The sequence below is a fragment of the Sciurus carolinensis genome, chromosome 1, assembly GCF_902686445.1.
Source record: "Sciurus carolinensis chromosome 1, mSciCar1.2, whole genome shotgun sequence".
NCBI classification, from domain to species: domain Eukaryota; kingdom Metazoa; phylum Chordata; class Mammalia; order Rodentia; family Sciuridae; genus Sciurus; species Sciurus carolinensis.
In genome coordinates, this window is record NC_062213.1 from 158,877,865 (window position 1) to 159,022,043 (window position 144,179).

Here is a 144,179-nt window from a genome sequence, read left to right on the forward strand (position 1 = left end):
TTCTTCTGTGAAGTGTCTGTTCATTTCCTTAGCCCATTTGTTGATTGGATTATCGTGTAGAGTTTTTTGAGTTCTTTATAGATTCTGGAAATTAGCGCTCTATCTGAGGTATGGTTGGCAAAGATATTCTCCCACTCTGTAGGCTCTCTCTTCACATTTCTGATAGTTTCCTTTGCTGAGAGAAAACTTTTTAGTTTGAATCTATCCCAGTTGTTGATTCTTGCTTTTGTTTCTTGTGCTATGGGAGTCCTGTTAAGGAAGTCTGATCCTAAGCCAACAAGTTGAAGATTTGGACCTACTTTTTCTTCTATAAGATGCAGGGTCTCTGGTCTGATTCCGAGGTCCTTGATCCATTTTGAGTTGAGTTTTGTGTAGGGTGAGAGATAGGGGTTTAATTTCATTCTATTGCATATGGTTTTCCAGTTTTCCCAGCACCATTTGTTGAAGAGGTTATCTTTTCTCCATTGCATATTTTTGGCCCCTTTGTCTAGTATGAGAAAATTGTATTTATTTGGGTTTGTGTCCATGTCCTCTATTCTGTACCATTGATCTACCTGTCTATTTTGGTACCAATACCATGCCGTTTTTGTTACTATTGCTTTGTAGTAGAGTTGAAGATCTGGTATTGCAATACCCCCTGCTTCGCTCTTGCTACTGAGGATTGCTTTAGCTATTCTAGGTTTTTTATTCTTCCAGATGAATTTCATAATTGCTTGCTCTATTTCTGCAAGATACATCATTGGGATTTTAATTGGAATTGCATTGAATCTGTATAGCACTTTAGGTGGTATGGCCATTTTGACAATATTAATTCTGCCTATCCAGGAACATGGGAGATCTTTCCATCTTCTAAGGTTTTCTTTAATTTCTTTCTTTAGTGTTCTGTAGTTCTCATTGTAGAGGTCTTTCACCTCTTTTGTGAGATTGATTCCCAAGTATTTTATTTTTTTCGATGCTATTGTGAATGGGGTAGTTTTCCTAATTTCTCTTTCTGAAGATTCATCACTTATGTATAAAAATGCACTGGATTTATGAGCATTGATCTTGTAACCTGCTACTTTACTGAATTCACTTATGAGTTCTAAAAGTTTTCTGGTGGAATTTCCTGGTTCCTCTAAATATATAATCATGTCATCAGCGAACAGGGATAGTTTGAGTTCTTCTTTTCCTATTCGTATCCCTTTAATTTCTTTGGTTTGTCTGATTGCTCTGGCTAGAGTCTCAAGGACGATGTTGAATAGAAGCAGTGAAAGAGGGCATCCCTGCCTTGTTCCAGTTTTTAGGGGGAACGCTTTCAGTTTTTCACCATTTAGAATGATATTAGCCATGGGCTTAGCGTAGATTGCCTTTATAATGTTAAGGAATATTTCCACTACCCCAATTTTTTCTAGTGTTTTGAGCATGAAGGGATGCTGTATTTTATCGAATGCTTTTTCTGCATCTATTGAAATAATCATGTGATTCTTAACTTTAAGTCTGTTGATATGGTGAATGACATTTATTGATTTCCGAATGTTGAACCAACCTTGCATCCCTGGGATGAATCCCACTTGATCGTGGTGCACTATCTTTTTAATATATATTTGTATGCGATTTGCTAAAATTTTGTTGAGAATTTTTGCGTCAATGTTCATTAAGGATATTGGTGTGAAATTTTCTTTCCTCGATGTGTCTCTGTCTGGTTTAGGTATCAGGGTGATATTGGCTTCATAGAACGAGTTTGGGAGGGTTCCCTTCTCTTCTATTTCATGGAATAGTTTGAGGAGTATTGGAATGAGCTCTTCTTTAAAGGTTTTGTAGAACTCGGCTGAGAACCCATCTGGTCCTGGACTTTTCTTTGTTGGTAGGCTTTTGATGACCTCTTCTATTTCATTGCTTGAAATTGGTTTATTTAAGTTGTGTATGTCCTCCTCGTTCAATTTAGGTAATTCATATGTCTCTAGAAATTTGTTGATGTCTTCGAGGTTTTCTGTTTTGTTGGAGTATAGATTTTCGAAATAGCTTCTAATTATGTTTTGTATTTCACTCGTGTCTGTTGTGATGTTTCCTTGTTCATTCCGAATTTTAGTAATTTGAGTTTTCTCCCTCTTTCTCTTTGTTAGTGTGGCTAAGGGTTTATCAATTTTATTTATTTTTTCAAAGAAACAACTATTTATTTTGTTAATTTTTCCAACTGTTTCTTTTGTTTCGATTTCGTTGATTTCGGCTCTGATTTTAACTATTTCCTGTCTTCTACTACTTTTGGTATTGGTCTGCTCTTCTTTTTCTAGCGCTTTGAGCTGTAGTGTTAAGTTGTTTATTTGTTGATTTCTACTTCTTTTTTTGAATGCACCCCATGAAATAAATCTTCCTCTAAGTACTGCTTTCATAGTGTCCCAGAGATTTTGATATGATGTGTCTTTGTTCTCGTTTACTTCTAAGAATTTTTTATTTCCCTCCTGATGTCTTCTGTTATCCATTCATCATATAATAGTGTATTATTTAATCTCCAGGTATTGGAGAAGTTTCTGTTTTTTATTCTGTCATTTATTTCTAATTTCAATCCATTATGATCTGATAGAGTACAAGGTAGTATCTCTATCTTCTTGTATTTGCTAACAGTAGCTTTGTGGCATAAAATATGGTCTATTTTAGAGAAGGATCCATGTGCTGCTGAGAAGAAAGTGTATTCGTTCTTTGTTGGATGGTATATTCTATATATGTCCGTTAAGTCTAAATTGTTGATTGTGTTGTTGAGATCTATAGTTTCTTTATTCAATTTTTGTTTGGACGATCTATCCAGTGGTGAGAGAGGTGTGTTAAAATCACCTAGTATTATTGTGTTGTGGTCTATTTGATTTCTGGAACTGAGAACGATTTGTTTGACGTACGTGGATGAGCCAATGTTCGGCGCATAGATATTTATGATTGTTATGTCTTGCTGATTTATGCTTCCCTTAAGCAGCATGTAATGTCCTTCTTTATCCCTTCTGACTAGTTTTGGTTTGAAGTCCACATTATCTGAAATGAGGATGGATACTCCAGCTTTTTTGCTGTGTCCGTGTGCATGGTATGTTTTCCCCCATCCTTTCACCTTTAGTCTATGGGTGTCTCTTTCTATGAGATGAGTCTCTTGCAGGCAGCATATTGTTGGATTTTTCTTTTTAATCCAATCTGCCAGTCTGTGTCTTTTGATTGATGAATTCAGGCCATTAACATTCAGGGTTATTATTGTGATATGATTTGTATTCCCAGTCAATTGACTCATATTTGTTTTTGACATGATTTGGTTTCTCCTTTATTTGGCTATTCCTTTAGGCTAGCGCCTCCTGTTGCTGATTTGCATCGTTGTTTTTCATCTCTTCCTCATGGAATATTTTGCTGAGAATGTTCTGTAATGCTGGCTTTCTTTTTGTAAATTCCTTTAGCTTTTGTTTATCATGGAAGGATCTTATTTCATCGTCAAATTTGAAGGTAAGTTTTGCTGGGTATAAGAGTCTTGGTTGGCATCCGTTTTCTTTCAGGGCTTGGTATATGTTGTTCCAGGCCCTTCTAGCTTTTAGGGTCTGGATTGAAAAATCTGCTGATATTCTTATTGGTTTCCCTCTGAATGTAATTTGATTCTTTTCTCTCACGGCCTTTAAAATTCTGTCTTTATTTTGTATGTTAGGTATTTTCATAATAATGTGCCTTGGTGTGGGTCTGTTGTAATTTTGTATGTTTGGAGTTCTATAAGCCTCTTGTACTTGGTTTTCCATTTCATTCTTCAGATTTGGGAAATTTTCTGTTATTATTTCATTGAATAGATTGTTCATTCCTTTGGTTTGTTTCTCTAAGCCTTCCTCAATCCCAATAATTCTTAAATTTGGCCTTTTCATGATATCCCATAATTCTTGGAGATTCTGTTCATGATTTCTTACCATCTTTTCTGTTTGGCTAACTTTGCTTTCAAGATTAAATAATTTGTCTTCAATGTCTGAGGTTCTGTCTTCCAGGTGTTCTATCCTATTGGTTATGCTTTCTATGGAGTTTTTAACTTGGTTAATTGTTTCCTTCATTTCAAGTATTTCAGTTTGTTTTTTTTTCAGTATCTCTAACTCTTCATTGAAATGATCTCTTGCTTCCCGTATTTGGTCTTTTAACTGTTGATTGGTGCGATCATTTAATGCCTGCATTTGCTCTTTCATCTCCTCCTTCAATGCCTGCATTTGCTCTTTCATCTCCTCATTAGCTTCCCTGATCGTTTTAATTACATACATTCTGAACTCCCTTTCTGACATTTCTTCTGCTGTGCTGTCATTGGGTTTTATTGATGTAGTATCTAGGTTTGTTTGGGACATTTTCTTCCCTTGTTTTCTCATATTGGTCAGCTGTCAGTGGGACCCTGAGATATTGCAGTTTTCCGCTATTGGCTTATAGTGTCCCGGTAGATTTCCAGTGTATCACCTCCCAGCCTTCAGTAGCCTGATGTCTTGGAGGAATCTGATAAAGCGCGCATCCAAAGAAAACTGCCCCTAGCCCCCTACTGGTTCCACAGTTTGGAACTGGCTCTGTGCGGAAATGCTCTCACTGTGGGCCTGCACCGTGCAGCTGGCCGTGTGGGAGGAGCCCACTGCCGGAGTGTGGAAGGCTACCTTGGGAAGACTCTAGCTGCCCTGCCCGGCTCCGATAAGCCACCTCTATCTGGGCCTGCCACCTGGGCCGAGCTTTACCCAGTGGGCAGACTCACCTGTGGCTCTATTTCAGTCCGAGTCTCTCAATGCCTCCCCTTCTTAACTCCTGGTTCTGGAGCGACTGGGGGTGCAGTCTCCCTCTAGGCCGCCATTTTGGATCGCCCCGTGAAGAGAGCCTGCGGCCGGAGTGGGTAGAGCCGCCTGAAGAGGTCTCTGGCTGCCCTGCCCTGATCCCAGAGGCTGCTTGCGGATCGAATCTCTCCGTTGGTTTGGGGGCTTGTGGCTGGTTCTATGTAGAAAGCCTCTCACTGGGCGGTCTGGTCTGAGAAGCTAGCCTTGAAAGGCACCTCCCACCGCAGGGGTCCAGGCTACTTGGGGAAGTCTCTGGCTGCCCTATCCTGGTCCCTGAATCTGCTTGTGTGCCGGAGTACGCTGCGCTGCACTGGCTCCAGGACTCGGAGCTTGTTCTGGTCAGAAAGGCTCTCACTAGCGGGCCAGTTCCTTTCCGAGAATCTGGAGAAGCTGGCTGTGTGGGCGGGGCCCACCGCCGGAGTGCGCAGGGCTGCCTGTGGAAGACTCTAGCTGCCCTGCCCGGCTCCGATAAGCCTCCTCTATCTGGGCCTGCCACCTGGGCCGAGCTTTACCCAGTGGGCAGACTCACCTGTGGCTCTATTTCAGTCCGAGTCTCTCAATGCCTCCCCTTCTTAACTCCTGGGTTCTGGAGCGACTGGGGGTGCAGTCTCCCTCTAGGTCGCCATCTTGGATCACCCCCAGAAGTTCTTAATTTTAATGTATTCCCAACATATCAATCTTTCTCTTTAGTGTTGGTATTTTGTGTCCTGTTTTAGAAATATTTACCTACTTCTAGGATGTGAAGCTATGTTATCTTCTAGAAACTTTACTGAAGACCTTTTACATTTTAATCTACATTATCTAAATGATTTTTACGTATGATATAGTGTATATTTATGTATGACATAATGTAATGGGGCATATTCCCTTTGAATTTGATAATAATGATAATGGTTTTGACTTTAGAATTTAATATGCTCTATAAAACACCACTATAGTAATAAATTAACATTACAAGGAAGTAAAAGAAAACTTGAGACCTGAGTAATTATTTTACCTACCTGCCATCTCCTCACTCCCCATCAGGTCTCAAGGCAATGGACACTTAATCATGTATTCATTCATAAAACATTGAGCCTGGATTTATACTTACATATACCAGGATCTGAACCAGAGACTGCAACATACCAGATGAGATTCAGACACTCAACTCATGTAATTACCATCTTTTGAGTATAAATGAAAACAAATACATAATTTAAATTTTGCTGAGTGTTATGAAAGAAAAACAGATAACATGGGAATGGAGACCACAAAGCCTGGGGCTACAGGTACATCAGAGAGTTTCCTTGAAGAAATGACGTTTAAACTGAGACTCATGAGATGAGTATTACTTACCTAGAGAAAGAATTGGGAAGAAGAAACTTCCAATCATGGGGGGCGGGGGGAGGGCGGGAAATGGCAAGGAAGAATCCAGAGTCTTAGAAGAATCTTGTGTGGTTAAGGACTGAGATGAAGAGGACATAGACCAGACTGGAGAGATGGAAGAGGCTAAACTTGTGAGCCACCTTAGAGGAATCGGGATTTTCTTCAGAAATGGGATGCACTTTGAAGAGTTTAAGCAGGAGAGTGGCATTAGGAGTCTTGTGGGTTCTGAAGAGGACTAGGGTTGCTTTGTAAGACAAGGTAGCACATGAGCAATATCTGATGCAGGCTTCAAAATATCACGTGGCTTCAAGGGAAAACTTTCATTGGCTTGAGGCATCAGGAAGACCTTAATGGAGGAAGTGCAGATGGATACCAGCAGCTGGGCAGCAGTCATCTGGACACAGAAAACACAGTGGGCACATGTGCATGAGCGGGAGGCAGAGAAGGAGGAGGTGGAAGGAGCAGCCTTTCCCGGAAGGTTGGAAGAATGAGTGGCATGTTTGGGGGCATGGCTGGAGGGTCACCGGGTGTAAGCCTAGAAGGGCAGGCTGTGGCTTGAGGGGCCCAGAAAGAACAGCAAAGAGTTTATAGATAATGGCTTGGTCTGCTGGGCACTCTAGAAGACTGAACCTGAAGTAAAAAAAAAAAAAAAAAAAAAAAAAAAATTCTATGTGCAAACATGTTTTGGGAAAAGCAATCCCAGGGAGCCAGACTGAGGGAAGAGTGGAGTGAGGGAGGAGAACAAGGAGCAAATACAAAGCACACAGTTAAGCAGGTCCTCACCATGCAAAAGGCAAATGCTCAGTGTCCCAGGAAGTTTTCACAGGCACCAGGGAGCAGGGGAAGAGGATGTCACATCATGGGGGGAAAGCAGGAGAATATCTCTGTGGCTTTCCATCGCCTTCTCAGAACCTTAACATTTCTGTACTTCCAGCACATGGAATACTGGCGGTTGTGCCTGAGAATGACTTAAGGGACTGGGAGTAGCCACCAGAATGCAGTAGCAGTGGGTGGCTTGGCCATGGGAGCAAGTGGAACCCTCTTACCCTAAGTCAATGCTTGTATGTGGGGCTCAGATGCGGCACCCACCCGCCCAGCCCAGAGGGCACTGTGAGTCAGGTAGGGCTGGATCTAGCTGCTCTCTGGGCTGCTGTGCATTAATCTACAGTGAGAGGCTTTGAGGGCCTAAGGGAAGGGAGCTGTGAGTCCAGAACGGGCAGCAAGGAAGAGCTGTGGCTTTGCTGGGCAGAACTTTCAGGAAACATCTGTTGCAAGAGTTAGGGACAGGAGAGTTTAGTCAGAAATTGTACCCGTGGAAGAAAAGAAGCAGAACTGAGTAGGGAGAGGTTCATATGGTCAAGCAGACCTGGCAAGGTCTTGAACAGAGCTTGGGATCAAAGCCTGGCCCTGAGAGGAGACCCCCCAGGAAGGACATGGCCAGGATTCCCATCTTTTTGTTCAGTCATTGGTTGGGTGTGCCAGAGGAGAGGAGCTGCACTGGAGCCAGTTTCTTCCAGGTCACAATAGCTGACTAGTAAATTTTCAGAAATTTTATGAGTCAGTGGTTATGCCTAGCCAGACTTAAAATCATCACACTACAGTGATGCAGCCACATCAATGTTCATAGTTGCTCACTTCACAATAACTGGATTGTGGAACCAACCTAGATGCCCTTCAATTGATGAATGGATAAAGAAGCTGTGGTATATATACATAATGGCATATTACTCAGCCGTAAAGAAGAATAAAATTATGGCATTTGTAGGTAAATGAATGCAGTTGGAGAATATTATGCTAAGTGAGATAAGCCAATCCCAAAAAACCAAAGCCGAATGTTTTCTCTGTGGATGATGATACATAACAGGGAGTGGGAGGGAGGCAAGAATGGAAGAAGGATTGATTATATAGAGAAAAAAGAGTGGTGGGGAGAGGGTGGGGGGAAGGAAAAAATAACAGAATGAAACAAACATCATTACCCTATGTACCTGTATGATTACACAAATGGTGTGACTCTACTTCACGTACAGCCAGAGAAACAACAGTCATACCCCATTTGTGTACAATGAATCTAAATAAATAAATAATTTTAGAAATTAAATTAGGGTTGAGGTTGTGGCTCAGTGGTACAGCGCTTGCCTTACATGTGTAAGGCACTGAGTTGGATCCTCAGCACCACATAAATATAAATAAATAAATAAATAAATAAATAAAGATATTGTGTCCATCTACAACTTAAAGAATATTTTAAAAATTAAATCATATAAACTTACAGTTAAATAAAATATATTTTACAAATACAATATGGATAGCAAAAAAGCACATGAACAGAGGTTCATCAGTCATTTGAGAAATACACATTAAAAATGTGATGAGATACCTGTGCACCTCCAAGGCTAAAGTTTTAAAAAATATCCATAATAACCAATGCTGGTGAGAATGAGGAGCTACTGCATCTCTCATTCATTGCTGGTGGCAATGGAAATAGGATAACTGCTCTGAAAACAGTTTGGAAGTTTCTTATCAAGTTAAACAGAACCTAGCAATCTCACTTCTGCATATTTATCCTAAGGAAATGGAAATTTATGTTGACACAAAAACCTGTGCCGAGTTCCAGACATAGAATGTAAAAGAGAAAGTTTAATCATGCAAATTAAACTTAACAGTATATATATGGGAGTAGGAGGGAGGCAAGAATGGAGGAAGGAGGGATTGTATAGAGGAAAAAGAAGGGTGGGAGGGGATGGGGGGAGGAAAAGTAACAGAATGAGACAAACATCATTACCCTATGTTCATGTATGATTATGCAAATGGTGCGACTCTACTTCGTGTACAACCAGAGAAAAAACGGTTGTACCCCATTTGTGTACTATGAATCAAAATAAATAAAATTTTTAAAAAAGAATATGTATGGTTGTCACTGTTACATTGTAAATAGCACAAAAATTTGAGGAATATTCTAGTATTTGCAAACTGTTATCTGATTCACAAAGAAGTCACCAATGCCATTGAAGAATGAGTAAAGTTCCCAGCACACATCTTTGCTGTTTTAATTTCATATTAATCCTTAGTGTAAGCAAAAATATCAATCAACTTTTATGTCAGATCCATGCTGATTTGTTAACTGCATGTTGGGTACAATAGCTTCAATGTAAGAGATACAGAGCAGCAAAACTTTCCTGGGAGAATCAATTGGGCCTATGAAATGCATAACAGAGAATTATATATTTGATTATTATAGTCTTCATATCAGTAGAATTTATAGTAAACTGATATTTATACACACATGCAGCTATATTTACAATCCATCCTCATTATTTTCAGATTTTGTATTTGCAAATTTATCCATGTGTTAAAATTTACTTGTATGAATTTCAGTCAATATCCACTCTGCTTTTATAGTCATTCATAGACATGAAAGGAGTGGCAAAAAATTTAAAATTGTCCAGCATGCACACCCCCAGCTGGGTTGAGCAGAGCAATACTCTGCTTCTTGCTCCAGCTCTCACACTGTAAGCCTGCGCTTTGCAGTTTATCTAGTGCCATGTTTTTCATACTTTTGTGCTTTTTTGTTGATAATTTTGCTGTTTAAAATAGCACCCAAGTTTAGTGTTCAGGTGCTATCTAGTGTTACTAAGCACAAGAAGGCTATGGTGTACCTAAAGGAGAAAATACACATGTTAGACAAGCTTTGACAGGGTTTGCATAATGCCGTTTGGCCATGAGTTCAATGTCAACACTATGTATTGAAAAAAAGTGTCTTGCAAAAGAAACACACAAAAAACAAGGTTACAGTATTCCCCTCAATACCTTATCCTTAGTTTTGCTTTCTGAAGTTTCAGTTACCCGCGGTCAACCACAGTCCAAAAATATTAAATGGAAAGTTCCAAGAATAAATAATTCATGAATTTTAAATTTCACACTGTTCCGAATGGCATGATGAAATCTTGTGCTGTCAGTTCCATCCCACTTTGGATGTGAGTCACCCCACTGTCCAGCACATCCATATTGTATGTACTAATTTGCCTATGAGTCACTTAGTAGTTGTCTTGGTTATTCCACAGGGTTTGGTTCAAGTGACCCTTAAACAACAGCCTAAGATGTGTAAGTCACGGTGCCTGTAGCATTCTCCCCTTCTCTTCCTCACACAGGTACTGTGTCATCTCACACGAGTGAGTACAGTAAGTTAAGCAGGGTGAAGCATCGCCCTGATGAACTCAGGGGGGAGCATGCGTGTTGGGCAATTTTGAGAGAGACAATATCCATATAACTTATTACAGCATATTGTTAAAATTATTCTACTTTATTATTAATTATTGCTATTAATTTCTTATGTCTTAGTTATAAGTTAAACTTTATCATAGGTACATATAGATAGGAAAAAAACAGTACATAGAGGGTTCTGCACTCTAGAAAGTTTCATGCATCCAGTATGGGGGCTTGGAATATATTCCCTGTGGATAAAGGGAGACTATTGCGTATATCAATGGGTTAATGAAAATGTGACCACAGTCTCACAAGGACCTAACTCTCTATTTCAGTCAGGAGCAATGGTTCAGAATTCATTATTTTGGTGTTTGAAGCTACTTTTTAGGGCTTACAGAACTATAAAGAAGCATGAGAATCGACCCCACTGTGAGACATTGTTAAACCTTTACCAACACACCTTGACTGAGGCCTCACCTGCAGGAGTCGCCCCGCTGTGAGGGCTGTCCATGAACCACACTGCTTGTAGCCTGGCAGGCCTGTCATGGAGTGAAATCTGAGTGACATATCTCCATGTGGGCCCCAATTTCCAGGTTTTCAGTTAGAGAGGTTCAGTCTTCAAGATCCAAGTTTGAATCCACATCCTCAATTTACTGAGTTAGTGAACTGTGCCTCGTTCTGTTCAGCAGCAGAATGACAGCTACTTCACATTTTGTTGTGAGTCCCAGTGAGACAGATCATGTATGTGAAATGATCAGCGCAGTGCCTGGCATGCAGTAGACAGTGAACACGTGCTAATCCTCCTACACTTCACTCCAAACTCCAGTAGAGGGCGGGGGACGGAGGATCTCCGCTCTATCTGCTGCTAACTCCTTTGATTGCAGAGGTTCAGGATGCAGCAGGGTTGATCCCAGTCATTCTAAACCAGCGTTCAGCGCGAACACTCCGCTGTCTGAAAAGCCCAGGCTGGGTCCTGAAGTGGAGATGCCCAAACCTAAGATTCCAGAACACCTGCTGCCTGAAAGGGGTGGCTTCTTTCCAGGACTACATAAGAAAGAGATCTGCTTCCTAGGCTAACTCTTACTGCCTTTGTGTCATGACAGGAAAAGCAGGCAATGTTCTAGAGGTGCCTATGTGTACGGCTTCTGGTTTAGGGGTGGTGGGAGGAGGCTATGAGATGGGCACATTTGCCTAGTCTTTCTCCTTGCTTCTTGATACCCTAACCTGTGCTTCAAAAGCCCAGGCTGGCCCAATTCAGACCTTGCTTCCTCTGACTCAGCTTTACCCCGAAGACACAGTTTCATCTCTGAGTCATCAGGCTAAGCTCCTGCTTTCTAGGACAGCAGTCTGGCATCGCAGCTTCATCTTCCCAGGAAAGGTGCTAAGTCTCCACACCCCAGTGCCAGCCCCAGGCCTAATTTGGCTCACAAGACCCAGAAGTCAAGAAACAAATTCTTCACAAGACCAGAGTACGCAGAGGGAAATGGTCCAAGACCAGGACTTGGAATGCTGGAGTTTCGGTTCTTGATCCACCAATTAGCTTGTGTGACCTTGGGTAAAACCCACCTGAAACCCACCTGAACTGGTGCCCTTTTCCCTAAAATGGAAATAATGATCCACACTGGGTCTATCCCACAGGATGTTGGGAAACCCAAATGAGGCAGAGTCAAGTACTCCAAACATGAGGGTCCCAATCTCTGGTCTCTAGGCCAGATCTGATCCATTTCCTTTGGCTTGAACAATGTTGACCTATATATAGGTTGAGCATTTTTAAAATAAGTTACCAACAAATTAGGAGACTTCACTTAAATGTCTGGATTTATGGCTTCTCCTAAAAATGGATCAGGCCATATTAATTCCTTTTCTTGGATGGCAAAAATCAATTGCAACTGAGTGGCGAAGCCCCTTCACTTGGACAAGAACCTGGGTGGGTAGTGGGATGCTCTCCAGCTTGCCACAGTTGCCACCAATCCCTATTGTTCTTATGCCTCCATTCCCATTTATTATTGCTCTGGGGCTATTCCTGGGCTCTGCTGGAATCCTAGTGGAGGTAAAATCATTCTAGTAATGATGTTTCTGTCAAAACAGGAAATAAAAGCCCCAGAAATGTCTCTTGCCTCAAACTCTCTCTCATCTGGATCACAAAGTCAAAAACCTCTTTGTTTCAGTTTTACTATGTGCTCTTGGGCAGATGGGAAGATGCTGGTGGTGGTCAGGGCTGGGATTTGGAGTACAGCTGGCTGCATTCCTCTCCAGTCCCAGTGTTTGTCCCCACCTGTAAAAGAGGCATAGAAGCAGCTCCCATCTCCTAGGGCTATTGTGCACAACGTAGAAAGCAGTGAGCTGCTCATTCTAGGTAAGAGACTGAAATGCAAATATTTCATTAATAAGAGTTCAATCAATAGCTTCCGTGGACGATTGGGGTTGCAAAGTGACTTAGGATTCAGAGGGGGTTACAGCAATGACTTGGAAGGAGACAAAAAGAAATGCCTTAGGAGAGATAAAAGTTCAGTTACATCCCTCACCCGCCAGCACTCCACCACCTCCCCTGGCAAAGAGATCATGGCACACAGATTCCCGGTTGCCAAGCCCTGGGTTTGAGTCCTTCCTTTGGCAAGTCGTTACTTTGATGCTGTCTCCCCATCTGTCACGAAGACAGAAATGTCCAGATGAATTGAGAGACAGGTATGTGAAAGCATATTGGAAATCTGAAAAGCGATATACACCAGTTAGGAGTTTTCTGGTTTCTTTTCAAAGTTTTTCTCCTAAACTCTGTCCAAGGGCTTTTGGAGTTTATCAGGGCTAAGACCCTCCCCCTCGGTTTCGCAATTCGGCCCCTTCCCACACACCAAGCCCGCGCCGCGTCAGGAGTCTTTCACCCCCGCCAGCGAAGGCGGGGACTCGGGTGGTGTTGGCAGCCGGCGACGCGGGGCGAAGCGGCGGCGGGCCGCGCCTCCCAGTCCCGCATCCGGCGCGGTGGGTGTGCCCGCAGGGTGTGCACCCCGGGTCCTGGCCGAGCCCGCCGGCCAGAGGGCGCCTGGAGGCTGTGCGCGCCCCGGACGACGAGGGTGCGCCAGAGCGGGGTGCGCGCCCGGGACGCGGACCTGCACCCGGAGGCTGCGTGTTCCCCGAAGCCAGGGTGGGCGCCCCGCCGCGGGGCCCCAGGCACCGCGAGTCGCCTACTGTCGTACTTCCGCGGCTCGCCAAGGTAAGGGTCTCGGCGCCCCCAGCCCCGGGCAGCGCGTCTGCTGGGGCGTCCAGCACCCCGCCCTGCGCTACCAGGAGCTTGGCCCCCGCGCTCGGCCACTCTCCGCTGGTCCCCGCCGCCCGCCTCGCCCCCTCCCAGCGCGGCGTCGCCGGCTCTCTTTGAGGCAGAGGCTGCGGCAGCCAGGGCCGAGCGGGTGCCCCCGCCCCGGAGCCTGGGGTCGGCGACAGCGCGGGAGGGGCTGCGGGGCTGCAGAAGGGTGGGCGCCGCTCCCCTTCTAGCCCTGGGGAGGAAGGAGACCAGTGGTGGAAGGAGAGACCGTGTCGTCCTTGCGGCCCAGGTGGTGCAGCCCCTGCCCAGCTTTACCCAGCGGGGATGCAGCTTGCGTGCGGGACTGGGGGCTCCCTGCCGCTGGCTCCCGGGACTACCTGGGATCCATCGTGTTGTCGTGTTGTCGCTCTTCTTTCGCAAAATCCGGCCCTAGCACCTGACCTGACACTCCTTAGCCCCTGGCTGAGGTTTCCAGCCCTCCTGTGACCTTGGGTGAAGACTGGGGGTATCTGGGGGCTAGGTGCACTGGCTCTGGGAAGCACTTTGCCAAGTCTCCGGTGACTGGGCAAGCTCCTCTGCCTCTTACATCTCCTTTAGTGTCAAATCTTTAACCCCAGGTACCTCGTCCGTTCACACCGGCCTGTTACTTAGTATGGGAGTTGGGAAGTCAAACCCATGACCCCGACCACGAGCTCTGAACCTACTCTTGCCCTTGAACATCCTCCAGGGCTGCAAACCCCAGCATTCTTATTTTCCAAGCCCCTTGGGTGCAGGCCAGTAAGGTAGGGAGGGAGTATTTTCCAAGAAAGAGAGAGAGGAGGAGACTTCTCCTCCCCAAGGATAATCCTCTGAGACTGGGGAAGAGTCCTGGATCCACCAAAAGGGCCAGGGAAGGGTCAGATGCAGCCACGACCAAGTTGAAGTCTGGAGAGAAAGTATCTTGAATTAAGTGCAATCCCAAAGGACCTACCTGAGTAAATCAATTCTGGGTTCCTTAGAACCTCTCCAGACATGACACAGGAGAACATAGATTTACACTTGAAACCCAAGCACAGTCCTCTTTTTCGTTGCCTTTTCAAGTCCAGCCTTCCTGCCTCACTGGACCATAATGTGTCCCAAGGACAGATTGTTGCGGGGAATGGCTCAGGGTCCAGGCCAGGCTTTGGTTCAGTCAACAGATACTCTGTGCCAGGCACTGGGCAAGGTAGAGAAATACAAAAGTAACAGAACTTGCACTCTGGCATCATGGAGTTCACAGTCCAGTGGCCAAGACATGGATCAAATCACTCAAATAAGCATAGAATACTGCATGGTGCTGAGTTTAGTGTCCTGAGAACCTGTGATAGTGTCACTCCGTCTGAAAACTGATAGGAGTTAACTAACTGAGGAGGGTGGAAAGAGGCTTGGAGGCAAAAGGAGCAAAAGAGTCAAGTAGAGGCACTGAAAACCTGTTTGCCAGGTGAGGACGAGGGGCCTAACTAGGCATGTCCCTTAGTTCTGCATTCCCATTGACTGAACCTGTCAGCATCTTCCTTTCTTGGCCATAATAATGGGCTATTAAACACCCCTTCTCTGTCCCCACCCAGGTCACATGCAGGGAGAAAAAGAGAGACTGACAGCAGCATGCTGGACTCACCCTAAATGTGTGCGCTAAGTACCAGTACCTTGATCACACAGTCCATGTGCCCACTCATGGTGCCAAGAGCAGAAATTTTTTCCTTCACTTGTTCCCTGTTGTCCCATTCAGCTCACAATTGCCAAACCTTTGCTCAGTATTTAGAGAAATTCATGCAGTGAGTGGTAGCTCATCCCAGACTTTTGCAGCTAGAAAGAACTCATTGTCCACAGTGTAAAATTCCTTAGGGTGGTGGACACAACATTTCCTCATCTGGGCCCTATCTACCTTTTTTGCCTCGCCTCTGGCTTCCACCACTTTCCCTGGTCTCCGGCAATGGGCAGCCCCCGCTGTGTTCTACTCACAATTACACTTCAGGCAGTTTGTGGAGCACATATTGTCTTTGCACATACTACCCTTGCCTAAAATACCTTCCACTCATTCACCCACTGAATGCATACATAGCCTTCAACTTCAACATTACAATTTCCCTCCCAGAAGGTCTTTCCTGACCAGACAGAATCAAGCGCTGCCTCTTTTTTGTTTCCAAAGGCATGCCCTGGGCTTGGGATGTAGCTCAGTGGTAGAGTACTTGCCTAGCATGCATGAGACCCTGGATTTAATCCCGCCGAGCACCACCAAAAACCAAAAACGCAACAATCCACCAAAAGTAGGCTTCTGTCATGGTGAGTATCAACTGCACTGAGTAGCCTAAAAGCAGACCTCTCCTGTCATATTTGCCTAGCACAGAGCAGGACACATAGAAAGTGCCCAATTACAGTTTGTGGAATGGAAATTTTCTAGTATTTCTTAACTTTTATAACGGAGGAATGTTGCATGTATCTTTAAGATGCTGCTGAAAGTATGAATACTCTCCTTCAAATGCATATAACTTAAAATATCTCGCATACAATATCATACGATTCACAGCCCATCCTCCATGGACCCAATTTCCATAACTTTAGACTGCAGTTTTTCAGGAAAAAGAGGCTGATTGACGTGCAGTGACTGCCCAAGCACCCTGCCCTTGGTGATCAGGAGCAAGGACCCCAAGCTTTTAGTTACCAGTCGAGAGTTCCTTCTGGTTCTCTCTGCTTGTCTTAGCCAAGCAGCTTCTTTTCTTCCCTGGCACTTTGTGAAGGCCATGCTCTTGACTAGAAGATGTATATTTTGGTTTTGCTTCAGTTCAGGAGCAGCCTAAGGTGTGACAGGGAGAAAAATGTTATTACGGGCAGACTTGACAATTAGGAAGACAGATGGGCCATTCTTCTGGCCTATTTGCCACCCTGATCTGCAGTGGTATTACATCTGTTTTAGCTAGAGGAGGGTCACATGTGCTTCACAGTCATTTGGGGATGGGGACTGGATTGGGTTCTGCAGGCTAGGCAGGGAGATGTTCCGGACAGGACCATTATGGTTAGGGGACCAGCTAATAGCCTTGTCAAAGGCTTCCTCCCTGCAGGGCAGGGCTCTTGCTGGCTGTCACTGGGGTCTTGCCTGCCTACCTCACCATCCCTTTCTGCAACAAAACACTTGCTTTAGGCTATTCCATTCTCATGGGCAGATCAGGATCTGCATTCATTCAGTAATTCACTCATTCATCAAAACCACATAGAACCTCCGGTCTGTGCCAGGTACTGTTCTGGCTTCAGTTCAGGAGGGTCCTGGAGTGTGTGCCAGTGCTGTCGCAGTTCCACTCTGCAGGGGAAGATAGAGGTAACTTTACTGCTAATGTCTAAGGCAGTTGGTGGGGTGGGCATTTATGATTTCTGAATGCTGATGGTGTGCTCACTTTGAAAACTCTGACCTCAGGGCTGAGAAGGTAGGGATGGAGCTCAGTGGTAGAAACAGCATGCATGAGGCCCAGGTTCGATCCCCAGCACTGAAACATAACAAACAAGCCCCTTTGATCTTGTGCAGGTTATGTCACCCAGGGGAGCCTCAGTTGTTCTCACTGAATAGATCGATAACAATCCTTTCCCCCATCTCTGGGTGGTCGTGCAGACACAATTACTAAAGGCCCACTCAACTCTGTGTGAGACAGGAGCAGTACAGCACAGTTATAATGTGCATGTGTGTCCAGCCGTGGCACATTTGATCTTCACAACTATCCTCCAGATGTTTACTCTCATAATGCCTAGGGAGGAAAAGGAGGCTCAGAGACTTTGTGTGACTTTCCCAGAGTCATGAAGATTTTTTTTTTTTTGGACTGGAGATTAACCCAGGGCACTTTACCACTGAGCTACATCCCCAGTCCTTTTTTTATTTTACTTTTTTTAAATTTTGAGACAGGATCTTGCTAAACTACTTAGGGCCTAGCTAAATTACTGAGTTGGCTTAGAACTTTCAGTCTTCCTGCATCAGCCTCCTGAATTGCTGAGATTGCCAGCATGTGCCCTGGTACTCCACCATAAAACTGGGATTTGACAGAGCTTTCTGTCTCTGGAGTTCAGACTGTGAACCACATTGTGCTGTTTTTGGGGTAAGGTGTGTGGAAAGACGCACAGTCTTAGAGATCAGGGAATCCTGAGATTGGGGCTTGGGTCTACTGCTAACCAGCTGTGTGATTTACAGCTGGACCCTAACCTCTCTGTACCTCAGAATGCTAATCTCGCTGACCCAGGTTAGACTAAGAAACTTCTAATAGGCCTTCTGTGAAAAGCTTCCGGTTTCTACAGATCGTATTTCAAAGCAGGATGAAAGAAAAGAAGAGGGGCCCCCTTGCTAAAAATAGGCACGTCGCAGCTTCCAGGATAAAATAAATGCTGTCCCAAGATTTTAAGTAGATGGTTAATGTGCTGCTCAGGCAGTTATAGATTGGTGGTGTCTGAAGAAGCTGGCCCTGTGTTCCTTCTTCAGGGAAAGAAGTCTGCAGTATTCTCCCAAGGAGCACCTCACTGTCTCTCCTGGGCCCTGAGCCCTGCCCCTCAAATAGCTTTCTGGGGACACAGACAATGTGGGAGAAAACACAAATCCCAATTCCCACCCCCTTCCCATTTCTTTCCCCAAAAGTAAATAAAACTTGTTGGCTGGAATTTTTTTTTTTTCATGTGGCTGTGGCTTTTCCCCTTTTGTGCTAAAGGATTCTTTGTGTCTGCTGAGTTTCCTTCGGTATTTCTGGTTTGGGGCTCTGACGTCAAGTGACAAGAAGGCAGAGAAATATGGCATGGGGAGAATTTGCTCCATGCAAAGATAAAAGAGCAGCTTTTGGTGCCGATTCCCCTCCACAGTCTGGTTTCTGCCCGGCAGCCCAGCGAGGCTGGCTCTCAGTGAAATTGATTTAGATTTAGGTTTCCTCGCAGGGCACCAGGCCCGGGGCTGTGTGTTTCCAGGTGCCGCGCTCACCGCTGTTCCTTCTCCCTCCCTTCCGCCTTGGAAAGCGAGCCATCCTACTCTTGGGGAACGGTCTGAAAGACAGAATGTCAAGTTGGGTGGTGGCTGAACACACGGTATGGTGGGGTCTGTGTTTACGAGGGACAGTATTGAGTGCATGCGTGAGGGCATTTTTATCAGGATATTGGAATTTTTTTATTTTTATTTTTTAGTTGTAGATGGACACGTACCTTTATTTTATTAACTTATTTAAATGTGGTGCTGAGACTTGAACCCAGTGCCTCACACATGCTAGGCAAGTGCTCTACCCCTGGGCCACAACCCCAGCCCCTGGAATATTTTAAGATTGTTTCATGTATCATTTGTGTGATTGTAAATAAGGCCATAATGAAAGATCCTAACTGTCCCTCAATGAAAGGGGGAAGTGGAGGGGAGAAGAACTTCACCTTTTGCCCTGCGAGCCTGGGCAAATTATTCACGTTTACTGAACTCCAGCCTCCTCATCTGTAAAATGGTGTGAATTATACTGACGAAGGGCTCTGCCGACACAGGAAACAGAGACCCCCTTAGGCTGGCTCTCAGGAAGGAAGAGGGAAGCCATCAAAGGCAGCACTGGCATCAAAGCCCAGGCCTGGAGGGAGGCCAGGCATCCTCAGGGCCGTGACCCTGCGGAGAGGGTTGAGTTCCAGGCCACTGCACCATCACAGCTGGTTGCTGGTCTGCACTCCATGGTGCCACCTTCCATGGCCAGTGGCTCCACTGCACGCCTAATCACACAGACCTCTCCTTTGTTGGCGTTCCAGAGAGGATCCTCTGGTCTGAGCCTGGCCCTCGAGATGCCGAGGCTTTCTCTCCAGGTCAGCTGTGGCAGGGATCAGGTGACCTGAGCATGGGATTCAGCCTAGGTGGGACTCCCATCTGGTACCGGCAGGTGGGAGGGGCAGACAGAGGAGGGTCATCTCTGTGGAACTCAGGATTTGAGGCAAGCAAAGTGTGAGTGGACACTTTTCAGGAAGGAGATGAGGGTGAGCTGGAACTCAAATTTATGCCCAGTACGAATGTTTGTTGAGTTAGAAAGGACCTAACAGACATTCTTAACTTGAGGTCAAAGCCCCACTGGATCCATGAATAGAATACAGAGGAGTCTTTGAACTTGATTAGGAAAAAAAAGAATATCTTCATTTGCATTTTCTTTATTATCAATATAAACAACAAACCACAGTGTATTTGAGTACCTGTGACACTGTTGCCAATAGAAATCACAGATATTCATATTGCATTTTAACTGCTACTGATGTCTTGAAATATTTATGTCAATTGCAGCTTTGAAATTACAGTGGTTATCACACCTGGAACTTATTATTTGATGGGCGTGTTAGTCAACTTTTCATTGATGTGACCAAAATACCTGACAAGAACAACTTGGGGGAAGGAAAGTTTATTTTGGTTCAGAGTGTCAGAGATTCAGTCCCTAGTCAGCTGTGTCTGTTGCTCTGGGCCCAAGGTGAGGCAGCATATCATGGAGGAAGAATGTGTTAGGGGTAAGCTGCACGCCAGTAATCCCAGCAACTTGGGAGGCTGAGGCAGGAGGATCACAAGTTCAAACCAGCCTCAGCAACTTAGCAAGGCCCTAAGCAATTTAGCAAGACCCTTTCTCAAAATAAAAAATATGAAGGACTGGGGATGTAGCTCAGAGGCAAGGTGTTCCTGGGTTTAATCCCCAGTCCTAAAAAATAAAAAAATAGAAAGAAATCCAGTCAGCCAGCCAGCTGGGTGCAGTGGCAACTTGGGAGACTGAGACAGGAGGATTAAGAGTTCAAAGCCAGCTTCAGTAATTAGTGAGACCATGTCTCAAAATAAAAAAGGACTGGGGATATGCTCAGTGGTTAAGTCCCCATGGGTTCAATCCCTGGTATAAAATAATAATAGTAATAGTAATAATAATAATAATAATAATAATAATAATAATAAACATGTAATATTGCTAAAATATGCACTTTTTTGTGTGTGGTTGTGGTGCTGGGGATTGAACCCAGGGCCATGTGCTTGTGAGGCAAGCACTCTACCAACTAAGCTATATCCCCAGCCCTATAATATGGACTTTTTAAATTTTAATAATTACATTTCAGTGTTACTGGTTTTCTTTGTAGTCAAACTATGCATTTTATTTTATGGATTTTAAAACACTTTGAGAAAGGGCCCTTCATCTTCACCAGTCTGAGAAAGTGGTGAAGGCACAAAAATGGTTAAGACCCCTGGCAGGAGGTCAGTAAGCTTTATTTTCAAAGCCGCCATACCAACCTTTTGTATACCCATCTATCTCTGTCTAATTAGTGGAAGACATTCTTGAATAGTAGTTAAGGATCATTTGATAGTTGACAAATTTGCAAAGGCACAGGATTTGTGGTTTGGGTAGAAGGTTTTGATGTATATCCAGAGGTTCATTTACAAAATGCAGGCACACATGGGAAATTTGTTAGGTAATCCCTACCAGCCCACAAACCCAAGAACCCCTGTGCCTACCCCTTGGCCAGTCTCATGCCAACCAGTTCATTGCAACAATTCAGGATAGTTCCTGAGAGTTCCTGTTCCTGAGTTTGTGTAGACAAATTGATGAATCATTCCCTCATCATGCAAACCAGAATTCTAGGAAGGAGAGGATGCACAGGGAGAAGCTTTGAAGTGGGCTCTAAAATGAAGGGAATGCAGAGAGGCAGCTGAGGAGGGGGCGGGAGGATGGCCAGATGTTGATTTGAGAAGGAGGCCAGGAGAGAGGAGAGTCTGCTGGAGTGACATTAGAGGAGTGGTTGGTTTTTGCTGCCCTTTGTTGAACATTTAACATGTGCCAGACATTGCACCAAACCCTCTAAATGTGGCAGTCCTTAATCTTTACCAACTACCCAATGAGGTATGGCTGTTATTATTCCCATGGTGTTGGTGAGCAAAGTGAGGCTCTAGGAGGTTCAGAACTTGGTGTAGGTTACAGAGGCAGAAACTCAGTCCGGATCTGGTTAATTCTAGAATACTGTGCTCTTAAAAATTGCTACAGGTAACCACAGAAGAATCTGGAAAAACTCTGGCTGCCATTTTGTTTCTCTAGAGAAGTGCTCACCATCCATCCCCATCCTCATCATTCCCAATCCATCTCTCCAGACTTTGCTCTGTTCTCACCCCTCCCTCTTTTCCCTTCCCCTTAACCCCCACACAGACATATATTCTGTGGGAGTAAGGATAGGGCAAAAGCTGCAGGGACTCTGACCCTGATGAGCCTCAGTTTTCAAATCTGTGAAGTAGGGATAATGAAGTCTCCTTTCCAAATGTACCTATCCTCTCTCTAGTGCTTTGGAGCCATTTGGGGCAGTCCTTTCTGTTTGGGTGCCATCTGCTTCACACATGGGCTCCGGTAGGCTGTCCCACTCTGGTCCCATGAAGAACCTTGTTCGCGTTACAGTACATGGCTCTCCCTTCTCCCCTCCCCGCTGCTCACCGCAGCATCTGGCATCCAGTCCTTCTCAGTAGAACCCCGATAACAAAATGACTGTCGTCCTTCCATCCTTCCTTCAGGACCTCCTGGCTCATTCTTGGCAACCCTAGTCCACCCCACCCCAGACACTTATTCTGGACTCTGTGACCTAGAGCTTGTCTCACCTTTTTTGGCCCCCACTTCTTTCTCCCTCTCCCCAGTTCCACCTTGTCCCTTTTGACCATTAATGCTGCCACTCCCAGTGCGGGGCTACTGGGGCTCCTATAATTATGTCTCTTTTGAAAGTGGAAGAAGCCTGGACAGTTACCCAGACTACTGCCTCATCCCACAGATGATGACGTTGAGGACCAGGCCTAAGCTGCACGGGGAGGAGGTGACTGAGCTGAATGACGAGGCTCTTAGGCCTCTGGCCCCGCTCACTGCCCTGCCCTGCCACTAACTACAACAGCGTCCCTTCCACCCTGTTAAACGGGCTGACATTTTTGGGCACGGGGACGTGAGGAGCACATTCCTCTGCAAGTGCTTGCTCGCCTTGTTCTTGCACTTGCCCGGGGCCAGCCTTCCCTGACCTGATCTTCCCCCTCAGTCCAGTCCCTGCACCCCAGCTTCGCTGACTGGAGCCCTGTGTCAGCCGGACCCGTAGGCGGCCGCCTTCGGTGATGCTTAGTGGTGCCAAAGGGCTCCTGGCCTGAGACCTCTGCCCAGTGGCAGAGCTGAGGCCTGGCATTCCCCGCATTGGAGCCATTGCTCTGGGCGACTCTGTCTTCTCCGAGAACTATTGTTCAAAAGTGACTTGTTTCCTTGAAGGGAGCCTGTTGACCCACTACAGTGTGACCTGTCCAGTGCCATGTCCTGGGCTTTGGTTAAGTCACTTCCCTACCCCTCAGTCTCCCATCTGTAAAATGGGGGACGTGAGGAGTTTGCGCCATACTTACCCCAGGATGGAGCGAGATGGCACACAAAGCACTTGGCACATAAGTAGTTAATACAATCGCTGTCTTCTTCTGCTTTCTTAGGTTGATAGGATTATTTGTCAGTTCCCTACCTGAAGTCCTAGTTCTTGTTATGCTTTTTGTTTGATTTTTAAAATAATGTCTCCTTTCATTTTAAGGTATCCCCCCTCTTTCTGATTATAAAAGCTTTATTTGAACTTTATTTTCTTGTTTTTAAAATATGTTGGCAATATTGTTTCTTTGTTTTTTCATCCTCTGTTGAGGATTTACTGACGTAAAGCACCTGGTAATCGCAGGCCTGCCAGGGGCCCTTGATGAGCACCTGGTGCTGTGATCTGAATGTTTAGATCCTTGTCATCCCAGGTATGCAAGAGGCCGAGGCAGAGGATGGAAAGCTCAGGGCCAGCCTGAGCAGCTTGGTGAGACCCTGTCAAAGAAAGGAAGGAAGGGAGGGAGGAAGGAAGAGGGCTGGGGATATAACTCTGTGGGCCTCTGGGTTCAATCCCTAGTACACATAAGTTAAATAAATAACTGTTTAGACCTCCCCACCCCCCAAAATTCAAATGCTGAAGTCCTAACCCCAGGGTGATGGTATTGGGAGGTGAGTAGGCTATGAAAATGAACCCTCCTGAAAGGGATCCGTGCCCTTATCCCAGAGACCCCAGAGGTCTGTCTGTCTTACCTCCTCGACCCTGTGAGGATATGAGAAGCTGCTAGAACCTGCCCCTCGTGATGTCTTCCACAGTCTTCCATCCTTCAGATCTGTGAAAAATAAATGTCCATTATTTATAAGCCACCCAGTGTCCAGTACTGCACTTTGTTCTAGTGGTCAGAGCAGACTAAGCCACCTGGTTTCTTGGGGTCATCCAGTAGGTAGGGATTGAAAGCCACTGGGAGGCTGGAGGGAGGTCCTGGGTGGGTCATTAGGGAGGAAATGACTGAAAAAGAGGGAGGAAAAGTCAGGGGGACCCTGGGTGGGTAGGTGTGGCCCCTTCAACCTTCTCCCAGATCTTCTCCGAGGCTCCTATTTCCTGCAGAGTGCTGTCCTTGGTGCTCCCTTCTTGGCTGGCATGGCCGTGGTGGTGAGAAAGCCAGGGCTCCCTTTCACACTCTGATCTTGGGGTGGTGGTCCATGGGTGTCAGAAACTCACTTGAGAGGACGCTGGGCTTTTGAGAACATCAGCAGAGCAAGGTTCTTTGTGGTTTCTCTGAGATCATGATGCTTCTCTGTGGCCTGGGGCAGGGAGAGGCGCCCCGGAGTGTTAGCAGCCTGGTCCTGCCTGGTGGCCTGGGGATGAGGAGGGGTGAGGGGCACAGCTGCCCAGTTTTCTAGCAAGCAGTGAAGACTCACTTCCAGGATTCTCTGAAAAATGATCCTCCCTGCCTTGTCTGATGCAGGAAGGCCTGTTTTCTGATCAGGCTGCTGCCTCAGGCTGAAGAATCCTGGTCAGCTCTTCTCTTCACGTGTGGACAGCTCCAGGCCTCTGCAGCTCACCTTCCTGCCTGCTATTGGGGACGGCTCGTCTCCACATCATCCTTCTAACTGTGGCTATCCTGCCCTTTCCCCCAGGGCTAGAGCCCAGGAGCAATAAGCAGGTGGAGGCAGGTGCTGCTTCCTGGGACTCAGAAGCCAAGGAGTAACCTGCATCCTGCCTGTCCCCTGGGTGAGGTGGCTGCCTGAGACTTCCCAATGGTCAGCTTTAAGTGTGCAGCACAATGGAGCCACATCAGTCCCAACCCAGAAATAGGGCTTGGGACAACCTTAGCATTACAGCTCAGATCTTTTGGTGGCAAGTGGCCCATCCCTGTCCATTCTTCCCTCCTGTCTCCCCACCCTGATGGTCCTCTCCCTCCTTCCCTTCCTTCCTACTGTCTAGTGAATATTGAACGATCACCTGTATTAGGTCAGGTACTCTGCTAGGCAGGGAGCTTATGGTCCATCAGAAGAGATGAATAATCAAATGGTGAGTTATGTGACAGTTTCATGGGGACTGATAGACTTTCTTACAGGTCTGTGGGGCACAGAATAGAGGGAGAGGATCCAGTGCCACCTGGTGCATGGCGGGGGGACGATGCTGGCAAGTAAAGCTGTCTTTGGGGTTGGGTAAGAGTTACAGATGGGGAAGTGAGGAGAAGGATCTCAGGTGAGGGAGAGGAACGGAGTCAAGAGGCTGGACCACCAAGCTGTGGTACCTGCAGAAAGCTCAGGCTGATTATGTGGCCGGAGTTTTGGCCTGCTCTCCTACAAATTGAGGGGAATAGTACTAAAGTCATAACTGGCACACACAAAAAATACTTCCTTCCTTTCTTCGAGGGTCTGATCAACCAGAAAGATGTAAACCTGCAGAAATAACGTTAGCTCAAGGCAGAAAGTGAGACATGCTAGAAGCCAATGGAAATACAAGCAGGGCAGAGAAGCAGCTTTTGAAAGAGAGCCTTGGAGAACGGCAGTATTAATGAGGATTAATATTTAGGATTGGGAGGAGCTGAGAAAAGGCAGAACTTAAGTAGTTCCCCCAAGGATGGGCGAGGCCTGGACTGCATTCATGAGGGCAGAGGAACTGGGGACAAGTTTAGAAAGGGGGACTGAGACCCACCAGGAGTCACATGGGTTGCATTTAATTTTCTTCAAGTTTTCTTTGACCTGCATGGTACTTTAAAAGAGGAAAAAAATTCAGCCAACATTTAAAAATCAAATTTTACACAAACCCACCTTACTGGCTTCTTTTGAAAAAGATCAGATCTGGCAACACTAGCCTTGAATTAATCCCCACAAGGCCATACCTGGCTCAAGAATAGACCTTCAGGTGATCAGCAGGGTCCCACAGCTAAGAAGTTTGCCTGAAATCTTCACCATCAAGTCACTTTAGAGTTAATACAATACCATGTGCTCAGAAACCTCCAAATAAAATGCTAACGTGTTGCAGGGGAGGAGAAAGGAAATTCCAAACTATTTACCATTGTAATCCCTTTATCAGATTCAGGAATTGATTTCATTATTCTTTGGGAAATTTTTGATTGTGGATTTAAAAAAAAAAAAAAAGCAGTTAGGTAGGACAAATGGGAAGCCTAAAGCCTGTTAGCTAGGGTAGAAAGTTCTAGGAAGTGAAAGACCAGAGGGAGGGGAGCACCCGGAAGGTTGGAAATGGTGAGGCCTTGGAATGGGCCCTTTTGCTCACACTAATCCACAGCAAGCATTTAAAATAATCTGGATGCATACAAAGTCAAGAACTGGTGGTGGGGGCATATGGGACAGTTTGAAGCAGGCTGTTCTAGACTTAACACTACACCTATAGGGCATATAATTGCACATGCTTATTTAGGTCTAGATCCAAATATATAGTTATCTACATAGGAAAATATTTAGTAAAACATGGAGCTTTGCGTACTGACCTGCTCTGTGTTTCCCGCAATGCTCTATCTCAGTTTATCTATTTTTGTCTACGCCTGTAATAAGAGTCTGTGATGGGAAACCTTAGTGCCTAGAGAGAGCTAGTCTTGGATCCCTGCTGTGCCCCTCCGAGCCTCAGTTCCCTGCTCTATAAAACGGGGATAATAATTCCGTCTTTCAAAGGTTCACATGAAGGTTAAATAAAGAGGGAACGCGCTGCGTGCAGTTGGTGGGTGGTGGGTGAGAGCCGGTCGCCCTGGAGGAAAGGCAGTCCCTGCTTCATCTTCCATTCTTTGGATTCCTCATTCTCCACCCTTCACCGTGTTGGGGAGGCTGGGGGAGTGAGTCTGGGATGAATTATAAATCCTTTTCACAATGGATTTAATAACCTCTTTTCAGGGCTGAGTAACATTAAGGTCTCAAGCAGCTCATTAATGACTGCATTCGGGTTTTGTTTAGGACAACTTCCCTGGGATCACTTTTATTTACTCAGCTGAAGGAAAATTGGGGAAGTTGGGTGTGTGTTCTGCTGACCTGTGCTGGCCTTGTGGGCAGGGTGCCCTCCTGCTAGTGGGAAAGCCACCCTTAGCACCACAGGGGATCCACACCTTGTCTTTGGGAAAAGCATCCCTTTCCTATGGCCAGCTTTCCTCTTTTCCTCCTCCTCTTACTTCCAGCTCTAGATTTCAACATTCGCTTTCTTTGTTGAACGCGTCTCCTTTAGCAAAGCACTTCTCTCCTATTACCTCATTGAACCTTTTGGCACCTCTGTAGGTTGGGTCAGTATTATGGGTAGTAAATAAAGCAGCTGAGGTCAGGGAAATTGTGATATGCCTTAAATTCACACAGCAAAAAAACTGGACAAATCTGGATTAGGATGTGGGTTTCCGGGCCTGCAAGCCATGCTGGTCATGCTGTATCATGTTACTACCATGCTTAATTGTTGGCAGGCAGCTCCTGAAAGAGGGGAGGTTGTGGGAGGGAGGGATGCATCCTATTGGACAATCAGAAAAGTCTTTTGGGAAGGTGTGAGATCGTTGGCTTGAAGTTCTGGAAGAGACTGGTGGGAACCAGTGAAAGGGACCCAGGGTCAGTCCTTGTCATCCCTGGAGGGTTTGTAGACATCTATTGATGTTTAGCCCTTTTCTTGCCCAGTTGGTGTCATGCCATAAAATCTTCTGGTACTCCAAAGAAGACCTCTTTCCTAATTCCAGTCAGGTTGCCCTGGCCCTCCATTCCCATGTCCAGCAAATCAACGCTTATCAGTTCTCGTTCCCATTCTTTCAAAATAGCTCAGAGCACTATTCAGCCAAACTCCTTTGCTTAAATGGGCCTACTGGGCAACGGCATTGATTTAGCTCTAATTTAATATCATAGTCGACCATAGTCGATTATAGTTCTTGCCCAATAGAAATAACTTCTGAATCACATTTTAGGTGTTCTAGTAGCACATTAAATAAAATAAAAACAGGTGAAATTAATTGTAATGTATTTTACTTAACTCACTATATCCACAATGTTATCATTTCAACATGAAATCAATACCGAGAGAGAGAGAGAGAGAGAAAGAGAGAGATTTCATACTAAATCTTTGAAGTACAGGTATCTCTTCTATTTAACAATATGTTTAATTCAGACTAGCCACATTAAGGTACCAGTAGCCATGGGAAGTTAGTGGCTATGGTATTAGGCAGTGGAGTTAGGAGTCTTCACTCTTCAACCAACAAAACTTGCGAGTGCTGGGTGTAACCCGGGCGTCTTGATGGGCAGCTAACTGGCAGACCTGGGTATGACCCATCACAGCTGTGTGCTCTGTCCTCACCTTTGTATTTGTTAGTGTGGATGACATGACATTGAAAACATTCTCCTTCCCCTGTGTCCTCCCTTGTGCCCTAAGATCTCCCCCTCTTAACTCCTTTCAATTTCATAAGCCCAATGCTAGGTTAAACTTGACCATCCCCTTTCTCTGACCCTGCCTCAGGACTGCTGGATCCATGTTAAATCCATGCCCTTTGACCTCAGCTGCTGCTGGGCATCTCTCCTATTTGTCTCAGTTGTCTCTCACCCCAGTCTCCTCGCTGACTGTTGCAAACCCACAGCTGCTTTCTTCGGGTTCCCAAATCCATTCACACATCCCTCATTCCAGCACGGGACCTCTTCCTCCTTCCTACCCTTATCTCCACCTCACTATTTCTGTCCATCTGCTCTCCTCTCCCTTGCCAGGGCTAAGCCTTAAAAATCTTCCCTTTTACCTCCAGAAACTCTTCCCATCAGAACAGTCCTTTGGGTAAAAGCCATAGACTGTAGAACTTTGGCTTCGAATTTTGGCTCCTCCAGCTGTTAATTGGGTAAATTATTTAACCTCTCTGAGTCTATTTGGCTACTCTAACAAATTGCCATAGACTGGGTGGCTTAGAAATCAAAGAAATGTATTTCTCACAGTTCTGGAGACTGGAAATCCTAGATCAAAGTATTGAGTCTGCCAATGACCCGCTTCCTGGTTCATAGGCTCGCCTTCTCAATGTGTCCTCAAGTGGCGTAGGGAGGGATGAAGAGTCTCTTGGGATCTGCTCTACCTACTAAAGGCCCCATGTCTTATCACCACAGGGTGTTAGGATCTAACATATGAATTTGGGCAGCACACAAACCTCCAGTCTACAGCACTTCTCAGTGCCTAGATCATCACTGCAAAATATGAAGTAAAGTGATAAAAGCACCCAATTCTTATGGTTGTGTTGAAGATTAAATTCAACCCTTGTTGCACTTTCTAGCCCAGTGCCTGCTGTAGATGTTGGCTCTTAGGCCACCTCTACTTGCATCTCAGTCCATCCTTTTCCCTTCACTTCTTCCCCTGCATATATGCTCACCTTCCTCTGCTCCCCTGACCCTCCCTTGAGCAGCTGCCCCTTACTCTCCTAATCCTACTGGAGACAGCAAGAGCAGCCCCATCTGTTGCTTCCGCCATCTTTGTTGACTCTTGGCATAGCCCCCGACCTTTGGAACAGAGCTGGGTCCTCCTTGTCTGCAGACCCTGCAGCATCTCACACCATAGAAGAGTTTTCTATGTTCTGACCCCTTTGGGAGTCTGGGCTGCCACCCTGGTTCTTCTTCCTCAGCTGCTGCCCACATGTGACTCCAGGTTTTCCTTAGACTCCTTCTCTGCTCTTTCTTGCTCTTCATGTGATCATGATGGCACAGAGGACTCTGGAATGGACATCTGTCATCTTTGGTTTCTCCCTTGTCAACTGTCTGCTGAGCCACCCTTTCAGCCTCTTTGGGTGAATCCCTAGCCCAAGATGGAGTTGACACTCTTCCTACTCCCCAGACTCTTTTCCCTCTTGTTTTTCTGAACTCAGTCATTGTCCCCCTCCTCTGGGTTTGAAACCCTGATGGAATCAAGATCTCCCTTCCTTCCTCATCCAGTGTCTGATCTCACCATGTGTTCAGGGACCAAAGATTGGATGCTGGATGACTCCCGAAGGTCCTGCTGTTTTCTTCCGTCCTTTCTCTCCAGTGACTCCCTTCCAGCTCCCCCTGCGGGCACTGTGATGGGCATCCTATGTGCTTCACCCTAGTTAATCTAGGATGAGATTCAAGCCATAGGGGAGGAAATTATTTTTATATCCTTTACCTTGTGGACACTGAGACTGGGGGAAGTTAGGGAACTTGATAAACATGTGTTAAGTGGCAGTGCAGGGATTCAAACTGGTAGGTACTAAATTCCATAGCCCATACTGTCCTGCCTCTAGCTAGTCTAGTCTTGGGTTCTGCGCCTTCCAGAATTTAGCAAGCATTGGTTCCTGAACACCTTGTACACGCACCAACGCATTCTTCTGTGTTGGTGTGTCAGTGTTCTGTTTACCCCACTGTTATCCAGGCTCATCGCTGGTTTATTTCAGAGTCTGTGCCGGGACCCCTGTTGTTCACACTTCAGAGTCTTGAATGGGCCCAGCTCCCTGCTGTGAAATGCAAGAACCTAGCAGTAGGAGCACACACACATCCTTGAATAAGGCACATATTTCCCTTTTTCTCTGTCTCGGTCTTTCCTTCTATAAAGCAAGGAACTGGACCTGTTATCCGGACCTGTCCAGTTCTTGTGCTCCTTGAATCTGTATCATGGTTCTGCTTGCCTGGAGCCTACTGTGTACTCCCGTACGGGACAGAGGCTGCTGGGCAATGCAGAGAGAGCACAAAAGGCATCGTCCCAGCTGTCATTGGGCTGAGAATTACTTAGGAAAACAAAGCCAACATTTAGAAAACTACCAGCCATATAAAGACCTTGTGTAATTATGCCTGCAATTTCAGAGTGTATACATTTGTGATAGTTCAATAAAGGAAAAGCTGCTTCTCTCTGAAAAGAAAAAAAAAATAGGAGTATTTTGTGAAAAGCTTTAGCGCTGACTGGACATCTCACCAGTCTTGCTGCTCTCTTCCCTCTAGAAATTAGTTGTTCATTCTCTAATTGAATGTCTACTAATGGGCCAGTATCTGGGGACAGGGCCCCTCATTGCAGTCAGAGTTGTATCCAAACCCAGATTTCATCCTGTTCCTCCTCTGCTTGGGAAACTTCGAAGGTTTCCTACTCCACAAAACGAAACCTGCTCACTTCCAGCCCCCACCTCCTGGCCAGGAGTGCTGATCATTCCTGAAGCTGCTGTTCCTGTTTTTGTCTCTCCTCCATCTGCCCGTGGACTCTTACTCATCCTTCAAAGCCCAGCTCAAGTAACATCTGTGATGTTTCCTAATCCGCTGTGAAGCCCTAATTACACCCCGTAACACCCTATGTTCTTGTTTAGGTCTCTACCTCTCATTTTGGACTGTGAATTCCTTAAAGGGAAGAACTCTGTCTTATTCATCCATGAATCCACAGAACCTGGCCCAGGACCTGGACATTAATTGGATGGACTGCACAAATCTAGAAAGGCTGTTTATGTTTGTTTGTTTGTTTGTTTGTTTTTCCAACTTGGTGGTTTCCATTTTATTGATGTGCCTCCTACTTCCCTCCACAATTCCAGGCCCTTCCATATACTCCCCAAAAGAAGGTAATGAAAAGGATTGTTGAAGTTCTGAGCCCCCTGGGCAGTTAGAAACCAAAACAATCAGCGGAGGTGACAGAGATTGTTTTAGTCAGCCTTTTCATCACTGTAACTAAAAGACCTGACAAGAATAATTAGAAGAGGGAAAGTTTACTTGGGGGCTCACGGTTTCAGAGGTCTCATTTCACAGACAGCCGGTTCCATTTGCTCTGGGTCAGAGGTGAGGCAGAACATGGAGGCGGAAGGGTATGGCAGAGGAAAGCAGCTCAGGACAAGCACCAGGAAACAGAGAGAGGGACACCTCACCACTGCCGAAATACAAACCCCAAAGGCGCCGCCTCCTCCAGCCACACCCTGCCTGCCCACACTTACCACCAGTTCATCTCTATTAGGGGACTAATGCCCTCATTAGGTTAAGGCTTTCCTAACCCAATCTTGCCTCTAAACTTTCTTGCATCGTCTTACACGTGAGCTTTCTGGGGACACCTACTATCTAAACCATAATAGAGACTGACAATGAAGAAATCTAGAGTGGGAATGGAGGCCCAAGGGGGAAAAGGAGAGATACAAGAGGCCATGTCCACCGTTACCCCTCCTGCTAAGAGGGGCCGGTGGGAAAGCCTCAAATATTAAGAAGTGCAGGTTCCACAGAAGGGAAGCGGAGGTCCAGAAAGGGGTGTCACTTTAATGGGACCCCCACCTCAGGGACAACAGCTTTACAGACTGCAGACCCTTCTGTCACTGCAGGTGGTGTGTAGAAAAGTCTTCTCCGTGGTGTTCCTGGTATAGCTGACCCCTATTGGCGCCAGTGGGTGGAATGGTAGACAAAGAGAAATCAAGGCATCCTCAGCTCAGAGATGAATTCACTTCAGGATCAGGAAATAAAGCTGACCGACTGTGAGATCAAAAGGCACCAAGCTTTCTTTTTGTCCAGATCTCCTATCCCAGCTTGAGGAGCCTTTTCTACTATCACAGGATGCCATCCGGGTGTTTCTTTCAGAACTTCTCACCCTCAGGGTGGTGCTTCCCCAACAGATGCTCCCGTTTGTACATGAACTTCGTCCTCTGGGAACCAGGCTGGACCCGGCTGGGCTGAGGGAACCCGGGGAGGGGCAGACTCAGCGGAGCAAGCAGAGGCTGGTCTTTGAACGGGGAAGTCCCCTCTACTTCCCTCACACTTGCTGGGCTGTGACTTTGTATTGGTGGCCTGTGCAAATGATGGGATGATGGAGAAAGCATCGCTGTCTCCCAACAGTAGCAGGCAGACCCCACCCCAGGAGCCTCGCTTGGGCCATAGAAGGGGACTTACAAAAGCAGGGGCAGCAGGAGCCACAGGTGCCAGGGGCCAAGGTGAAGGAGCCATTTGTGTTGGGCTTGGCAGGCGAGCTCTGGTGCTGCAGAGCACGAGGGGGAGATATGCTGGGCAGGCTGCACACACATGCCGAGGGGCTGGGGCGGGGCCCCAAATACCGGGGGCTGACCCACGAAGAAAAGGAGGCATTGTGCGTGCTGGCAACGCTCCAAGGGAAATATTCCAGTTGTTTTATGTCCAACGGCTCCCTCGTGTCTCAAGAAAAAAAGCCCAGAAGTGAAAAATCTTTCCCCAGCTCAAATACATCCCACCCACCGATTTCAATTCAGTGTCTGCCTTCAAAATATTATTTAATCTATTATATAATTCATTAATCCGACGACTGTATCTTTTTTCTTTCTGGTGTTGGGAGTTGAATCCAGGGATGCTTTACCACTGAGTTACTTTCCAAGCCTTTTTTCTTTTTTATTTTGAGAAAGGATCTTGCTAAGTTGCTGAGGCTGCTTTCAAACATGTGATCCTCCTGCCTCAGCCTCCCGAGTCACTTGGTCAGCTGTATCCGTATGGAGCACTATTAAGTGTGGGTGCTGTAGTCAGGCACCAGGAGGCAGAAACTGAACATGCAGTTCTTGTCCCTTTAGGTTCCATTTCTGATTGCCAGAGGTTCAAATCCTTGTGGAACGTGGCCCTGTTCCTCCTCTGTGGCCTCATTTCCCTCTGCGGCTCAGAGTTCCTGCTTGTTCTCAGTCTCTACACCCTGGCCCTGAATCATGGCTCCTGGCTGTTGTCTGTTATCAACCCACCAGCTTCCCTAGACCTGGGCCTTTCAGACAGGTGTGGGCAGAACCTTGCCTCAGTCTGACTGTTAAAACCTAACACAGACAGGAGCACCTTAATTCAACCTCAGCTCTGCCTTTTACCATCTTTGTGACTGTGACCAGGTTACTAAACCTGTCTGAGCTTTGGCTTCCTAATCTGTCAAACCAACCAACCAACCAACCAACCAACCAACCAACCAACCCTAAAACCTTGTGGCCTATGCAAATGACCAGGTACTAGCACATTGAAGAGTAAGTGATAATGATGTAAGACTTGGCACAGGACCTCATGTATCACACAGCAACTCTCGATAAGTTAATAAGAAAGCAACCAACAATTATTGAGCACTTACTGGTTTCTTCCTTCCTTTAGGAACAGCAACAAGCACAGCTTCTGTTTCAGTGTTTTCTACATGCAAGTATTGTGTGAAGTCTAGGCCTGTAGCCATCTGAACCACCTTAGAAATTGGATAATGATAGGTTGATTGTGTTATTTATATATCCTCTTACAGCTGAGAAAGCTGACTCAAAGCATAAAGTGAATCACCTAAGGTCATATTGTTTGCAAGCTCTGTTGCTAGGAATTGTGCCTAGGTCTATCGGGCTCTTCCCCACAGCTTCCCAAGCAGACACCTTGATCACATGACTTCCTCTTTGATACTAGGACCAGCAACATCAGCATCTCCCTTGATGCTTCTTTTTTTTTTTTTTTTTTTTTTTTTTTGCGGTGCTGGGCATTAGAACCCTGGGCCTTGTGCTTGCGAGGCAAGCACTCTACCAACTGAGCTATATCCCCAGCCCCTCTAGATGCTTCTTGAAAATGCAAATTATCAGGCCCCATTCCAGACCTACCTGCAGAATCAACATGTGCACGCTAACAAGATCTTTGGGAGATTTAAATGTATAATATGGTTTGAGAGGCACTGAGTTATAGTTTACAAAGCATTTTTGTATGGGTTTGTTTTGTTTTGATTTTGGTTTTTTTTTGGTACTGTGGATTGAACCCAGACTGTGGCTTTACTAATGAGCCACACCCCAGCCCTTTTTATTTTAAGTCAGGGTCTCACTAAGTGGCTTAGGGCTTCGCTTAACTGCTAAGTTTGGCCTCAAACTTGTGATTCTCCTGCCTCGGCTTCCCGAGTTGCTGAGATTACAGGCTTGCGTCACCATGCCCAACTAGTTTACGAAGTGTTTTAAAAGGTAGGCTAGAGAGTGCATAAACATTACCCAGATGGCTGGTTAAAACACAGATTCCTACCTGGAGATTCTGGTCTTGTGTCCATTGCTCATATCCTTCCCTCTTACCCAGTGCTTTCATGTCATGAGTTCCTCAGAGTACGTAGATTGTATGTGAGTGGAATCCATGCAAACTTCTGGTTCAAATTTTGGCTGAAGGGCCAGGTGCTGTGGTGCATGCCTGTAATCCCAGAGGCACAGGAGGACTATGAATTCAAAGCCAGCCTCAACAATTTAGCAAGACTCTAAGCAACTTAGTAAGGCCCTGTCTCTAAAATGTACATATGAAAAAGGTCTGGGGATGCGGCTCAGTGTTTAAGTGCCCCTGGGTTCAATTCCTAGTACCAAAAAAAATTTTTTTGGACGAAGGTAGCTCACAGTTTATATCTGTCATTAGGGGAGAGCTGGGTGGACATAGGCTCCCCTGAGGACCACTGGCAGCAGCATGTTTCTGATTTGGGGGAATTGCATGCTGACCAGGAGATGCACCACCGTCCAGAGTTATGCAATGCCATGGATGCCTTTCTCAGCTACTGCAATCTCCCCGCCCCTGCCTGCTGGATGACAGAGAAACAAAATTAATTTGTAACCTAAAACCCTTGTATTAGGCCTGAAAATGTCTTTGTAATGGAAATTTTGACAGAGTGCTAGATCTGCAAAGAGTATTTTATATGAAGTTGACATCTGGGTAACTTGACTGCTGCTTTCTGGCTAAACAGCAATTAAATATGTCAAGCCTTTTTGAGACATTCAAAGATAATTTGAAAAGCAATTGTGTTTTATTGATTAAATAATTTTAAGTTAATTAGAAAGTCACTGCATTTTTCAATCTGTTCCTTCCCAAATAAATTTATCTTATTGGTAGACCTTTGCGTCCCCCCCAAAATGCTGTTTACGTTTTAAGTCATCTGACATTTAATGAGTATGGCTGGTGATGGAATTTAAGGGATTCATTCCTTTGCTAAATCCTAACATCTGGTTCCTTCTTTTTCTAGTTAGATACCACTGGCAACTTGCTTCATAGACAGTTACAGAAATAGGAACCGAAAGTCAGAAAACACACTCTGTGGTGAAGAGCTTGGTCTGTGGAGTCAGACAAACCTCAATTTGAATTCTAACCCTGCCACTTTCTAGATTTGTGCCCCTGAAAGAATAATCTGTGAAAAGGACATAATAGCACCTACCTAATATAATCATTGTGAAATTCAATGTCAGCCTATATGCAATATAGGAGGACAGTAACCAGCTAATAATAATTATTGTTATAACAGCATAAATATTTGCATTATTATTTTTAAGCTTCAGTGTTCTCATCTGTAAAATAGGTGTTGACAGGGAATACAAGCATTAAACATGCGAGTATTCAAAATTTGCCTGTGGCCACTGGGCGCAGTGGTCCAGGCTTGTAATCCCAGTGGTTCAGGAGGCTGAGGCAGAAGGATTGCAAGTTCAAAGCAACTTAGTGAGGCCCTAAGCAACTTAGTGAGACCCTGTCCCAAAATCAAAAATAAAAAGGAGGCTTGGGATGCGGTTCAGTTGTGAAGCACCTTGGATTTAATCCCTGGTACCAAAAGAAATTTTTTTTTTTTTTTGCCTGTGAGCCAAGTATTTCTTTTCTAAGGAAATTTCTGGCATAGCCTGCTGGGCTGTGGTTTCTCTTATTAGATAAATTATCCAGCAATGAGAAAGCCCTGGACAAATGGAGGCAATATGGGGATTCCTAGTGAAGGGAGCAGAGACAGAGCCTGGCAGAGGATGGGTGACTGGATGAGGAACCAGGTGGGTGAGTCTGTTGGGGAACAGACCTCGCTGCTTCTGAATCAGTTGCTCTGCTGGAATTGGTACTGAGAACAGCAGAGAGAGGAAAGCAAAAATTTAAGACTTTTGCTTTGTGCTAAGAATGCACTTCCCCTTTGATATTTTCTCTAGAGACTGAAGTGAAGGTTTGGATTGCTTCCAATTAATTTTTTTTCCTATTTAACTGCTGTTTCTTTGAACACAGCACTGAACTCTGATTGAGCCATGAGGCAGCCATCTTTACCTTGTTTACTGAGGAGTCAGAATAGCAAGATCCCAGGCACTGGGTAAAGATGAGTAAAGGACTTACACAGAGAGAGTGCTCAACTGATGTTAACAACTGTTTTTACTATTGCATGGTAAATAGTAAAAACCAAAGGCTGCAAACAAAGGTCACCAGTAGGAGTATGGTCAGTTCTCTGGCACGTGTTACCACAATAAAAACTCCATTCTTCCCCATTTGAATTGGGACACCCACCATGTTGTTTTTAAAGAAACTGTCAATTCTGTATCCTTCAATATCACACTGCAGACAAGTGCCATCAGGTTGAGGTTTATAATGGATAGCACTGGATTAGGAGTCTAGAAAGCAGAATCTGACCTTGGCCATGATGAATGTATGGGCAACTCAGGGGGCCTCAGTATCGCCATTAGTAAATGATGATGACATCCAAGGTCCTGTTGTGTATTTCTCTTCTCTTAACTGGAGAATCCGCAGGACTGACTGGGTACTTGCCACCTACAAGACCTTAGTGCCATAAAGTGTTTGCAGAAGCGTGAAGAGGAGCCTTGACAGCAAGGAGCCTGTCATCTGGCTGCAAGAGATGAGCACAGTTCTGAATGAAGGTCTGCCTGTCCTGTGCTCCACGTGCCCAACCTCGGAGCCGCTGCGGGTGGACTGAAACCTGGATGAGAATTTCGGCAACACCTGTTCTTAGTGACTTTACTCATTGTCTTAGTCTGTTTTCCAAGATACTTCCAGATAACAGAATATCTGAGACTGACGATGAACATAAATTTATTTGGCTTGTCGTTCTGGAGGTTGGGAAGTTCAAGAGCATGGTGCTGCCATCTAGTGAGGCCCTTTGTGTAGCAGAAGGTAGAAGGGCAAGAGCAGTTGAACAAGAGAGGGCCAAACTCACCTTTATAACAACCACTCTCCCCGTAACTAACACTCTGCGACAAGGACATTAATTCATGTGTGTGGGCAGAGTCCTCATGACCTGATCTCTAATTAGGGCCCTCCTTCCGGCACTGTTCCTTGGGAATTGAGTTCCTAACACATGAAGTTAGAAAAATATATTCAAGCTGTAACATCCACATTAAAGCAAAACAAAGCCTGGACTACAGCAGTATATAGGATTCCATTGTATTACCAGGTGGCAAGCTGAATGAATTTCATCTCCTTCCAGAAAAAAATTGAAGTCCGTGGAAGTTTCTAGAGTCCTTCCTCTCTCGCTGCCTCTCTCTGATTCATCTCAGATGATGCCTAGCCTTTCTTGGGCCAGCATACTACTGAGGCTAAGTGCCTGTCATCCTGGTTTGACCCACATCACATATGCCTGCTCCTCTGCAGGCTGAACTTGTGGAGGCCAGGTGGGGTGTTGTGAAATAATAATAAAAGCCTTCCAACTTGCCTGAAAAATCTGGAAGAATCACTGGCTCCACCCAAGTAGCTGGAGATGACTTCTCAGGCTCAGTTTGGTATAAACTGACTTTCTTGAATGTTCAGGCTGTGTGTAATTGAGCCAAGAAAAACCTTCCTGCCAGCCCAGAAGGCAGATGCCACAGCCCACGCAAGCTCTAAACTGTCTGCACCTGCAGCTCCTTCAGCTGGATGCTCACCAGGGACAATGATGCTGGGGATGGGAGCTGCCCAAAGGGGAGGGGGAACCGGGGTGTGTGTGTCCCTACCCTTTGAGATGTTTTCACGAAGGGACCCAGAGGGAGGAGATGGAGCTGAATTGCTGGGACACGTTTCCTCCAAGTTGTCATTCCAAAGACATCTTGCCTATGGTCCACTTCGGCAGAGCAAAAGACCTTGTAGTCCACTAAGTCCACTCATTGCCACTTTCCAGTGGGAAATAATTTGGCAATAAAGGGTTAAAGGATAATAAAAAAATAGTCAAAGTGGTAAAGCAGGAAATATTGAAGGCAACAATCAACAAAAACTCCTAAAAGTAATTTTATAAGTAATATTAGTTTATAAAACAGTAGCAATTAAAAACTAGGACAATAGTACTGCATTGGAGCAGTTGAGGGTCATAGCTGCAAACAACAGAACCTGCTCCGGAAAGCTTACGCAAGAGGAATTTATTAAAGGCTATCAAGTAGCTGAATGTCATTCCACCACCCTTCCCAGAGTCACTTGCCTCTAGCCTTTCCTCTCCCAGGTACTTTCTTCCACTTTGAAGTCTGGCCTGGGTGTCTCTGCCTGCTGAGCAAAGGTCCCATGACTGACTCCTGGTTGTGAAGGAGGTTGGCACTGCCAATTCCAGTTCAAACCTTGAGAAGACAAGACGTGAAAGGAGGGAAATAACCGGGCATAGGAAGGGTGTCCACAAGGTGTTGGGTAGCTGAAAAAAGCAGCTCAGATGTCGCCTGCAGTAATAACAAAACGCCCTTCCTGAGAATCGCAGGAATTCCACATCTTGGCTCTGGTGCCTGCACAGTTTTGCAGTGTGTTGTTTAGTGATGGTGAAGGTCACACTTCTTTGCAGAGTAAAGAATTAATGTTCTGGGCCGGGGCTGTAGCTCAGTGGCTGAGCGCTTGCCTAGCACGTGTGAGGCACTGGGTTTGATCCTTAGCACCACATAAAAATAAACAAATAAAGGCATTCCATCCATCTACAACTACAAGAAAATTTAAAAATTTAGAAAAATAATTAATGTTCTCTGTAGACTCTTGTAACAGACCGAATTTTGTTTAATGCCAACTTTTATTAATTCTTAATAATTCATTAATTATGTTCCTAGTTGCTCATAAAAATGAAATCCCATGTAATTATATCAGTTTTTCATAAGAACTGAAGAAAACACATGTATTTAGGATCTATTTATGGCTCTTTTGGAAATTCTTACCCTCTTCCACGGGGCCAGGGACTCAGCTTTGAGAATTATCGATTTGAGGAGCTGAAGCATATAATAGCAGGGGCATTTCTGGCCCCTGATAAGAGACCCTGGGGGCACTGTGAGGGACTCAGATGAGGAAGGCTTGGTTCTCAGCATCGGGGGGCTTTTGGTTCAAAAAGAAGAATTAAATAACTATAGGGAGAGCAAGGAAGAAGGCAGGATAAGGTAGTGCTGTGCTTTGGGACTGGACTGTCCTCCAGTGTTCCATGTGTTGAAGGCTTGGTCTTCAGGGTGATGCTATTGGGAGGTGATGGAACCTTTAAGAGGTGGGGTCTATGAGAAGTCTTGAGTCATTGGGGGTGTGCCCAGGAAGGGGATTGTGGGACCCCAGTCTCTGCTTTTCCTTCTTTTGCTTCCTAGCCATTCATCACCTCCACCAGAAACCTAAAAGCAGTGGGTCCATTTGATTATAGTCTGGAGCCTCTAAATCATTTCTCTTTGTAAGGTCATTATCTCAGGTACCTGCACTGAGATAATGAGTTAGTGATGGAACTAACACTGATAAGTATCATGAGGCAATTTAGTTAACTTGCATGAGTTCTCAACATGTAGGAAAGAGAGCATTTGAACCCATGTCTGTTAGATTCCAAACCTGACTTTTGTCACTCCTCGGTCCAGCAAGAGAAATAGGTTGCTGCTGATCAACTGGTCTACTTGTGTAGAAAAGATGATCCAAAACATATCCAGAGATGTCAGATAAATCAAAATTTCCCTAAACCTTTCAGCATTCACTTCCCAAGAAAAAAGAGATTTGCTATTCTCAACTGGAGGAAGTCTCTTCTGGTTAGAATTAGATTCCTTATTCCATGTGGCCTCACGCAGGTTACATACATAGTTATTCTCCACAATGAGATTTCAAAAGATGGAGAATTAGGGCTGGGGAGATAACTCAGTCGGTAGAGTGCTTGCCTTGTAAGCACAAGGCCCTGGGTTCGATCCCCAGCACCCAAAAAAAAAAAAAAGATGGAGAATTAGACTGGAAGGTTCTTGGGATGGCTTGCCAGGGAAGAATGGGCTGAGAGGAATGGGTGGGATTTGGACAAGATGAGATGCAATGTGGGGGAAGTCTGTCCAAGTGGCACAGTCTGAATAAGGAGAGACTCAAGTCTAAAATTTTATAGGGAGGCGTAGAGTGCAGTTCTCACTGAGAGCTTGCCATCCCTCTTAACGTGTTGAGATGTTTCTAGGAATAGGGTCAGGGTTACTAAGGAAGAAAACATGGGACTGGGCCTTGGTATGGACTCCGTTACTGAGGTACTGTGTGACATTGGTGTCACTTTCCTTCTCTAAAAATAGAATTCAGTTAAATGATCTGTAAAAATCCTTTCCATTGGGGGCAGTGGCGCCCTCCTGTAATCCCATCAACTTGGGAGACTGAGCAGGAGGATCACAAGTTCAAGGCCAGCCTCAGCAACTTAACAAGACCCTATCTCAAAATAAAAACTAAAAAGAACTGTGGCTGTCGCTCAGTGGTAGAGTACCCCTCAGTTCAATCCCCAATATTAAAAAAAAAAAAGAAGAATCCTGTCCAGGTCTGATGAACCTTGAAAACATCATTCTAAGTGATAGAAGTCAGTCAACAAAGACCACCTGCTACATGATTCCATTTATGTGAAATGTCCAGAATAGGCAAATCTATCTCAGATTAATTTTGCCTAAGGCTGGGACAAGGGTGGAAGAAATAGGCAGTGACTGTTAGGAAGTATGGAACTGCTTCTTAGGGTGATGAATGTGTTTTAAAATAGACTGGTCTTTTCAACAAATGGTGCTGGCAAAAAATAATAATCACATGCAGAATATTGGACTTGAGCCCTTCTTTTACATCATATACAAAAACTACCTCAAAACAAATCAAAGATCAAAACTTAAGAGATAAAACTATAAAACTCATGGAAGAAAACTTTGAGAAAAATCTTCATGACATTGGATTTAGCAACAATTTCATGGATATGACATGCAACAAGAGACAATACTGATAAGCTGAATGTCCTACTGTAATAACCTGTGTACAGGGCTGGGGAGATAGTTCAGTTGGTAGAGTGCTTGCCTTGCAAGCACAAAGCCCTGGGTTCCATCCCCAGCACCGCGAAAAAAAAACAAAACCTGTGTACATCAAAGGATGCTATCAAGAAAGCAAAATTACATCCTACACAATAGAATAAATTATTTGTAAATCATATCTCTGGTAAATGGTTAATATCCAGAATACATAAAGAACTCTGACAACAACAAGAAGACCCAAAGTAACCTAATTCAGAAATGGACAAAGTTCTTGAATAGACTTTTTTTTTTTTTTAATAAAGATAGTCAACATCATTAGTGGTTAGGGAAATGCAAATCAATACTACAATGGGATACAACTTCACACCTACTAGGATGACTGTATTTTTTATAAGGGTTGCTTAGACCCTTCATGCATCGCTGATGAGAATGTACAACTGCTGTAGATTACAGAGTGTTGATTTCTCAAAAATTTCAACACAGAATTACCACATGACCCAGCAATTCCACTCCTAGGTATTTATCCAAAAGAACTGAAACCATGGACTTGAATAGGTATTTGTACACAGTGGCCATCCATTGCAGCATTATTCACAATAGCTAAAAGGTGGAAGCAACCCAGGTGTTTGTAAACAGATGAATGGGTAAACAAATGTGTTATTTGTCATGCTACATACAAGGAAGTATTATTCATCCTTAAAAAGAAAGGAAACTTTAATGTATTCTACAATTTGGATGGACTTTGAAAACATACTAGATGAAATAAGTTAGACACAGAAGGACAAATATATGATTCCACTTGAGATGTACTTAAAATAGGGAAATTCATTGAGGCAGAAAGTAAAAAAGAAGTTACTAGGACTGGAAGCAGCAGGGAGTTGTTTAATGGGCATAAAGTTTATGTTAGAATAAGTTTTGCATCTGCATAGTGGTTATGGTTATGCAATGTATTATGATTACCTTTAACATCACTGAATTGTATATCTATAGTTAAAATGAAAACTACCGTGTATATTTTTCACAGTTTTTAAAATTAAACTGTGGTGATGTTTGCACGTCTCTGAGTATATTGCAAGTATTGAATTGTACAATAATATAAATAAATTATATGGTATGTAGATTATATTTCAATAAAGCTGTTTAAAAGATCCTTTCCAGCTGCAATGGGTTCTAATCCATCCATCCACCCATCTGTCCAGTAATTTAACACATTTTTATTGAGTTCCTACCATTCCAAGTATTAAGAATAGGGCGATGAATAAAACAAACCTGGTTCTTGCCCTTTCTTTTCTTCACACTGTGTGTTTTAAATTGTAACCCTAAGCCTGCATGCTAATGCATGCCCCTAGTCCCCATTACTCCAGAGGCTGAGGCAGGAGGATGCGTTTAAGACCAGTGTGAGCAACATAGCATGACCCTGTATCAATCAATCAATCCATCAATCAAATGCAATCATAGCTAAACTTACCAAGTGTTCGTTACATACCAGGAACCGGCACAAGCACTTAGCATCTTCTCTCCTGCAGTGCTCACGTGGTGCACTGAGCGAGGATCTTCTTGAATGAGGAAGTTGCTCAGGTTCACAGAGCTAGAACCTCTCTCTAACCTCAAAGTCTGTGACGATGGATTGCAACCCCCTGAGATTGGGATCTTTGCTGGAGACCTGCCCCGAAAACCACCTGTCAGACTGGCTGATGTGGCAGCACTGAGGGGAAAGTTAAATAAGAGGCGGGATGACCTCCAGGAGGGAGTGGGCTTGGAAAACAAGGGGAAGTCAGTGGAGTCTTGTGCGGTCACGTATAGTAATTATTATACAGCAAGTGTAACTGTACTATTCAAGATGGTTACGTGAGAGAATTCTAAATAAAAAACTGAATTCATAATTGAAATGATTGCACTAATAGCTGAACACAGACTACACGTGGGACTCTAAGTGTTTACACACAGTCATCTTATTTGATCCTCCTGACAGCTTCATGACTTACAAGAAATATTACTAGACCTATTTTAAAAACAATCAATTGAGACTCAGAGAAGTTAAGTAATTTATCCAAAGTCACTCAGCCAGGAAGTGGCAGAGCGGGGATTTCTGACTATTTGACTTGGAGCCCAGGCTCTCAACTGCTATAGAACTTGCCCTTCAATTAACATATGCAAAATAGATGAACATGGAAGTACTTTGATATTGTTGGTAGGATTGTCTGTGACTTCCCATCCTTTTTTCCCTGATTTATTTTTCATTTTCCAAGAATCTGTCCAGCCATAGTCATGATGATTTTTAGACCAAGAAATCACATGTGATGAGCCCTTTCTGTCTTCCTAACTCATCACCATTTCATTTTGTTGCTTCTGATTTTAGATTCCCACCTGCACTTGCACAAGCAACAGTGCCACGGAGCACACAGGCTGTGAATTTCCTGGAGACATTGCTGCAGCCTGCAACCCCTCAACTGGCTGCAGCTGCCCTGCTCTGGGACAGTCTGCTGGGAGGGTGTCCCTTCTCATCACTCTTATGAGCACTGATGATCTTTCTTTGAAAAAAAAATTTTGTTTGGTAGCCAGGATTGAACTCAGGGGCACTCAACCACTGAGCCACATCCCCAGCCCATTTTGTATTTTATTTAGAGACAGGGTCTCACTGAGTTGCATAGCGCCTCGCTGTTGCTGAGGCTGGCTTTGAACTGGTGATCCTCCTGCCTCAGCCTGCCGAGCTGCTGGGATTACAGGTGTGCTCCACCGCACGCAGCTTGAAAAATGTTTTTTAATCTAACATGTAGGAGAATCTGCCTTACTATGATTAAGAACAGCACGTTAGCTTAAAAAAAACGCAGATTAGTTTTGACACCGATAGTCTCAGCATTGGGCAACTGCTCTGAGCCTCAGCTTTGTCCTTAAACAACAGAAACAGCCCAGCCACTGCATAGGGTTATTGTGGGAGTTAGGTCAGATGGTGTTTGCATTGGACCTAGAGTTCCTGGCACATCGCAGGGTAAACAAGGAGGATGGCATTTGAGTACTTATCTGGCATCTTTTTGGTTTTTAATTCATAAGGTTAAATATTTTTCAAATACTAACCATTTGTGTTTCTCTTTGACAACTTGCCTGCTCCTGCCCCTTCCTTGTTCATTTATTGTCATCTTGATTTTACAGACATTGCAGTCAAGGACCAAGCATTCTGGAAGGGTCTGAATGAAGGGAGAGGTGTGGAGGTCTTTTCCACGGAGACCCTAATGCCTTTCTTTTTCTTCAAAGAGCATTTCCACTGGTCAGTGTGGCCTCCTCTCTCCCTGTCCTTTCTTGCCTTAAGAAAATTTTATCGGCTTTAAGGACTCAGTTTTTAGAACAACCGATTCCTCAGCACCGCCCCCGCCCATCACCACATCTGTGGCTTCCCATAAACAATCTCTGCCTCTGCCCAGGCCAGCTGCGTTCCGTGAGGGTGACTGTATCCGTGACTGGTGTCCCCTGAGAGGCTCCATTTTGGTGGGCGTACACCTAACACATGTGCCTCTCCCTAGCCTGTGTCGTCTCACAGCCTGTCAAATAATTGAACTGCCGGTGGAGAGTACAAAAGCCCACGGGACTCTCAGATGCACGTGTGGTCTTCAGAGACTGAGTTCTCAGGCTGGGGTGGTGGCTCAGTGGTGGAGCACTGGCCTCGCACCTGTGAGGCACTGGGTTCCATCCTCAGCACCACATAAAAAGAAACAAATAAAACAAAGGCATTGTGTCCATCTACAACTAAAAAAATTTTTAAAAGACTTAAAAAAGACTGAATTCTCTTTTTCCTTCTCTCTTGCTGAACTCTCATCTTGTAGAATTTAGACTGTTCTTCTTTCCACCACACAAAAGGGACCTGGGCCACAGGAATTGAAAAGGAGTCAAAACCTCCCCTCAAGTGAATAATTCTGTAGAGCGCTGTTGGATAAGCTGTGGCGGTCCAGGCTATCCTCTGGGTGGCTTGATAGTAACAGGAAGTTGGTAAGAGGCCTAAAGACATGTCTCAGTGAGGCACAGGAGTGGGGATGCCATGACACACAGCAGGACCTCAGAGGACCCCCAGACAGAAGGCCAGGCTCCTCTGGACAACGTGGTGAGGCTTCCCATGCAGATGGCTCCTCAGTGAGGCCACCTTCTGCCTGGACAACACCAGACTGGAGTGTGTCCCTTAGGATTTGCGTGTCCCCTGTACTCACAACCTGCCCGGCTCAGGCTGTGTGGCGTAGTGGAGAGTGTTAGACTGGAAGGAGGACCATCTGGCGTTGAGTCAAAGCTTTGCTTTGCTTTAGATCTGTAACCTGGGAACTTGGGCTTCCTCATGTGGAGAGTGGAGGGTACCACTTCCTGTTCTGCTCTTTCCTCAGCTTGGCCATGGAGTTCAAGCAGGATATTGGGTAGGTTACAGACTCCAAGAGACAGTTTCTTCTCCTCTGAGAGATGCGGACAGTTGGCACAGTGCCTGTTGCAACCTCTCAAACAGAGTTCAAGAACTGTAAGTGCTATTCCTCCCTGGAAGGAGGTCTGAGGAAGTTAAGGAAACGTGTGCACGTGCGCATGTGTTCCTTTTTTGTCCTGTGTGTTTTCCATTTGGAATCTGATGGATGGCACTACAAGGAAGGTAGTATTTCCTCCCCTCATTTTACATTCCTTTGTAATTTTTACCTTTAATATCTTTTTTATTTTTTGATTGACACATAGTGTTTACACGTTTGTGAGGTACAGTGTGATGTTTGGATTGAGTAATAATCAATTCAGGAAAACCCCATCCCTTCTCCCCACTATTCTCCCGAGGCTCTGGTAACCCCATTCTACTCTCGACTTCTGTGATCAACTTTTTTAGATTCCACTCTTTGGTCTGATGAAAGACCTGAAGCAGAGGTGCTCCCTGTCAGGTAAGGGAGTGTCTGGGGAGGTGGCCTGCGTTAACTGTAGGGGTTGTGCATGGGCTCTGTTTCACACACTCTGTGGAGCACCTAGCCTGTGCTGCTGGTCAGGGAAACAGAGGCAGCAATTAGAATTCAGTGGTACACTCTGCAGTGGGGGCAGGCAGGAGCCATGGTGACCAACAGGAAGGAAGTGCACTTGGAGTGGATGGCGGAGCAAGGCTGTGACGACAGGCAGGAACTGGCCGGCAGACAAGGCGGAAGCCCACCAGGTGGATCGTTGGTCCCGCAGGAAAGATGCATCCCCAGGAGTAAGCACTGCACCTCGTCGTCTCAGATAAGACTTTATCCTGGGAGAAGGAAGGAGAATGCTTGTCCTTAGTTAGAGCAGAGGGAAGAGTGGGTGGCTGGCAAGACACGGGACTGGTAAGATGGAGGGCTTCTTTTTCACTCTGCTACTTAGAGAAACGCTGTATGTCTCGAGCCGTTCTCTAACCAGTTTGGAGGAGATGGTCAGTGATTATTTAAAATGTATCAGGGAGGCAGCTTTCTCCTCAGTATATTTTTCATATAACCTTAGTGTTCAAGGTCTATTTCCAATTCTTTTTTATGCTGATGGTTTGGTCTAGGTTCTTAGTTAACACAGACGAATAATTTTAACAGTTGAGAAAAATGCATGCTGATTCCATAGCTTTGTGGGCCATCACATCATCCCATGCCCTTCAGGAAATCTCTTCATCTCTAGATGAACATGCTCTAGAATCTTTCAAAGAAAACAATGGGAAGAACACAGAATTCTACCCCAGCAATCATTACGCCTGTGGGAGTAAAGGGAAGTGTCTTGGACCATCTGTCTCATTTTCTTTACCTGTACAATGGAGCTACTCGTCCCTGGTCTGGCTGCCTTAAGCACTGGTGTGAAGATAAATGGAGTGTGGGACGTGATGTAAAGTGCTGTTCAAGTGTACCAGGTGTGATGCAGGCAGGATTTCAGGGTGACACTTGGTGCCATATCAATTACAGCATGGGTTAGACAGAAACCTGCCTTGGCCTTGGGAAGTGCACCCTAATAATCAGTATCTGTGGAGGTCAGAGCTGCATCTGATGTTCCTTACTGGTGGGGCTTTGCTTCCTAGGATAATCTTGCTTGGAGTTCTGGGAAGTCTAGGGAACAAGGTCCTTCTAATCCTCTTGCTGAGCCTGCATAAAGGAGCCTGGAAGCTCTCTGGGCCCTGTGTTGAACCATGCCAGCCTGCCTGTCTCCTTTAGGGCCAAGAGCAGCACAAATTTGGAGAACCCCCTCCTGCCTTCTGCTTCAAAGAGCTGCAGCAGCTCTGGGCGGGACTCCTAGGTGCCTGCCTAGGACCACCTGGGACACTCCTCCTCCCACAGCTGTGACTTCTGCCTGGCTCCTCCACCCCATCCCTCCCAAGCCACTGGTCTCTACTGCTGTTAGGTACCCTAGCCATAGCTGGAGCCACTGGATGGCAATTTGGTTGTCACAGCAAGTACTTGCCTGCTTTTCTTGCCAGAATTGGGTGTGTTTTGGTGTTCAAGGGCAGCAGACTGGTGGAGCAGCAGGAAGCAGGAGCTGCCAGCCTGGCCCCTGGTATTCACTGGTCATTGTTCCTGTCTTGGCTCTCCCCCATCTGCTGCCAGACTTCCATTCACTTAATGATCAGAGGCTTCATGGGGTCCTGGGACCCCAGGAGAACAGCAAGGGATAGATGTTTCTAAAGCAGAGCCAGGAAGGAAGTGATGCCCCCCTGAAGGATTTCAACTCCTAAGGAGACCGCGTCCTTATTAGGCTCAGTTTCATTAATGAGCCACAGCGGCCGCAGTGGGAGTGGGGAGTGGGGCTGAGGAAAAGCAGACTTACGTGACTGTCTGACTGTCGAGACGAGCTCCCAGATTTGGCAGCATCTGATAGGAAGGCTGCATGTTGTTAGGGTGTCTCTAGATGGGTCCCTCAGAAATGATGGCAGTTCAGGGAACTAACTTTCCAGTGGAAGGCTTTGAGCACTCTCCCTCTTTCTGCAAGATCCAGTGTTAACTTATTGAGCAGTGAATTACTTTCTGACCCCACTCACCTATCCCTGGGAGCAAAAAGGAAGTCAGTATTTGCTTTTCCAGCAAGGTCACGGATCACCTGACCAAGTCCTTTCACAGCTGGGAAGCAGGCGGCTGTGCTGAACTCACAGGAATCTGCTCCGTTCCGTTCCTGCAGCCCCAAGCTGGCTTTGTGGGAGGGAGAAGTCCTTCCCGCTCCAGGCTGTGCAGGGGGAGGATGCTCAGGAAGGTAATGTACACACAAGCATCCCCCCCCCCCACTGCAACTGTTCTTTCTTTTTCATGAAACTCGGGATCCAGCTGCTGCAATGCAGGCAAAAATGAAAGACACTTGCAGGAAAATGTGGGAATGGGTTAATGAGAATGTGTTAATGCGTTCCTCATTGAGCGTGAGTTATCTCCCTGTTTCCCGGGTGGGGAAGTGAGCGCACTGGAGAACTCGGTTCGCAAGATCTTCTTAGATTCTGCCCTCCTCCAGTGCAGGAGCTTCAACCCTTCCAATGACAAGCAGCGGCTGTCAGCTGCCTCCTGCTTCTTAGCACAGGAAACATTTCCACTTGGAGGCTTGGGGGTCCAGGGATGGGGAGCGGGAATCTCCCATCATCTTGGCAGGATCAGTCCCAGGTATGGATGATTTTTTTTCTCTCTCTCTCTTTTGGAAAGGGTGCTTTGTCTTTGCAAGCAATTATGCAGGGATTGGTGGGTTGCTGCTGGGTCTACTACCTTGCTAAATATTTGACTTTGTAAGGTTGAATTCTCCAAGAATTCTCGTGGCAGTGAAGCTGTGTGTTGAGCCAAGCTCTCTTTTCAAGGAAATCCAAGGTGCTATTTATTTTGGCATGCAGCCTACTCTGGGATGAAATACAGCATTTCTATTATTGCAAAATAAAGAGGGGTTTGAAGAGAACAAAAATGCAGAACCAGGTTTCAGTTTTAGGACTAAGGAAGGGAAGATCCCTTTTTATTTGGATTTGAGGTTAGAAATGAGGTTGAAAATGGCATCATGAAAGGAATAAGTGTGGGGAGGGGGAGGGTGTGGGTAAATGCTGCTGGCGTTGGGCTGACCTAGGAAATCCATGCTCTTGGGATGGAGTGTGGACCTTTTGGAGCTGTCCCTAACATGGCCTGGTAATTACACAAGGACCATCATTGCCGTCGGACAGTGACAGCCCTGTGGATTTGAAGGGGCAGTCCCCACTTCTTTACTGCCCCACAGGATCCAGAAGACACCGTGGATGAGAGAGCCACACGAGGTGTCTGTTTGACTGGGAAAGTTTGGGTTGTCCACTTAGCCTCATTGTGCCTTAGTTCCTCATTTGTAAGTGGGCCCTATGTCTCAAGATGGTTTGTGTGAGGGTGAAATGAGAAATTATGCCCAGTACCTGATTCCCAGAGTAAGTGCTTAGCACCTGTTAATTTCTTTCCTTGTGTACCATTTGAAGACAGGCCATTTTGTTTCCTGTTTTCATTTGTTCATTTAAGAACCGTGCTGAGTGCCTGCCACATTTTACACCTGAGAGTTGGACAGGAATGAGTCTTGCAAGAATTCTGACCTTTGCAAGCTTACAGATGACTAGGAGTAAAGAGCTAGAGAGAGAGAACTACATAAATCTAGAGTATGATGAGCTAATGAGAAAGGTTGGACCCTGATTGGGGATCTTTGACCTGGGATAGGCCATGTGAATGAAAATTTACATAACAACAGCAAGTTTTTAAAGGTGCTAAACACACCTGGTGCCGTGTTGCGCATGCCTATAATTCCAGTGGCTCAGGAGGCTGAGGGAGGAGGATGGAGAGTTCAAAGCCAGACTCGGCTGCAGTGAGATGCTAAGCAGCTCGGTGAGACCCTGTCTCTAAATAAAATACAAAATAGGGCTGGGGATGTGGCTTAGTGATTGAGTGCCCCTGAGTTCAAGCCCCAGTCCACAAAAAAAAAAAAAAAAAAAAAAAAAAAAGTGCTTAACATTGGGGATGGAGCTTAACAGAATGAGGAAGAAATTGTTTAATGTCAGAACCTTAACTATTCCAGAGGGTTGCAAGATTGCATTTTAATAGGGAGTTCTGTCCAACAAGCTATTTTCATATTCCACTGTATAACAAAGTAGCATGTGTTGATGTGGCAATTATTCTTCTTTTCCACTCACCTAACCACATCAAACATCTACCCACTCCAAGGAATCTCCCTTAGCTAAACTCCAAGAGGTCTGCCGTAGGGATCAGGGAGGAAAGTCGAGAAGGCTGTGGTGGGAGGGGGCCGAGGGCGGGTGGAAGTGGTGAGTCGTGGGCAGGAAAGTTCCCTCCTTTCCTTCCTGTGTTTATAGAGGCCTTAACAATGAAAAATTACCCAGTCCCTTCTTCAGGGAATTGGAGTGTCAACCACATTTAATGTCTTTAGCTTTGAAATGATTAATATTAGTAAAAGTCAAGACAAAGAGGAATCTTAGAGGTCTCTACAAAGTTCTTTTTAGTGAAATTTGACCTAATGTATGCTGAATAATTATCCGTAGCCCTACTCTTAGGTATAAGACAGGCTGAAGTCCTAATTCTAGCCAAAGGCAGCCAGCCTGACTGATGTCCCCATGGGGCTGATGAGAGTTTGTTCAGTCAAACATCCAGCTGAGGAAGAGTGCTTGGTGCTTGGCGTCCACCTTGGAGAAGCAGAGCTCTCTTTTGGCCCAGGAGGCTTTGTAAGAGAGACGTCGCCTCCTCAGGCCCACAGGGCTTTCCATGTGTAGAGAAACACCAGTCAGAAACATCTCTCCTCAGGAGAACTCAGGATTGGTCGGAGCCTCTGTGAACCAGCTCCCTCACAGGACTGGACAAATGTTTCTAAGTGACTTCTTCTCCCAGCACAGGCTTGGAGGTGGCCAGACTTGAAGGCACATTCTACTCCAATGCTTGTTTGTTTTGTGACCTTGAGTGAGCGTGTCAACTCTCTCGGCCTCAGCCTCTCTTATTGATGAATGGGAATAATAATAATCCTCTCAGGGTTATGGTGTGAGGATTGCAAGAGATAAATTGGGTATGTCAAGCGCTCCACGCCCACGGCTCAGTAATGGCATGGGGTGGGAGGGAGAAAAGCCCAGGAGGAAGAGGAGAGGCTGTGGTGATGGAAGGGCCAAGCATCACCCTTTTCTTCCCCAGGCTTCACCTGACTCTGCCAAGCCTCCCCTGACTGCTAGTATCACCCAGCACAGACTGCAGGCCTGGCTGAGGGAGAGAGGCAGCCGAGTCCTCTGCCAAGGAACCTTCCCCGATCACACTCCCTCACCCCAGGTTAGAACCTTCCACGCCTCCCCACTGTCTGCCTCCTTCTTGACCACACTTAGCTCCCAGAGCATCCACACACTCACTTTCCTTATCCCTAACTTCTGGAATCAGCTCCGTCAAACTCAAGCACTTGCTGGGCAGGTGCCGTTGCCTCAAAGGTAAGCCAGGTAGCTAGTGTTGCATTCCTTCTGCAAGGAGTGTCTCTGTCTCCACCCTTTGGGGTTCCATCAGACCTGCACCTGGAAGGGCCCCTGAGGCAGCTGCACTGGAAGATGGTTTGGAGTAGTCAAGGCAGGTCATGGGGCGCTGGGTTTGGAGGGAGAATGCTCACAGAAAGAGGCTATGCCAAACTTTCTGTTGGGCAAACTTTAAAATTTGTTTTAGTCAGCTTTTTTGCTGCTGTCACTAAAAGACCTGACCAGCACAATTGTAGAGGAGGAAAAGTTTATTTGAGGGCTCACGGTTTCAGAGGTCTCAATCCATAGATAGCAGGCCCCATTCCTCGAGGCTTGAGGTGAGGCAGAACATCATGGTGGAAGAGTGTGATGGAGGGAAGCAACTCACATGATGATCAGGAAATAGAGAGAGAGAGACTCCACTCACCAGAAACAAAATATAGACCCCAAAGGCATGCCTCCATGACCCACCTCTTCCAGCCACACCCCACCTGCCTTCAGTTACCACTCAGTTAATCCCATCAGGGGGTTCATTCACTGATTGGGTTAAGGCTCTTATAACTCAAACATTTCTCTTTGTGTTGTCTCACACATGAACTTTTGGGGGACACCTCACATCCAAACTATAACAGAATTTCTCTCTTTCTTGGCAGGCCTAATCTATTTCTTCTCTGGTTACTTATTGGTTCCGTTTTCCACTCTCTTCAACTTTCAGTTCCACCAGCCCTTACCTCATCATGGTCCCCTTTCCTGATGTCATTGTCAAGCAATTTGGAATTCCTGAAACAGTCCTGCTTCCACTGCTGTGGTGTCACGGATAATTCATTATTCTGATGTGCGTGGAGTTATAATCATAAAAAGCCAATTTCCTGGGTGATTTATTGTAATGGGGGCAGCAGTGAGGTTGTTTACCATTTTAAGAGAGAGTCCTGGGAATGGATTAAAACTTCGGGGAGAATTTATGACCCAACCTCAAGAGACTCTAATTCAGCCAGGGCGATGCTCTGCTTGGGTCGTTCCTGATATCTTCTGACCACCTGGGTGGAAGATCCCCTGTTCTGCCCACAGATAGAAATCACCTCTAAGTGTCAGCCCCTTGTCAGAACTTACAATTATCTCGTCTTTGTCTTGTGTTTGATGGGGGTACTGCAGGTCATCTACAGGTATTCTAGTCGAGCTTTTTCACAAAATGCATTGTAAGTCTCTTATCAGGTTAGGGGTAGGTAAATGCCAGCTGGTGATTTTTGGAATGAGACGTCCTGGGTCTCCTTCATTAACAGCCTGAGAGAACTTGGACAGACCTTTACACCTCAGCCTTAGTTTCCTCATCTGCCAAATGAGGAGGTTGGACCAAATGCTCCCTCATTGTCAACCAGTGCTAACAACCCACAGAGACACACCAGAACTGGGTTCTAGGAATGTGCTCAGGCTCTTTCTGTCCTGCCTCAGGGGCTGTGAGCTCAGGGGCACCCCTGGGAGAAAGGCAGGGATGGGTGTTACTTTCTTGGATGCTGTGTTTCCTCAACTCTCCACTCTCTACCCTTCTTTCTTTCAGAACTCTCCAGGAATCTTACAGACTGAGTGAAGGAAGAGTGCCTGAGAGACGGAGAGTCGCGTGCCCTAAGATGGAGAAGACCGAGGGTAGGCAGGCGGCTTTCTGTTCTCCGGTTTAAAGGGACACTTGGGTTGGAATGGGATAGTTACCATAAATCCTGGGACTAGCCTAGGAGAGGCTGTAGGAGACATTCCCTAAACAGGCAGCGTGGGGAAGCCCAAATCATGTAGTCCAGGTGTGAACTACAGAAGAGTAGAGAATGAAAATGAAATCATAAAATATAAAATTTGGACATGCATAATTTTCAGAGCATTTTCTCATCTCATCTGAGCATCAGGAAGGGAGCAGAGTGCCCTCCCTCATTACCTTTGATTTATAGTTGAGGAATGTGAAGTCAGTAGCGGAAGTGCCTCCATTCAATCATTTAATGTCTGTGAGCCTCAGTCCTCTTACAGGTAAGGTAGCTTTGCCATGTAACAAACCACTAACATTTTTGTGATTTAAAGGCATTTATTATTCCTCAAAAGATTCTTTGGGTCACAAGTTTCGTTATCCTGATCTGAGCTGCCTGGGCACATTCACATGGTCTTTTGGGTGACTTGACTGGGTCTGGACAGTTTAGAACAGCCTCACTCGCATGTCTGATGGTTGGCCGTGTCACCTGGGCTGTCAGTGACGGTTGGTGTTGGCTGACTTGGTCAGCTGTTGCTCCTCATCCAGGAGGCTAGCTGGGGCTCATTCACACCTGTTGGCAGAAGTATTCAAGCACAAGAAGAGAGACACATCGCAACGTGCAACCAATACTCACATCTCTGTATATGCCACATTTGCCATTGCCCTCCTGGCCAATGCCAGTCACAGGCCAACCCTGCAGTTAGGGTAGTTGGACAGTACCAAAACTGGGGTAATATTGTGGCTGTTTCTGCAAACTGTCTACCATACCCCCTCTATAAGCAAATATTAAGACTATTTGCTAGGATTGGTAAAGAACTAAATGTGATGATGCATGTAAAGTTGTTCAATAACAACCATCAAGCCCAGTGGATGTCTCCATGAATGTTCCCCTCTTCCCCTCCCAGGAAACTTGTTGAAGGTCATAGTCTAGACCCTGATCTCCTGACTTCAGGTGAAAATGCTCTTTCCAGATCACCCAAACTGGAGAAGAAACTGGAGAAGCCAGGCATGCTGGCGCACACCACGGGAGGCACCCAGCAGCTCGGGAGGCTGAGGCAGGAGGATCACCAGTTCAAAGCCAGCCTCAGCAAATTAGTGAGGCCCTAAGCAACTCAGTGAGACTGTATCTCAAAATAAAATAGAAAAATGGGCTGAGGATGTGGCTTAGTGGTTGAGTGCCCCTGAGTTCAATTCCAGGTACCAAGAAAAAAAAGAAAGAAAGAAAGAAAAGAAACTGGAGAGCCTATAATCCCCCATGCATCATGTGGCCCTTCTTGGCACAGGACTCAGGGAGCAGACATTGGCTGCAGCCCTACCTCTTGCTCTTTTCCAGATGCATTGCCATGTATTTCAAGAGCCTACCTTTCTCCCCAGAGAGCTGCCTTTGCAGTGTGTCCCTGGATGTGGTCCCACAGAGCACCAGCTAATCCCCTTAGTTCCCTGGGGACCTGTCATCCTGCCACCTCCCTTCGCTGTTCCCTGATCAGCATCCTCAGCACCACCAATTGCCCACAATAGCTCCCGGGAGGCACCCCTCCCTCCACACAGCAAAGGCAGCAGGAAAAGCCTCCCTGGCCGCCTTGGCCTTTCGAAGAGGTTGACTTAATTCCCATTCTTTCCGGCTTTATTTTTGGCCATTTTCTCTCCTGTTTCTGTTTTTCCCATTTCCTCCAGACACTGAGTACAGACTTTTGAACTTTTCTTTCTCATTTTCAGTGCCTCTAATTGGTTTAGTCACCTGCCGTACTTCCTTTTGTCCCTCAAGATGATTCTGTGGCACTCCCTCCTTACCTTGTCCCTTCCCAGCCTCTTCTTCCTGCCTGTCTGTGGCTCTGAGGCTGATGGCTGTGTTTTATTGAGGTCCTTCCCAGGCATCTACTCACTGGCTTTGCTTTCAGAGAAAGAAAACTCCTGGTAGCTCTGAGCCTCCTGTTTCTTACTTTTTTCTTCTCCCCGAACTCATTTTCCCTGTTTCTCCAGAATTATTTTCTGGAACTCTCATTCCCTCTTGTGGCTGTAGTCCTCACAGAGTTAGATACTTCAGCAGGGAGAGAACCTTCAGCAAATCCTCCCCAACCCACGCCTCCCTTTAGGATGCTCGTTGAGTCCCTACTATGTGCCATGCACCTTAATATTGCAATGACCCTATGAGTTATCATCTCCTCTCTATATGTGGATAAATTCAGGCTTAAGGAAATGAAATACTTTGCCTAGAACTTCACAGGTAGGAGATGACAGCCAGAATTCAAATCCAGCCAGCCTGGCTGTGTTTAGATTATCTGATCCAACTGTCATTTTGAGTAGAGACTGTTCTCCTAATTAATTCTTGCCCTGGTTCAATGCCTGGAATTGTGAGCTCCGGCATACCTGTCACCAGGTAGAATTAACAAGAGTACGGTGAGGCTGGGTCTCCCCGCGTATCAGCTCAAGCTCCATCATCAGGGTCCAACATTCTTCTTGTGCTGGGAGAAAGAAAAGGGCTGAAGAGTGGCAGGTGGCAAGCAGGGCAGCATGATGGCCCATGAGCAAGACTCTGTGTGTGTGTGTGTGTGTGTGTGTGTGTGTGTGTGTGTGTGCGAGCACGCACAGAGGGATTTAAGAAAGTGCCTATTAAACCTTTCATCCATAATAACTGCTCCCTCTCTGACTCCTTTGGTTCCCCTTGCCTCCCTGTGGAAGATTCTGCCTTTGAACCTGCTGTTTCTTACTTGATGCCATTATTGTATTTGTGCTTTGGATCTGGTCCCAGAGGCCACTGGGCAAATCAGTGCATTTCTACTGAACAGAGGCAATAAGGGTAAATAATGCAGACTCTCCTTTAGGAGACGTCTTTGCTTTCTGGGTCATAAATCTGCTCTCTACTTAACTTCAGACAAATATCTCCTCTCTGATTTGTCCTGTCCTTGTACTCCTGGAGGCTTCTGAGTGAACTAATGGGCTTAAGAATATGACTGAGTGTAATTGGAAACATTGCTCTCATTTACTGAAGTGGCCAGTGTGCTTCTTTGGGGTGGAGGGGAGACACAATTGGTATAAGGAAAATTATGTGGGTGAATGGGAAGTGATAGGAATTTGGGGGGAGTTGCTGGAAGAGTGTTTGCTCCTTATCCACCTCAAGTCTAGGCAGCTGCTACAGAAGTTCTGGAACCCAACAGGAACCATGGTGTAGGTCAGCAGCAACACTCATCTGTTCCCTGCATAGTTGAGACATAGTTGCCCATCGTCCTGTGGCTCAGCTTAGCAATGATGGCGCAGGCTCTATTGTGCCCATGTTCACGAGTTCAGTCTTCTTATGTCCAGCTGGCTTTGTTTCAGTTTTCGGAGGTAACTGTACTTGCCTAAACACAGACAGCCACCTGGCTAGCATGTGGCATTGGCCAGAAGAAGGAGCTATCAGGCAGGCACATGGGAAGAGCTCAGCCCTAGTGTGTCATCACCCTTGGGGGAAAGCCAGCCCCCCGTGTGCCCCAGGCAACACCATCATTTGCACCTTTTTTCATCTCGTCCCTTTCCCTCCATTACCTTTAGCTTCCCTCACCCTGACCACATCAGCATTCTCCCAGCTGGTCCCTGGGTTAGCCTTCTTCCAGTTGTCTGAGAGGGCTGGGGGTGTCGCTCAGTGGTAGAGTGCTTTCCTAGCATGCACAAGGTCGTGGATTCAACCCCTAGCAGCACAGAATAATAATAACAGACCTCCGCAAGATGATCCTTATGAAGTCACACTTGACCTTATCTCTCCCATGTTTAAGCTTTTCTTGGGAGGCTTCATGCATGCTGAGCTCACACGGTACTACTGAGCTAACTCCAGCCCCCGACTCCCTTGTTTAAAACCCTTCAGTGACTCCTGTTACCTAGGGAATAAGATCAAATTCGTTGGCATGTACACAGGTGGCTCCTTGACCTGGCTCTTGCTTCCTTTCCAATTTTCTTGCTCTGCTCCTTGTTCTTCTCCACCACACTTTCATTTCTGGCCGTATCAGCTGCATTTATAGAGCCCTGGAACACTACAATTTCACCCCTCTATGTCTTTGCCCATTCTGGTGTCTATCTAGAATATCTGTCCTGGCTATCTATTGGGGGATAACAAACCCCCCTGAAACTTAGTGACTTACCACCATAATTTAATATTGATGCAGATTCAACTGAGTGCTCCTCACTTGGGGCCTTTCCTGTAGTTGAAGTCAGGTGACAGCTAGTAACTTTTATTTATGTTTGTTTATTTATTTAGCAGTACTGGGAACTGGACCTCGGGGCGGTGTATCACTGATCTGTATCCTCAGTCCTCTTGACATTTTTGTTTTGAGATGGGGTCTCACTAAGTTGCTGAGGCTTGAACTTGCCATCCTCCTGCCTCAGCCTCCTAGTTACTGGGATTACAGGCATGTGCCACCCATGCCCAGCTGAGTTGGTGACTGTTTTTCTCCTGCCTAGCATCTGGGCTAGGATGGCTGAAATAGTTGGGGATGGTGAGACATCACTCTTCCTTTCTTTGCAGGAACTTTCTCCCTATGAGGGCTTTCTCACAGCCTAGCAGCCTCAGGGAAGCCCGACCTATAGAGCAGCCAACTTCCCACCAGCTGTGCACTCTAAGAGACCCAGGTGGAAACTGCCACCTAAGCTTAGAATTCTCTCAGCACCATTTCTACCATATTCTTTTGGTCAAAGCAGTCACTGTCCGGCCCAGATCCAAAGGCATGGAGGAACAGATTCCACCTTTCAGTGTGGAATTTGCTTGCTTATCTGAAGAGGGTAAGAATAGTGGTACCATCTGGAGATAAACTGCTATAATGTCTTTCATCCTATTATTCTCCTGGTAGATTTCTGTTATTCGTTTAACACCCAGTCCTATGTCACTTTTGTGATTTTATCTCTCTCTCACCAAGGCAAAATTAGCCTCCATGTTTCAGAAAATAATTCTTGAGATACCGAAAAAACAAGTTAGGGAAGACTGCGCCTTGATCATGCACTGGTACCCCTCAGCCTGCTGCATTGCATCTGCTGGCATTGCTCCTACTTGACCATATAAATCCTTTGAGGGCAGGGTGGCTGTACCTGACTCATCCTGTGCCCTTGGAATCTAGCTCAGCAACTGATACATGGGAGCTCAATAAATAGTGGCTGCGGTAAGTGAATTGAATTACTGCTGCTTTGTAGTTTTCCACCCAGGGTCCACTCCCTTTAGAGCCAAGGAATCAGTCACTGAGAACTTGTGGACCCAGAATATGCAGCAGTGAATCATACGAGTTGCTTTCCATCCTGGGGCCTCAGTTCTCAATATTTTGGTCTTCCACAAAGATAATCACTAATAATACTGAGCAGGTATCAAGTGTTTATCATGTGCTAAGCATTTTGTTAGCACCTTATATTCATTACTAATTAATTAGGCCTCACAATGATTATATATTACCTGTCGTTATTCCCACTTTACAGATGATGAGATGCAGTAAGGTGAGGAGCAGAGACATAGATGGAGCTCCAGAATCTGTATTCTGAACCTCTTCTGAGCTCCGCTTTTTCAGAGCATGCTCAGCAGAATATAAGAGTATCACATGAGGAATGCTGAAAGAATCAGGCCTTCTTCTGACCTGAAGAAGAGGATGCCCGGAGACAAGTCCCTAGGAATCCCAACAGTTGAAGGACTGACTTATTCTTAGCAGCCTCTGTGGGGGCTAGTAGGTGGATGCTGCCAGAAGCCCAATGGCACCTTGGTGTAACTGGGAAAGTTCCCCATAGGGTCCTCCATAGTTCAGGCTGCCCTTAAAAGCCACAGGACCCACACCTCTTGGAAGATATCCACCTTTATCCCTTTTGACATTTGTTGGCCCTTTTCCCTCCCTGCCTTTTTTTCCAGCCTATGAAAAATGTGGCATTTCCTTACATGGCATGGTGTTTGAAAGCAGAATTCAGCTATGCATGATCACTTGTTAAACACTAAGCAGTTTTCAGGGGGAAAGAGCATTAGCTATGCATAATCACTTGTTCCAGTTCTCTCTGATCTTTGCATAACTGGAGACTCGGGCATGTGAGGAAGCTTCAATAACGTGGAGGGCATAACTCATTGACACCTCTGGTGTAGATAGATTTACTTGTATCTGTGTCAGTAATGCAAGTTTCTTTTTTAATGCTGAGAAAATTGTGTATCTCATCCTTCAAAACCTTGCATATCCATAATTGCCGATTAGTCCCCCTGATTCGCCAATTCCTGGGCACTTCGGTCCAGTGACTCAAACCCAGAAAAAAGTGTGAGATGATTTCGTTGTGCTGGTCTGCAGGCAGATTCCACAGCAGCATCTGAGATGACATATTGCAAATTAGAAATCATTCCCTGTACCTGTTCCCTTGAAGGCACTAGCTAAATACACATTGCTTTAATAAGATGATTTCCCAGTACAGCCAAAAAGACTGTGTGAGCTTCTTAGCACAATTTAGCGTCTAGAACATTTGGGAGACATCTCACGTGACAGTGTCAAGTCAAAATCACAGATATTCAGCTTCATCACCCTGTAAATCTTGTTAACTTTGTGCTCTCCCCCCCCCCCCCCCCCCCGCATGTCTTATGTCTTCCAGCCAACGACCAGATCTCCCAGGGGGATGAAGAGAAAGACCCTCCAAAGAGCCACCCTTACTCTGTGGAGACCCCATATGGCTTTCATTTAGACCTGGACTTCCTCAAGTATGTGGACGATATTGAGAAGGGGAACACCATCAAAAGGATTCCTATCCACCGAAGAGCCAAGCAGGCCAAGTTTAGCACGTTGCCTCGAAACTTCAGCCTTCCTGACAGTGGGACTCGCCCCCATGCCGCTTTCCCCCTGCAAAACTGGTCCCCCGCGGTGCCAAGGAAGGTGTTGCTCAGGACGCAGGAGCAAACCCAGTCACTGGCGCTGGGTGATCCGCCCCATGCCTCAGCCAGCGGGGGCGAGGTGAGCTATCACAGGAAGGCGCTGTTGGCGGAGGCCTCCAGGCAGTTGGAGGCTGCTGCTCCAGAGGAAGCTGAGCTCACCTCTGGGAGTGGGCGGCCCCAGCTTTTGAGAGCATCAAGCATGCCAGCCACTCTGCTGCAAAACAGGGCCTCAGAGGAGCCAAGCCTAAGCACGGGTCCCCCAGTACCTCCTGCCTTCCCTCCTCTTCAGGGAGACGACAGTGTCTGGGATGGCACCTTTGGGCCGGCGGAAGGATTTGCAGGTTTTCACAGCTCCAGCCCACGAGCATCAGCCCAACTGACAGTCAGGGAGTTGGGAGACCTGGTGCCAGGGATTCCAGAGCTAGTCCAGGACGGGGCTGAGCCTGCAGCGGGTGAAGCGAAGGCTCCAAATCACCTGTTTCTCCCAGGTCCTCCTTCCTCATTCCAGAATGCACTTGTAGTTGTAGAGGATGTGGAAGACAAACCCCAAACCAGAGATGCGGAGGTGGTGCTCACACCTGGCTCCTCGACCCCCAGCCCTCCGCCTCTGCCATCTCCCATCCCTGAGAATGAGCTCCCTCTGGAGGAAATCGAGCTCAACATCAGTGAGATCCCACCTCCGCCGCCCATCGAGTTGGACGTGAGAAGCATCGGCATCAGGGTAACTGAGGAAAGCCTGGGCCTTGCCCTGGCCGACCCCAACAGCATCTCCGACCTGAAGCAGCAGGTCTCAGCCCTTGAGGGTGAATTGTCTGGAAGAACCAAGGAACTGACCCAGGTCAGAGCTGCCCTTCAGCAGCAGGAAGAGGAAATCAAGACCAGGGAGCTGAGGATTCGAGAGCTAGAGTGCACTGTAGCCCGATTAGAAGAGAAGCTTAGCCAAGAGACGTCCAGAGATGCCCAGGGCCAGACTGATGCCATGGTGAACACTGACCCTCCCCATGGGCTCTTCCCAGGGGAATCATGTGACAAGAGCATCGGGGTCAACCTTCTGAGCATCACAGACTCTGAAAACCGAGGGACCAGGAGAGAGGCGAATGGCTTCCTATGGGGGCAAAATAGTCACAGTCAAGGGGGTCAGAGACTGGCAGAACCTGTACGACCACCCCAGCTCTCACTGCCACAGGGACCCGAGAAGGTCCTTGCCTCCCCTTTACATTGCTCTCTCTCCACTGAACTCAGGATTGAAGAAGCAGGCTCGGAGCAGGAGGGAGGCCTGCAGGCAGGAGCCGAGGGCCTGGCCAGGGCAGCAGGAGGTTCTTCATGGAGCAGTGACAGAGAGGCTGCCCCAGGGACCAGGGAGGAGCTCCCAGGGAAGGAGCGCTCAGGAAGGCCACCAAGCTCACCAACAGATGCCACCATTGGGCAATATGTGAAGAAGATCCAGGAGCTCCTGCAGGAGCAGTGGAGCTGCCTGGAGCATGGGTACCCGGAGCTGGCCAGCGCCATCAGGCAGCCTGCCTCCAAGCTCAGCAGCATCCAGAGCCAGCTACTCAGCTCCCTCAACCAGCTGCTCTCTGCCTACTCAGCCCAGGCTCCACCGCAGGGGCCTGCAGCCCCGCCCTCCTCCCCTCCAGCCGGTAAATACTGGTGCCCAAGGCAGGGAACCTTTTCTTCTATTTGTGACAAATCCAGGGGAAAAGGGGTTTTGGTTACATGAGTCTGTTTTTAAAAAGATTTTTAGCACCTCCAGGAACCTAGTGGAATAAAAAACTGATCTGTGTAACCATGGGGCCATACCTCCACTCTTGTCTTGCCGTAGGTTTGAGTCTGACTGCAGGGCCACCACATACAGCTGTACAGACAGTGCCAGCCACAAAGATGCCAGCCAGGGAGGGCAAGTAGGGGTTGAAATCCAGCCCACGCTCCCTTTCCCAAGCCACGTGCCTGCAGCACCGAGCTACCCAGAGGGGCCGTGCTCAGTGCATCACACAAAGGCGAAGTCTAGGCCAAGGGCGGTCCTGCCCCGTGTGCTCCCCTCCGCTTCCCTGCCCGCTTCCTGGGCTCTGGCATTCCTGCCGCTCCTCCCGGTCCTCCCACATCAGAGGTTTTCTCTAGCCTGGTTTTGGATGAACATCACACAGAGATGGGGATGGTTCACCGAGTATTTCCTGTGTGTGTGCGTGGGGCGGCGGGGAGGGGGAGATGCTCGCATGGGCCAGAGCAGATCTGCCTCTCCTGACAGATCACACGTGCTTCCCTCTTGAGGAAAGGGGAGCCATCCATGCTTTGCTCAGTGCGCAGCATGCAAGTCTGCTTCCTGCCGCAGGTCAAGTTGGCTGCTGTCTCATTTTGGCATTATCTTGTCTTGTCCCTTGGGAAATGCCTCCCATGCCACTGAGCACAGCATGGGGTTGTGCCCTTGCTCATGTGTCTGCCATGAATCCAGTGTCATCACTACCCCCACAAGTGTCAACATGCACCTGAGCCAGGAAGGACTGCTGAGATGCTCTTGAGCAGAGATGGGTGCTGGACCATGAGTCCAGAGACCTGAGTTCTACCCTGCTCTGCCATTCCCCAAGGAAGCCTGAGTCTCAGATTTCCTAGCCACAAGATAGGGACAACAGTGACATCTGCCCACGTGGTGCCCTGACAGAATGCTCCAGTCACTCTACTCTCATCCACACAGAGAGACATCATGAGCAGGGACCATTCTACTGACAAGTCACCAGAAAGCCAGACTTCCCGCCCAAAGTCCCCAAAACTTTTGATTTGCATTATTGGGTCTCTCTTTCTGCCTTTTCACACACCTGCAACCTGTATCCCCTTAAAGGAAAAAGCCCTGGTTTGGCTACTCCAAGATCATTCTAACCTGTGATGTTGTGTCTACCTAGAGATCTCCCCGCCGACCAGCCTTAAATCCATAATGAAAAAGAAAGACTATGGCTTCCGTGCAGGAGGTAATGGGACCAAAAAGAACCTTCAGTTTGTTGGGGTTAACGGTGGGTAAGCATCACCTGTGAAGCTCGGACTGCCTTCCCTGCCACCTCTCCTGCTCTTGTCCTCCGTGCTCTCTTTTCTAGGGGGAAGCATCTGGTTTTTGTTCTTCTGCAAGGGAATTAATCCCCAAGGCCCTTTAAAACTCCATGTCGGGTTTGCACATGTTTGGCTCCTTGCCAGATGTGCTGGTTTGTTAAAACCTCTGCTTTTAATATATCTTGGCTTTGGTCTCTCCCAGGGCCAGGACTCTGGGTGGTTTATGGGAGTGTGGGGGTATGTGGGCCCTTTGAGGAACGTCTTTAACCTGAACCATGACACTGAAACTAGTACAACTGTATCAGTTTAAAATTTTTCTCCTTACTGCAAACCAAACCCAAGTTTGAGGGAATGAAGAGAAAGAACCAGTCTGTTGATATAGAACATGAACCAAGCCTTTTATAGTCTAGGACCTTGAATACTGAATTTAGAATACAGTCATGCAGCTGGGCAAGGTGGCACACACCTATAAACCCAATGACTCATGAGGCTGAAGCAGGAGGATTGCAAGTTTGAGGCCAGCCTCGGCATCTTAGTGAGACCCTCAGCAACTAAGTGAGACCCTGTCTTAAAATAAAAGATTTTTTTTAAAGGACTGGGGATATAGCTCAGTGGTAAAGTGCCCCTGGGTTCATTCCCCAGTGCCAAAAGGAAGGAAGAAGGAAGTTACAGTTGCATGTCACCTAACAACTGGGGATACTGCTGAGAAATGCAGCATTAGGTGGTTTTTGTCACTATGGGACATCACAAAGTGCTTACACAAACCAAGACATCTGTGATGTCACTAAGCACATGACCGTATTTCCTAAATCTCTCATTCTGTGTTTATTAAATGCCAATAATATGCTAGGTGGTGGGGATAAAATAAAAAGCCAAGTAGATCATGGACCTTACCTTTAGCTCACAGATAAGTCAAGAAGCAAGGAGGAAATGCTGATGTGCCAAGTTCTACCAGACAGGGAAGCACCAGGCGCTGTGGAAGCCCAGCAGGTGGTGCCTCAGGAGACTGCCCAGAAGAAAGGGGATCCCTGCAAATTTAAGTCACACAGAACACTAGATGCAGACGGGGTGGCATCGTTGCAGTTTCTGTGAGGGAAATGTCGGAAATGACGAAACGGGGTGTCGGGGGGTTGCTGCTCCCACTTCCACTGGTGTGCGACCCTCTGGCCCTTGAAGAAACCATTTTTGTTTTGAGCTTTCACAGTTCACGTGCAGAGGGGAGACTCGGCCTAATCTCCAAGCCTAATGTAGGTCGCACTGCTCCCCAGCTCAGACGCCCCCACAGTCCCCCTCTGCGCCCAAACCTGGAAGAACCAGATCATGGTTCAGCCTCCCTCGTCCACCTCAGGTCCTGCCCTCCCTCCCTCCAACATGCCGAGCTCGGGCCCGTCTCAGGGCCCTGGCGTTTGCTTCTCCTGCTTAGACTGAACCCCTCCTGGGGTGGGGAGCATAAAAAATCCTGATCCCCATCCTGAAGATGCTGGTTAATTAGTCTGGGAGACAGTTCACCTACTGCAACCGCTAAGACCCACCAAGTGTTCTCTTGTGCAGCTCCGATAAAGAACCCGTGCTCTAATTGAAATAGCTCTTCCCCCCATCACTAGCCCATGACCCTTGTAAACATTATGCATTATTCTTATCACTTTCTGAATGTAATATTTGTTGCATATCTATATCTGCCTCTCCCTACTAGCATATAAGCTCCCCTAAGGCAGGGGCTTTAGTATAAGCTGTTAGAACACTCCCTAGCACACAGTAGGTGCTCGATAAATTTCATCCAGGTAAAAATTTTATTTGAATTTGTTTTGTTTTGTTTAATGTGGTACTGAGGATCAAAACTCCGGGGCCTTGCCCATACTAAGCAAGTGCTCTGGCATTGAGCGACACTTCTAGCCCTAGGTAGAGTTTTTATGGAAGCAATTCTAAGATGAGCACAGCTTGGTAAATATAGTATGTCCCCCACTTTCTTTATCACAAAAGAAAACTGTTATTCCAAACACAATAGGGGAAGAAATATCTGGGAATTAAGCAAGATAGAATGCAGGGAGCCTGCTGGGTTTGCAAATCCAATGAGCACAGCGTCCTTATGTAGAAGTTGTAGAAGTTGCTGATAGAAAAAGGACCTTAGGGGGTTCAGCAGCAGCCATAGTCACTGGTCCCTGTGGCTCTGTGCAGTGTCCTCAAAACCCAGATCTTAATACCAGCATCCTCCATTGGGATCTCCTGTTGAACCTCCGTAGGGGAATCAGTAAATCTTCCAGTACTTTGCCCTCTGGTCTCTGACTGTGACAGCTCAATAGGATCTTTTATAGCTGAATATAGGGTCACTGCCAGGAATGAGGCCACAAGTCAAGTGGCCTGAGACCTCACTTTTGCTGCTCCAAGTTGTAGTTCCAACAGGCTTCAGGTGAGAAAGGCAGATGCTGTGTTTGAGCATCTCAGAGTCCTGCTGGGAGCAGGTGTGGATGAGCTCCCCCCTTATCAGGTGTCCCCTGGGCTGGAGGGGAAGAGCTGCAGGAGGTCTCCCTGCCACCTGGGGATGTGAAGACTTGTCAGGCAATTCAGGGAACTCAGGGTGGAGTGGTGGGTGCTAGCCGAGGCTTGGGCTCCTCTCTGGATCTAACATTAGGATTCCAGAAGTAAATGCCTTGTGAGAACCTTGGGTTGCCTGTCTGGATCATCCAAATCATCAGCCAATTCAGGGACAGGGTGTTCGCTACAAAGAGCACAAATGATCTTTTTTTCACAAATGGCATCCAGCATCAGAGCCAGAGCTCTTTACTGCCTGTGTCCCTGACTGTAGGGTTCCTGGGAGCCTCTTTATCCTGGCCTGCAGGATGTGGTTAGCGACCTGGGGAGTGTTGCCCGAGACCCACCTTGTTCTCAGTGTTGATAGCCCTGGGCAGGTAGGACGGGACGAATGAGCTCTTCTCCTTCCCCAGCTATGAGACCACTTCCAGCGAGGAGACCAGTGGTGAGGACAGTTCTCCTGAGGACTTGTCTGACAGCGAGGCTGAGAAGAAATGTGATGGCCCAGAACACCAGCGGGGCAAAGATGCCCACGCCAGCTGCGAGGCCGGACAGGCTGTCCCCGAAGGCACTGACAGCATAGGCCCAGAAAGTGGGTCTGGGGAAGAAGCCCCCCATCCCAAGGCTGAGAGGTGAGTCAGCTGGGTGCAGATGGGGCACCGGATCCTCTGGTGAGGGGCAAGGGCACACACCCACCCCTCCATCCAGTCATTTGTTCATTCATGGATCCACCCATTCACAGTGCTTGCTGAGTTTCTGTTCCATGCTGGGCTCTGGTCATTGGCTGAACTAAACCGATGTGACTCCTGGGATATACTGTCATGGCCAGAGCTCTGTGGATAAAGCCAACATTTACCTAGCACTGGAAATGTGATGGATGTACAAGTATTATGTTATACAATCCTTTCAACAATCCTGCAAGATAGAAATTACTAGAATCCCCACTTTACAGATGTGGAGATGGAGGTTGAGGGAAAGGAAGTGATGTTGCTAGCAGAGCAGTTTGGACTGAGGGCCTTCTGGTTCTGACTCATACACTCTCTGCCTCTCCCACTGGCCATGTTGACACAGCCTTGTCCCTTAAATTGATGGGAGGCACGTGGTATGATGGAGTACTGCCCTTGGAGTTGGATGCACTTTGGGTCAAGGCCTTCCTCTGCCACAGTATAACTTTAGACAAGTCCTTAAGCTGTGGTCACCTCCCTTTCCTTATCTGGAAAAATGTGGATAATAGCGACCTGTTAGATTCCATCTGAGGATTGTGTGAGAAAAAGCAGTAACATGCCTCGTACGGTTCCTGTCACATGGCAGGTTCCCAATAAAAGTAGCAATAGATGGGTCAGGACCATTATTGTCACCATCACCGCCCCCAGCCTGCTGCTGGAAGAGTGACGAGCAGCAACAAGAGCTGTTCGTGGCGCAGATCCTGATAAGACCGTGCTGAGCAAGCCCGGCGTGGTGGTGCACGCCTGCAGTCCCAGCTACTCCGTAGGCTGAGGCAGGAGGATCTCAAGTTCCAGACCAACCTGGGCAACTTAGCCAGACCTTGTCTCTCAAAAAGTGAAAATGTCTGGGGTTGGAGTTTGATGGCAGCGTGTCCCTGGGTTCGATTCCCAGTGCTGCAAAAATACAAGTGCTGAGTGAGAGACCAGTGCCCTTAAATCCCACTGAGGCCTCTGTGTCGCTGTGGTACCCAGTGTTGATGCTTCTCATTTTATGAACTCTTAGCACTTCCTGGAAGAATGGTCTGAAGAAATCTGCTAGTATGTGTTGGGTTCTTCGGATTTCTTTTCTAGTCACCCAGGAAGAAAAATTTCATCCAAAGTCCAGAAAAGCAGCCCTCCGCCCTCCCAGTGTGTCAGGCCTTGTGGCTGAGCCCATCATCTCGGCACCTTTGGTTTATTTGTTCCATCAACAGGGGGATGAAGAGGCAGTGTGTGTGCCCTTCAGAAGAGCCCCAAAGCCGAGCTGCATCAGCAGGATGCCACCCTCGCCCCGGACTTCCGAGGAATGTTCCTTATCCTGGGGGAGTTGCCCAGTTGGGTGTTTGGGCTGCTGAGAAGTGAAAGAGGAAAGTGAGAGCCATTTATATTAACATGGAGAATGATTGCATAAATGTGTGTTTGTGTGTATATATATATATTTGTTTTCTTTAGATATAAACCCTCAGAAGAATTTCTTAATGCATGCAGAGCACTGAGCCAACATCTGCCGGAAACTGGGACCACCACCGACCAGCACTTGGTACTCTGATTTCATTGTCATGTAAAATTTCCCACCAGGGTGACTTTGGCCCCCTGTCCCATGCCATGGTGTGAGTGTGCACACAGGAGTCCCTCCCCTCGGGGAAGTCTGTCATTTACCCAAATGCTGCCACCTAAATGATAGATTATGCTCAGGAAGTGGAAGGATCAATCCACACAAGGAAGCAGGCCAGGGGCTCAGAGGTATTTACCAAGCAAGGTTAGGCATCGCGCCACCTGAGTATCTGTCAACAAACGGTTTGTGACTGAGACTCAAAACTACCCTGCAGTTGGAGAAAGGTATGGGTGGAGTGGAAAGAGCACGTGGAATGAGAACAGTGGGTTCTAGTCTCAGATCCTCACCCGCGAGACGCGGGGTGAGTCAGTTCAAAGCTCAGGGCCTGCCTTCTCATCAACAGAACAAAGGCATGGGCAGCATGTGCCTACCCGCTCAAGCCCTGACACTTGATTCCATGTCATTACTGCTTTTCTTAAAGTGTCCCTATGGGTCAAGAGACCAAAAGCAAGAAAATCCATCGGTTTGCTCCTTTCTGACTTCATGGCCCATGGCAATTTGAACATGCAGTGATTGGGACCTCCTTTTAATCGAGAGCTACTGGCATAAGCACATTTCCCACCCTAGGAGAGAGCTGTCAGATCCAAAGTGGAACAACCTATAAGCGTTTTTAAAACCTATTTTGCTGTCCTCTGCAGAAGAACCCAAAGAGTAATAATGATCAGTTCAGCAGAGTTTATTACTTGGCCAGACCATTTTCATTATTTTATCTTAGCTGATTTGGCAAATGGCAATTCCCAGATTTAAAGAAGCAGTGTGCTGTGTGGATGTTAATTGAAACTCTATTTCTTGTTCTTAAACAAACTATAGAACCCTAACTGTCTTCATTTAAAATCCACCACTATGCTCCTTCATAATAGGATATCTCTCCAGATTTTTTTGAAGATTCCTTGGGTGAAGGAGATATTCGTCTCCAAGACCTAAAACAAAAAGAGGGGGAGAGAGAGAGAGAGAGAGAAGAGAGACAGACAGAGACAGAGATATTGACTCTGATATGTAAAAGTCTTTTGGCCACAAGTGATTTCATTGTTCCTGACCAGGAAAAGAAAGTGATCAGAGGCCTTGTATGTGCAAGCCCAAATCCACACCCACGTTAGGATCTAAGCATGAATGTCCCCAGGTGCCCCCTCCTTGTCCCTGCCTGAGAGACAAAGCAGGCTGTACAAGGACCCCACTCTGCAGAGACTTGGCAATAAGGGAGCAAGCCCAGTTTCCATTTCCTCTTTGTAATAGGGACAAGTAGGGTTCAAAAAAGTTATATACTTCCAAGGTCACAAGTTGAGACAGGATTCAAACCTGATCACATTGATTTAGTGACTCTAAACCCAGCAATCTTTCCAGAATGAGCGGGAAATCATTCATAACAACCACACCCCAATACCTTCCCCTCTCCCCTTTAGGTAAATAATCTAAACTTGTGTCATCTTAAACACTTAAGCACAGAGTTGATGTCACCACTCTGACAGTCTCATGGTCCCAGAGGAGCCCAATTCTACAGAGAGCAGGAGTCTTGTCATAGGTTGTTAAACTTTTCACTCTGAAGGGCCCAACAAGACATAGCCAAGAACAGGGCTGGAGATGCAGCTCCGTGGTAGGGTGTTTGTCTCAAATGGACAAGGCCCTGGGTTCAAATCCTAGCACCACAAAAAAGGAAAAGAAAGCCAAGAATCATTCAAGCCCACCCCTTTGGGTTCTTTCCAGCATGAATTGCATATGTTTGTTTTTGCTTTCAGCATGTACTCTTCCCAGCTGTCCAATGTTGTGACCCTCCAGCTGTGCCTAGTATAAACAGGCAAGAGTCCTAGTGCAATCCCAGGCGAGTCCTTGTAGGCTGACCATGTGAGCGTGAAAGAGGGTCTTAGTAATCGTGGGCACACAGACTGTGACCTAAACTAGTTTCAGGCCATCACCTGGGAGAGAGCAATGTCCTCTCAGACTTCCTTGCTACCTCCCAGGGGGGATGATCATGCAGGTCTCACGTGTTCCTGCATCCCCAGCCTTGCTGTCTGTCAGCCCCCTAAATAAATCACATGCAGAGCTGCAGGGAGGTAAAGGGATAGAGGCAGAAGCATTCAAAGCTGACACATTCTTGTGTCGAGTTGGACATCCCAGACCAGGGAACCTCTTGGAATTGGAATCTTTTGGGGTTTCAGAGGCAAAGCTTGAACACCATCAGTCAAGAATGGTTCCGGGTGTCCAGCCGGAAGTCATCTAGCCCTGCTGTGGTGGCCGCCTACCTCCTTGGGGTCCAGCCTCACTCCCCACATCTCCTGAAGCTGCTTGTCAACTTGGCTGATCATAACGGGAACACGGCACTCCACTACAGCGTGTCCCACTCCAACTTCTCCATCGTGAAGCTGCTGCTGGACACAGGTCAGCAATGGTCGCATCTGCAGTCTGGATCCCATTCCTTTTTTTTTTTTTTTTAAAGAGACAGGATCTCACTATCTTACCTGGCTGGCCTCAAACTTCTGGGCTCAAGCAATCCTCCTCTCTCAGCCTCCTCCTCAGTACCTGGAACCACAGTAAGGGCCATTCTTGTACCATACATCTTTCCAGCAAGGAAATTCTTCACTCTTCAGAGTTCCTCCTGTATTCCGGAAACTGGACTAGACAAGGTTGCCTAAATCATGTCATTCACTCTTCACAACACACCTGTGATATTATTCTCAATTTGCAGGCTCAGAGAGTTCTACTTGCTCATGTCACAGTGCTGATAAATGGTAGAGAGATTCTGTATTAGGTCTATTCAACTTCAGAGCTATACCACACCGCCTTAGGAAGGTCATCATTTCTTGTCTTCCTAAGATGCTTTTTAACACAGGTCTTGGCTCCATTGACCAATTCGACTCCTTCATCCTTTGCCTGATAATTATTGGTTCCTTATGTGGTTCATACTGGCTACACCCCAACATGCAAAAAGCAGAGGAGAGCTCAGAAGAGAGGTGCAGATTGTGATTTAATATTGCAGAAGAAGCGAGATAATGTCCAATTCAGGAGCAGGAACAGTTCCCTGAAGCAGATCGGGTTCCACAGGCAGAGAAATGTTCCAGGTGAGGAGAACACCATAGAGGGTAAGAGAGGAAGAGATGCCTAGACACCAGAGGGCTTGTGTTTTGGACAAGATATGAACAAAGGTTGGGAAGATAAATTGGAGCCGTGTGTATGGAGGACCTCGTGTGTGTGGAGCTCCATTCCAGGGTCATTCTCTAAGAAGTGTAATTTGGTGGTAGGAGCAGGTTAGTGAAGGAAGCAGGGGAGGAGGTGGCAGGCTAGACAGGAGCCCACTGCAGGGGTAGTGTTAATGGCAGGAATAGAAGAGCAAAAAGCCACTGGAGAGTTAATGACCACCTGGCTGTGATGGGCAAGGGGAGGCAGAGTTCTCTGTCAAGCTTGGATGGCTGAGAAGATGATGGTGCTGTAAAAGGGGAAGGAGCTAGTCTGGGGAAAACAGAAAGGATCATTCACTTGGAAGCAGATTTTAAGTTTCCGGTGGGTCATCCAGGCGGAAGTGTCCAGAAAGCTATTGAGAATTCCAGATCCAAAATCCACAGGTAAGAGACTTTGGGAAGAGACCAGCTAGAGCAGAAGCACTGGAGGCCTTGGGGAGACCTGGCTCCAGGAATTGGAGCAGAGGCCGGATCCGTTACCCTTATTAAGGAGGCCTGCGGGGAAGTCCAGTCAGGATCCAACGGCTTTCCCCCATCTCACTTAACTCCCTCTGCCAGCTTCCATGGCCTGCCCTGCAGGCTCCCACCTGCTTTAGCTGTCCCTGCTGTCACTACACTCTCGTCCTGCGCTCCATCCAGCCGCGCTGGCCTCAGACTCACCTGGCTCATTCCTCGGGACCTTTGTATTTTATTTCTATCTGGACTCTTTCCCCTGAAACTCTTTGTAGGACTGGCTCCTTCTTATCACCCAGGTCACAGCCCAGATGTCACCTCCTCAGTCATTCTGGTGACTCTATTTAAAGGGGCTTCACCCCATCTGTTTCTCTAGGGGAACATTTCTTTCTTTAGATGACCTTTGCATGTATTTCTACCAAACGGAATGTTAACTCTGTAAAAAGGGGCTCTTGTCTGTCCCATTCCTGTCTGTATTCCAAGCACCTAGTCCAGTTCCTGGATGACACTGTTAAATGAATGACTTCTGAGAGCTCAATTAAATTCCAGTTACTTCCAGTTCTCCACAGTTCTTTTAAGCAACTTTGAGGCTCTTCCTCTGAACAGGAAAGGTGACATATGTAAACATAGCCTAAAGTTCTTTCTGATTCTTACATCATCAAAAGATTAAATTACAGTTCTAAGATTGAGTCAATGTTATTGATTTCAGTTACTCATGGATTCCTGGGTACCATCAAAATGGTAGCTCAGTTGAGGGAGGCAATGGTTCAATGGAATATGCCTCTGCATTCCACTTACCGTGTTCAGTGTTCTGGGCTTTCAATACAGAACATGAGTAACAGCAGCTATGTCTTTTGAGTGTCTTCCCCATCCCAGAAACTGGGCTAGGTATGACTTACATGTTCATTACCATTGTGGAGGTTGTGAAACAGATGTTAGTTGCATTTTCCAACTGAAGAAATTGAGGCTCAGAGATGTCAGTAACTGTGGTTGAGGTCACAGAACCAGTAACAAATTCAAGTCAAGATCTGTCACTCTCCTAGACTTTTTCTAGTACCCCAAAGTAGTTTTCAGGGACACTGTGAGGCTTTGAAAGCACCTAATATGTGCATGAAGAATCCAAAGACCAGTAACACAAAGCCCTGTCTTAAGTAGCTCACAGACTTGTAGCCCGTTAGAAGTTCCAGGTGGGCTGAGCCAGAATAGCAAGCAGACACCCTAAGATTTGGGTGCTGTTAATTTCTGCTGCTATTGACAATACATCCAGCTAAAACTCATCAACTTTAAGGTGGTTTGGAAGTTTCCTCTTTGACATACTGAAATAGGTAAGTAGCCACAAGCATAAAGTGTGAAGGGGGTTGTGGGGAACAGACCTGAAATGCCATTATTTTCTCTCATCAGTAGAAGGGGTGTTGAGAGTGACAGATCTGTCACACTCCCAGACCTGGGCTCTCTTCAGTGGCCATTGTGAAGCATCCGAGAAGCACATTACAAACTGTAAAGTTCTGTACAGAAGTGACTCATTATTACTGAGGGTAGAACCACAGAGTGGTTAGAGAGCTTAGTGGTGAAGCTTGTTGAGTTGGAGCATGTTGGGGGGACAGCCTCTCTCACTCTCCTTCGGGGCTGCTGACCCTGCTTGCTGTTCGCCGCTGGGAAGCATGTGAAGTCTTGGGTCTTCAGCCCTTTTCTGAGCCCCTGGTGAGGAGTCAGACCTCACTCTACTGTGCTGCAAGTCATGTTTCTGAAGAGATAAAAGAGCGCTGGTAACCTGAGGCTTATTTGCACATCTTACAGCAAATTTAAAGTAGGGGTCAAAACAAGTCATTAGCCCGGCAGTGTCCACCCTCCTCCTTATCGGACAGGCTTGGCAGGCAGTGCCCTGGGTTATTATTCAAGGTTCGTAATCCACCCAGTGACAGCCGTGGTCCGAGGGGCTCCAGTGGGAAAACTGCAGATGAGCCAGGCAGGCCAAGGTGTCCCGATCCACTGGCTCCCAGGGAAAATGGCCCACCTCTGAAAAATGCTTGGGGTGGGGAGGAGAGTTCATCAAACAAATGCTGAGTTTTCTCCTTGCCCAGAACTAATTGACATTTTCCCATAAACTAGATTTGTTCTGATGAATTCCTAAGTCTACAAGAATACCATTCTGGATGATAATTGTTAACACTTACCGGGTGTTTACCACGGGTTAGGCATGCGCCTAGAGATCTAAAAACGTTAACTGTAAATTTCACAATAATCCTACAAGGTAGGTTCTGCAGTTAACCCCTTTCCTCAGAGGGGAGTGAGCTAGGAAAGACTGTCTTGATCTGCTGGGATAATTTTGTTATTACCCAAAAGAGCCACAGAGGCTTTTTCAATGAACAACTGCTCAAGGACAATTTGGTTTTCCACACAATACTACCCTGGAGAGGTGAGATCATTTACATAGGAGACATCTGTGTCTCATAACCTCTTCCCTCTCCTTTGAATAACACCAGGACTACAAACCAGGAATTTCTTTTCATTTCTTCTTTACTATTCTATCTTAAAAATATATACATATACCAATTTTAGCTGGATGCAGTGGTACACACCTGTAATCCCAGTGATGGGGGAGGCTGAGGCAGGAGGATTGCAAGTTCAAGGCCAGCCTGGACAACTTAGCAAGACCCTGTTTCAAAAACAGAAATTTTAAAATGTGTGTGTGTCTATATGAGCATGTGCTCATTTTTTATCCTGTTGTGAAAGGTTTATTCTTGTTTTAATACAAGAGTTATGGTGTCTTTACATCCCTCTGTCTTTCGAGTGAGATGGTCATTCCTGGAAGATTTCCTACATTTATCCTACAGCATTTTTCATGCCTCTAGTACATTACCCAGAAGCCCCTTGGAAAGGACTTACAAGCCCAGCCACCAGCTTGAGTTACATACAAACATGAGCTAGTGAGAGACCTGCAGGGCACAGCTGTGGGTGACAAACGGGCTCAAGACCCAGGTAGTCCCGAGTCCTGGTCCTGCTTCACCTGCACATGAACAGTTATGGAACTTCTTCACTTTTGAGTGTCCTCATCTGTGAAATGGAAATAATGTCATATGCTCAGGTTTAGGAAGTGAAGTCATGGTCATGGACCCTTCGGCCCTCTCTGGCCTACCGTGGACCTCCCTTCCTGGGTGTCCTCAGAAAACTTGTAAAGAAAGGTAGTTGACTTCGAAGGCTGTGAGGATCGTAAGCCACTGGCTACTGCTGTGGACGGGCGGCTCTGTTCCTCGGACGATTAACCAGCAAGCAGCATCCTGTTGACCTGGCTAAGGTGAAGGCTGGCTTCTGGCCCCTCGGGGCTATTCCAGCGCCTGTTCCTCTTCTTTCAGGGGTCTGCAATGTAGACCACCAGAACAAAGCTGGCTATACTGCCGTGATGATCACGCCCTTGGCTTCTGCGGAGACCGATGAAGACATGGCTGTCGTCTGGAAGCTCCTAAGAGAAGGAAATGTGAACATCCAGGCGACTCAGGTAGGTGGCATGAAGAGCTCTCTCTCCTCTTTAATAAATATGGGAAACCTCTGAGTTTTAGTCTGCCAGTGGAGCAAGGAATCCCATGCAGGCTCAAGGAGAGTTTTTCACCCAAGAAGGCTAGGGCCTCCAAATCTCATCCATCCAAAGCCTGAGTATTTGGTTTTTGGTTTTCTTTTCTTTTCTTTTTTTTTATTTGTTCTTTTTAGATATACATGAGAATAGAGTGTATTTGGCATATTATACATACATGGAGTATAACTTATTCTAATTAAGATCCCTTTCTTGAGATTGTACATAATGTGCATTACACTGGTCATGTATTCATATATGAACATAGGAAAGTTATGTCTGATTCATTCTACTGTCTTTCCTATCCCATTCCCTTTCCTTCCCTTCATTCCCCTTTGTCTAATCCATTGAACTTCTCCCTCCCTCCCTTGTGTGTTAGCATCCACATATTAGTCACAAAATCCACACTTTGGTTCTCTGGGATTGGCTAATTTCATTTGGCATGATAGTCTCCAGATCCATTCATTTAATGGCAAAAGTCATAATCATTCTTTTTTATGATTGAGTAATATTCCATTTTGTGTATATATATCACATTTTCTTTATCCATTCATCTGTTGAAGGGCACCTAGGTTGGTTCCATAGCCTAGCTATTGTGAATTCAGCTCCTATAAACTGCTGTGGCTATGTCACTGTACTATGCTGATTTTAAGTCCTTTGGGTATAAACCAAGGAGTGGGGTAGCTGGGTCAAATGGTGGTTCCCTTCCAAGTTTTCTGAGGAATCTCCACACTGCTTTCCATAGTGGTTGCACCAATTTGCAGTCCCACCAGCAATGTATGAGAATGCCTTTTTCCCTACATCCTTGCCAACATTTATTGTTACTTGTACTGTTTTTTGGGGTGGCAGGGTACTGAGGATTGAACCCAGGGGCACTTAACCACTGAACCACATCCCAGCTCTTTTTGTATTTTATTTAGAGACAGAGTCTCACTGAGTCGCTAAGTGCCTTGCTAAGTTGCTGAGGCTGGCTTTGCATTCCTGATCCTCCTGCCTCAGCCTCCTGAGTCACTGGGATTACAGGCCTGCACCATCACGCCTGGCTTGTTACTATATTCTTGATAATTGCCATTCTGACTGGAATGAGATGGAATCTCAGTGTATTTAATCTGTATTTCTCTAATTGCTAGAGGTGAATATTTGGTTTTCTAAATAAGGCTCCTGAGACCCAGACAGGGCAGGGAAAGGGTCAGTGAGATTCTAACTAATGTCCCATTTGAAAGCTGGGCATATTCCACCTGAACTTTGCTTTTTGAACCACACATTCCTACTGTTAGCCTTTTGAGAAGGCCTTTGCTAGTGGCTGCTTTAGAAAAGCCCCTGTCAGCAACCTGCTTGATCATGACCCACAGGCGTCTAGCAGTGAGGATGCTCTTTGGAGGCCTCGTCCTTTGAAGAAGTTGCCACCTCTGTCGTTCCTCCTCTCTCCAAAGGCTTTTAACAAAGTCATGAGTTCCTGACCTGGTGGAGAGAATGGGCAGAGAGCCAGGGCACACAGGAACTGTCGCTGATCAGTCCCAGGAAGGATGAGGATGCTCAGTCCCCAGGCTGGGGAGTGAGGCTCTGCCTGGCACGCCTCCTCAGTCCTTGAAATAACCAGATCTCAGAACACCCTACTGCCAGGTGCAGCGTCACATGCCTGTAATCCCAGCAATTTAAAGCGAGGCCCTAAGGACCTAGCAAGAGCCTGTCTCAAAATAAAACATACAAAAAGGACTGGGGATGTGGCTCGGTGGTTAAGTGAGTTTAATCCTTGGCACAAAAGAAACAAAACCTCCCTGTCTTCCTTCCCTCTCCACCAACCAGTGTGAGTGACATTGTTTCAGGCACATAAATCATGTCCTGGTCCCTAGGAATAGTACTGTGGGTCAAGATGACAAGAGTAATTGCTGACAAGAGCCAAAAGGGCCCTAGGCAAAGGTAGTAGCCAGGGAGTCAGGACATGCGGGTCCACGAGGACACGTGGGTCGCTAACTCACTGGGTACTTCTGCCTCAGCTCAGAACAGCCCTTGATCACCTAGGTCTACCCTCCTCCCTTTTTTTTTTTTGGTAAAGTACCAGACAGTCCCCAGCTTTGTTCTAATGCTCTCTGAGCCCATGCCAGCATCGGGAAACCTGTGCCCTTCTCAAGCTGCCTGTTACCACAGACAATTCTGATAAATGCTTCAAGTGACCCAAAGTCAGTGTTCTGAACTTCCCATGGTAGTGATCAGGTAGAAGGTGTTTGGGGTTCACACCGAGATCTTGGGAACAGCAGAGGTATTCAAGGCAATCAGAGGGTTAGGGTCTGGGATCCTCTTCCTGGGGACACAGGACAGGGGTGTGTCTGACCTAGCAGGGCTTTGAGTTAGACAAGGTTCTGCAAAGAGCCGTGGGGACTCCTCCAAAGGTCACTTGCCTGTTTGGGCACACAGGAATGAATAGTGTACGTTTATCTCCCCTGTCCCTTTGGAAGAAGCATAGATGTTGGTGTAACTGTCAAGAACAGTGAAGATTCTGAGATTTTATCCTTTTTTTCTTTTCTTTGTACCAGAGATTGAACCCAGGGGTGCTTAACCACTGAGCCATATCCCCAGTCCTTTCTTCTGTTTTATTTTGAGACAGGGTCTTGTGAAATTGCTAAGGCTGGCCTCAAATTTGAGATCCTCCTGCCTCAGCCTATATCTCTTATAATGGGCAGTAAGCAAGTCTGACCATATCTTAAAAGAAGACACTACCTCTATCTTTCAGGGCTGTTTGCTATACGAACACTCTTAAAAAATAATCTAAACTGGGTGCACATGCCTATAATCCCAGTGACTAAGGAGGCTGAGGCAAGAGGATGGCAATTTGAGACCAGCCTGGACAACTCAGTGAGACACCATCTCAAAATAAAATAAGGAAAAGGATTGTGAACGTAGCTCCCTGGCAGAGTACTCCTGGGTCCAAGGGTTTGAGCCCCAGTACTGGAAAAAGGAAAAAAGAAAAAGACAATAATTTAGAACAGAAGAGCAGATAGTGTCTGAGTCACAAGATATGCAGAAAGGCAAGAAACCCCATGGAAAACTGATTCCCAACAACATACTCAGCTCCACTATTCCACACTCCCCCAAAACCATTGCAGTGACCTAATGTGATGGCAAAGCCTCTTGGGACCCTTCATCTGATATCCTGATGGCCACACGCAGATATTTGTAGATCACTTTCTGGTTTTTGAAGTATTTTCACTCACCTACAACTCCTATTCCAGAAGACTCCCTATAGCTATTTTCATTTAAAATAATATTTTCCCCATAAACATGAATTTTCTCAAGCTGGTCTCTTGCAAGTGGGGATGCTCAGCAGTGATCAAGGCCAACCTCTTTTTCCAGAGGAAAAACTTGTGGTCTAGGAGGGAAAGGGACTTGTCCCAGCTCACCCAACAAGGGATGGGAATTCATAGCTGCAGCTGTCCCCTGCGGCTCCCCTGGGGCTTCTATGTATGAGGACAGGTGGAGGCGCCAGGTCAACTGGAAAGGAGTTGGAAATCTCCGAAGGATAAGCTACTGTCTTATCTTTGTATCTCCAGGGTCAGTGCAGAGCCTGGCGGCCCAGATGACTCTGTAAATGACCACTTGTGTTGAGCTGGACCAGGAAGATGGTGAGGGAAAAAGGGACCCTGAGTCAAGCAGAGGAGCAGATGGGAGGGCATGCTGCTATGCCATCAGTTGTGGGGAGGGTTCTGGATGGAATTCAAGGTCAGGTTCATCCAGTGAACAACCATTACCTTGGGACTGAGTAAAATACACCAAAAATGCATACAGGCTTCTCTGGAAAGATCTGTCTGGATTCCAGAGAAGCGGGAGACCAGGACATCTAAGAATGCACACCACAAACTGGCACTTGCCATACACCATCTCCACCCTGCACGAAGACGATGACAGGTAACACCTGCCCAGGGCTTGCTAAGCATGCTGTTCTCAGCACAAACCCACGAGGCCGAGAATGCTGGTCGCTCCCGACTTCCCTGATCAGGGAAAGATAGCAGGGAGGTTAACTCGCACACATTCCTGTGGGTACTAACTGGCAGAGCCAGGATTTTTCCGATTCCAAACCCCCTTTCTTTTTTCAGAGCTTCAGGGTGCTGAGCAGGGCAGCAGAATCCACAGGTGACTGCAGATTGGAGTTTCCATCAGCCAGCACAGCAGCAAACACGTCCTCAGCCCTTTTTAGACACTGTGTTCAGAGCCACAGGGAATCTGGAAGGAAAGAAAACACTGCCTTTGCCTTATTCTTGCAATCTTACAAAGCCAGTATCCCGTCAGAGGGACAATGCTGACCTGCCTGGAACTCAGGAGAACCACAGGGGCAACATATAATAAATTCATATAAGAGGATTACAGGAAAATATAGACACGGGGGGTGGGAATGGGAAAGGCAGTAGAATGGATTGGACATAACTTTCTCATGTTCATATATGAATCCACGACCAGTCTAACTGCACATCATGTACAATCACAAAAATGGGAAGTTACACTCCATGCATGTGTGATATGTCAAAATACACTGAACTCGGGGCTGGGGAGATAGCTCAGTCGATAGAGTGCTTTCCTTGTAAGCACATGGCCCTGGGTTCAATCCCCAGCACCAAAAAAAAAAAAAAAAAAAACCAACAAAAATACACTGAACTCTCATGTATAACTAAAAAGAACAAATAAAAATTTTTTAAAAAATAGTGTATACAGGGCTGGGGATATAGCTCAGTTGGTAGAGTGCCTGCCTCGCAAGTACAAGGCCCTGGGTTCAATCCCCAGCACCAAAAAAAAAAAAAAAAAAAAAATAGGGTATACAAGAAAGTCTATGGGAATAAGAAATTATTGTCAGTTCTTAATCAGAAAAATCGCCACCACACATTACTATACTTTCGTCCTTTACCTTATTTGATTCTCACAAAAGTCTAGTGAGGTACATCCAGAAAGATCATTAATTCTTTTATTTTTTTTTTAGAATGGATTGACTTTTTTAATATAAATAAATATATACCTTTATTTTATTTATTTATTTTTTTATGAGGTGCTGAGGATCGAACCCAGTGCCTCGCATGTGCTAGGCGAGCGCTCTACCGCTGAGCCACAACCCCAGCCCCAGTCATTAATTTTTAAGCAAAGAAAAGTAAAGATTCAGGGAAGCTATTGAGGCAGCTGCCTTCGCGCACTGGTCACACACTGGTACGCGGCAGAGCTGGAGTTTGGACTGCTTTCTGATTCTCTTGCTGTGTCCGCCAATGATCACTGGGAGGTACAGGGTTGTTGTCAATGGCTACAGATTAGAAATAGCCTCAGGAACTTGAGATCTTATTGAAACAAAGGCTTCTAGGTATCATTCATCTGAAAATACCAGAGGCCTGGAGCAGCAAGGCTCCCTGGGGCAGGCTGGGCCAGGGAGGCGGTAAGAAGGCAGGCCACCAAGCACTCTGTCCTCGTCTTCCTCATCGCTCCAACTTTATCTCCTCCGTGGTTGGACATCCATCAGTGCTGGGTGCTAGGCACTGGGGAGACAGAGACAAAAAAAGACAGTCCCAGCCATCAACGTCACGGTCCTTGAGAACAAGAGAGACTGACAAGCTGTAATGCCAAGTGTGACGAATCCTATGCTTGGGGGGTTCGGGGAGGTTTCGGAGACAGCATAGTATCTGCCGAGCACCCTGGGGAAGTAGAATTTCGCCAGACACACAAGGAAGGGCACAATGGAAGGAATGGTCATTTTTTTGAGAAGTCTCTGCCCAGCACACCGGTGCTGGCACAGCCTCACCATGTCCCTGTTGCCCCGTGTGCAGGGAGGCCAGACTGCCCTGATGCTGGGGGTCAGCCACGACCGGGAGGACATGGTCCAAGCGCTCCTGAGCTGCCAGGCAGATGTCAACCTGCAGGACCACGATGGATTGTCGGCTCTCATGCTGGCCTGTCACCATGGCAATGCCGACCTGGTGCGGCTGCTCCTGGCACACCCGGCCTGCGACAGCAGCCTGACTGACAAGGTGAGACTTCTGGGCAGTTAATGAGTAGGTTAGTGTCTAACTTCTGGTCCTGAAAAGTGACTCGAGGGCCAGCAGAATTCAAGGAACCATAGATGGCAGTAGCAAAAAAATCAACTCACAAGGCTCTTGCAGGATTTAGATGAGGCAACACAGTGCTCGGAGCCTGAGAGGTGGGACACCTACAATTTTGGACAACTGGGTGAAGGAGCACCCTTTACAGAGTCACCTCTAGTCATTGAACTGATCATGCCTCTCTGATATGACCCAATTTACACACTGGCCCATTCCACCAAGCCAGCCTGCTTGAAGTGGCTCTGCTAGACCCAAGCCTCTTAAATGTCTTTGTAAGGTGATGACATTGATGACGATGACAATGGTAACTAATGTGTATCAAAATCATTTAAACCCCACGATGAACTTCTGGGGTTGATAGAGCTGCCTCCATTTTGCTCGAGGAAACTGAGGCCCCGAATGGTAAGGTGCGGGGGGTAAGGTACCCAAGATCACACAGCTAGTGAAGCCCAACTCCCTCAAACTGCTGAGCCCCTCCTCCAGCTGTTCCATCATGGAAGCAGCGTGTCTCCAACTCCCTGCTGAGTCCTCCGCACCTTTCAGAGAGCCCACTACATATCAGGGAGTGAATCAGCAATTGAGTAAGTGAACCCCAAACTTCAGAGGTCGCACATCAGAAAGTGATCCTGAGTCTGATGACTATAGGAAGTACTGTTTCTAGAGTACTCGTGGGAGCTGACCCTTCCCCATGCATTACTGCGGATCCTCCTCACGATCCAGCGAGGCAGACACAGTGATCCTTATGTTTCGCTGATAGGGAAACAGGCCTAGAAATGTTACCTCGCTCTGCTGATTTTCAGAGCAGAGATTCAAGCCCAGGCCTGACTCTGGCATCCGTAACACTGGCATTACAATCCGATGGCTACACATCCACAATTCAAGGGGGACAAAAGCCTGGAGAGGGGGGCCCTGCCAGGGACAGCACTTCTTCCTGGGTCACATCTGAACTCCCCAAGGTTGATCCTTCAGCTTTCAAGCTGAGCCCCTGCATCTCACCCAGGTGGTAGGCTCCCCGTCCAGTGTCCCCAGGGCCTGCAAACCCCAGCTCTTCAAAGTTGTTTCTGAAATAATTAGAGAACACAGACCTTCTTGAAATTCAGACCGGAACAGGGTGGACTGCTAAAAATATGATCCCCTTTCCCAAATATCAGGTCGTCAGACAGAGGGTCTGGGTTAATGAGCTCCCTGCCAGCTTGCCTTGGGGATGATGGAGGCAGCTCTCAATCTAAAACAGGCCTGTACATCAGAGACCCAGAATCCTCTCAGAAGTGACCACCGCCCCTGCCAGAAGAGGGCTGAGAGGGAAGGGCTGTGGGACAGACAGGGCGTGTGCTTTGGAAGTTACTGGTGAGCCCAGATAATCAAGCAGGGAATCTGAGAGTTCCCCTGGGTCCCCTAAAGTCTGTCATGGGTAAGAGCTAAGTGGCCACTTTCTAGAGGTGGAAGAAGAACCACAGGGAGGAACCTCTTGCACTTTGGACAACCCGAGAGTGATTGTTAGAAGCATTGACTATAAAAGTCAAAGCCCAGGAATTTGAATCTGGGTCCAGTGACTGTGCCTTAGGTAGCTCACCTAACCACTCTGAGCCTCTGTATTGCTCATCTGTAAAATGGGTGTATCAATACATAATGCCCAAGACTGTAATACTGAAATTTTATGAAGTACCAGCGTTGATGGTAATTGTGATTATTATGACTGGATAAATAAATGACACTAAACCCGAAGAACCAGCACATCAGTGAGTGAGGACCTTGGCATTGATAGGCAGAGTCCAGAGGGAATAGAGAGGATGAAGGTTTGGAGTGGGGCAGGGAGTGTTGCTTAGTGGAGGGAGATAAGCCTCCAAAGAAGAAGCCAGCTGGCTGCCATACTTAGTTGAGTCCAGTGGTTCTCAGGTAGGGTTATTTTGCCTTCAGGGAATATTTGGCAATGTCTGGAGCCATTTTTATTTGTCACAAGTTGGGGAGGAGTTTCCTGGCACCTGGTGGGCAGAGGCCAGGGATGCTGTGACATTGACAGTACATAGGAACAGGAGTGAATTAAGAGTTTTCTGGCCCCAAATGTCAAGAGTGCCACTGCTGAGAACGTGGGTGGGGTGAGTACTGAAACCCACGTGAGTTTCCACAGCCAGTCCCCACCAAGTGCTGGATGGGGAAGCGCCAGGCAGCTCTGAGGGCCAGGTCTGCTGCCCGGTGGGGCGGGGCAGGCGGGCAGGACTAACCTGGAAGGAGGGTCGGGAGTGCCAGGTAGCGCGTGGAGGCAGATATCTGTCTCAGCAGACGGTGGGCCAGGTTAGGAAAGCCAGCACGGTGCCAGACAGTGCAGCAGCGTGAAGATGGGTTCTCGACCCCACCCAGGGCCAGGCCCGTGGCTCAGGCTTCCCTCAGGATTCACATCCGAGTTGACACCCAGGGTGACTTGGGTGAGCACAGTGTCTACCTCCACAGGGTGAGAAACTCCAGCAGGAGCAGGAGGCTGGTGGGCACTGAGGCCTGTACCTGCTGCCTCCGTTTACAGGGGAGTCCAGCCCTCGTCTTCCTGGGGTCTTTCCTGTGGAGGTGCCGATGCCCAGCATCTCTCGTCCACAGTTCAAAGTTTGATATCAACACAGAACTCCCGGGAGAGGCACCACGCATGTTCCCTGGGTTTAGAAAGCAATGCAGGGAAATCAGGCGCCTGGCCTTTAGGGACCTCCAGAGTGACAAGGACAGGGTGATGGTGGGGGTGAGCGCTGAGCGTCCGCCCCAGAGCCTCACCCTTTGAAGGGCTCATTTTGGCAGCTACTTCAAAGCATCCATCCAATTGAAAACTTTTGAAAGCAGAAATCATGCCTTGCTTATCTTTGCCTGACATATAGTGGTTCATGATGGGTTCTTGTCACGGTCAAAAACACCTTCAGCCAACATCCACGCGCATGCGCACACGCACTAGCTGCCCACGCCCCTCTGTGTCCTCAGGTCACAGACTGGGGTCTCCTTACCCCGGCCTGCAGCTGCTGAGCAGGACTTGCCATGTGGTTCCACTGGAGCCGCCGCCTGCTGCGGGGCGGCGTGGAGGGGCTGTGGAGGGGCTGGCTGGTTCCTCGCACAGAGTCAGGCATTGGAGGGATGCTCACCCTCCCTAGGTGGTCTCTTCAGGCCGCGTCCCCTGCTTTCCTCCAGATGCAGGCTGTCATCTCCAGATGGGCCCTGTTAAGGGTGCGTGTCCCGGGACTGGCCCTGGGGCTCTCTCCCACAAGAGCAGCGGCCACTCACTCTTGATGTTTACACAGCCTCTGGGATGGCAAAGCAGGGCGGAGGGAGGCAGGGGGCAGACACCAGGCCTGACACCAGGCCCTCCCCGGCAGCCTGCCGCGCTTCCCTGCTTCAAGCCTTTGCTTTGCTCCAGACTTGCTCAGTCGAAGAAAAGGAGTTAGGCTGCTCAGGTTCTTCCTCACCTGGGAATGAGTAACCTTGATCCGAATAGCACGAATACCTTCGTCCAATGTCTGCTGCAGTCCCTCTGTCAACCGTGCTTACGGAGTGCGGGGTAACCAGCAGGCGCCCGCCAGAGCCAACCGGCCCGGTTCAGTTCCTGACCGCATGGAGACCAGATTTATCCAATCACCCCACAAATACCAAAGGGTGGTGAAGGAAAAGTGCAGTCTGAGGGCTTTGCGGGGGGGAAAACGTCATGTTTTGCGGGGGAAAACGTGCCATCCTTTGGTTCCCCCTGAAATGCCACTTCTTCTTCTGCCTCCCCCTCAGCTTGTGCCCCACACCCCCACCCGGCGGCCACCCGCTCCCTGAACTCGCCGTTCCCTTCCAGCTCGCTTGGCTTTTGGCCACACATTGTAGTTATTTACACATGTGTGGAGCCCCAGGGGCAGCTGGATTCCAGCTGGGGGGATGGGGAGCGTTTGAAGCCGGGTGTTAACACTTTCCACCCACTTCTAAAAACAATTGTTAACGAACAATCGTCTGCCCTAGCTCGGTGGGTCACGTGGAAGCCAGCCTCAGCCTTAGCAAGACCCCATCTCAAAATAAAAAATAAAAAGGTCTGGGGACATAGCACAGTGGTACAGCATCCTTGGGTTCGAATGCTGGTACAAAACAAAAACAAACAAACAAACAAAAAACAGTCCGGTCTTGGGTGACCCTTTCTGTCAAACCCATCTATATTTCTGCAGTGAAATGCAAAAATATATACTCTAGGCTAAACAAGGATTATAACTTGCCTCAAGTTATAATTTTACCTCCAAGTAAGTCACCAAGAAATGTGGTTTTCAGAACAGTTTGGATTTCAGAATTCTGTGTGCAGGAGTTGGCCCACTCATAAACCAATGTGGAGCCCGGTGTCCCCCAAGTTCTTCTGCCTTTCCCTCCATCTCTTGGCAGCACATGGCCAGTGCTGCCTGATGAGATCCCCACTGGGTGCGGCTTCTCTAGACAGTGGGATCCACTGCTCCCCGCACCTCTGCGGGGCAGCACTGAGCTGGCTACCAAAGCCCACATCAGGAGGTGCAGATGTCCGGCCATCCCCTCCCATGCTGGGAGCCCACTTCCAAGAGTAAGTCCTCAAGAACTAATTAAACATGGAACATACATTTGCGCTAAGCTTATAGCAATGGAGACTTTGAAACAGCCCAAATCTCCAATAAAAGTGAAATGCTTAGTAAATTATGGAATACTATAATACAGTCAAAAAGGAAGACCACATGTTATGAAGACTGCAGAAGAACAGGAAAGAATTTTCCTAGCAACCATGGTAAGTTAAAAAAGAAAAGCAGATTCAAAATGGGCATTTTTCTGTTTTAAAACCAGAAACAAAGTTATACAGGAGAAAAGACTAGTAGAAACACCCCAAAAGTCTAACTTTCACTCAGGTCCATGTAATGGAACAGAAAGTTATTTCCTTTCCCAATTTTCCAATAAAGAAAAAAAAAGTAGCACACCTATAATCCCAGAGGCAGGCTGAGGCAGGAGGATCAAGAGTTCAATGTCAGCCTCAACAAAAGCCAACTGCTAAATAACTCAGTGAGACCCTGTCTCTAAATAAAATACAAATAGGGCTGAGGATGTGGCTCTGTGGCCGAGTGCTCCTAAGTTCAATCCCTGGTACCCCAAAACAAAAAAAAAGTGTTAAAAGCTGGGTGACCCTTCTTTACTTCCATTGCCACAGATTTCCTGGGAGTGTGTGCTGTTCTGTGGAAAGGGCCCCCATTTCTTGTGATCCTCATTTCTTGAGATCCTCATGCTGTTTGAATCGCTTCCCCTCCTGGGGTCTCTGGGTGCTTGGACTAGACTCCTCCGCCCCAGGCATGCCCCCTATTCCCCTTCCTGTCTGGATCCGGAGGCGATAGGATAAAATTTTATTTCTCCTTTCTTTCTCCTTTTAGGCTGGCCATACCGCTCTGTCCATCGTTCTGAAATCACCTTCCCATGTGGAAATTGCAGGGCTTCTGCGAGCCCACGCGGAACGGGGCAGGTCCCTGGGGCTGTAGGGCTGCAGAAGAACTAGCAGCCAGGAACAAAAGGCTCCTTCTCTTCACTCCTCCCTCGCCCTTGGAGAGGGCAGGGGTCACAGCCAGAGGGTCGCCCCTCAAGAGAAGAAACTATGTCAAATATGCACATACATTCCTGTTGTGTAATTCTGCTCATTAGGATGCTTTGTAGTTTGCGCCTTAGGCCGAGCCCCAGAACTAGAGGGCTTCAGAGCAGGGTGCAGAGTGCGGGGGTGCATTAGCGTAGTCCCAAATCCCCAACATCTTCAGTTTTGCATTCCTTGCGACTCGACCTGTGCAACACCCTGTAGCAGGCAGGCAGGAGCACATTCGCACATTAGAAAAGCAATACTTTTTACATGGAATTTTAAAGTGCACTGTTGTTTTTGTTTTTAATCAAATATATACAAATATGTCCCATTGAATATGCATGTCTAGAGAGGATGGCAAGGGATTTAAGCTGCCTCCCAGGTAATCATTCTCAAGAAGACCTTAGGGAAATCACCACGAAGACAGGTGAAAATGAGCAAGTCCCATTTGGGACTTGATAGAGAAATCTTAAATTCAGAGAAGGTGGGAAGAAGCACATTGGTATCATTGCCAAGTATAACATTCTTGACCATTTCTGAGTCATCCAGTGGCTCCAATTTGCACCAGGGAAATTGGAATTAATCAGGAAATCCAACCCAATGATGTGCATCACAGAGTGACAGAGTCCAGTTATAGCAGCTATTCCCAACAAATGAATTCGAGTGAGCTCCCGGGAATGGGTTATTGTCATTCGGAAGCCACCACTTTCCTCCATGGCCTCGCAGTAATCTCCAGTGCTGTTTCTGCGAGCAGGTATCTGTTCTGAAGTGTCTGGGGCTCCTGGCTCAAGAGCCTTTCAGTCACAGCTGCAGCAGGATTGGGTAGGGCAGGGCAGGGCAGGGCAGGGCCCTCCCCCAACTGACATTTCTCCACTGGACAATTCTTTCTTAAGAATTCTCTGTTCTCCAGGCCTGCACATGCATGGTTCATATTCAATAGCTCATGAAGATTATCTACGAATTGTTCTTTCTTAAAGTCTCTTATGAAAAAAAAAATCCTCTTTATATAAAAAGAAATGAGACATCCAAGTTGGTGAGCCTCATGCTGAAAACTCTGAAGTTCTTATTGTGGCTGGAATGCCAATTTGCATGGCACTCACTGGAGGAGTCACAAAGCTTCCTGGGGCCCCAGTTTCATCATCTCTAAAAGCGGAAATCATCATGCAACCTACCTCCTGCAGGCTGCGCAAGACACTGCTGATGGAAGTTTTGGAATCCAGTTTATAACCCATAAAGGCTGTCTTCAGAAATGGTGTGGAAAACTTCTTTATGCTATTGTAATTCATAAGAGATGTCCTAAGTCTCAGAGCAAGAGCATTCATGCGTGTTGATACTGCTCGTAGGTGAAGAAGATGGAGCAAATAATGAGAGGAAAAAATGCTTCAAATGGATTTATTTTGACCTCAAAACATGTTGTTAGAGCAAAAACCTACAATAATACATTATCTAGCCCAGTGCTTCGCAAATTTTAATATGCATATAAATCTTCTGGGACCTTGTTAGAATGAAGTAAGTCTGGGGTGGGGCCTGAGTCCTGCATTTCTGATCAGTTTCCAGAGGATGCCGATGCTGTTGGGTCACATCCACACTTCAGGTAGCAGGACTCTGGCCTGTCTTTATTGTTGGTATATTAAAAGTGCTGCCTCTCAATCTTCTGTTTCTTATTTTCTTTGTATTTTTCTTCTCTTGATTCTTGGGAACTCACAGTGCAGGTCTATATTCATTTTTTGTTGTTGTTGCTATAAGAAAATACCTGAGGCAGCCTACTTAAGAAAAAAAAAGGTTTATTTTGCTTACAGTTTTGAAGGCTGTACGTCTAATCATCCTGGCACAGGCTCTGGAAGGGACCTGTGACAGATGATAAGAACTCGTGGAAGAGGAAGGATCACATCTTAAAACCGGAAACTGGAGAGCCGGATAGAGATGAGCCCTAGCTTTTGTGACAGTCCCCTCATGAGAACTAACCAGGGTCCCACCAGAAATACCTTAATTCCTTTCTATGGTACATCCCCAGTTGACCTGAAGACCACCCACTAGACTCATCCTCTTAAAAATCCTGCACCCACTTCGGGTACCCAGGGGATTAAGGACTGAGCAGTGCTGTGGAAACTGACTACAGAAGGAATCGGGAAAGCTCCCAGAGGAGGCGGCTTTGAACTAGGCCGTAAGGATGCATAGGAACTGGCCAGAGCAATCGAGATAGAGCAACAAACACAAGGCTTGGCATGTGAAAAGGTTTGCCTGCTGAGCAACGAGAGAACTTCAGAATGACTGTCGTTGTGTGGGAGAAGTGAGAATTTGAGAGGGAAGTGGGGAGATATGTTGCTATGAAGAGTTTGGACTTGAGCCTGGAACTCAAGGAGTCTGCTTCATAGACCGCTTGGAGAATGAAAGTTCTCCTCAGAAAAATGCACATCTGAGCAAAGTTTGCTAGCTTCAAGGATTCAGAAATCTGCACTTAAAAATCCTGTGCACCTCGCTGCTGATCACCGTGGTGCACGGCTATAATCCCAGCAATTTGGGAGGTTGAGGCAGGAGGACAGCAAGTTTGAGACCAACCTCAGCACCTTAGTGAGACCCTGTCTCAAAACAAAAATGAAAAGCTGTGGTGGCACATGCCTGTAATCCTAGTGACTGGGGAGGCTGAGGCAGGAGGATCACAAGTGCAAAGCCAGCCTCAGCAACTTAGCAAGGCCCTAAGCAACTCAGACCCTTTCTCAGAAAATAAAAAGGACTGGGATGTGACTCAGCAGTTAAAACCCTCTGGGTTCAATTCCTGGTACCAAAAAAATAAAAATAAAAAGGATCGAGGTGTAACTCTGTGGTAGAGTAGCCCTGGGTCAAGCCTAGTACAGAAAAGAAAAAAAAAAAGGAAATTGCTATGGGCAACGGGAGTCAATGAAGAATTTCTGAACGATGGGGCCGTTCGATCAGATGGGGTCCTTCAGATGATCACAGGGTGAGACTGGAAGCAAAGGGATCACTTGGGAGGTTCTTATGAGACACTGGGTATGCAGCAATACAGGGGGATGAAGATCAAGCTCTGCAGGAAAGGGATCAGGAACTAGGACGTGCCAAGATGTGGTGACATACTGACCGGTGAAGAGCAGTGAGAAATGGGTGACAGACGAATGGTGGTACCGTTGTCCCCCATATCTATTTTCTCTTCCTCCGTAGTAACAGAACTCCCAAATTTTAGCTGGGCCCATGACCGCCCAGAGTACAGACTCCATTTCCCAGCCTCCCTTGCAGTTTGATGTGGCCAAACAACTAAATTCTGGCTCATGAGATGTTAGCAAGGCAATGGGTGCAATCTCTGGCTCCTGCATTGAAAAGGAGGGGAGTGCATGCCCCTGCCCCCTGGCTGCAGTGTGGTGACCACACAGCTTGGTCCACAAAGATGAGGCCCACACCTGAGGGATGGTGGAACCGTGAGTCGGAAGCAGCCTAGTTCCCCTCAAATCTGCTCTGGACTGTTCGTTTCCTATTTGATATATGAGCAAGAAATAATGTTCTTTTGTTTAAGTCGCTGTCCACTTGGATCTCTGTGGAATTGGACAAAGGTACTCAGCACCCCATGGCAATCGCAAGGGTCTAATGCTATGTCCTTAGTGGATTTCAGCAATAGAAAAGCTTAGGAAAGCCATTTGGAAGGAGCATCATTGCAAAGCTAGATACAATGGCTGTCTCCTCAAGATACCAGCCCCTGTTGATGCCCCCGGGGGAATCACTCAACCCACAGCCCTGCAGAAAGTGCAAGCTTGAGTCACCTGGCAAATGCCTGAATACAAGCTATGTCTCCTAAGGCAGCCGGTTTAAACCAATCAGTGAGCTTGAAATACCCTGGGGTAGAAATCTGTGCAAAGCCATTGAATTATCTAGGCAATCCGAATACAGACACGTGTAGAGTTTCAGGCAATATTATTGTCAAGGAGTGGAGCCACAAAGTGGAAGGAGACATGAGGACAGATGTCGAATTTGCATGAGTAGAGGTCAAGACAAATTGAAGGTAGGAGCCAGAAGGAACTATGGGAATCAGATCAAGAGCCAAGAATTAACTTATGGAGTCGATGCCTACTGGGCTCTCTACCAAGTCCTCCTTGCCTAGAAACCTCTCTCCAGGCCCATCCCTCATCGCAGGACTGCACCAGTAAGCTGCCACGTTCCTACAAGAGAACTTGGCCTCTGACCCCCAAAAGCAGGCACTGGACTTTACCTGTGCCAATCTGGCTGCCCTCGGGGAACCTAGGAGCTGGGATGTAGAAGAGAACTTCAGCCCCCTTCTGGTGTCCAGGTTGTAACATGTAGCTCTCGGGTGCCAGGGTCAGCCATGTGGACTGAGGGCCAAAAGTAACTCTTGAGACAGAAAGACTGGAGCAGACGCTCAGAGTAGAGCGGAGGTGAGAAGACTGCTTCCTGATGCGACCAGGGCACCCTGCTCCACGAAGGCGCCACTGTGTACCTCCCTTGAATGCGGCGACTGCCCTGTGTGTTTCTTTCCCACGCCCTCTCTGGGAACGCAGCCTGTGGGTTGCAACAAAGGCCTGGCGTCTACTCAGACGTCCCGGGGGCTGGATCCCAGTTGGACCACTTGGCCACTCAGGCTGTTGATCTCTAAACTGGGATGACAGTCCCTCCTCTGTTCTTGCAAACATTTAATGAGCTAGAGAACTCTGCACAGCGCTTGGCTCACGGCAGAGCTCAGCAGAGAGCGTCCCCTCTCCCTTGACCTGGCCCCGTATGCTTAGCAGCTTGACTTCCCTGGGTACGCCAGCCCTGCACATCTGAGGTTCCACATCCATGGATTCAACCAACTGTGAATTGAAAAATGTTTAGAAAAAACATATTTCGTGTGTCCTAAACACGTATAGGCTATTTTTCTTGTCTTGAGTCCCTTGACAATACAGTAAAACAACTACTTACATATCATTTACATTGCATTAGGTATAAGTAATGTAGAGACAATTTAAAATATAAGAGAGCTTGGTGTGTGGCGCACGCCTGTAATCCCAGAGGCTCAGGAGGCTGAGGGGGGAGGATCGCAAATTCGAAGTCGGCCTCAGCAACTTAGCGAGGCCCTCAGCAACTCAGCAAGACCCTGTCTCTCAGCGGTTAAGAGCCCCTGGGTTCAATCCCTGGTATAAATAAATAAATAAAGTATATGGGAAGTTCCAGCCCCAGCACTTCAATAAATAAAGAAAGTACACAGGAGGGTGTGTGAGGGTTATGTACAAATACTATGCCTTTTTGTTTGTCTGTCTGTCTTTGTCGGTGCTGGAGGTTGATCCCAGGGCTTCACACACACATGAGGCAAGTGCTGTACTGCTACTGAGCTACATCCTAGCCCAACCATTTTCCCCAGGGATTCCTGGAACCAAGACCCCTCCAACACCAAAGGCAACTGTACATAGAACTGCCCAGGCATTGATTGTAAGAACTTCAAATACAGTCATTTACTTCTCACAATAACCTGATAAGGTAAGTACTAATATTATTCCTATTTTTATCTATGAAGAAACTCAAGCACAGAGAGGTGAAGTCACTCATCCAAGGCCACCAGCCTAGTAAACAGCAGGTCTGGGATTTCAAGCGAGCTGATCTGGCTCTGAGACTACACCCCACAGTCATATACCAAAGACCTTCTTGCTCCCATTTCAGTGACCCAGGCCTGGCAGCAGGGGGTGAACACTGCTGAAAGAACAAAGCTGCTTCAGGGACCCAACATTAAGTCAGTCACTGACCTACAGGTCCTGCTGGGTGGCCCTTGGAGAGAGAGGACAAACAGGCAGAGTGTTTAACACTGGAACAGTTGAGGTGTTGGAATGCCCGTGTGCTCAGCGTTTCTAGAAAGAAAGGGGCCTCTGTCCAGAGCACAGATGTTTGAACCCCACATTTCCTCAATTGCCCCTAAGGAAGAAACGCCCTGTACTGTAGTTTCAAATCAGTTTCTTTACTACCTCCCCCATCCTGGAGAGAGACGGGCCTAGGGACCCCAGGAGCCAGCTGGCGTTCGAGGGGGTTCCTGTCTTCCTCTCTCCACATTTGACCTCCATCCCACTTCCGTGCTTGGGGAAGGCCTGGAAACAGTCCCTGGGCCTTTGCTCCGGGACAGACCACTTTCTTGTGGGTAGAGGGGGTGATCGGGCAGCACAGCATACCCTGTGAGACCCACAACTTCAGAATCACTCCGGCCTTGGCCAGCTGCGGTGGTGCATCCCACCAATCCCAGCAATGCAGGGGGCTGAGGCAGGAGGATAGCAAGTTCAAGGTCAGCCTCAGCAATGCAGCAAGATCTCGTCTCAAAGAGTTAAAAAAAAGGACCGAGGATGTAGCTGAGTGGTGTAGCACCCTGGTTCAATCCCTACTACCCCACCCCCTCCAAAATCACTCCAGCCTCCTTGAATTCCTCCAGACACTTGAAGGTAGGCCAGGGAGAAGAGAGGGAGGTCGATGGAAATGACACCAACCTTCTTAAGAAGTCCAGAGGGGTGTCAGTTGGCTCTCTAACGCGTGGGCAAGCTTTATGCTAGGTCCTGAGGTTTAGGGCTACAACCAGTTCCAAGGTATGTGAAAAGCCCCATTCAGTGCCGTTACCTCTGTATTAATTCTCCCCATAACCCTATAAGGCTCAAAACCACACAACCAATACTTGCTGGAACTAGGATTTACCGAGATTGACGTTCACACGTGAGTGAAAGGCCATGCATTTACTGCACCACCCCTGTTCAGTCTAACCTGTGTGCATCTCCCTCGAACTGACCCACAGAAAGGTCCAATGCAGCATGTCCCAAACTGACAGCTCAACACGGGGGACCCTCTGAAACCAAGCCCTCTTCCAGTATTTCCTCTCCCAATGGCCTATTCAAAATCTGCATGTCATCTTTGACTTCTCCTCAAACAACAGAGAAAACCAGTCATAAAAAGCTGTTTGTTGGGCTGGGGATATAGCTCAGTTGGTAGATTGCTTGCCCCACAAGCACAAGGCCCTGGGTTCAATCCCCAGCACCACAAAAAAAAAAAAAAAAAAAAAAAAAAAAAAAGCTGTTTGTTAAATGTGAAGGACTTTGAAAAACTTACGCTTCACTGTGCCCCCACATCTTCACTGACACTTCCACTGATCCAGGACCTTAGACATCTCGACAGCTGTCCAACAGTCTTCTGTCTGGTCCTCCCCTCCAGCCCTTCCTTAATCCATCCTCCAGGTACTGTCTCAGGGATTTCCTCGATGTGCACACCCCCTCCCAAGTCACCATCCCCAAGCTGCTGAGCCACTCCAAGTGTCTGAGGGTCATGGATCAATGTCAGCAGCATCTTCTTAGGGCTTGTTGAAAACACAGCTTCCTGGGGCTGGGTTGTAGCTCAGAGGCAAAGTGCTTACTTAGCATGTGCAAGGTCTTGGGTTCAATCCCCAGCATCCCAAGAATAAATCGATAAAACACAGACTCCTGGCCCCCAGCTTGGACTTTCTGAGTAAACCAGGGAGGATTCTTGTGCACCTTAATGTGTAAGGTCTCTCTCCTGAATTTCCTCGACAGCAGAGCTCCTGAGTATCTTGCCAGTACCCAGGATGTGGGTGGAGCCTCAGATTCTGCATTTCTAAGCAGTTCCCAGGTGCTGCTGGTCAGTGACCTTACCTTGAGATTCAAGGAGAAGGCTCTCTGAGGAATTAACCGAGGAAGGAATGGGAAGGAGATTTCTTATGGTGTACTGTATGGGACCTCGTGCATTTTTTAACTCTATGCCTATGTGACTTATTCAAGAAAAATAAAGATTTTAAAGTCCTTGAATTCTGGGATCAAGTTTAACCTTCTAACTGTACCACCATCAGCCTTCAGGATCTGCCCCAGCTTGTCTCCCTCATTCTCCACGGCAACCCCTGATCCGGGATGCTGCCCTAGCACCCGAGTGCTGTGGCTCCTCAACACAAGCTGCGTTCCTCATTCGCTAGGGCTGCCATGGCCCAGTGCACAGACTGCATGCTTCACAGTGGAAATCATCGTCTCAGCTCTGCAGGCTCCAAGTTGAGGAGGAGGTAGGTGCCGGAGGCGTGGTTCCTTCCAAGGGCTCCCCGGGAGAATCTGTTCACCGGCTTCTGGCAGCCCCCGCCATTCCTGGCCTTGTGACAGCATGAACTCCAATCTCAGCCTCCATCTCCTCATGGCCACCTTCCCCCCGAGTCTGTCCATCTCCAAATTTCCTCTTTTTCATAAGGACCAGTTATGGTAGACTAGGGCTCACTCTAATGGCTCCTTCTAACTTGATGACCTCTGTAAAGAATCTCTTTCCTGTTGAGCACAGTGGCACATGCCAATATCCCAGTGACTTGTGAGGCTAAGCAGGAATATTCAAGTTCAAGCCTAGCCTGGGCAACTTAGGGAGACCCTGCCTCGAAATTAAAAGTAGAAAGGGCTGGGGTGTGGTTCAGTGCTAGAGAACTTCTGGGTTCAATCCCCAGCATCCCAAAACATCGTCGTCATCATCATCATCATGATAACAGTCTGTTTCCAAAGTTCCATTCTTTGGGGTTAGACTTCAACACACTTTTTTTTTTTTTTTTTTGGAGGGGGTGGGGACACAATTTAAGTCATAACACATGGTTTCATTGTCCTCTCTTAAACTGCTCTTCCTGGGCCGTGGGTGTAGCTCAGTGGTTGAGCGCTTGCCTAACATGGGGAAGGGCCTGGGTTCAATCTCTAGCACCACAAAAGAATAATAAATTAATTAAACTAGATCCTCTTCCCTCTAGTTGTCACTCTTCCTCCCAGCTAATGCCTGCTGTTCCTTGAAGTTTTATTTCAAGGCGACCTCTGTCCCACCCAGTCAACACAGAGTACTCTGATGTGCAGGCGTCATTGCCCCACACCACGCAATTCTCCAGGACGTACCAACAGTGCACCGTCTACCTGAAGTCGAGTCAGATCCCTCAGGTGGAGGGCTCAGTCCCAAAGGCTTCTCTGGTGTCTGATTCTCCCTTTATCTTCCTATTAACTCATTTTTACTAATGTAGTGGGTTGAATGGTGGCCCTTAAAAAGAGGTGTCCACATCTTATTCCACATTCACTGTGAATGTGATCTCATTTGAAAAAGGGTCTTTGCGGATATAATTAAGCATTTCAAAATGACATGATCCTAGATTATACAGGAGAAGCCTAAGACCAATGAGGAAAGACATTCAGAGGAGAGACCCTTAGAAGCCACCTGAGGAGAGAGGCAGAATCAGAACAAAATAGCCACAATGCAGGGAAAACCTGGAGCCAGAAGCTGGTGGAGGCAAAGAACTAGAACCGCAAGACTAAATTCTGTGGCTTTAAGCCACACAGTGTAGTAGTTTGACATGGATGTCCAAGAAATATTTATGAAAGTATTGGTCAGTCACACAGTTGAGAGGAAGCAATTTTTTTTTTTTTTTTTTTTTTTTTGGCATGTGGTAGTAGAGATTGAACCCAGGGTGCTTCACCACTGAGCTACATTCCCAGCCCTTTTTATTTTTTATTTTGAGATAGGTTCTTGCTAAGTTGCCCAAACTAACCTCAAACTTGCAATCCTCCTGCCTCAGCCTCCTAGGTGGCTGGGATTGCAGGTCATTCTCATTCCATCATGTCTGGCAGCATTTGTTCTTTCTTTCCTTCCTTCCTTCCTTCCTTCCTTCCTTCCTTCCTTCCTTCCTTCAGGGATTGAACCCAGGGGTGCTTCATCGCTGAACCAGGACCCCAGCCCTTCCTATTTTTTATTTTGAGACAGGGTCTCAGTAAGTTGCTGAGACTGACTCTGAACTTGTGATCCTCCTGCCTCAGCCTCCCATGTGCTGGGACTACAGGCAGGCGGGTGCCACCGATTAGCATTTGTTCTTACTGCAGTTTAAGAAGCACTACTCTACATAATTTCACTGTATGTGATGAATTATATTTTATCTGCTTAGATGTCTCTCCCCCACTGAACTCGGGAGGGAGAGCAGGCATGGAGAGTTCATGTTTCTTCAGCTTTTAGCTCCCGTTACTGGCTCCTGACCTCACACATAGCAGACAATCATACATCCCATTAACCTGTAGGGCCAGGCTGGATTTCCTAGGACCACTTACGTTGAGCATAACACTAACACCTTTCCCCTGTGACTAGAGTTCCTCTAACCTAGACCCCATCTGTCTGAGTCAGGATGGGTTCCAGAACCTGGAGAGAGGCCAAGGTGACAGATAAGACTGTTGAATGATGGCTTCTCAAAAGTGCCACCAGAACAGCATATTGTAAGAACAGTTTTCATTTTTGTCTCAGTGAGATAACTAGTAGCTTCTCAATGTGGTAAAGCTGGCACCTGATGTGATTAGGATTGGGCTGATTAGAGTGAAGAAAGTCTAACAGTGAGGCATGGAGCATGCCTGTGATCCCAACTACTTGGGAGGCTGAAGCAGGAGGATCACAGGTTGAGGCCAGCCTGAGCAACTTAGAGAGACACTGTCTCTAAATAAAATACTAAAGGTCTGGGGATATAGTTCAGTGGTATGTTGCTTGTGGACATGTCCAAGGTACTGAGTTCGATCTCCAGTACCAGCAGAAGGAGAAGGAGGAGGAGGAGGAGGAGGAGGGGAGGGAGGAGGAGGAGGGGAGGAGGAGGAAGAAAAGATCATGAAAAAAATAGTTTAGAACTGGCGAATACATCAAGGGGAGCATTTATGAGGTGAGAGATTCAAAGAGGCTAGAGAAGGAAACTGTTGTTAGATGTATTCTGTTAAAGAATCAAACAAATTGACATTTGCTTAGTTTTTTGGAAACTTCCTGGAATAAATTATAGTTACTTGCAATTTTTATCTTCCATGGGAAAAGTGTCCTGTAATAACACAAACTGAGCATCCTGAATCTAAAAATCCAAAATCCTAAATGCTCCAAGGTCTGAAACATTTAGAGCTCTGACATGATGCTACAAGTAGAAAATTCCTTACCACGAAACTTGGATTCATGCATAAAATCATTAAAAATATTATGTAAAACTTCCTTTGATCTCTGAGTATAAGTTGTTTATGAAACATTAATGAATTTTGCCAAGCATTGTGGCACACATCTGCAATCCCAGTTATTCAGAAGTTTGAGAGGTGAGATCACAAGTTCAAGTTCAATTAATGGCTATTAATGGCAATTTAATGAGACCCTATCTCAAAATTAAAAAATAAAAACGACTGGCAATTGAGCTCAGTGTTAAAGCACCCCCGGGTTCAATCTCTAGTACCACAACAACGACAAAAAAATTAAAATTTCATGTTTAGATTTTGTTCCCATCCCAAAGATATTATGTGTATGTAATTAATACAAAATCTGAAAGAATCCAAAATATTTTTAGTTCCAGGCATTTCAGATAAGCATCAGAATAGCCAAGCACCATGGCTATGCAGGATACTCCACCTGGACACCATTCAGTCACTTTTCAAGATGGTAAAAATAGGGACTGGGGAGATAGCTCAGTCGGTAGAGTGCTTGCCTTGTAAGCACAAGGCCCTGGGTTCGATCCCCAGCACCCAAAAAAAAAAAAAAAAAGATGGTAAAAATAATCCTGAAAAAGGGAAACTCATCCCTCATGCCACACAACACAGCGATGCTCTTCAAATTCATGGTCCACCATGGGCTAGGAGAGTTGTCCAAGATCAGGACAGACTTTTATCTACTGGAGTCCGCCATGGTTTGTATGAGTATTTGTTGGAGGACAAGTCACATTTGATGACAAGGTGACCTTTTCCACACTCCTCCTGGTCTATGTGCAGTCTGGAAGCAGGAGGCCTGTCCTGCAGCTTCCAAACTGATTACCCAGTTGCAGATAGACAACGTGAACCAGGCATGGTGGTGTACTCCTGTAATCCCAGGGGCTTGGGAGGTTGTGGCAGAAGGATTACGAGTTCAAAGCCAGCCTAAGCAATTTAGGGAGACCCTAAGCAATTTGATGAGATCCTGTCTCTAAATAAAATATTAAAAAGGGCCGGGACTGTGGCTCAGTGGTTAAATGCCCCTGAGTTCAATCCCTGGTTAAAAAAAAAAAGTGAGCAGGCTTAGCAGAGGTAAAAGCTGATGTGCTTGGAAATGTCAAGCCAGGCTGGAAAGCTTGAAGCTGTGACTGGGAGAGAAGCAGACACGTCTGGCCCTAGGGAGCAGACTTGATCTCGTTTCTAATCAGAAATAAACTAAGTCCCTGGGATGGAACCCCAGGCCTGATTTACCTAGAAACTACAGGGAGTGGAAGGCGGGGTGACTAACATCTACTAAGAGCCTACAAGGCATGTGTTAGACATCATTTGCATGGAAAAGTTCAACATATCCACAGTCTTTGTAAATCAAATATTTCCAGTACCCTCAGAGAGGCCTCTATTTATAGGAAACTTGAATCAAATCTCTGAAATGAAGGAAACACTCCTTGGTTTTGATTTTTTCATCTAGTCGACTTCTCTTTGACAAAATTAATTATCTAAAAGAAAGCACCAGTCAATATTTTCACTAAATATGTACTACCCAGTCAGACAAGGAAAAATCTGACCCCCCAACAAGAAGAACCCCTTCCTTCTAGAACTGACTTACCATCAGCGCTTCCATTCTGCTCCTTAACACTCATCTGCAGGTTTGGTACTAGGAATGGGGGAGCCCCAGAGACCAGTCTCTACCATTCTCTCTCTGTCACTCCTCCACCACGGGCAGCTTTAATGCAGTGATTTCCTGAGCTTAGTGCAGCTCTGTCCTTGGTTTCTGCCCTGCTGCTCTCCCTGGCTCTCCTCCCCAGGGCTCCATCTCAGGATTCTCTCTTCTGTTTAAAAGCTTTCATTCTATCCGGGTATAGTAGCACACACCTGTAATCCCAGCGGCTCGGGAGGCTGAGGCAGGAGGATCTCCAATTCAAAGCCAGCCTCAGCAACAGTGAGGTGCTAGGCAACTCAGTGAGACCCTGTCTCTAAATAAAACATGAAATAGGGCTGGGGATGTGGCTCAGTGATTGAGTGCCCCTGAGTTCAATCCACCGTACTCCATCCCAATATTGTTTTCATTCTCTTTTCTTCTCTTCCCTCTTATCCTTTAGGATACCCAGAGCCTCTCCAATACTTTCATCCCAACAATGTCCATACTTACGACTCTGCCCAGCTGCTCCTGAGTTCCAGTGCACCCTGACTTTGAGAACTGACCTGGCAGGAGTGCCCACTGTCCAGCTCTACTGAATCCCTTCTGAATGCATGGCATCCGGCCCTCAATAGAACTCTCAATAGCTCCCTATTGCCTATAGAAGCTCTCTGAACCCCAGCCTTGGATTCAAGCTCCAGTGTGGTCTGGCTCCGCTTCCCCACTTCCAAACACCCACCACTACCCTGCAGTTTACACCCTCCTACTAGACAGTGGGTCTCATTTTCCAATCCTCTAAGAATTTCCTGTATTGTATCTTTTGCCTGCTTGATCTTTCCATGCCCAGTATCTATATGTTCCCATCTTATTCAGGATTCTCTAGGCTTTTGAATTCAAGGTGCCAAAATAACTTGAAAAGTAGTCAAGTTTCAAAGGTCATCCCCAGGGGGCATGATATCCTGGAAGGTCAACAGATGGTGAAGTTGGGCCCATAGCTATTCCCCAAAGAAAGCCATTAACTGCCACTAGAAAGAAGAAGAAGAAAAAAAGAAAGAAAGAAAAAAGAAGGAAGAAAGAAAGAAAAGAAAAAAGAAAACTCACCTATTTGAAGAAGTTAAAAAAAAAAAAAAACCAGCAGGGCAAGGGGTGAGGTGGTCAGTAATCCCAGCGGCTCAGGAGGCTGAGGCAGGAGGAACGTGAGTTCAAGGTCAGCCTCAGCAGTTCAGTGAGGCCCTAAGCAATCCTGTTTCTAAATAAAATATTTTTAAAAGGGCAGGAGATGTGGGTCAGTGGTTAAGCATCCCTGGATTCAATCCTCCTACAAAACAAAACAAACAAGCAAAAAACACAATAAATGATGAGCCAGGCGAGGTGGTGCATTCCTGTGATCCCAGCCACTGGAGAGGCTCAGGCGGGGGAGTGAAAGTTGAGACCAGTCTCAGCAACTGAGTGAGACTCTAAGCAATTTAGCGACACCCTGTCTCAAAATTCTTAAAAAAGGGCTGAGGATGTGGCTCAGGGGTTAAGCACCACTGAGTTCAATCAGTCCCGGGTACCAAAAATTAAATAAATAAATGAATCCCCCGAATAGTAGAAGAAGGAATGCAATAGTGTTATAAGTCAGAAGTTAATGATTGAGAAAATATGAAAATTTAATTTGTAAATATAAAATCTGCATCACTGAATGAGGGGGGCTGGTAACTAGCCTAAGAAAGGAAGGGTGGAAGAAAACAAAGGAGAGAGCAAAAACACAAAATTAGAAATAATAAAGAGAAACTTACCCCATATGTAGAGGAAGTATAAATAGACATGAGACTATTACATATTACTTTAATAAATTTGAAACCCCACACATGGATGATCTTCTATAAAAATATGCATTAATAAAATTAGATTAGAAAAAGATATAAAGCCTAAATAATAACATAAAAGAAAATTATAAAATTCTCAAAAACACATCTGATGTCATTTCACATGTGACTCTTTAAATATTAAAAGAATAGATATTTTGCTGCAGTTGAAACTATTCAAAAGCATAGAGCAATAAAGGAAACAGCTTCATACATTTTATAAAATCAACATATCACTAATCTCGGAAACTAACAAAGACTACAGACTAATTTTACTTGTGAATAGAGATGAAAACATTTTAAAGTAGAAAGAAGCACACAGGGTCCCAGCTCCGGCTGGCCTGAGCTCCCTTCAGGGTGTTCCCTCTTCCCCTTCTAGGTAAGGACTCTAATACCATCATGAGGGTCCACACTCATGACCTGATCTAAACCTAATTACCTTCCAAACCCAGCCTCCAAATATGATCACATTAGAGCTTCGACACAAGAATTTTGAGTGAACACATTCAGTTCATAACAACATCTTATTGAATAATAAATTTAATAAATCATTTTAAATTATAAATTGTCCTTATAAATCCCCAAAGGCCGTCCCTGGTGTGATATCCCGGAGGATCAACAGATGGCACTGTGGAGCCCACAGGAAACGTTTCTCTAAATCAAAGGCAGGATGAGTTTAATGCTGAATGTAAGGAGCAAAATTAAATGTGTGACATTCTGTGCGCTGTGTAACTTGCAAAAAGTAACTTGAGTGCTCTGTGCTGTAATGAGGTAATGATGTGGTGTTGCCCCAAGATAGGATTGACGTTGCCCCAAGTTGGAGACATGTGCAACTGACCCCGAGTAACTGACTTCCCTCGGACCAAGACCGCCTGGCAGGGTCTGATAAAAGGATTTAAAAGGACTCATGATGAGCCTGGCTCCAGTCCCCGTTTTACACCAATGACGCCAGTGTTGCGCCAAGCCTGAAGGGGACGCACTGACTTGCTCGTTGCTTGCTGGAACATCTGTCGTCCTGACCGTGACCGAGACGTTCCTGTGGAAGTGACAGCGGAGCTGCCCGTGTGCATCCTGCCTGAGACGTCTCTGCCCGGCCTGCCTGCGTGACCTCGCCGCCCTCCTTCGCCTTCCAACCGTCCTCGTCCCGGCCAGAGGAGTTCCCCAGAGAGATCTGAGCTGTCTTCCTGAAGGACCTCTGGGAGTCGCTGCCCTTGGACTCAAGACACGTCACACAGGAGTGGACCTTAGGAACGGGTCTCAGTAAGGAGTGAGTCTTGTTTATTCGGGGCTTATGATAATTTAGTGATTAAGTTGTGTGTGATAGTGGTGTGACTGAAGTTAGAATAACTATAATAATTGTGTGATCAGCATCAAATAAAAGCCAATTGATTTTGGACCAAATTTACTCTCCTTGACTCCTCCTTGCCGCTGGTGACACTGAAGTACAGCATTTCTGATACTATCAGGTGGAAGATAGTAGTGCCTGACATTACAAATATTATCGAACATTGTTCTGGAAGATCTCGCCACGGCAGTTATCTGGGACCGAATGAAAATCTATCATGAGGGCTGGGGAGATAGCTCAGCTGGTAGAGTGCTTGCCTCCCAATCACAAGGCCCTGAGTTCGAACCCCAGTACCACAAAAAAAAAAAAAAAAAAAAAAAAAAAAAAAAAAAAAAAAAAAAAAAATTCCAGAGGAAAATCTATCATGGCTACGGCTGCAAAACTGTTACTAGCTGGGTGTGGCAGTGCAGGCCTGAATTCCCGAGACTGGAGGCTGAAGAGGAGGATTCCAAGTTTGAGGCCAGCCTCAAATACTTAGTGAGACCCTGCCTCAAAATAAAAAAGTAGGGCTGGGGAGAGTGCCTGCCCCGCAAGCACAAGGCCCTGGGTTCAATCCCCAGCACTGCAAAATAAAATAAAATAAAATAAAAATAAAAAAGTAAAAAGGGCTGGGGATGTAAGCTCAGTGGTAGAGCAACCCTGAGTTCATCCCCAAGAACAGTGAGAGAAAAAAAAAAAAAAAAAAAAAAAAAAAAAATCCCCAAACAAGAAAAACCTCTGACATTACTTACGGACTATATAATCTTAAAATAGAAACAGTTTAAGATTACTAGAAAAGAAGGAGGTATTATTTTGGGTTTTTTGTTGTCCTCCTCCTCCTCCTCCTCCTCCTCCTCCTCCTCCTCCTTCTCCTCCTCCTCCTCCTTCTCCTCCTCCTCCTCCTTCTCCTCCTCCTCCTCCTCCTCCTGTTTGGTATGGGGGATTGAACACCCCTGTACAACCCAAGTCACTTGAGAAACCTGTCCAGCAAGAACTATGCCATACTTGAGGAAGTCCAATGCCATTTGAATACAATCTGCGCACAAAAATGAGAGAACTTATCCTTGAAAAGAAATATATTAGAGCAATCTAAAAGATGAATTAAAATATGTTTAAGATATTCAGAGAAATAAAGAAAAGTACCATGAAGCAGAAAGAAGAGGCGACTCTGCCAACCTGTCCTGGCTCAGTTAGGCTTCCGGCCTTAGCCGATGCTGTCGGAAGTCCACCTTCACAGTCCCTATACCTGCCCACTCGATGCGACTTCCCCTTTGGGCCCCTTGGAGGGCAAGACACATAACCCACTCCAGCAGCATTCCCTAAATACGAATTTCTAATGGAAGGGTTGTGGAGGACGCCATCCACTCCTGCCTAGAAGCTCGCTCGATCCTTTGGGCTGTTCTGACACTCACATCCAGAACTCGGCACCGCAAGGCATGTGGGGAAGGGTAGTGACCTTAACAGAGAAAACTTCTCTTACTCCCTTCCTCAAGAGGCTCGGGGCCACTTCCATGGTATCCGGCTTCTTTTTTCTTTTCTTTTTTAAATGCATTCTACTGTCATGTACAACTAATTAGAACAAATTAAAATTTTAATAAAAATTTTTTAAAATTTTGTATCATTTTAGTGGTACAGGGGATTGATCCCCAGTCCTTTATTTATTTATTTATTTTTAATTTTTTTTTCCACAGGGCAGGGGGTGTGTTGGGGCACTTTACCACTGGGCTACATCCCCAACCCGTTTTTATTTTTTATTTTGATACAGCATCTCATTAAGTTGCTTAGGGCCTCTAATTTGCTAAGGCTGGCCTCTAACTTGCTATCCTCCTGCTTTGACCTCCTGGGTCACTGGTATTACACACATGTACCGCTGTGCCCAGAGCTTCTGTATTTCTCACTAAATCCCAGTTCAGGTTCAGCCCTTACATTTTGTACATAAATACAAACATCACTCAGTATGGAATAATTTGCATATATGTTCTTATTTTATTTGGGTACACATTCCAAGTACCAGGAACTACTACAAAATAAACTTATTTTAGGGCTCTGGGAAAACATTAGGATCGGAGGCCTTCTGCCTAAGCGCCTGAGGTCCTCGTGATAAAGTCAAGGAAAAATGACAGATGGCTTCTGGCTCAGCATTTTCTAAGCAGAGCTCCATTCACAGCTCTGTTCCTGGAATCGCACAGTAAACCCACTCAAGTGGAAGGCAAGGCCACTGTGCTGGATGCCCTTTCCAACCACTTACAACTAACCTACGGCCAGACAAAACTGGCCTGCCCTTAAATCCCACGCAACGGGCTTCTTCTGCGGGCAAGGAGTCTCCTTGCTCCCGTTCCAGCGCCTGATGAGGTTTGTGCATGCCGGGAACGCGAGGCCTTGCCAGCGCTCCTTAACATCCACCGCGCCAGGCCTCGCCACGGTCAGCGCACTCAGAAGGGGTCTGTGTCCCCACCTGCACCTCACCTCACCCCATCCTCTTTGGGCAAACGGGAGAAAGACACTCTCTACTGACACTCTGGGCGGTCTGACTTGAGTTTCTTGCTCTGGTTCTTTGAGTTGAAATCAAGGGGCAGACACATGGAGAAGCTGGAAGAAACCAGGTGTCTCCTAGGTCAGGAACAAAGGGCATTGCTAAGGCAAGCTGAGCACTCTCCAAAATACCTTATATGTTTACTTTTTTTTTTTTTCCCATGTGGAAGTTAGGGAAATCAGACTGAGAGTATAGGTAAGAGTTTGGACTTTCAAATTTCAAAGATCAACTTTTTAAATTCAGGAAAAAAAAATTTTTTTTTTTTACTGATTTTTTAAAAATTTATTTTTATTGTAAAAAAATGGGATACATATTGTTTCCGTTTGTACATGGAGTAACAGCACACCATTTGCATATTCATACATTTACATAGAGTAATGATGTTTGATTCATTCCGTTATTTTTTTCCTTCCCCTCACCCCTCCCACCTCTCTTTTCCCTCTATACAGTCCCTCCTTCCTCTATTCTTGCCCCCCTCCCACGCCCCACTATGTGTCATCATCCGCTTATCAGCGAGATCATTCATCTTTTGGATTTTTGAGATTGGCTTATCTCACTTAACATGATATTCTCCAATTTCATTCATTTGCCTGCAAATGAATAATTTTATTATTCTTTATAGCTGAGTAATATTCCATTGTATATATATATAACACACTTTCTTTATCCATTCATCAATTGAAGGGCGTCTAGGTTGATTCCACAGTCTGGCTATTGTGAATTGAGCAGCTATGAACATTGATTGGCTGTATCTCTGTAGTATGCTGATTTTAAGTCCTTTGGGTATAGGCCAAGGAGTGGGATAGCTGGGTCAAATGGTAGGTCCATTACAAGTTTTCTAAGGAATCTCCACACTGCTTTCCAGAGTGGCTGCACTAATTTGCATCCCCACCAGCAATGTATGAGTGTACCTTTTTCCCCACATCCTCTCCAACACCTATTGTTGCTTGTATTCTTGATAATCGCCATTCTAATTGGGGTGAGATGGAATCTTAGTGTAGTTTTGATTTGCATTTCTCTTATTACTAAAGATGGTGAACATTTTTTCATATGTTTATTGATTGCTTATAGATCTTCTTCTGTGAAGTGTCTGTTCATATCCTTAGCCCATTTTTTGATTGGGTTATTTGTATTCTTCGTGTAGTTTTTTGATTCTTTATAGATTCTGGAAATTAGTGCTCTATCTGAAGTATGAGTGGCAAAGATATTCTCCCACTCTGTAGGCTCTCTCTTCGCATTGCTGATAGTTTCCTTTGCTGAGAGAAAGCTATTTAGTTTGAATCTATCCCAGTTATTGATTCTTGCTTTTATTTCTTGTGCTATGGGAGTCCTGTTAAGGAAGTCTGATCCTAAGCCAACAAGTTGAAGATTTGAACCTACTTTTTCTTCTATAAGATTCAGGGTCTCTGGTCTGATTTCAAGGTCCTTGATCCATTGTGAGTTGATTTTCATGCAGGGTGAGAGATAGGGGTTTCGTTTCATTCTGTTGCATATGGATTTCCAGTTTTCCCAGCACCATTTGTTGAAGAGACTATTTTTTCTCCATTGCATATTTTTGGCCCCTTTGTCTAGTATGAGAAAATTGTATTTATTTGGGTTTGTGTCCATGTCCTCTATTCTGTACCATTGATCTACCTGTCTATTTTGGTACCAATACCATGCTGTTTTTGTTACTGTTGCTTTGTAGTATAGTTGAAGTTCTGATATTACGATACCCCCTGTTTCATTCTTCCTGCTAAGGATTGCTTTAGCTATTCTGGGTTTCTTATTCTTCCAGATGAATTTCATGATTGCTTGCTCTATTTCTGTAAGGTATGTCATTGGGATTTTAATTGGAATTGCATTGAATCTGTATAGCACTTTTGGTAGTATGGCCATTTTGACAATATTAATTCTTCCTATCCAAGAACATGGGAGATCTTTCCATCTTCTAAGGTCTTCCTTAATTTATTTCTTCAATGTTTTATAGTTTTCATTGTGGAGATCTTTTACGTCTTTGGTTAGATTGTTTCCCAAGTATTTTTTTTTTTTTGAGGCTATTGCAAATGGGTTTGTTTTTCCTCATTTCCCTTTCAGCTGTTTCGTCACTTGCATATAAAAATGCTTTAGATTTATGCGTGTTGATTTTATAGCCTGCTATTTTGCTGAATTCATTGATGAGGTCTAGAAGTTTTCTGGAGGAGTTTTTTGGATCCTCTAAATATAGAAACATGTCATCAGCAAATAGTGACAGCTTAAGTTCCTCTTTTCCTATTCGCATCCCTTTAGTCTGTCTAATTGCTCTGGCTAGAGTTTCGAGGACAATGTTGAATAGAAGTGGTGAAAGAGGACATCCCTGTCTTGTTCCCGTTTTTAAAGGGAATGGTTTCAGTTTTTCTCCATTAAGAATGATGTTGGCCATGGGCTTAGCATGAATAGCCTTTACAATGTTCAGGTATGTTCCTACTATCCCTATTTTTTCTAGTGTTTTGAGCATGAAGGGGTGTTGTATTTTGTTGAACGCTTTTTCTGTGTCAATTGAAATAACCATATGATTCTTATCCTTAAGTCTGTTGACATGATGGATTACATTTATTGATTTACGAATGTTGAACCATCCTTGCATTCCAGGGATGAACCCCACTTGATGGTGGTACACAATTTTCTTAATATGTTTTTGGATACAGTTTGCCAATATTTTGTTAAGGATCTTTGCATCAATATTCATCAAGGATATTGGTCTAAAATTTTCTTTCTTTGATGTGTCTTTTCCTGGTTTGGGTATGAGGGTGATATTAGCTTCATAGAATGAGTTTGGTAGGGTACCCTCCTTTTCTATTTCCTGGAATACTTTGAGAAGTATTGGAATGAGTTCTTCTTTGAAGGTCTTGTAGAACTCGGCTGAGAATCCGTCTGGTCCTGGGCTTTTCTTGGATGGTAGATTTTTAATGGCTTCTTCTATTTCATTGCTTGATATTGATCTGTTTAAATTGTGTATGTCCTCCTGGTTCAGTTTGGGAGGAGTATATGTCTCTAGAAATTTGTCAATGTCTTCAGTAGTTTCTATTTTGTTGGAATACAGATTTTCAAAGTAGCTTCTCATTGTGTTCTGTATCTCAGTGGTGTCTGTCGTGATATTTCCTTTTGCATCATGTATTTTAGTAATTTGAGTCTTCTCTCTCCTTCTCTTTGTTAGTGTGGCTAAGGGTTTGTCTATTTTGTTTACTTTCTCAAAGAACCAACTTTTTGTTTTGTCAATTTTTTGAATAGTTTCTTTTGTTTCAATTTCATTGATTTCAGCTCTGATTTTAATTATTTCCTGTCTTCTACTACTTTTGCTGTTATTCTGTTCTTCTTTTTCTAGGGTTTTGAGCTGTAACAATGTTAGGTCATTTAGTTGTTGACTTTTCATTCTTTTCTGGAATGTGCTCCATGCAATGAATTTTCCTCTTAATACTGCTTTCATAGTGTCCCAGAGATTTTGATATGTTGTATCATCGTTCTCATTGACCTCTAAGAATTTTTTTATCTCCTCCCTGATGTTTTTTGTTATCCATGTTTCATTCAATAGCATATTATTTAGTCTCCAGGTGTTGGAGTAAATTTCTCTTTTTTATTTTGTCATTGATTTCTACTCTCAGTCCATTATTATGATCTGATAGAACACAAGGCAGTATCTCTATTTTTTTGCATTTCCTAAGGGCTGCTTTGTGGCATAACATATGATCTATTTTCGAGAAGGTTCCATGTGCTACTGAGAAGAAAGTGAATCTGCTCGTTGATGGATGGAATATTCTATATATGTCTATTAAGTCTTTTGTTTATCATGGAAGGATTTTAGTTCATCTTCAAATCTGAAGGTTAGTTTTGCTGGGTATAGGATTCTTGATTGGCAACCATGTTCTTTCAGAGTTTGAAATATGTTGGTCCAGGCCCTTCTAGCTTTTAGAGTCTGTTTTGAGAAGTCGGCTGCTATCCATATTGGTCTTCCCCTATATGTAATCTGATGCTTTTCTCTCACAGCCTTCAAAATCCTATCTTTATTTTGAATGTTAGGCATTTTCATTATAATGTGCCTTGGTGTGGATCTGTTGTGATTCTGTGCATTTGGTGTTCTATAAGCCTCTTGTATTTGATTTTCCATTTCATTCTTCAGGTTTGGGAAATTTTCTGATATTATTTCATTGAATAGGTTGTTCATTCCTTTGGTTTGTATCTCTGTGCCTTCCTCAATCCCAATAATTCTTAAATTTGGTCTTTTCATGATGTCCTGTAGTTTTTGGAGATTCTATTCATGATTTCTTACCATCTTCTCTGTTTGGGCAACTTTATTTTCAAGATTAAATATTTTGTCTTCATTGTCTGAGGTTCTGTCTTCCAAGTGGTCTAGTCTTTTGGCAATGCTTTCCATTGAGTTTTTTATTTGGTTTATTATTTCCTTCATTTTAAGGATTTTCATTTGGTTTTTTTGAGAATCTCTATCTCTTTGTTGAAATGATCTTTTGCTTCCTGTAGGTGCTCTTTCAGTTTATTGGTATTATCATTCATTGCCTGCATTTGCTCTCTTATCTCGTCCTTTGCTTCGAGAATCATCTTAATCATGTATAATCTGAAGTCTTTTTCTGACATTTCTTCTAACATACTGTCATTGGATTCTATTAATATAGAATCTAGATTTGTTTGGATCATTTTCTTCCCTTGTTTTTTCATGTTGTTCATGTATCTTCCTCTCTAGCAGTGCAGATCTGGGGTATTACAGATTTCCCCCATAGGCTTATAGTGACCCTATAGGTTTCTAAAACCCTTTCTTTAAGTAGAGATCAATATTAGCAGTGCCCAAATCAGACACTATGCAACCCTAGACCAAATAGCCCCTATGGGGACAATAACAAAATTGTCATAGTAAACAAAATGAGTTCAAATATTATCTTTGGTAAAACAAACAGGTTTGCAATAAGGTCTGCAGTTTCTAATGGAGGACAAAGAGGATGCAGAGGGATGTAGAATGTGACTGCTAATGGGATAAGAAAAGGATATACAGAAGTTCTAGAAAATAGAAAGGGTGAGAGTGTAATCAAAAGAAATTGGATGTTAGCATGCAAAAAAGGGAGAAAGAGACTCTGAGGGAACAGGAAAACAAAAGGAAAAGAGAGCAAGAAAAGTAAAGAAATAAAAACTTAAATTTTTTCAATAAGGAGAAAAAAGAAAATCTGTATAACAGTCATATACTAATGAAACCTCCCAGTGTTCAGTAGCCTGATGCATGAGAGGTACCTGCCAATGAGCTTCAAGCCTCCAGCAGGCATCTCAGGATGGGATTTGCCCCACCTAAAGATCGGAGCTACGGCTTCCGGGATTATCCAAGATGGCCACTCTGACTTTGAAATGTGTTGGCAAATGGGGAGCTGCAACTCGGGGTGTGGACGTGGTCAGCTGGAGGTCCTGGAGACAGGATGCGGTTGGTCAGGTAGGGGTCCTGGAGGTCGGGTGTGTTTGGTGTGGTTGTGAGATCCTGGAGGCTGGGTGCAATCAGTCGGTCTGGGGTCCTGGTGATAGGGCGCAGTCAGTTGGTCTGGGGGTCCTGGCAGCAGGGAGCAGTCAGTCGATGTGAGGGTCCCCAGAGGCAGGGAGTGATTGGTGGGGCTGAGGGATCTTGGAGGCGGGGCTCAGTCAATCTGGCCAGGGGTTCTATGGGGCCTGACTGTTGTCTCAAAATGGCAGCCGCCACGGTGTAATCAAACCTGCAGGTACTGTAACAGTGAACTTCCAGGCAACAGCAAGCAGCTGATGCTCCACTGGCGGTCAGTGATCAGTTTGCTGACTGTTGTCGTACAACCAGGAGGTGAACCTCATGCGTTGGGTGATGGATAGGTGTAAGGCAGGTGATGGACAGGTGAGAGGCAGGCAAATGGCGGATGATAGGCGCCTGACAGTGAGCAATCTGCACTCAAAAAAGGTGTCGATATGCTGGCAGACTGCAGGTGATCACAGCAGACAAATGGGGTAAACCCCAGGGGATCAATAAGCAGCAAAAACTGCCTCACTGAGAAACAGATATCCTCTGCTTGAAACCGGAGTTACAGAGTGACAAGGAACGCAGCCTCCCCCTAGTCAGCCATCTTGGATCTCCCCTAAATTCAGGAAAATTAAAGAAGCTCCAGCCAGTATTCTGCTGTCCCTAAGGAACTGTCAATCTTCCAGTCTAACCAAACTGACTCTTTGGTGTAGCTGATTTTAAAGAGAATGAAAAAAAGCTGTTCATCTTAAACTTGGGGGTCCAAAGACAAGTTCCTGGTGGAGGCAACAGTTAAGGGAGACGTGGAAGGAATTCCCAGGCAAAGGTGGGAAGAAGGGCTTTGCAATATGTGGGACCAATAGGAGAACCAGGTGGAGGAAAGGGCAGAGTTCACTCAGAACTGCCAGTCCAGAGAGGTCAGGTGGGGACAGGGAACGAAAGACGGGAGAAACAAGTTAGTCTCTTTAAAAATCTTCCTTGCCTTGCAGCGCAAACCTGTAATCCCAGCTATTTGGGAGGTTGAGGCAGGAGGATTGCAAGTTAGAGCCCAGTCTGGGCAATTGAGGGAGAACTTGTCTCAAAAAATAAAAAGGGCTTGGAGATGTAGCTCAGTGCTCAAGTGCCCCTGGCTTCAATCCTTGCCTTCACTTAATTTTTAAACTTGCTTTAGCTTTGGCTTAAATATATACAATTTTTAAAATTAAAATTTCCTGAATTAGAATACAAATTCTTAACTAACAGAGTATGACATTTGCCTTTCTTCCCAGCAAAGTCTAGTCTTAGTCTGGAGAGACCTACTATAGGGCAGCCATACCCAAGTTTGGAATTCAATTACAAACAGATTCCAATTAATTTCCCTAAGAACGCCTTGGTTTTCTACTCCTGGTGCACCTGGGCTGTGCTCGGAACACAGAAGCGCCCATTTTTTTTTTTTTTTTTGTACTGGGGATTGAACCCATTCCCAGCTCTTTTTTTACATTTTATTTAAGACAGGGTCTCACTGAGTTACTTAGGGCCCCGCTAAGCTGCTGGAATTACAGGGGTACTCCAGAGCCCAGCCCAGGGGCCTCCACTTCTAAGGCTCTGGAGAGGTGAGAGGGGCTCTGGGCCTGGGGAAGAGCAGTTGAGGCAGAACCCAACCCCCTTCATCCTAGGGACATAGCACATCCTGCCGGCAGACTTTTGCATCAGGTTATTGCATGTTAAATTCTCAACAATTTGCTAGCAAAGCTCAACATTTTTCAATAGATGGAGCCCACGTGTTCTCAGGAACAACTGAATTGTGTTTTAACTTGGAGAAGTGGAGAAAAGAACTTGCTGTCAGCTCATTCTAGGTCATTGCCTCCCAACTGCTAGTATCAGCAGCTTCTGTTGACACTGGGGGAAGGAAGTTTCCTTTGGTTTCAAAAGAGAAATCCCTGCAAGAATTGGATCTCAAAAAGGTAAGCAAAAGTCATAAGTGCCTGTTCTGCAGTGGTTAGGACCATAATCACACCATGAGCAAACTACTAAATTCCAGCAAAGACAACATCATGCATAAGATTATATTGCTTTTAATTTCATTCCCTCATAGCTTCCTTTGTGGTTCAATGTTAAGTCTGTTTGTTTTATAGTTGTATAAGAGCATTATGTCCAAAAAGTGCAAATTTGCATGACACTTGGTAAAAGCTGGTGTCCCATCGGCTGTTAGTAACGTGATCAGCAGGGCCGGGGGGATGCAGCTCAGTGGTAGAGTGTTTGCCTGCATGCATGGGCCGTGACTTAATCTGCAGCACTGCAAGAAAGAAAGAAAGAAAGAAAGAAAAGGTATGGGGAGAAAATGTGATCAGCAGTGATATTCCCCTCTTACAATGCACTGTCCAAAGAAAATGCATGCAGATTACTTAGAGGCAGGTATTCAGGTCTTTTTATTTTTTAGTGCAGTGGATGTTCCAACCAAAATGTTGCTTTCATATGAAACTTCTGCTTGCTTTTGGTGGAGGTGATTGTGGCAACCCACTAAGTTAGCCTCATCGGGACAGGATGAAAAGGAAGGAGGTCATAGCAGTGGGCTCCAGGTTAAGGAGGCACGGGCCAGATACTCCAGTCCTGCTGACCCCAAAGTGTGGGGCACACGTACAGTCAGTTCAGGTGCAGGATCACAGGCCGGCCTCAGTGACTAGCAAGACCCTAAGCAACTTAGTAAGACTGTCTCAAAATAAAAAATAAAAAGTTCTGGGGTGTAACTCAGTGGTAAAGCACCCTGGGTTTAATCCCCAGTACTTGCCCCCAAAAACTATGGATGAAAAGGAAAGTTTTGCATGTGTGCATGTTAAGCAGGAGCTCTACCACTAAGTCATTCCCCCAGCCACTCTACAGACTTTTTTTTCTTTTTTTTGGTGCTGGGAATTGAACCCAGGGCCTTGTGCATGCTATGTAAGCAGTCTACCAACTGAGCCATATCCCCAGCCCTTTTTTACTTTTTTAAAAGAAGGCACTGTAATTAAACCCACAGTCTGCTAAGCTATGAAGGTAACAATAAATATGAGTGCTTTACCACTGAGCCACATCTCTAGCCCTTTTTGAGACAGGGTCTTGCTAGTCGCCGGGACTGGCCTTTAACTTGGGATTCTCCTGCCTCAGCCTAGCAGGTTGTTGGAATTACAGGTGTGCACCACAACACCCAGTTTTTGTTTTTTGGGGGGCAGTTTTTGTTCTTTGGAGCTGGAGATTGGCTATGTGGCCCAACTGGTCTCCCAAGTAGCTGGGACTGCAAGTGTCACCTTACCTGGCTAAAATTTCTAACTTATATTGTATTCCTTTTTCTCTTGGAACAAAGGAGGAAATAACAGATTCCAGAAAAACAGATCGATGGAACAGAATAGTGAACTCAGAAGCAGACTTTTTAAAAACAGAGTTTTAAAAACCGACTATTCGGCAACACATATAAAACTGGATTTCTGTTTTCCACCACTTATGAAAATGGATTCTAGGTGGATTACAGAACAAAATGTGGATGATTCAAATGGAATGTGCAGGTTTCAGTGCTGATGGGAAATACACAGGAACAGTAATCTCAGATGGCTGGTGGGAATGCAAAATAGTACAGTTACTTTAGTCAACAGTTTAATCGTTTCCTACAAAAGTAAACAAATGCCAGAAAACCCAGCAATCCCACTGAGTTATATACCTAAGTGAAAGGAAAACGTGTATTCACAAAACTAGACACAAACGTCTACAGAAGTTTCATCTGAAATGTTTTTCCAACTTGGAAATGGACAATGATACATCCATACTTCTTTCTGGGAAAGAAGCCAGACTCAAAAGGCCACATGCTGTATGACATTGTGGAAAGGGCCAAACCACAAGGGCAGAAAGCAGGTAAGTGGATGGCAGGGCCAGGGGCAGGGGCTGGCCACAAGGGAATATGAGAGAACTGTAGGGGGTGTAGCTGAGTGATGGAGCATGCCTAGCATGTACAAGACCTTGGGTTAAATATCTCTATATCTTGATTGTAGTAGTGGTTACGCATCTGTATTTGTTTAGCAAAACTTGGGTCTACACAAAATGGGTGAATTTACTGAATGTAGATAATATCTTTTTTTTTTTTTTTTGTACTAGGGCTTGAACCCAGGGCTTCCTGTATACTATACCAGTACTCTTACCTTTGCATATCTTGATTTTCAAAATGGAAAATAAGAGCCAGGCATGGTTGCCTGCCTATAATCCTAGCATGAAAGTTCAAAGTTCAGCCTTGGCAACTTTCTGCTGTCTCAAAAAAAAAAAAAAAAAAAAAAATGTGGAAGAGTGCCCCTGGGTTCAGTCGCCAGTACCTCCCCAAAATAATAATTCATTAATAACAAAAAATGTATGGATGGCTGTAGGGTAGGAGAGGAATTCTTAAAATAAGGGGAGTGGGGAAAGAGGGCTGTGGGTGTAGCCGAGTGATGGAGCATGGCTAGCATGTACAAGACCTTGGGTTCCATTGCCAGCTTGGAAGGAAAGAAGGGAGGGAGAGAGAGGGAAGGAAAAGAAAATGCAAAACAAACAAAATCAATAGAAGAACATGTGTTTATAAGGTAGACAAATTATTTTTTCTTGGTGGCGCTGGGGTCTAACCCAGGTCCTTGCAGATGCTAAGTATAAGGTCTACCACTGAGTTCCATTCCCAGTCCAAGAATTTTTAAAATAAGATTTTATTTTTTTATTTAATTTTTTTTTACAGACTGCATTTTGATTCATTGTATACAAATGGGGTAAACTTTTCATTCCTATGGTTGTACACAATGTAGATTCACACCATTCATGTAATCATACATGTATATAGGGTAACACTGTCTGTTTCATTCTATCTTTCCTTCCCCCACCCCCTCCCACCCCATTTTCCTCTACACCATCCAAAGTTCCTTCATTCTTCTCTTCCCTCCCCATCCCCACCACACCCTCTTGTTATGTATCATCATCCACTTATCAGAGAAAACATTCGGCCTTTGGTTTTTTGGGCTTGGCCTATTTCACTTAGCATATTTTCCAGCTTCATTCATTTGCCAGCAAATGCCATAATTTTATTCTTCTTTATGGCGGAATGATATTCCATTGTGTATGTATACCACAGATTCTTTATCCATTCATCAATGAAGGGCATGTCGGTTGGTTCCACAATCTAGTTATTGTGGGGCTGGGGATATAGCTCAGTTGGTAGAGTGCTTGCCTGGTAAGAACAAGGACCTGGGTTCAACACCCCCCCCCCCAAAAAAAAAAAGCCTTACTTTAGGGCTGGGGTTATGACTCAGTTGGTAGAGTGCCTGCCTTGGGTTCAATCCCCAGCACTGCAAAAAAAAAAAAAAAAAAAAAGAAAAAAAGAAATCTAGCTATTGTGAATTGAGCTACTATGAACATTGATGTGGCTGCATCACTGTAGTACACTGATTTTAAGTCCTTTGGATATAAACCAAGGAGTGGGATAACTGGGTCAAATGGTGGTTCCATTCCAAGTTTTCTGAGGAATCTCCGTACTGCTTTCCAAAGTGGCTGCACCAATTTGCAACTCCACCAGCAATGTATGAGTGTGCCTTTCCCCCCCACATCCATGCCAACACTTATTGCTTGTGTTCTTGATAAGTCATTCTAATTGGAGTTAGATGAAATCTTAGGGTGGTTTTAATTTGCATTTCTCTAATTACTAGAGATGATGAGCACTTTTTCATATATTTGTTGATTACCTGTATATCTTCTGTGAAGTGTCTGCTCAGTTCCTTAGCCCACTTATTGATTGGGTTCTTTGTATTTTTGGTGTAAAGCTTTGTAAGTTCTTTATAAACTTTGGAGATGAGTGCTCTGTCTGAAGTACGTGTGGAAAAAATTTTTTCCCATTCTGTAAGCTCGCTTTTCACATTATAGTTTCCTTTGCTGAGAAAAACCTTTTTAGTTTGAATATATCCCTTTTATTGATTCTTGCTTTTATCTCTTGTGCTATGGGGGTCTTGTGAAGGAAGTCTGGTAAAAAAAGATTTTAAAAGCATACACCTAGTGAAGTATGGTAGCATATGTGTATAGTCCCAGCTACTTGGGAGGCTGAGATGAAAAAAATCACTTAAAACCATGAGTTTGAGATCAGCTTGGTCAACATAGTGAGACCCTGTCTCAAGAACAAAACAAACCCCCAAAAAGTACACATATAAGGAGAAATAATTATGGGTTTAATTATATCAAATATGAATTTCTGTTCAATTCACAATCAGAGAAATGCAAAGTAAAACAATAGGAATCATTTTGTACCCATTATATCAGTAATACTCTAGAAAGGGTGTGGAGAGGTAGGGAAATGGGAGCCCCAAGCCTCCAGCTGTTAAGACTGAATATACAAACACGCAATAGTGACACCTTATGACCAAAGTACTCGGACCAACAACTTCTGCAGCAGTCAGTCAGGGTAGCACAGCCTTTGCAGCAATTGGCCCAAATGGTCAGACTTGGTCAACGACTACCACTTCCCTATTTCTGTTCCCATTTCCAATCAAGGATCAACTAGAAAAAGCTAAATATGTTTCCCAAAGTCATCAATCACATAAGAAGCCCTGCTCTGGGTTAGCTTCTCCATGCCCACAACCTCCAATCAGCAGACTGATGAACACAATATGGCAGATACACACTGAAATTCTCAGCAGACAGAATCAATGAAGTATATGTGTACAACCTACAGAGGTCTTTTGAAGACCGTGTTGAGTATAGCACGAAAACAAAATTTTAAGTCCAACACAACCATGAAGTGACTTTTTAAAACATATATATATCCAAGGACTTGGATGTCACATAATAAAATGGGCATATTCCAAGAGAAGGGAGGAATGAATGAGGACAGAGGATAGAGGTTGGTCCAGGGATGGACCCTTACACAGACTTGATAAAGAGTCGCACGCACAGATGACTGAACTGTGCACACTCTGCACTGGAGATGTTCTCCCCTTCCCCAGCCTTGAAAAAAAAAAAAAATGCAGCTTAATAATTATACTCAAGTAAATCCCTCAAGAGGGAGTCTTCATTTCATATATCTATAAACATTCATGTTGGAGGACAGCAGAGGTGTCGGCTTGTCTCAAACTAGTGACTGTAACTCAGCCAACACCAACAGTCTGGTTTGGCCTCCTTGAATCCACCCACCATAGCTCTGTGGAGACAGGGTGCAAATGTAGGGAGTAGCAATGCCTCAGCTGAATTGGCTCACGTGTACCAATTTCCTAGGACTACCACTAGAATGAACCATAAACTAGGTGGCTTAATGAAAGTGAATTCTCTTGATGTCCTGGAGGGAGATCAGGGCACTTATTGGTAGATCATGCTCACAGGAAGTATCTTGAGAATGCTTCCTTGCCCTTTTTAACTTCTGGGTTCCTGGAAATGCATGGTGTTCCTTAGCTTGTGGGGTCACTCCAAGACATCCTACCTTCATGTGTTCTGAATGTGTGATCTTTCAAGGACACCAGTGGTTGATTTAAGGGCGACTAATCTAGTATGACCTCATCTCAATTAACCTAATTACACCTATTTCCAATGTCACATTGAGATTCCAAGTAGACAGGGACTTGGGTGGGAGGAGAGATGCTATTTAATCTACAACCACCTACACCACTTTAGCTTTCAGATGATTATTAGTGAAGTGTGAAGAGGGGCTCTGTCCAACTTCTATCACCTCCCACAGGATATAAGTACCCAAGTCACTATCCAAATCACCTAGGTGAGAAATTGAGGCAGGAGGCTCACAAACTCAAGGCCAGCTTCAGCAACTTGGTGAGACCCTGAGTCAAAAGGGGCTGGGGGTGTAGCTCAGTGCAGAGAACTCTGTAGTTCAATCCCTAGAACTAGGGTGGGGAGCAATCAGGCCCCAATTTTGGACCTACGCATGCTACCTTATATGGCAGAAGGGACTCTGCAAAATTGACTCAATTAAGGATCCTTGACATGGGAAGATAAACCTGGTATCTGCATAGGTCCTAAATACAACTGTCCTTACACGAGGGAGTTACTTAGCCTCTGGGGAAGAACAGCATTGTGGTGACAAGGCAGACAGGAGTAACTTGGCATCTGACCAAAGGCCAAGGGATGCCAGCAGTCATCACAAGCTGGAAGAGGAAAGGAGTCTCCCTGAAGACTGACAGTGGTTTCAGTTAAATGTTAGTGATGTTGTATTTCTGGCTCCCAAAATGAAATTAAATTTCTATTGTTCTTAAGTCATCAAGTTTTGGTCATTTGTTATAGTGGCCATATAAACCTAAAACATCTAGTTAACAGTGTCATAGTAGTTACTTAAGATGTTACTAGGGGAAGCAGGGTGAGGAGGACGTGGGACATTATCTTTGCAACTTCCTGTACAATTTCACAAGAGTTCTTAAACGTGTGGGATTCTGTAAACCTGCCAAGGCAAGGTTGCAAGAGTAGAAAGATAATGGGGCAGCTGTGACTAACGGGTCCATTTTCCCAACTCATCCTCACAGCCCCAGACCAAATGCAGTAGCGCCTCACTTTCTAAGGTCTACATCAGGGGTGGGGAGTTCCGTGGTAGGGGGCTTTTCTAGCATGGGCATGATCCTGGGTTCAACCACCAGGCAGGACTGCAAAAAATAAAATCACTTAATAGGGAGTTCAACCAGGGTTGCTCTGAACCTGTAAGCCAGGAAGCAGGATTCTCATCTACTGAGAATTCTTATGTCTGCCTCATAAGATACCTCACAGAATCTTTGCAAAAAGCCTGCAAATGAATTAGCCCATAATCGACAAAGGCACCCAAGCCAGTGCAGAAGTGAGGGAAATTGCCTGGGGTCACACAGAAAAACTGGAGTGCAAAGCAGTTTAGCAGTAATCATTTTTGGGTGATTCTTGAAGAGAAAAGGAGAGGCCGAACACAGAACAGACCATTTAGAACAGGGGGGATAAGTGGAATATACTATGAAACTTCATAGCAAATGCTGCTAAAATGAGTAGTCACTTCCCTCTCCTTAATTTCTTCATTACCTATCCATTGCAAATTGATTCATTTCATTAACTGTTGAAAACATATCACATTAGGGGAGAGAATAGATCTGTGTATGGGTTCAGGCAATAAAATTAGAAAACAAACTACATACAGTAATGACAAACTACTTTTGAAAATGTAAAACACTTTTTTTCCAATAACAAATGAAGCATATTCAAATGAAAAAAGCTTTAATATAGATTCACACTGATAAATGATAAAAATTATGAAACATTCTTTTCTTGATACATCCAGCGTTTGCATTTTTCTATTCTAATTTACCTTGCCACCTTTTCCCCTGTGCTTTTCTATTACTTTTCCCATCTGTCACATGGACAGATTCCTTCTTCTCGCTCAGTAATACACAAACTTTACCCCTACGCAAGGTAGGAAAACTGCCACTAAATTTTTAAATTATACCCTTTAATCTTCCTAACATTTGGGTAATACCACTCCCTTCCCCTCATCCCCAAATAAGCAGTTAGCTACCCACCCTTCTGGATGGAGATGCGACGTTATATTTATTGATTTTCTAGATATATATGAATGCGAGGAAAGTGTGGCTTGCAGTCACCTATATATCATTAAAGTATATTTTCTAGTAATTCTTTCAAAGAGGGTACACAAGAAATAAACTTTCTGAATTCTTCAATATCAAAAAATACCTTTGTTTTACCCTGAAAATCAAATGCCAATTTGGCTGGATACAGGATTCTAGGTTGAAAGCCTTCCTCCTGAAGAACTTTGATGATATTGCTCCATTGACTTCTAGCATCTAGGGTGCCCAGTGACAAGTCTGCTGTCAACCTGATTCTTGTTCCTCTGTAGGTTATTTCTTTTCTCTCTCTAGAAGCTTTTATGATTTTCTCCTTATCACTGGAATTTAAAAACTTCACCAAGATGTGTCTAGGGGTAAGCCTGTTTTCATCAATCATGCTGGGTATTCGGTGAGCACTGACTATCCCAAGATTAGAATCTTGTAGCTCTGGAAAGTTTTCTTCAATTATTTCCTTAATTATGTCCTCTGCTCCATTCTCTTTATTATCTTTTTCTGGAATTCCTATCAAGCGTATGTTGGCACTTCTGAATCTATCCTCTCTATCTCTTAGCCTTTCTTTAGTAATTATCTGCTTGGCCATCTGTATTGTATCCTTAGAGAATTCTTCCATTTGATCATCTAGATTGTTCATTCTTTCTTCCAGTATGTCCATTCTACTACTCAGATCATCTATTGAATTGTTAGTTTCCAAGATATCTGGAAGGCATTTTTTTATATTTCTAATCTCCTCTTGCATCTCTCTGAAGGTACTGATCACAGTTCTTCTAAAGTTTTCTTCTGTTTCCTTGATGAGGTCTGCTTCTTTGGATGTTAACGCTTGTATCTGAAGAGTCTTACATGAAGCTTTCTCTGTTTTCCCTAAATACTTAGTAACTCCTGATGGGTCATTCAAATTTGTACAGGAGTGTCTTTTACGATCCTCATGACTTATCGCTCCTGATTTTGCGAGAGAGGTCAAATGTAAGGTCAGACAGCATGTCCCACTTCCTTGACTTCTGAGCATAGCGGCTTCCCTTCCACTCTGAGTTTTGTATACCATCTGGGGTTTCACCAGCTTTTTCTTCTCAGAGTCCCAAACAAAGTAACCAAAGGCAATATCCTTAAGTCCATATAAGGTCTCTTTTTTCTCAATCTGGTAGGTAGTCTTTACCTTTACTTGAGAAGACTTTCCTTGTTCCTCTTCCTCCTCTGACTCAGAATCCACTATCAAATCTATTAAAACAATCTCTGCATCATCTCTGGTTATTTCCTCAACTCCATTCTTTTTATCTACCACAGTAAGGCCCTGAAAAGTTGAGTACTGTTCCTCACATAATATTGAGTTATTGTCTCCCTCCTCTTCCTTCTCTGAGGTCTCTTCCCCCTCCTCTTCCTCCTCCTTCTCTGAGGTCTCTTCCCCCTCCTCTTCCTCCTCCTCCCCAGAGGCCTCTTCTTCTTCCTCCTCCATCCCAGAGACTTCCTCTTCCTCTGTCTCTGAGTCTTCTCCTTCCTCTTCAAACTTAGGGGTTCCTTTTTCCTTCCAATCTGAAAACTCTTCCTCCCGAGTCTCTAAGTTCTTCACCTCTGGCCTAGCAACTTTTACCTCTTTGATAAATAGGAAATGCAAGCCATCACTTGCTGCTCCTCCAGCTTCATGTTTTGAGTTTACTAGAGCTTTACCCTGAAAGTCAAAAGAAAAGTTATTTTTATAAATCATGTCTCTTACAGAATTAAAAATTTCACTTCACTCCCAAAATTTAATAACTACCACTCTGAAAATGACCCAAGTACTAGGAATATTGCTTAATTACTTATTTATTTTTTTATGGTGCTGGGGATCAAACCCAGGACTTTGTGCATGATAGGCAAGTGCTTTACCACTATTACATGTTTGTGAATGCCAAGTCCCCAAGCAAGTCAAGTTTCCCTATGATTATTCCAACACATTCATAGCTTTTAAGTAGTACTTACAACAGATTTTCATGAGGTCTTTACATCTACCTTTTTCCTTCTATAGCCCTAACCCCTGATGCATAACACACTTTAAATTACTACTTATTTTCATTCCTTGTCTATTTTTTTGCAATAAGACCTTGTAACCTATCTGAAGTTCATAACCTCCTTTGGGAAGATGATAAAAAAGAACTAAACCAAACTCACATTTTCCTTTTCCCCAAAGACCAAGGCAATTTTAACCATTTCCACTTGCAATTTAGCAACATTACTTGGAAGGAAAATAGGTTTTGGTTAGAAGTCTAGGCTTAAAACAAAACTATGTTCAAAGCTGCCATTTGGTATTGTGTCCTCAATTTTCCTTCTAAATTGGTCTACTAATTAAGAGCACTACTTTGGATTGTTGGGAGGGTCAAATAAGGCAATCAAGGTACTGAACTTTCAACAATTAATATAAATGCAATATAAATGTTGGGTCTTGTCACTGAAGCCTTTCATATGCTGTTGAGCTTTGTACTTATTCTGTTAGGAAAATTCCCGTTTGCAGCTGGCTAATTGCTACTTGTCCTGCAAACTTCTTAGATCCTTCAGCTACATTAGGTGCCTGATCTGTGTAAATACAGTTTAATTTCTAAAATTAAATGCGGATTCATAAATAATGTTGATTCAAATGTATCTTTTAATTCTAGATTCTGATTTTGCACAGGCTGTACTTGGCCATGAATACATAAGATGTTTATTGGAGAACCTGTCAAAACCATTGGCTTAGCCCAGATATGGTGGTGCATGCCTGTAATCCCAGTGGCTCAGGACCCTAAGCAATTTAGCAAGACCTTGTCTCTAAATAAAATATAAAAAGGGCTGGAGATGTAGCTCAGTGGTCGAGCGTCCCTAGGTTCAATCCCTGGTTTAAAAAAAAAAAAAAAAAAAAAACAATAAAAGGCAGCTTAAAAAATACAGGCCTCTGCAAGGTACACAAGTAACACATGCCTATAATCCCATGACTCTGGAGACTGAGGCAGGAGGATTGCAAGTTCCAGGCCAGCCACAACAATGTAAGGAGACTCTGCCTCAAAATAAAAGGTACTGGGGACATAACTCAGCAATCCCAGCACCACAAAAAATAGATTTCAATTTCTGGCTCAAGATGATGAATTTTACACATGTATTAGCTCCCACCTCTCTCTTTCTTCTCTCTTTTGCAGTGCCAGGATTGAAAGACAGGCCTTGAGCAAGCTCTTCACCACTGAGCTATGCTCCAAGCCTCTACCCTCTGGAAATGCTAAAAAGAGCCAAAAGAAGCAGACACAGCAATGCCATAACATTTTAGAAGGTAGAAAGCAAAGCCAAATAGAGCCAGGCAACCAACAGTGCAATAAAGAAAGTGAGAGATTGAACTGGATTTATACCACAGAATGACTAAAAACCTAAGGAACTGGCCACGTGCAGAATCTCTAAAAGTGCACTTGAAATATGACATTAGGTGAATGCCTTTCTCCCACCTCACAGATGACTGGGGGTCAGAGTACAATTCTAATAAATTGGAAAAATGAGGTATGTGCCCAGGCCTCATAGATCAGATTTCTACGTGTGTTAAAAACCTAAACATGAGGGCTGGGGAGATAGCTCAGCTGGTAGAGTGCTTGCCTCGCAAGCACCAGGCCCTGAGTTCGATCCCCAGGACCGCAAAAAAAAAAAAAAAAAAACAAAAAACCTAAACATGAAAAACAAAAACTGTAAAAGATAAAATACAAAATAGGGCTGGATCTCAGTGTTCCTGAGTTCAATCCCTGGTACCAAAAGAAAAAAAATAAGAAAACTATACCAATAAACATGCTGATGACCATGCTCTAACTCCAAGGGAAACTTAGAAATGCTTGGTAGAATTGTTTCCACATCTGTAAGAGGGAGCTGATGAACCTGTTGTTTGACAGGTAAATGAATATACACACACTTATATATTTATGTGCATGTGTGTCAACATGCAAAAGAAGATTTTGGGGACACAAAAGCAAGGGAATATTTAATACATGATTAGGGGTTTCTGGTTTACATTTCACTTAAAGGACACATTTGCAAAAGCTATTTTATTCAACAATTTTATTGATAAAAGTGTGTAAGTATGGACCAGGCACATTGCTGCATACCTGTAATCCCAGCTACCTGGGAGACTGAGGCAGGAAGAACCCAAGTTCAAGTCCCACCTGGGCAATTCAGTAGGATCCTATCTCAAAAATTTAAAAGGAGTTGGGGATGTAGTTCAGTGGCAGAGCACCCCCAAGTTCAATCCCTAGTAGCACACACACACACAAAAAGTGTTACAATTATGTTACAATACAATCAATACAATGTAAATTTAGACTACCTTTAAAAAGAATAAAATGAGAAGAATTTACATTTAAAAAAAAAAGTTGAGCGGGGCTGGGATGGTTAAAGGCCTATAATCCCAGTGACTCAGGAAGTCAAGGCAGGAGGATGGAGGATTGAGGTCAGCCTCAGCAATTTTGCAAGGCACCAACTCAAAATAAAAAAATTAAAACAAAAAAAAGGGGTGGGATGTAGTTCAGTGGTAAAGTGTCCCTGGGTTCAATTCTCAGCATCCAAAATAAATTAATATAAATGAAATATTTTAAGACAACGTCAAAGTCATTATTTTTAAGTCATGCTTTTTCTTTTATGGAATTGTCTCATAAAAATAATGATTCTCCTCCAGAATAACTGTACCAACTACTACTTACACTTTAGGCACTTTACATACTTATGTACTTACCCCTTTTACTGGCATCCCACGTCTTCTTCCTCCTTGATTTATTTTTTCATCCTGGGGGAGCACATCTTTCAGTAATTCTCTCACAAAAGGTTTCTGGCTGATAAATTTCCGTAAGCTTTGCAGGTCTGCAAATGTCTTTACTTCATCATCACATTTAAATGCCAATTTGACCTCACATAGAAATTCCGGTTCAAAACCATTTTCTCTCAGGACACTGAAGACGTCGCCCCACCGCTTACTGACATCCAGGGTTGCTGACCAGGGCTCTGCAGCCAGGGTAAGGACGGCTCCTTCATCTGCCTGCATTTCTTCTCTGGAGGCTTTTTCAGCCTTTTCTTTGTTACTGAAGCTCTCAAGCTTTTCTTCTCCTGGTTCTTTCACTAGTCCATCCTCCCTATCCTTTCTCTTCTCTTCGTCTGGAACTTGTAAGTGGTCATTGCAATTCCCATACGTGTCATCTTCAATATCCGAGGATTCTGCCGTCCCTTCCCCAGCTCTGCAATTTTGTGGCTCATTCTGGGATAATTTCTTCCCTCGATTGCCAGTGTACTTCTTGGTTTTGTCCAATTTACAAATCAGTTGGTCGATTTCCTTGCTTTTAAAAGGCAAGTTTTCAACACACTCAGCCATTTTAGAATTTTTCCCTTCTTTTTCCACCACCAACTCTGTTTTTGTTGAGCCTAAATCTTTTACTTTTTGCCACTCTTTCCTGCTGTCAGAGTTCTTTGAATCTTTTGTTTCAGATACTGTGCTTTTGACTGCTAACATTTCCTTTAGGTCACTTTTAAGGGTCTCCCTCATCTCTTCAAACATCAGGTCCTGCATTTCCATCAAGACCTTAAACTTCTTCATAATAGCTGTTGATACATCGTCTTTGTACTTGAAATCTAATGCTGGTGCTATCTCCTCATCATTCCCTATTAGCTGCTTTCTTTTGACACAGCTGGTTTTTTCCTGTTCCTTTGCAAGTCTAGACATTTTTGATTGTACAGTGGACATTGTGGCTATGTTGTCAAGATTGTACGGTTTTCCCTTCTTGAAGAGTAATTTCTGTTCTTGCAAACTGGCTATGCTCCAGAAATATAAAATCTTTAAAAAATCTCATCTGAAATATAGAGAAATAAAAAATTATTCACCAATAAATTTCATTGAGGAACTCAGTAATATGTATATGTTTGGTTAAGAAAATTATGTGACTCCACAAAAATTTGTACAGGACAACTAATGAGATGGGTATATGAACACTAAAATGAGAAAAATGTCAAGATTTACAATTTGTGCATGATCATTAAAACCCATTTACAGGTTAGGTGTGGTGGCACAGAGCTATAATCCTAGTAACTCAGGAAGCTGAGGAACTTGAAGATTACAAGTTCAAGGCCAGCCTGAGCAGTTTAGCAAGACCCTGTCTCAAAATAAAATATAAAAGTCAGGGTGTTATGGCTCAGTGGTAGAGCACTTGCCTAGCATGTGTGAGGCACTGGGTTCGATTCTCAGTACCACATATAAATAAATAAAATAAGGTCCATTGACAACTAAAAAAATTATTAAAAAAGGTGTGTGTGTGGGTGTAACTCAGTTGGTACAGTGCATGTGTAAGTGTGTGCACAGCCCTGGAATACATCACTGATAGCAGATAACTAAAAATCATGGAAAGTGGCTGATTTTCCAGTGTCAATTTTTCTGTCTATAGCCTCCACAAAGAGCATTAAAGAGATTAATTACAAGAAAGTAAACATTTTTAATAAATGCACCATGCCAAATTATGAAAGTCTGAGGTGACCTGGATGGAATCCTGCACAGAACCCTGGAAAAGAAGTCCCCTTTTTGATTATAGACATTGTTAAAATTAAGACTTTTCTCAAAAATTAGTTGACAAGTGGAAGGTGGTGGCATAAGCCTGAAATCCCAGCAACTTAGGAGGCCGAGGAAGGAGGCTCAGAAGTTTGAGGCCAGCTTGGGCAATTCAATGAGACCCTGTCTCAAAATAAAAAATGAAAAGGGCTGGGGATGTGGCTCAGTGGTTAAATACCCTTGGTTCAATCCTCAGCACCAAAAATAGTAAAGTAAAATGAAATTAGTTGTCAAGTCAATGCAGAATATTACAGAATATTTTCCAGAGCGTAAATATTAAAATATTAATACATATCCTGAGGGACACAGAAATAAAGCACACCCCTCCTCCCATCTCACACTGGCCCCATCTTCGCTTAAGGAGCTGCACTTAGGTTGTTCCTCTTTGGTTTTAACCATCATACATACTATATCGTGCAAGTGTCTGACCTGTGCAAGAGGCCATTCCGCTGCTGCATCAGGAGCTAACAGGGACAAGGGAGAGAAGGCACAGCGCAAGCACTGGCTGGATGACAGCAGAGAGCACCCCACCCACTTCCGCAGAGGCCTGCCAGGTATTCAGGTCCTTCCAGTTCAGCTCACCACTGCCAATGATACCCAAGCTGCTTTAACAATCACACCCCCTTTGAGGGTGTTCAGTGGTTATGGAAAACAGATCAGGATAAATAACCAAAAGCAGTAGGAATTAACTGCGTATGTGGTCCCACATGCCTGTGGTCCCAGCGGCTGGGGAGGTGGAGGTGGGATGGAATATTTGCCCTGGGTTCAATCCCCAGCACCATAGAAAACAAATGTGTGACTCCTATTGGATCCCACAATTCTGCTCAATGGCAGAGACACTGAGCCAGAGTCCAGAAGAAATAAAAGCAGGGACTTAAACATGTGTTTGGTTTTCCTGTTCACAACAGTATTATTTACAATAGCTAGAAGGTGAAAACAACCCAAATTAATGAAGGAGACAATGACATTTTTTTTAAAAAAGGATCAATAACAAAGACTCGATTCTTTGAAAAGATAAAACAAAATTAATGAAACTTTAGCCAAATTGACCAAAAGACCCAAATAACTAAAATCAGAGATGAAAAAAGGAGATATACCACAGACATTTCTGAAATTCAGAGGATTGGAGAATATTTTAAAACTTATATTCAAATAAATTTGATAATCTAGAAGAGATCCACAAATTTCTAGACACATGTGACTTAATCCCAGCAGCTACGGAGGCTGAGATAGGAGGATCACAAGTTCAAAGCAAACCTCAGCTACTCAGCGAGGCCCTAAGCAACTCAGTGAGACCCTGTCTCTAAATAAAATACAAAAAAGGGCTCAGTAGTTAAGGGCCCCTGAATTCAATCCCTGGCACCAGAAAAAAAAAAAAAAAAAAAAAAAAAAAAAAAAAACACAAGATTATCTCAATAAATGCAGAAAAACTTTTACAAAACCTAGCATCCATTCATGTTAAAACAACTAAGAAATTAGGGACAGAAACAACTTGCCTCAACATTTTAAATGCGGTACACAAAAAACCCCAAACCCAATTCATACTGAAAGGAAAAAACATTTCCTCGAAAATCAGAAACGACAAGAAATGTCCACACTCAGCACTCCTATTCAATATAGTTCTTGAAACTCTAGCCAGAGCCAACAGGCAAGAAAAGGAATAAAAATAGGGAAAGAAATCAAACTGTTTGCTGATGACATGGTCCTATACTTAGAAGACCGAAACAACTCCACCAAAAGCTTTGAAAGCAGAGAAACAAATTCAGCAAAGTAGTAAGATACAAGATCAACATACCAAAACCAAGAGCTTGCCAGGAGCAGTGGTGCACCTGTATCCCAGTGCTGGGGGTGGGGTTGGGGAGGATGAGGCAAGAGGATCATGATTGAGCCCAGCAGAGGCAGCTTCACAAGATTCTGTGGAAAAACATTCTGACAGAAAAAGTCCTGGGGATGTGGCTCGCTAGGAGAACACGTGGGTTCAAATCCAAACCCCTCAAAAATACAATTAAAAACAAAGAACAAAACAAAAATCAATAGCTTTCCTATGAGCCTGCTGAGAAACAAATCAGGAAAAAATTCCACTCAAAATAGTCACCAAAAAGGAAAAAAATGAAAACCCCCAAAACTTGGGAATAAATTTAGCCATGGAGGTGAAAGACCTCTACAATGAAAATTAAAGAACACGGAAGACATTAGAAGAGGGAAAGGCCTCCTATATTCATGATGAAAGCAATCTCCAAAATAAATCCCAAGAAAATACCAACGGACCCTTCACAGAATTCTGGGGCTCACAGTTTCAAAGATCTCAATCCGTGGATGGCCGGCTCCGTTCCTCGGGGCTCAAGGTGAGGCAGAACATAATGGCAGAAGAGTGTGGTGGAGGGAAACAGCTGGGAAAATGGCACCAGGAAGCAGCATTCCACTCACTGGGACAAAGTATATACCCCAAAGGCAGGACCCCAGGACCACCTACCCCCGCCACACCCGACCAGCCTAGGGTTGCCACTCAGTTAATCCCAATTAGGGGATTAATGTGCTGATTAACTCAATCGTTTATCTCACCTCTAAACTTTCTTGAATTGTCTCACACATGAGCTTTTGGGAAACACCACATGTCTAAACCATAATAATCAGAAACACTGCAACTGCCCAAGAAAGCATAGGGTCAACAATGTGACGCACTGGTGCAGACCAGGACTTCCTAAATAAGACTCCCAAGCTCAAGATTAAAACCAAGAATCCATCTGAGAGATGGCATTAAAATTTCTAGCTAGGCATATTGGTGCCTGGCAGCAATCCTAGCAACTCGTGAGGCTGAGGCAGAAGGATCACAAGTTCTAGGCCAGCTGCAGCAATTTAGCAAGACCCTAAGCAACTTAGTAAGACACTGTCTCCCCGCTACAAAACAAACAAACAAAAAAAGGGCCAGGTAATGCACCTCAGTGTTAAAGTACCCTGGGTTCAATCCCTGCTATGGGGGGAGGGGGAGTTTCTGCACAGCAAAGTAAATAGTTAAAAGCTTTAGTTTACAGGGTTGGGGATATAGCTCAGTTGGTAGAGTGCCTGCCTTGCATGCACAAGGCCCAGGGTTCAATCTCTAATACCACCAAAAAAAAAAACAACAACAACAAAAAAAGAGCTTTAGCCTACAGAATGAGAGGAAAAATTTTTGCCAGCTATTCTTCTGACCCGAGATTAAGATCTAGAATATATAAAGAATTTAAAACCATGAAAACACCAAATAACCCTATCAAAAAACGGGGAAATACTAAACAGACATTTCCCAAAAGAAGGGCAGCAAACTTGTATGAAAGCATGAACAGAGAGCAGGGAGTGGTGGCACACTCCCATCATCCCTACTCGGGAGGCTGTGGCAGGAGGATCACAACTTCCGGGCCAGCCTCAGTAGTGTAGCAAGACCCTCAGCAACTTCATGAGACCCTGTCTCAGAATATAAAGGACTGGCAAGGCTGGGGAGGTAGCTAAGTCGGTAGAGTGCTTGCCTTGCAAGCACAAGGCCCTGGGTTCAATTCCCAGCACCGCAAAAAAGGACTGGCAGCCAGGCATGGTGGCACACACATTTAATCCCAGCTCTTTGGAAGGCTGAGGCAAGAAAATCAATCACAAGCTCAAGGCCAGCCTGGTCCACTTAGTTGTTTCAAAATAAAAAACAAAAAGAACTAGAGCTATAACTCAGTGGTAAAGCATCCCTGAGTTCAATCTCCAGTAAAAAGAAGAAAAAAAAAAAAAAAAAAAAAAAAAAAAAAAAAAAAAAAAGAGAGAGAGAGAAAATACTAAGAATGGAAACTCCATGTGACCCAGCAATCCATTCCTTGGCATTTGTCTGAAAGAACTAAACTCTGCATTCTGTAGTGATACATGCATACAAGTGTTTACAGCTGCAAAATTCATAACAGCTAAATTATGTAACCAACTGACGTGCCTGAAGTTGACTGAATAAAGAAAATGTGGAATTTATACACAGTGGAGTATATACTCAGTCACAAAGAAGAATGAAATTATGTCCTTTACTGCTAAATGGATGGTGAACTCAAAGTCAAGGGTCAAATGTTTTCCCTCATGTGGAAGCTAAAGAGAGAAAGGAAGGAAGGAAATAAAATGAATTAAAAAGACACCTCACAGGGCTGGGGATATAGCTCAGTTGGTAGAGTGCTTGCCTTGCAAGCACAAGGCCCTGGGTTCAATCCCCAGCACCGCAAAAAAAAAAAAAAAAAAAAAAAAAGACACCTCACTTAAAACAGAAGGGAGACCAACACAGTAGAGGAAGGGAATCAAGAGTGGGGAGGGAAGCGGAGGGAGGGAGGAGGAGGGCGTGGGGAGGTACTAGGGAACAAAACCTGCCACATTATGCCATATTCATGTACAAATATGCCACAGTAAAGCCCACTTTTCTATACAATCATCACATACTAATTAGTAAGAGGAGATCAGTAGAGCAAGCAAGAGGACAAGAAAGGAAAGGTACTGGAGGATGAGATTGATCAAAATGTCATGTATAAATAACATAATGCATCTCACTACCATGTATCATCACAGGGTGCCAATAAATAAATAAATAAATACTGTATGAGTCAACAATTCTACTTCTGCCCAGACAAAATGAATAGCAGGGACTCAAAATGTGTTTGTACATTCATGTCCATTGCAGCATAAATTTTTTTGTGGGGGGCGGGCACACTGGGGATTGAACCCAGGGGTCCTGTATCATTGAGCTATATCTCCAGCCCTTTTAATTAAAACTTTTTTTATTTTTAGACTGCATTTTGATTCATTGTACACAAATGGGGTACAACTTTTCATTTCTATGGTTGTACACAATGTATTCACACCATTCAAGCAATCATACATATACATAGGGTAATACTGTCTTACCTCATTCTACTATTTTTCCTTCCCCACCCCCTCCCACCCCATTTTCCTCTACACCATCCAAAGTTCCTTCATTCTTCTCTCCCCCCACCCTGCCACCCCCCCTTGTTATATATCGTCATCTACTTTATCAGGGAAAATATTCGTCCTTTGCTTTTTTTGGGCTTGGCCTATTTCACTTAGCATGATATATCCTCAGCCTTTTTAAAAAAATTTTGAGGGGCTAGGGATATAACTCAGTTGGTAGAATGCTTGCTTTGCAAGCACAAGGCCCTGGGTTCAATCCCCAGCACCACCAAAAAACAAAAAAATTTTTTGTGGGGGGTGGTGGGAGAGACAACAAGGGTCTCATTAGATTGCTTCGGGCCTAAGTTGCTGCAGTGGGCCTCCACCTTGGAATCCTCCTGCCCAACCTTGCTGGTATTACAAGTATGTTCTACCATTCCTGGCTTCCACTCCACAGAATAGCGTACTGTTTACAGTAGGCAGAAGGTAAACAACCTAAATGCCTAGACATGGATGGGTGAATAGGTAAATAAGGCACTGCATCATGCAGTGGAACATTACCCAGACTTAAAGGAAATTCTGACACAGACAAAACTTTAAGACATAAGCTGAGGGCTGGGGAGATAGCGCAGTGCAGTAGGTAGAGTGCTTGCCTTGCATGCACAAGGCCCTGGGTTCCATTCCCAGCACCGCAAAAAAAAAAAAAAAAAAAAAAAAGGCATAAGCTGAGTAAAGCAGGCAGAACTAAGAAATAGTGCATCTAAGCGAGGCTCCCATAGTAGTCAAATTCACAGACACAAATGGAAAGGTGATCGCTAGGAGCTGGGAGAGAAAGGGAATGTGGAGTTGCTGTTCAATGTTGCAGAGTTTCGATTTGGAGTCCAGCACAGTGGTGCAAACCTGTAACCTCAGTGACTCAGGAGACTGAGGCAGGGGGCGGGTTTGAGGCCAGCCACAGCAACTTAGGGAAATCTTGTCTCAAAACAAGAAATTAAAAGAACTTATGATATAGCTCAGTGGTAGAGCACCCCTGGGTTCAATCCCCAGTTTGGGGGAAAAAATAGCTTCAGTTTGGAAAGATGAAGAACTTCTTGAAATGGAGGGTGGTTGTGGCGGCCCACCAATGTGAATGTATGTAGTGCATTTAAATTGTTAAAAAATTAAGTAAATAAATAAGTTATTTACATATTTTTTGCAGTGCTGGGGAAGGAACCCATCAATTGTACATTTTAGTCAGACACAGTGCCATATACCTATAATCCCAGTGAATAGGAAGGTTGAGGCATATTTGAGGCCAAATCTGAGCAACTTAGCAAGATCCTGCTTCAAAGTAAAAAAAGACTGGGGATGTGGCTCAATAGTAGAGTATCCCTGATTTCAATCCCTCCCCCTGCTCAAAAAAATTATTTATGAAATCCTAGTTAGGGGCTAGGGATGTGTAGCTCAGCAGTAGAGCACTGGCCTAGCTAGCATCTGTGAAGCCCTGGGTTCGATCCTGCACACCACAAACCAACCAACAAAAAAACCCTGGTTAAGGCTGTGAACTTTGTTAGGTATGTTTCACTACAATTTTTTAAAAAGAAAAATGGGAAGGGGACTTGGGGGAGGAGTGAGGGGAGGACAAGAGACAGAAGGGAGGATTAAAACATGATCTGTGCACGAATGGAAATGTCACAATGAAAGCGATTATTTGCATAATTACTGAGTTAATATTTACTCTCATAATTATCACAATGAGGACCCAAAGACAGAATGCAAGAACTGAAAAGCAAAAGATTTGTAGATGTTATTCACTACATTGGGCAAATCGAATAAGACAAAATAGTTGCAAAAAAAATCAACTTCTTAATGAAATAATCTAAGAAGAAAACCCAGCACCAGGAGTTGTACACGACCAGGAAGTAGTCAGAAAAAAAATTCACAGGGCTGGGGAGATAGCTCAGTCGGTAAAGTGCTTGCCTTGCAAGCACAAGACCCTGGGTTCAATCACCAGCACCACCAAAAAAAAAAAAAAAAAAAAAAAAAAAAAATCCACAGGACAGGACTGTGTACAGAACCTAAATATTCAATGCACAGGGTTAAACAGAGGCCTTCCCTAGCTCAGGGACCAACAAAACTCACCATGTGTAATGTGTGCACCTTATCTGGATCCCAGTTGGAACATATCAATTTTTGTGTGTGATTTATTTTTAAAAAGATCATCTTTATTTTGATAAAATCTCGGACTTAAAAATCTTATAAAAATAGAATAAGGAATATCCCATATTCCTCTTTCCCTAGTTTTTCAATTTTTAAAAATCTATTCTAGGGCTGGGGATATAGCTCAGTTGGTAGAGTACTTGCCTCACAAGCATAAGGCCCTGGGCTCAATCCCCAGCACCACAAAAAAAAAAAAAAAAAAAAAAAAAAAAAAAAAAAAAAATATATATATATATATATATATAGATAGATAGATAGATATATATATTCTAATTAATTATACCTGACAGTAGAAAGCATTTATGCACTTTGACATATCACACATAAACAGATTATAATTTCTCATTTTCTGATTATAATCACATTGGTTATGCAGTCACATATGTACCTAAGGTAACTATATCTGTTTCATTCTATCATCCTTCCCCTCCCCTCCCTTCACTTCCCTCTACCTAATCTAAAGTAGTTCTATTCTTCCCTAGAAGCCCCCACTTATTGTGAATTAACATTCGCATATCAGAAAAAAAACATTTGGCCTTTAGTTTTTTGGGATTGGCTTATTTCTCTTAGCATGATATTCTCCAGCTCCATCCATTTACTGGCAAGTACCATAATTTCATTTTTCTTTAAAGTTGAGTAATATTCCATCAAATATATATAGTTTCCTTATCCATTAATCTATTGAAGGACACCTAGGTTAGGCAACATTTTTCTATTGTTAGGTGATAAATTAGTTTCCTCTTTTAACACTTTTAAAAATTAGTGTAAAAGTTTTAAAGCTGTTTTTCCTTAAGAAACATGGTAAAAATCAGTTGAAAAAGATCAGTACTTTTACATGTGGCTTGTAACAGTCATATACTTGTTGCCTTATCAGAATGTTCTGAATGCACTGTAATATTTTGTATATTCTTCAGAATATGTCAATTATAAAGCAGCAGAGAATTTTGGATGTGGAAAGAGTGACAATATGGAATATGAATTTCACTAGCTGTGATAATAGTTACTTAAGAATGTGTCTTGCTGGCCATAGTGGCACACGCCTGTCATCTTAGAATCCGGAAGGCTGAGGCAGAATTCCAAGTTCAAGGAATACCAAATAGTAATTTAATGATTAATTAGTAATTTATTGATTCCAAGGTTCAATCACCAGTACCAAAAACCAAAAAAACCAAATGCATAAATGAGGGTTTGAATACTGAAGTTGTTGTGACAAAAAACTAGAAAACAACGCCCTTTAATAAGAGAAGGGTTGACCCAATGAGTTTATACACCACGTGTAATTATGTATAATTTATTATCTATGATACATAAATTATATACCTAAAACTTATAAATTTGCATCTATGTACAGTTTGAGCATTCCATAATCAGAAAATCCTAAATTCTGAGATGCTCTAAAATCTGAAGTTTTTTGAGCACCAACCTGACACCAGTGAAAAATTTCCCCTCATGAAATTTTGTTGTGTCTCACTCTATATACAAATGTATATATGCACACACACACTTGCATTATTCTGAAATCTGGAAAAAATCTGAAATCTGAAACACTTCTATTCCCAAATTTAAGATACTCACTTGTGTATAAACACACACACACACACACACACACACACAATGCCAGTGGCTCATGTCTATTCCAGTTGAAGCTGAGGCAGGAGGACTGAAAGTTCAAGGCCAGCCCCAAAACTCAGGGAGACCCTGTTCTCAAAGAAATTAAAAAGGTATGGGGATGTAGCTTGGTAGTAAAAGGCACCTGGGTTCAATCCCCAGCATTAAAAAAAAAAAAAAAGTAGCAGAAAATATATATAGTACAATTGTATTCTTTGGAAACGTACATACAAAAGCCACAAGAACAGTAAACGTGAAAAGATGCTCAATTTTATTAATCAGGGGGGTGCAAGTCAATTTCCTGTAGCTGGGACCGGGGGCACCTGCCTGTAATTCTGGGGATTCAGGAATTCAAAAGCAGCCTCAGCAACTGTCTCAAAGTAAATAAAAAACGGGTAGGGATGTGGCTCAGTGGTTAAGCACCCCTGGGTTTGGATTCAATCCCTGGTACCAAAAAAAAGTTTCCTAGAGCTAGAGTTCAGTGGTAGAGTACTTGCCTAACATGCTTAAGGCCCTGGTTTAAACCCCCAAACTCCCTCCCCATATAACACACAAAACCCCCCATATATCCCAGTATTTGGAAGCCCCGACCACAATCAATGCTGTGACAAATATCGCCCTTGCTGCATTTAAAGGGGCCCCAGGAATTGTTAGATCTTGGGGTAATTAGTCTGGCAAATGCCTGTCATCTAACAGACTTTCTAGGGTAATGGGTCTTGCAAAAGCCACAGGTACCACGAGAGAAAAACTGGGAATTACCCACATGACCACTGCTGACTTGGGAACAAGGAACCCCGCACAGCAATGTGAAGAGATCTGCATAGACTATAAGGTTACAAATGACCTAGCCCCAGAAACTGAACAAAACTCCAAATAGAAAGAAAAAATAAAATCATGTGAAAATAAAAATATAAAGTCATTAAAAAAATGTGGAGGGCCCCTGACCCAAGGAAGGATACACATGAATAGGACTGAAGTTGGCTCCATCCCTTATTTTCTTATCTTGCACCCCATAAGTAATAGCAAATTTGGGGTGACCTCTGAGGCTGGAGCCTGTACTGAATTAAGTGGAATTCAGTATGTGCGAGGGACACTGGGGAGGCGATGGAAGCCTCCCCGCCTCCCCACCTCCCCACCCGCCACAAGCCGGCCAGGCCTCTCCCCGACCCGGAAGGGGTAGTCCATTAATACAGCCAGAAAAAAAAAGTGGCCTATTTTGAAGTCATTTACCTTAATGACATGCAAGTAGCCAATAAACATATGAAAAGAAGGAGGCTACAAGCTAAGGAAATGCAAATCAACATTTTCTTTTCATTCCTAAGACTAGGGAGAATTCATCTACCCACCCAGCCCCAAGGCCCAGGGCCTGTGAATTGCTAAACAGTCTTAGTCCTTCCTAAGGAGTCGGTCTTCAATTGTATATTACTGACAAAATGACCTTAAAAATAGAGCTCAGTTTTTTAGTCACACTTAGGTCTATAATGCTAACCCCTTTGAATGGCTGCCATCCAGACCTGACCAGAAATTTGGTAATTTTGCTTCAGTCTGTTTTACCTTGCTTTCTAGGGACTCTCAACCCAGAGTGCTTGTGGGTAGAATTCAGAGTACCTAGGATGGGAAAATGGTCACTGATCGTGTTTATTTTCATTAATTGAACTGGAGTTTATCATTTGATAGTTATAAAATAAATTTGGTATCTAGACTCTGAGTTTTTCACCGTATTTAACAAGATAGAACAGTGAGGCTGAAGTCCTCTTTTTTTGGCAAGGTGCCTGCGATGAACCCCTGCAGGAGTGCTCCACTCACCACTGAGCCACATCCCCAGCCCTTTCCATTTTTGGAGAGAGGGCCTTGCTAAGTTGCAGAGGCTGGCCTGAAACTTGTGATTCCCCTGCCTCAGCCTCCAAGTGTGTGCCACTGTGCTCGGCATTAAAGTTCTTTCTAACCTAGAACTCCTAAGAGTGTAAAACTTTATTTCAGAATACCAGTAGTGGGCTGGGGAGGTAGCTCAGTCGGTAGAGTGCTGAGTTTGATCCCCAGCACCGTTTAAAAAAAAAAAAAAAAAAGCTAACAGAATTAACAGAATACCAGCGGCAGGGTTGGGAATATGGCTCAGTTGGTAGAGCGCTTGCCTTGCAAGCACAAGACCCTGGGTTCAATCCCCAGCACCAAAATACCGGTGGTAACATCTAGAACGCAAAGTGAAATATCTGCGATTCTTAGTGGTAACAATGTCATGGTTTCTGCTAACAGCACAAGACTACCGCAGGTCCTGGCACCACGTTGTTGACCCCATGTTACAGACAGGACTTTCCTCATCTCATCTGTCTGAGGGTCACTTCACCTGATTCACGCTAAGATACCCTTCTCCACCCCCTACCTGCATACTTCCCCACCACTATCCAGTCCCCAAGCCCACGGCCAAGCCTCAGCAACTCACCCACTTCGCGCCTCTGCCAGGAACAGACCAGTTTTGCAGAGCAGGACGTGGTCTACCGTGCAGCAGTCTCTACCTAGAAGTCAAGTCCATGATACTTAAGATTTAAGGTTTACTATACAGGAAATCACCGTCTTATCAACGGGGGAAAAGTTACTTGTCTAGTTATGTTTGCTTAAAAATCGAAGGGCTGAGGATATAGCTCGGTGGCAGAGCGCTTGCCTAGCATGATCTAGGCCCTGTGTTCAATCTCCAGCATGGCCAAAAAGACACAAGTTATCAAGTCTAGTGGAGAGAGGGTGGCGGGGAAGGGAAGGATCTAGAGTCTAACTTAAAGAGGCCGGAAGGGGGGAGACAGTTTCTCCTCCATGTGAGGTGGGGGTTCAATCATCTGAAATCTAAAGAATTCAACCAAAATTTTCCTAACAAACGGAAAAAAAAAACCCGAAACCGAAGGCAATGCATTAGTTCCCACAGTACTCCCAAATCTATTTTCCAGTCAAATAAAGACACTCTGAAGGAAAGGGTGGAGAGTTCCCCTCTGGGCCATGGAGAGAACGGAAACCCAGGTGTCTGCTCCAAAGCCACTGCTCCCAAAAGACACTATTAAGTTTTCACACCCCCACCCTGACATTTTTTTAAAGGTAGGACCTGTCTAGGCCTCGTCAGATTCTTGACTTCATTTTCTTCTCACGGCCCTGCTATTTTACTATTCTCACTATGGGAATGGAGGAGATTTAAGAAAAGCGGTTTCTCACCACCCCACAACCCCTAGGGAACGAAGCAGAGCGAGAGGGCCCGACCGCGGGGCGCACACCTGGGCCAGCCTTACCTGGGAAGGGATCCCGCCCGGAGCACTGCGCGGTGAACAAAGGTGGAGAGGGTCTTAACCAAGGCACTTGACTCCTCATCTCTTCCTCGGCCCCTCCCCTCCTCCTGAGGATTTTGAGCTTCTGGCCCAACCCCCTCTCGATCTGCATTCCCTCCCCTCTCCCCTCCCCGGGAATCCCATCCGGTCCCAAAGCAAGGGCAGACTTCAGCTGCAGGCCGCCCACGGAGCCCAACGCCCCTCCCCAGCGTCTCACCCTAGCCCCCCAGTGAGCGGCCCCACCTCACCTGTCCTGACTCCAGGCACGTGTCTCAACCCGGCGCCACCCAACCTGGCCGCACACACGTACTCCCAGGACCTGAGAGGCTGAGGCACGAAAGAGTTTCAGGTCAGCCCAGGGATAACTGGGATGTAGTGTAGCCCAGTGGTAAAGGGCCCCTTGGTTCAGTCTCCAGTACCAATAAAATAGGAAATTTAAAAAGCACCTCCCAGTGCCTAACCGCTCAACCCAGAGCTTCAGGATCACTCAGGATTCCTGTCTTATTTAAACCCACAGTTAATCCACTCCCAAATCCACTTCTCTCCCTCTCCTATGAGCCAATCCTGTCCAAACCCATCTTCCCTCTGATCACTGAAATAACCCCCGACTGATCTGGCTTCCCCTCAGCCCCTCTACAAAGATTAAGGCACTCCCTCAGGTTTAGTAGACAATCAGCCTGTTGACGGTAAAAAGAGCGGATGACTGAGGGTAGGTTGCCAGTTTGGTGGTGGCTCTTGATAACAGAGGTCTTCAAATTGCAGTGTGCTGTCTGTGGGGCACTGACCCCTCCAGAAGGGAAGTGGGCCCGAATAGTTTTTTGAATGGTTTGACCATTGAAATGTTGTTTTGTCAGGTACAGTGGCACATGCCTAGCCTGTATTCACAATGGCTCAGGAGCCTGGGGCAGGGGGATCAAGAATTCAAGGCCAGCCTCAGCAACTTATCAAGGCCCTGAGAACTCAGTGAGACCCTGTATCTAAATAAAATACAGCAGAGACTGGGGATGTGGCTAAGTGGTTGAGTGCTCCTGAGTTCAATCCCCAGTACCAAAAAAAAAAAAAAAAAAAAAAAGAAAGAAAGAAAAAAGAAAAACACCTTTTGTTTTATGTACTTATTGCATCCCTAGAAAGAGTCTGAGATTTTTCCCTCCTATGTGTTCTCCTCTTGCTTCATGATGTTTCTGCTAAAATTATCAGTACCGTTAAACCAACCTAACAGGATGGGAACACATTATCCTGTCATTTTTTCTTTCTCATAGTGCTAGAGATTGAACCTGGGGCCTCATACTTTGCAAGGCAAGTACTCTACCAACTGAGCTATATCCCCAGCCCTGTTGTGTTGTTTTTCTAGATTTTTGAGTTGCACATCAAGTCTGGAGCTGATCACTCCACAATTGTTTAACCTGCTTGTGAATTTATCATTTTTCCAGCTCTGTGATCATCAATGATTTCAAATTTCTTGATGCCAAGCCTCATTATCACAGAAAATAGGCAATGATCTCTGATCAAGCCAGTAAGAACCTGGTGTTAGGATTGGGGCTGTGACTCAGTAGTAGTGGCTCGCATTTGTGGAGCACTTGGTTCAATCGTCAGCACACATACATACATACACACATTCGTACATAAATAAATAAATAAATAAATGTATTGTGTCTGTATGATAAAAAAAAAAAAAAAAAAAAGAACCTGGTGTTTGGACCTGGGGATATAGCTCACTGCTAGAACGTACGCTTCGCATGTTCAAGGCCCTGAATTCACCCACGCACCAAAATAAGAAGAAAAAGACAATTTAAAAAATTGAAAACAACTGGTGTTTACTTTTCATCTCAGCGTCGTTGATACTTTTTTTTAACTAGGGATTGAGTCTAGGGGTACTTTATCACTGAGCTTTTTATTTTGAGACAGGGTCTCCCCAAATTGCCCAGACTGACCTCAAAGTTAGGATTCTCCTGCCTCAGCCTCCTAAGACCCTGGTGTTACCCCAGGTTTGGTCAGGGACATAGTTTTGAGAAAAAGGAAAAAGAAGTTTTGCTGCTTTGGTAGCAAAGGGGAAGCACAGGGAACTCCTGTCCCAGAGGTTGTGATTCTACCCCTTAAGGGGAGTAGGAAACTTTTAAAGAGGCGATTCAGAGGCTACATTCCACGTGAGTTATAATTCATTAAGACTTGGGGGACAGTAATTTCTGAGATCCTCTGGTTCCATCCCCGAAGTCTGAATGACTTTGTTCCTGTGGTGGGTGTGTGCTTGAGGACAGAAAATCACCTAAAATGGGGAAGAAAGGTAATCCTGTTTTCCCCGATTATGGATGGTGAAAGGTTAGGGAAGACCAAGGAGAGAGGAAAAGAAAGAAAACATGTCTGTTAAAAATAAATAAAAATAAGTCGCAGTGGTAGAGCAGTAAAGGCTATATTCAAACCATAAAGTGGATCGCTGTTACCCTGGGATTACAGGTGTGAGTTGCCACACCCGACTCATTGGTAATCTTAAAACCATCAGCCGGAGCAGGGCGTGGCAGTGCACACCTATCATCCTAATGATTCTTGGGAAGCCCTGGCCAGAGGATTGCAAGTTCAAGGCCAGTTGCAGCAATTTAGCAAGGCTGTAAGCAATTTATTGAGACCCTATCTCAAAATAAAAAGGACTAGGAATGTGACTCAGTGGTTAAGCATCCCTGGGTTCAATCCCCTATACTAAAAAAAAAAAAAAAAGAAAAGAAAGGACTAGGGATAGAACTCAGTGGTTAAAGCACCCTGAATTTCATCCTCAGTATCACCAAAAAAGAAAACAAAAAGAAAAGGCCATCAGCTGAGACATTCCTGAGAACCATTATAGTGGTTTGGAAGATGAAAAGTTGTTCCCTTTTAATGGTAATACAATATTTTTAAATTAACTATCATTTGAGAATATTTACAATATTAATTAAACTTAATCTGAGAAAAGATCCATTTACATCTTATTTTACATCTCAATAGAAAGAATAAAAATAATTCAGGTCAAAATTAAAATATCAAAAACATAGGACTGCTAGGCAAGGTGGTGCATGTCTATGATTCCAAGGACAAGGGAGGCCAAGCCAGGAGTATCTTGAGTTCAAAGCCAGCTTCAGCAACTTAGGGAGGCTGTAAGCACCTTATTCAGATCCTGTCTCAAAAAAAAAAAAAAAAAAGGACTAGCGATGTAACTCAGTGGTAGAGAGTTGTCTAGCATGGGTGAGGGTGCCCCTGCTTCCATCCCTAGCACCTAACAAACAAACCTCAATTGTAGGTAGACATACAAACACCAATTATTTATGTGGGGTTTTTTGTTTTCTTTTTTTCTTCTTTTTTTTTTTTTTGTAGTGCTGACATCAACTCCAGGACCTCATGCATGCTAGATAAAACATTCTACCACTGAGCTATACCCCTAACCCTTTTAAAATTTAATTTAAAATGTTTGCAGGACTGGAGATTGAACCCTGGGCAATGCTGGACAAGAAAATGCTCTACTGCTGATCTACATCCCCAGCTCACAACTGAATTTTTGGCATAAAGATCTTTGGCTGCAAGAAATAACATTTGATTTACTTCCCATGTAGAATCTGTTCATGCTGGCATGGGTTCTTGGTTTTTGTTTGTTTTGTGTAAGGAATCCCACAAAAATCACGCTGGACACGGGAAATCGCATAAGGGAGTTATTAAACAAACAGAGTGTTTCCCTGCAGGGTAAGAGAGAAAATGAGAGGGAAAGAGAAAGGGTGTGCGCTAGAGAGAGTGGAAAGCGAGGAGGAGAAAGAAAGTGAGTCAGGGGGAGAGAAAAGCAAGAGAGAAGAGATGGTAGGTAGCTACCATGAAGCAGTTGAATTCTGCCGGGCTAATAGGGGACCAATAACGGAGAAGGACACTTGCAAGCTGACTGATGAACCAATAGCTAGCTAGGATGTTCACAGACTGACAGTAGTTAGGAGGCGGGGAAATGGCTGCAACGGAAATGGCTGCAACTGAAAGGGCGGGGAGAGCAGCTTTGTACACTACAGTTTGTTTGTTTGTTGCTTTTGCTGTTTTTGTAGCATAATTGCTTGTGATTTTATAACTGGAGTTGCATGGAGAGGTGCTTCTCACTTTAATTCCAAAGAAAACATATAACAAATTACTGTAGTAATAAACACACACAGAGGCAAGTCATTGCCCAGGATTTTTTTTTTTTTGGTGCTGGGGATCGATCCCAGGATCTTGTGCTTGCAAGGCAAGCACTCTACCGACTGAGCTATCTCCCCAGCCCTTGCCCAGGATTTTTGAGGTGTTTAGCCTGAGGTGTGTAGCCAAGGCAGGGTATGGTGGCACATGCCTATAGTTCCAGCGGCTCAGGGGGCTGAGACAGGAAGATCACTAGTTCAAAGCCAGCCTCAGCAATTTAGGGAGGCCCTAAGCAACTCAGGGAGATCCTGTCTCTAATTAAAATACGAAAAGGCCTGGGGATGTGGCTCAGTGATTGGAGTGCCCCTGGGCTCAATCCCCTATACCAAAAAAAAAAAAAAAAAAAGAGTTAGCCAATTAGGATTAAAAACCCTCAGGAGATTTATTATAGCATAAAGCGAATTGGGAGTTTGAGAACTGAGTCATAAACCGGGTGTAGTGGCCGGTTCTAGCTCACATAGCATCTTCACCAAAGAACACACATTTTAATAGATATGACAAGACAACAACAAAAAGACTTTGAGTCTAGAGGGGCAGCAACTTGGTAGATAAAGGATAGTTAGTAAAGCTTATTAACATAGAGTTCTTGGGTACTGTCTCCAGGCAGGCAAGAGTCCAAAGTTGTGCACAGCAGTTAACCTTTGTTCTCCCTGGAGCAAAGAGGTGGGGGCAGGGAGGTGGGTAGATACTTTTGTCTTTGTAAAT

The 144,179-nt window shown here is 45.1% G+C and overlaps 1 protein-coding gene across 6 annotated transcripts; it reads left to right on the plus strand.

Annotated features, from left to right (window-relative positions):
- Positions 1–13,381: 13,381 nt before the first annotated feature.
- Kank4 (KN motif and ankyrin repeat domains 4) lies at positions 13,382–103,087 on the plus strand. Of its 6 annotated transcripts, XR_007104840.1 has the most exons (12): positions 13,382–13,563; positions 53,674–53,759; positions 60,415–62,331; positions 63,586–63,697; positions 66,670–66,888; positions 68,413–68,500; positions 70,729–70,948; positions 75,552–75,694; positions 81,562–81,762; positions 92,769–92,884; positions 95,235–95,438; positions 102,634–103,087. XR_007104840.1 is itself a non-coding variant. In XM_047523639.1 (10 exons), the coding sequence occupies exons 2-10, from the start codon at positions 53,744–53,746 to the stop codon at positions 92,832–92,834; spliced, it is 2,982 nt and encodes a 993-aa protein (XP_047379595.1). In that variant the 5' UTR covers positions 13,382–13,563; positions 53,674–53,743; the 3' UTR covers positions 92,835–94,411. The 6 variants fall into 6 exon arrangements, 5 of the variants coding, with proteins under 5 accessions (XP_047379595.1, XP_047379591.1, XP_047379594.1 ...); XM_047523639.1 differs by lacking the exons at positions 95,235–95,438; positions 102,634–103,087 and having other exon boundaries at positions 92,769–94,411; XM_047523635.1 differs by lacking the exons at positions 92,769–92,884; positions 95,235–95,438; positions 102,634–103,087 and adding an exon at positions 87,213–90,005.
- Positions 103,088–144,179: the final 41,092 nt, after the last annotated feature.

Excerpts from the sequence above, each read along its gene's own strand:
- Kank4 (XM_047523635.1), top strand. Across the intron at positions 63,698-66,669 it reads TTTGTTGGGGTTAACGGTGG|CTATGAGACCACTTCCAGCG; the intron begins GTAAGCATCACC and ends CTCCTTCCCCAG. Across the intron at positions 75,695-81,561 it reads TGAACATCCAGGCGACTCAG|GGAGGCCAGACTGCCCTGAT; the intron begins GTAGGTGGCATG and ends CCCCGTGTGCAG.